This window comes from Lissotriton vulgaris, chromosome 1_1 (assembly GCF_964263255.1).
Source record: "Lissotriton vulgaris chromosome 1_1, aLisVul1.2, whole genome shotgun sequence".
NCBI lineage: Eukaryota > Metazoa > Chordata > Amphibia > Caudata > Salamandridae > Lissotriton > Lissotriton vulgaris.
Window position 1 is genome coordinate 969,135,920 of NC_141685.1, and position 144,179 is coordinate 969,280,098.

Consider the following 144,179-nt stretch of genomic DNA (forward strand, 5'->3'; position numbering starts at 1 on the left):
CCTACTTCCGCTTCAGCAGGGTGCCATCTTGACGAGAAGAAGCAATGCGTGGGCGGGAGGCCGGTTGCTAAGCGACCCCGCCCAGCACCCCTCCCGGCTGGCGCTGCTCCACCTCACCTCACGCCTTATTACACCATCTCGGCAACACAAAAGCTCAGGAAGGCATGAAGAGAGGAGCAAATACAAGAGCTCTATCCAAGTCACTGGGGTCAGAGCTAGCGATCAGTAACCTCAGGTAGTACAGCACCACACCAATGAGGCAAATCGGCCAGTCAGAGCAAGTTTTATATCTCAAGGCTATTCCAGGGGGTTTAATCAAGGTTCCTGCTTCCGCTTGACAGATTCTCCAGCAGCACCACCCTCAAAGGTTCCTGAGGTAGAGCCAGATCACTCTCACCAGTTAGTTATGAAGTTCAGTCCTTTTAATCTGGTGGACATCTGGGAATGGTACTCTCTCCTTTTCCTCCAGCAGGGTCAGATCAGCAGGAAGGAGGGCAGCACCCACTACTAACTAGCAGCCCCTAAGAGCAATCAAGTCAGCCTGAGTCACAATCCCCCTACTCTACAGTCTAAACTCCAGCCAGCCTAGACATGAACAAAATGGCCGCCCAGTGTCCACCCATACATAGCCTGGGCCCTGGTCACTAGAATGGCCTTGAAGGTTCTGGAACTCTCCAATGTTATCCTATGGCCCAAAAGCTCTGAGGTAATTCCTGACAGGCGTCCATCTTATGAACCCGTCCACAATCTTAGAAAGGCGCACCTGTACCTCAGCACTGGATAGCAGTGGTGGGGCACCCGGAGACCTAAAGCCACACAGAAAAAAGGCTGGTAGACAAAAATAATGGGAGGCAGAAAGGGACCAAAAAAAAAATATATATATATATATATATATATATATATCTATCTATATATATATATATATATATATATATATATATATATATATATATATATATATATATATATATATGGGGAGTCCACCCAAAAAGCTGACAGGTCTAACAATATCCACATAATGTTCAGTGGATTGGAGTTTACTGCAGCAATTGAATGATTCTGAAAATAAAGAAGAGATGAATCATTGATAAGATGGTCTATGATCGTTATTGAAGTAAACAGTATTTTAAGTACAGATAAGGAACTGCGGGGAATGAGATTTTGATATCAATTTATGATTATGATAAATTTAATAAAGAATCCCATTCATCTGTTTTGGACCGCTCGTATCTGTCATTGAGGAAAGGACCACCCCCACATTGGTTAGACAAACCCCATTAATTGACGCCACTCTGAAGAACCACTTACAACTGATGAAGTTTTAAGAGTTTATATAAGGTTGAATTTGAATGCGTTACAATCCACTCAGGATAAGATCTCAAAGTATACAAAATACAAAATCAATTAAAATATCAGTCGCTTTAAGCTTCGGTGTGAAGTGGTTCCTTCTGCGTCATCTGCAGTAAGACAAAAACAATAATCGAGTTAAAACTGTCCCTACTCTATGCTATGTGACAACCCTACTTCGCAAGTTTCTTCCCTAAAAAGGTGTCAGCAGTTTGACTTCCAAAGAAGTTCAAACTCTCTTTAGCCTCTAAAGGAAATCTTAAGTTTCAGAAGCAGTACCCTATCTGCCTACCCATCCGCTCTCTAAAGGGTCCTCGGCCTACTGCTCCCTTGCGCTCTGATGTCTCAGCGCATCTGCTCAAGGCATCTACCCTTGCCTTTGCTCTGAGCAATTCGTCTCGCTGTTCCTAATCTCCCAATTGCTCTCCTCACATTGTTCTTCCCTGATTGCTCTCTCCTCCCCGGGGTGCTGTCCCTAAAATACACAATCACAGTGTGGGTGGAACGCCCCTTGACGCCCACCACGGACTTTCCCCGATGATGTCAACTTCCTGCTTCTTCCATTGGTCCATTCCTTGCGTCGTCCGTTAAGTTGACCCTTCTCCTTTGGATGTCATCTTCATCATTTCATCGTCGACATTTATCGATTCTTTCAGATCATGTAACATAGAAACTTAGACAAGGCCTTAACTCTATATCTCTTAACTTGACCCTGCTAGGTCCTGTGAATGGTCTTGTCAAAACATAGTCTACATTCAAAGTGTCTCTCCTCACGTTCGAGCAATAAGCTCCGTCCGGCATTGTCACCTTAAATCTAATAAGTGCTAGACTTCTCGGCTCTCACGTCCACTTCAAGCTATTTACGACCTTCACAAACCCTCTAAATTACATTCATGTGACTATGCTCCTTCGAACTCTTGGTCAGCTAGGTTACAAACACAAATGACCTAAACTCTTCCAGCATTCCTACAGAAACCCTCTACACAGCATAACCTTTAGCATATATTTTATATATTCGTACTTCAGCAAAAGCCCTAGTTATACATAAATACATTCTACATCAAATATAAGTAATACATAGAATACGACTGTATAGAATATAACTTATGCATTTTCCTTGGTTACATCTTTATATGAGTTCTCTTATACATTTATCCACGTTTCTCCACGTTTACGTCTTTCCACGTTACATTTCTCGCCGCTTCTCCAATTTAAAGTTACACACGTTTAAAGTTACACACGTACACGAATTCTACTGTGCACGTTCGATATTTCCTAAGCATTTCTACACATTTCTATATATATACCCATCATGTATACGGGTCTTCTAAATCTAATGCATTTTAACATGTGAATACATTTACATTTCCTATACCATGTTATCACATTCATTGGCCTTTATACTATAGTCGCCAACTTTACATTACGATATGCGTTTCATTCCTACGTTTATAACATATACGTCTAGATATGGTTACTATGTACTTTGCATTCAAATTGCGCTCTCTCAGTTCCCCCCTTTGATGACTTTTAGGAGTCATCACTAAAAGCAATTTGAATACATCACTTATACCGAACTAGTTACATCAGTTCCTCTTTTTATCGATTCAAGTGTTCTCAGACTCTTATACTGTTGATCTTGTAGAACAGCTAGTCTCCTTTCTTGGTCTCTCATCGATCTTCGTAACTGGTTCGACCTATACCATTTATACAATTTTACTAATCCTAATAATGTAATTATACAGATTACTACTATTAATACAGGCTTTAAAATATACCAAACTATATTTTGGCCTAGATTAGCAAACCAACTTCCAACCTTTCCCACTCCATTTCCTACTTTTTCCCAAACATTTATTTTTGATAAATCTTCAATTTCTTGATGAATCTGTGTAATGTTCTGTATGACTTTCTCAAGTGGTTTTGAATTATCAGGAATATAAGTACAACATTCCTGAACTTTCAAAGCTTTACAAACTCCGCCTTCTTTTGCTAATATTACATCTAAAGCAAGTCTGTTCTGTAAAACCATTGCTCTAATCGACTGCATTTCACCCTCTACTAACATCAATGATCTTGCAGTGCTGGCAGACAATCTATCCACGACTGTCGCTAACCTTCTAATCTTAACATCGTTAAGAATCAAACCTAACAACGGAAACATCGCTCCAAATACATCTCCTACTACTTCTGCATCTCCTACTTCCCTTTTCGTTCTCCTCGAAGACTTTCCTTCTATGATCGCCAAATCCTTTGCATGATATATTTTGGGGAAGACAATTGCCAAGTAACACGAACCATACCAATTATCTGGAAGTTTTACATAGGCATTTCTCCCACATACAAAATACACATTCGGAATAGCTTGCATCCCTTTCATAAAATCCTTCGTGTAGTGCTCTAACCTAAAAGAGTGCTCACAACTAACTTCACCTACAAATTCACTCTCATAATACGTTTTGCTTCGAGTTAAACATAACTTTCCCTTCTGCGTTCTATCCAATGCTATTGGACCATTACTACCTTTCTTTTTATGAGCCTTCTCTTCTTCGGTCCAGTCTATTTTCCATTGTCCTGACATTTTTAGAATCTTCTGCCGTCTGCATCGATCATCTACTTGTGCTATAAACCTTTTCTCTACGTCTGAAACTTTACAAGTCAGATTATTTCTACGTGCATACGATGTATCTAATGTATCCCAAGGAAGAAAGAATTTGGCTAGTCTATCTTCCTTTTTGTAGTAGTCCCACTTATTCATTTGCTTATAATTCGGAACTTCAGGCAGCACCGAATCATAATTTGAAAAGTAGTACTCAAACCCTTCTCTTCCATAAAATATACTAAGCAGTAAACTACATGTTATCCCATAAGTCAATGGGAGATGGTGATATCTAATGCCTTCGTCTACAGAAGCCGGCAATTGCATACAAACGTAGCAATCTTTGGCCTCCATGGCATCGATATATTCGTACAATAATTTGGCATATGCATTTGACCTAAAGTTTCCCTGTGACTCATCTATGTGTAATCTACGAGCTTCATCTGCAAGTAACGCTTTTTCACGTGTAACAATGCTCTCCTCCTTCTTCCCCACGAGAGCAGGTTTCAAAGTCGTTACAATTTTTACATTTGCTATTCTTTTATCATTCTCATGTCCTGTCATGTAAGATATCGTTACTACTATGATTATGAGAGATATCACTATTGCTATAAGTGTACCTACTATACATCTAGCTTTTCGATTTGGGTTGCCGTTCTCCATGTTATCAAAACAGCGTACCTCGTTCTCTAGCGAAAATTCCCTTTCCAGTCTTTGGTTGCTTGTTTGCTTTCACAGTCTTTAAAGTGCTTTTTATCAACAGATATCTTTTTCACCACAATGTCTTTTCCTCTTTTTAGCAGCAGACAACCCTAGCCCTTCTCCGTCCTCTAAATGTAATCCCTAATTTTATTCTTCATTCCACTCGGCGCTAGGTTATCTTCTTCTTTATATCATAAGTACAAAAGTCTTTTATGCATCAACAATTATTTTCGGACCTGCAGCTTTCACAACAATAATTAATAGTTCAAAGCGAATAACTTTTTCTTCTTCTTCTGTCATTTGCTGACCAACTGTTGGAAATTGTAATCTTTTTAGCACTAAATCTTGAATTTTACTCAAACGTGGGGGTATGGGAAGCGTGAAAGTCAGTAACCCCTCAGTCTCGAGTCCAGGCGCCAACATCCATATCTCCACTGTCACAACTGGATCGAGAGTGGTTACTTTCACGCTCTTCACTCTCCCAGATTTCTGTCCCCAATACATCTGCTAGATAAGTCCACTCTGGGGTGGCGTACCTTCTGCAGGGCACACGTACCCTTCTTGATCTCCGTGGACTCTCAGTTCCTGAATCTGTCGTTTCTTCCTCCTGGTCCGATTCTTCAGCGATCGGGGCAAGAGTTCTTTCCTTTTTCCTTTCCGAACTTGGCCTTTTCCTTCTCTCCGGCCAACTGGCTTCGTTGCTTTCCGTCTTTCCGCTCCTTGTTCCAGGACCTGTCTCTTGGTCACTCTCAGTCTGCTCGATATCTGTGTCGGATTCCCAATTACTTTCTTCTCCTGAGGCAACTTCGGTCCCACTCGTGTCCTGACCTTCGTCGCCCTGTTCCAACACAGTTTCAGCTTCTTCGATCACCTCCACAGCTTGGCTTTCCCCCTCTATGGCTTCTCCGCTTCCCGCCGGATTCTCATCCGAGAGAGGAGCTGTGTCTTCTGGAGGTGTTGGCACTCTTCGGGTGTGTGAGGCATGTATCCAGTTTGGCAGACCTCCACACTTCACTGCGGTATTCGTTACAAGTATGACTTGAAACGGTCCTCGCCAACGCACGTCTAAGCAGTTCTTCCTGACATGTTTCTTCACCAGGACCCAGTCTCCTGGACTCAGGTCATGGCACAAGTCTTGTACTGATGGAACCTCTGCAGCCTGGACCTGGAGGGACACAGAATTTACGGCATCAGATAGTCCCTTGCAGTAGTCCAAGATCAAATCGTCTGTGATGTTCACTAGCGCTGCAGTCGGAACCGATGGCAATCTCATAGCTCTCCCCATTAGCACTTCATGTGGAGAGAGGCCTGTTCTTCTATCAGGTGTGCTACGTATACTCATAAGAACTACTGGAAGTGCGTCTGGCCAACTCAGGGATGTCGATGAACAAACTTTAGCCAGTCTGGACTTGATAGTACTGTTAATTTGCTCTACGATCCCTGAAGCTTCTGGTCGATAGCTGCAGTGTAGCTTCTGATCGATATTCAAAGCTGAACACAGCATCTTCACCACTTCGCTATTGAAATGAGTTCCTCTGTCCGATTCCAAAGAGGATGGCACCCCAAATCTCGGTATCAACTCTCTAAGTAACAATTTTGCTACTGTAAGTGTATCGCACCTACGTGTAGGGTAAGCCTCAACCCATCTAGAAAATATGCAAACAATCACTAGCACGTATCTGAGTCTGTTGCATGGAGGCATTTCTATGAAGTCAATCTGCATCCTATTGAAAGGCCCCCCAGACCTTCCTATGTGACTCAAGGTAACTGGTGTTCTCTTTCCCACATTTAGTTGCTGACAGATCGTACATCGCTGACACACTGCTTCTGCCGCTACTCTAAATTTAGGGTTAAACCACGTTTGTCTGAATACTCTCACCATAGCATCTCTTCCTATGTGTGCTGATCCATGCAATTTCCTTGCCATTGGACTAATGAGTTCATTTGGTAATACTGCCCTTCCGTCGGCAGAAACCCAAAAGTTCATCTCACTTTTTTCGCACCCTGCTGTTTCCCAGCCCTTTTTCTCATCATCTGGTGCATTTTCCTGTACTGCTCTCAATTCATCCCACGTATCCACCGTGTCTAACAACATGGTCAATTCAGTTCTTTCCTGGATTCCCCCCACTTTTGCATCAGTGTGAGAATATCCCTGCTCTGCGCAGTAACGCGCTACTTCATCTGCATATTTATTTCCTAGTGATACAAAATCCGTATTTTTGGTATGTGCTACACATTTGACCACAGCTATGGCCATAGGTTTTTGCAAAGCCTCTAACAGAAGTTTCACGAATTCTCCATTCCTAATAGGAGAACCCGAGGAGGTCATGTAACCTCTTTGAGACCACAACTGCCCGTAATCATGAACTACGCCGAAACCATACTGACTATCAGTGTATATGGTGACTCGGAGTCTTTCGCCTGCTAAGCAAGCACGAGTCAAAGCCACAATTTCAGCTACCTGTGCGGAGTGTACTCCTTCCAGGCAAGCGGCTTCTATAACTCTGGTAATCGTGCATACTGCATAAGCTGCTCTCAGCTGACCGACATCGTTTCTTACGCATGAACCATCAACGAAGAAAATTTCGTCTGGGTCTGTCAATGGCTCATCTACGATATCAGGTCTCGGTTTGGTACATAGTTCAGTCACATCGAGGCAGTCATGCTCTGTACAATTGTCGTCGTCCACTTCATTCGGAAGTGGCATCAAGGTTGCAGGATTCAAGACAGAGCATCTCTTTAGGGTCACATTCTCGGCAGCCAGTATGACCTGCTCGTAGCGTGTGAGCCTGCTATTCGTCAGATGCTGAGTCTTAGTCCTGGTCATTAACAGTTCTACAGAATGTGGTACATACACTTCTAACTGATGACCCATAACTACGCTTTCAGATCTTTCAATCCTGACACCCGTTGCAGCTACGGATTTGAGACATCCGGGCAACGCTGCGGCTACTGGATCTAATGTAGCCGAAAAATACGCCACTGGCCTGCGCGCATCTCCATGGACCTGTGCTAATACCGCTAAAGCGCATCCCTCTCTCTCGCAGCAGTAAAGCAAAAAAGGTTTAGTGTAATCTGGCATTCCTAAAGCCGGGGCACGACATAAGTCCTCCCTCAACTGCAAGAACGCCATCAAACAATCTTTGTCCCATGGTACCGGATCACTTACTCCTTTGTGCGTCAGTTGTAATAACGGTTTTGCCTTCAGTGAGAAGTTGGCTATCCACTGTCGACAGTAACCGACCATGCCTAGAAACATCCTGACTTCTCTTTGTGTCGTAGGCGCGTTCATTTTCATAATCGCCTCTATTCTGTCTGGAGACACCTTCCGCTTTCCTTTTTCAATCCTGTGGCCCAAGTATTGCACCTCAGTCTTACAATATTGCAATTTACTTGGAGACACCTTGTGTCCGTTCTCGGCCAAGTGATTTAACAAGGTGATGGTGTCTTCTCTGCAAGCTTCCTCAGTTTCTGACGCAACTAGGAGGTCGTCTATGTACTGGACTAGAACTGAATTCTTGGGCAGTACTAGACTCTCAAGATTTCGTTTCAATAACTGGTTAAAGATCGATGGGCTCTCCGTATACCCCTGAGGGATACGACACCATGTTAGGACGCGATCTTCCAGCTTGAAAGCGAAAAGATATTGGCTCTCTTCATCTAACGGTATCGAAAAGAAAGCCTGGCACAAATCTATCACGGTAAACCATTCAGCTTGGAACGGTATCTGGAATAATATCACTGATGGATTCGGTACCACTGGACAACATGAGACAACAATGTTATTAATCTTTCGAAGATCCTGCACTATCCTGTATTTTCCACTAGGTTTCTGCAAACCCATGATCGGGGAGTTGCATGGACTCCCCACGATCTCCTTCAATATTCCCTGCTTAATCATGGATTCGATCACAGGCTTTATTCCTGCAATCGTTTCTGGCGTCAACTTATACTGTGGTGTTCTTGGATACTCAGCATGGGGTCTTACCAAGATTTTTACCGGTTCCACTCCCTTGATCAATCCAATTTCTTCCCCAGTAAAATCCCATACCTCAGCTGAGACTTTCTCTCTCAAGTCTTGTGGAAGCTCCTCCACTGTTAAGGTAGGATAAAGTTCCACACATTCCCTTGAGTTTACAACTTTAAAATCAGCGTCCTCATCATTGGTCTGCACTTCTACTCCCTCAGGTGTGCAATGTATCGTGCAATTTAGTTTGCACAGCAAATCTCTCCCTAATAAGCACACAGGACTAGAATCGCAGATCACAAACTGATGTTCGTCACTGTAATTCCCTATCCTTACTGACACTGGTTCGGTCAAGGGATTCGTCATCCTTTTGTTCGCAACTCCTACCACCTGAACCGTTTCTCCTGATATTGGCAGACCCGGGACTACCGCAGATCTTAACGTGGATCGAGTGGCCCCTGTATCTACCAAAAAGGTTGTAGGACATCCCGCTATTTCCGCCTCTACGTATGGACCTCTCTGATCTACTTCCAAGGCGGCTCCTAGTGTACAATCTTCCTCCCTATTCGCCCTCTGCCCTGTAAGTGGGTCCACGTAGTAACACTCCTCTCCTCCTACAAACAACGGCATCTGTCTGTAGGTTTTCCCTCCGTTTGTGATGCGAGGTGGTTGAGGAAACGGGGCTCGAGGAGTCTGAGTCCCCCCTTTGACAAACCTGCCCTTCGGGACTATGGCTCCCTTAACCACGTTGTTCTGGACCTCTTCCTCCTCCTGCTCTAATTCCCCTGACTCAACATTGTAAGGACACTCGCGTCGCCAGTGTCCCACCTCATTACACTGATGGCATCTCGTCGTCTTTTTCAGTGTCGCGATATCCATTCTCGGTCTCGGTCTTTCTTCCTCGTCTCTGCTCTGATTATTCTGTTTCTTTGCCTGCGTCCCTGTTCCCTGCTGCCGCGGTTTATCCTTTCCAGCAGCTTGCATTTGCACTAGCATTAATTTTTCTTTAAGCTTCTTTGCCTTTGAGTCTATCTCGTCACTACAATACCTTGCGTATCTCAGAATCTCATCTAAAGGTTTGTTCTGCCAACAGATCAGATGCTGTTGGATCATTAGGCATATTTCTGGTCTCAATCCGAGGACAAACTTTGAAACAAACTGTCCTATGTCCTTGGGATCCATCACATCTAACCCGCTGTATTGCTTGAATGCTTTCAGCAATCGCTCGTAAAACTCATGCACTGTCTCTTTCGGCTCCTGAGTAGTTCGATCTATCTTTACCCAGTCTATGTCTTGCACCGGCACTTTCTCTTTTAGCCATGTTATTACTCTCTCGTATTTTTCCATGACTCTATCAGATGGACCATTCGTCCTGGCGTCTCTTGATGGCTCACAAGTGGGCCATTCAACACTAAGCTTGCACGCCGTCCACAAGTCTCCGGGTACTACGATATCGAACAGTGTATTCAAATCGATCCACAGTACCTTCGAGATCTTCACGAATCTTTCTACCTGCTTATACCACTCGACAGGATTATCTCTAAGCTTTGGGAAGGAATTGGTGAATGCCGCCAAATCCCCCCTACTCCAGGGCACATGAACGTAGCTTCCATTCGCGATTTCTCGCAAAGGGAAGGCTTCCATTCGCATCAAGCCTGTGTCCTGGGAGCCCTCAAGTACACTCCGTCTAACAGAGCCCTTTCTGGACCATCTTTCCTCCCATCTATCTAGATCTCTCCATATTCTGATACTTACGATCAATTCCCTTATGTGTACTTTCAGCGCGATCGTTCTGCGATCATCTAAATCCTGATCCGTGCAAGTTAGCCTATGGTTACTCTGTAAAGCCTTAGTTCGTGACAGGTCTACCATGTACCTGTTTGCTAAATTAGATAAGTTCTCATGAGCTGTCCTCGCTCTCCGAGTAATATCTTTGGATAGAAACAGTATCTCATCCGGTGTATACGAGTCTAATCTCTCTAGTGCCACTGTGCCATCAATCAACTCATCCAGATCTGCCTTCAAACTCATCACGTCTAGCCGTTTTGCTTTTATTTCAGCTTTCAGCATTTCAGTTCTATGTTCCTCTCTCATATCCCTCTCACCTCCACTATGCGCCCTACGCCTGAGCACAGGTGAGTTATGAGGAGTCTTCCTTCCATCTTTTCGTTCCCACCCTTCTAGATCCCAAGCCTTTCCATCTCCACGTGGGGTATGGTGGAATAATGCTCCGTCCCCCAACCCTATGTTCCGATTTTTAGGGTCGGTTTCTCCAGATGTGAGATAGGATCCACCGTTCGGTTCTAACCCATTATAACTTGCTTGTTGTCTGGTGTCGCTTAATAAAATGAAAGGCCCTCGCCGGTCTTCCGTGTTCCCGTGATCTCTTTCGTGATCACCGGATGCATGGCGAGACGTTTCGCGACTCCCTAAATTCTCATGACTCCTTCCACTATCCCCGGATGCATGTCGAGACGGTTCGCGACTCTCCATATTTCCGTGACTCCAATGTCTCACATTCTCACCTGGGGCATGGTGTGTGCACCTAAAGGTATTCTGGTACTCCTGTGTCCTACGTTCCCCTTCACTGAAGGTGACGCGAGGCACTTCGCCACACCCTGCACTTCTGTCTTCGCACATTAGCCTGTTGCTGTTATCAGTAGGATAAGTATCCCTTCTGCTCTCTTGGCTTCCTCTCTCCCACTCGGGGCTGCTTTCGCCAGCTCCACAATGAGAGAGAATCCTGTTATCCTGCTCTCTCCACTCGGATCCCGTTTCTAAACTTTTATTCCGAGCTTATTCGGCCGCGTCCCATTCTCTCAGGTATTCCCTTAATTCCTTATGGGTTTTCGGTTTAGGACCCCTCAAATCCATTGGCCCTCTTCGACCTCCCTGTTCTACTCTGGGACCCGTTGCAGAATCTAATGGGGTACTCAGACTTATTGGTGCTCGTATTTGCCTGTGGGAATTCATTGTGGCATTCCTATTCTCCTCTTCTGCTCTTTCATTGTCCCATCGTGCCTGTTCCTCCTGCTGGACCCCTTCTGGGTTATAGATTGACACAATAGGGCCTATGGTGACCGGGACCTGCAAAGCGTCCGGCATTTGGTATGACCTAGCGCATTGCGTCTCCGGCACCTTCTGGACCACAAATCTTCCCACTACTCTCTGTTCAGGACTAGCTTGGGGTATTTCTACAGTCTTAGTAGCGTCCCATTCTGTTACTGGGATCGACTTATATTCCCCCCACCTAGTTCCGTCCGTTTGTGGTAATATGGGACTCGCAAGTTCACCGCTGTATGGAGGTGGTCTATCTGTTAATAGCCTTTCTATTAGATCCTCCTCCGACTCGCTTTCCTCATCCACTTGTTCTAGAGGTTTCCTTTCTCCCGTAGCCTCTATCATGGTGAACAGTTTGTCCGCTTCTACCTTTTGTACCCTCCATTTCTTAGCTTCATCGTCCCATTTAGCATCCTGCACTGCTTTTACCGATCTTCTCACTCTTTCTTGTCGCCTCTTTACGCCCCTTTCGTGTGCTGTTCTAAACCACACACCAAGAGCTTCAAATTGTGTTGGCCTCGGTAGAGGTCTCATTGAAAGCATCGTCGCTTTCAGTTGATTCAATACTTCTAATTTAAACGTTCCGAATCTTGGAAACGCTAGTTCTTTTTGCCCTTCGGTTAGCCTGTGCCACTCGGAAATCCATAATATCGAGTGTAGGCCTACATTTACTGCCATATGATATGCAGGTGTGCCTTCTGGTGGAGCTTCTTCTCCGGCATACAAATTTCTCCTTTTCTTTTTAAAGATTTTTCCTAAACCCTTAAAACACTTCATTTTAATAACGTACGATATTTCTTACTTATTTGCGTACTAGATAACAACCACCAATCCCTGTACGACTCTCGCTAATCAGCCTATCCCAGCACGGTTCTACACTAATCGACCAATCTCAGCGCGGCTCTACGCTGACGTCACTTCTCTCTTCTTCAGCAGCTTCCCTCGTTTCTCAACTCGTCTCACGATTTCATATGCGTTTTCATTCATACATTGAAAAATGACTACTTCCGTCCAAGCGATCACTTTTCTCTGACTGTACGGCCACAGTCTAACTGTAATTTCTACCTCAAATGGCACCGCGTCTTTCCTCTTACGGTCGGACACTTGCCTCAACTGATAGGTTACTTACACACAGTAAACGTACGACCAGCGTCCGCTACTCATTCACTCACACATACGCTCCCCCTATCATCGGTCTGTCGGGAAATCAATGGTACCTCATGACCCCCTTTCAATGGTAGACAAATTACTCTGGGTGTTCGATACACCTGAACCACTTAAGTCCTCTGGACATAAGATTTCATCCGGTTGCGCGCGCTCACAACCTTCCCTCAATCACACTACAGGCATTCAACTCCGCTTGACATTACAACACAGGAACAACATAAAACACCGCAATCTTACAACGCATGACCCTTATACTCACTCTCGACCGACTCTGCTGCTTTTCTCTCGACGCACCGTCAGCACCGTCTTCGGCTGCAATTCTTCTTCTGGTCGACGATGACTAGGGACCTTGGGGTAAACTAACCTGGCCTAGGTCGTCTTCCTCAAGAAGATAACCATCATTTCTCTGCTACCAACTGCGGGGAATGAGATTTTGATATCAATTTATGATTATGATAAATTTAATAAAGAATCCCATTCATCTGTTTTGGACCGCTCGTATCTGTCATTGAGGAAAGGACCACCCCCACATTGGTTAGACAAACCCCATTAATTGACGCCACTCTGAAGAACCACTTACAACTGATGAAGTTTTAAGAGTTTATATAAGGTTGAATTTGAATGCGTTACAATCCACTCAGGATAAGATCTCAAAGTATACAAAATACAAAATCAATTAAAATATCAGTCGCTTTAAGCTTCGGTGTGAAGTGGTTCCTTCTGCGTCATCTGCAGTAAGACAAAAACAATAATCGAGTTAAAACTGTCCCTACTCTATGCTATGTGACAACCCTACTTCGCAAGTTTCTTCCCTAAAAAGGTGTCAGCAGTTTGACTTCCAAAGAAGTTCAAACTCTCTTTAGCCTCTAAAGGAAATCTTAAGTTTCAGAAGCAGTACCCTATCTGCCTACCCATCCGCTCTCTAAAGGGTCCTCGGCCTACTGCTCCCTTGCGCTCTGATGTCTCAGCGCATCTGCTCAAGGCATCTACCCTTGCCTTTGCTCTGAGCAATTCGTCTCGCTGTTCCTAATCTCCCAATTGCTCTCCTCACATTGTTCTTCCCTGATTGCTCTCTCCTCCCCGGGGTGCTGTCCCTAAAATACACAATCACAGTGTGGGTGGAACGCCCCTTGACGCCCACCACGGACTTTCCCCGATGATGTCAACTTCCTGCTTCTTCCATTGGTCCATTCCTTGCGTCGTCCGTTAAGTTGACCCTTCTCCTTTGGATGTCATCTTCATCATTTCATCGTCGACATTTATCGATTCTTTCAGATCATGTAACATAGAAACTTAGACAAGGCCTTAACTCTATATCTCTTAACTTGACCCTGCTAGGTCCTGTGAATGGTCTTGTCAAAACATAGTCTACATTCAAAGTGTCTCTCCTCACGTTCGAGCAATAAGCTCCGTCCGGCATTGTCACCTTAAATCTAATAAGTGCTAGACTTCTCGGCTCTCACGTCCACTTCAAGCTATTTACGACCTTCACAAACCCTCTAAATTACATTCATGTGACTATGCTCCTTCGAACTCTTGGTCAGCTAGGTTACAAACACAAATGACCTAAACTCTTCCAGCATTCCTACAGAAACCCTCTACACAGCATAACCTTTAGCATATATTTTATATATTCGTACTTCAGCAAAAGCCCTAGTTATACATAAATACATTCTACATCAAATATAAGTAATACATAGAATACGACTGTATAGAATATAACTTATGCATTTTCCTTGGTTACATCTTTATATGAGTTCTCTTATACATTTATCCACGTTTCTCCACGTTTACGTCTTTCCACGTTACATTTCTCGCCGCTTCTCCAATTTAAAGTTACACACGTTTAAAGTTACACACGTACACGAATTCTACTGTGCACGTTCGATATTTCCTAAGCATTTCTACACATTTCTATATATATACCCATCATGTATACGGGTCTTCTAAATCTAATGCATTTTAACATGTGAATACATTTACATTTCCTATACCATGTTATCACATTCATTGGCCTTTATACTATAGTCGCCAACTTTACATTACGATATGCGTTTCATTCCTACGTTTATAACATATACGTCTAGATATGGTTACTATGTACTTTGCATTCAAATTGCGCTCTCTCAGAACCGTAGTAGTTCCCAGAAAAAAGTGCGCACATTCTCCAGGGAAGGGCCTACCTGACCAGGTCATCACTTTATTCATAGCTCTGGTAACGGCCACAAACAACCTGTGATGTTGCTGGGGCCTCATTCCTGCGTTTCTGCCGGTTTTCAGGGAGCCTTCGAGAAATGCACTTCCTGGAGATAAGCAAAAGTTTTATGGGGTCTGGTCCTTTTGTTCGACCCAAAGAAATCCTTGTGTCCACTTTTGTAGAGCAGTGTGAGGAGGGGGTTTTGACCCTTCCGTTTGTGTAGAAAACCTTTGCAGACCTGAGCTGAATCAGGTGCCGCGTTAGAAGTATCGTGCCCAGATATTTACTGTTTGCGATGAAAACAAGGTTTGGTCTGCCGTGAATCCTAATAATATCTGTTGGCTTATTGCATGTTTTCTATGTTGATATCTGAAAACTTTTTGGGGGAGTTAACCCTCCAGTGTAGGCCTGAATATTGTTCAGCATCTCAAATAAAGGAAAACACAGTTTCTTTGTTTTGTTTACCCCCTGTAAGCCTAGTACATATATTTGAGCCCTAGACAGTTTAGTAACAGAACAGATTTGGGAATAATTTGTTCCTACAATTGTTGTGCGCTGTGCTTTTTGGAAGAGACACTGTTGTGCATTTCAAATTTAGTACAACAACTATGAAAGTAGGTTTGGAATAACTGAAAAAACACACAAGTAGTGTATACATAGTACATGCATACATTGCCAGAGGCACAGCATGGTAGAGGTTTTGTGCGTAGTTCACGTAGTACAAAACTTTGAAAATACATTTAAAATACCTTAAAGAACGCGCACATAGTAAATGAACAGCACATTGATAAATTGCCTTAGGCGCCGCATGGTAGATGTGTTGTATTCTTCCGACCTTGTAATGAAAAAAGCGGCAACAGTGCTGCTTTATTTCACGTTTTCTTGCTAGCATCTGTGGCAATTCATCTGTACTTTTCTCATATATTAAATAAAGGAGCAAATTCTTACCTTGTTTTCAAATGAAGCATCAGCTCCTCACAGACTCCCCCCCAGCCCCCTCCGAAATACCTGGAGACTGTATTCTGCATGGGAAAAAATTGCTTGCTATTTTGCATGAGGAACCAAGTGAGCAGTGCCAAAAGGGCTTTTTTGCTCAAAGATTTCAACCCTCATGCAACCTTCCTTGGTACCACCTCTCTCTCTGTAGTTTCTGGTGGGTTTTTAGGTCTCGTCTGGCATTGCAGTGCGAAAGCGCTGTCGCCAGTGAGACTTATTATGATTGTTTTGCCTCCCAAGTGGTATAGACCGGGGCACATGCCGATTGGGGTCTGTGGACGCGCTTCAGAGACACGCTTGCGCAGACGCGCTTACATATACACGCACACACAGCCCCTGCTATCGCTTGGCTCGCATGCTGTAACGGCACAAACACACACAGCCAGCCCCCCCTGCACACACACACACACGCACACAGACACGTGCATGTGTGCGCGCACAGCCCCTGCTATCGCTTGGCTCGCATGCAGTAACGGTGCACACGCACACAGCCAGCCACCCCTGCACACACACACGCCCCCCAACTAAGCCCCACTTACTGCATCTGTGCCACTCCTGACTTCTGCAGCCACCGCGTGGCTCTCCTTCAGGCATGGGAGCCCCGCGTCACCACAGCTCCTCTGGCCAGCCACTCTGTGGGTGCGGGCTTCCTGCAGAAACCGGAAGTCCCGCCCCACGACAGGCGTGACGCTCCCGAACCTCCGGTTTCGGGATGTGCATGCTCACGGCTTATCTAGTCTCGCGGGTGTCACTTGTTTTTTATAGCGTCTAAAAACCAGCAATGAAACCATGAACTATGCCAACATAGCACTTCTTTTTGCTTCTTCAGGTTATCTCCCTTTGGTGCTGATGGAAGCTGCACTGGCGATTTACATACCCAGGACCGCTTACTAGTGCTCATTCAATCAAATGTGTAGCTCAGAGGTATGTACTGCCGATCGGTCTGTTGCATGCTGCACACGTGCAGTTTACCACATTGATGACACTGCACTGTTGACATTGCATGGCTGGCTGATGCAGGCCCCTTCCCATGTCGGTTAGGGTGTCTGATTTTTTTTATTTCACAATCAATATTTTGGAAAGTTGATCAACTTTCCAGTTTGAGAAGATCGGAACGTTTTTCACCTTCACCAACCTTCAACTAGGGGTACAAATGAATCTAAAAGTTTTCCTACCATTCCCACCTCCACCATCCCCAGCGCCACCCCCAGCCAAAGAGAATATTCTCTCAATTGAAGCAGGTTTTCGCAGAGATTTGTGTCTCACAATTACTTTTGCAAGCTATTTTTAACAGAATCTCCATAGTTTATAAAGTTTTGTAAAAACATCAAGGAACTTTGCAGAGAGAATTATTGCAAGATCGCACTTCTGGGTCCAGCAACTGGAAACACATGAACGGGAACGTTGTCATAATGTATTATTAATCATTACAAGGAGGAACCACTGAACCACCATATAAAATAGCTTGTTTAGGCAGGATACAGCACTCCCATGCGACACGATAACTGTAACGTACTGCATCCCAGAGAAAGGGCACAGCTCTGTGTTGCAAGTATTAGATTTGTAACTTTCATGTGCCCCGTGTCAGCAGTCCGACCTATGGACCCAGTCATTTTAAACGATCGCTTTTGAAACTGCAGGTACAATGTCCACCTCGGTCTTGGTTTGCTCGTTGACCTCAGCCGTCAATAAAATGTTTGCCATGCGTTTCAATTACTAGCAGAATCTAATACAAAAAGTCATTCGGAAGCTATTTTTGCGCCAGCCTGTATCGGTCACATTTATAGGCTAAATACCACATCATTTTATCCCTTCCAGAGAATAAGAGCAGTTCATAAGTACTCGAACAATCCAGTTGCTTCACCAGAACGCCTATGTTTCTGCTTTGACCATTTTAGCAATGAAATGTTTGATAATTTGATGTACTGTTTATCGAGCGCTTCTACATACATGAAGTATTCCTGGCTTTTAGATAGCATGAATAACTCTGCTGTCGGATTAGCTTCAGCCTTATCAGGTGGAAAAAACTGAGACCTTCATTTGTTTTTTATCTGGATGTCAGCGGCACGTCTGATGTGCCCCGCTTCTAAGCGCTGCACACATTTAGTTTGTCGCTTGTTAAGGCCGAGAGCAGATTGGGAGGGGATACCTCATTTCTTACTGTAGAAACAGTAAAGTCCCGTGTTTCAGTCATGTCAATGCGACATGGGGCGTGCAGGGCACTGACACACACCTCTCCCGCGCTTGCATACCGGAGACACCCTGCTGTCACCGGGTCTAATTTCACCAAGCTCGGTTATGAACTCCAGGGTGACCCCTGGGAAAGGCAGCCCACTCCCCCACTGGCGTGGGGTGCATGAGAGTGGGGTTCACAGGAAGATGTCAGAGTGCACACCCAGCGCTCACCGGAGCTACACAAACAGGCAGGCGCATTCCACAGCCCTTTTGATTTATTGTCCATCTGCTGCGAAAACTGTTGAAAACTCTCAGCCCCCACGTGATTCTGACCTGTAACCTTCAGCATTACATATCACCAATTACTTAGCAGAGGTCAGGCCGATAGCACCGGCGAGATGAGGGCTGCAGGGGGGCTCCGCCATTACTCACACTGCAGTTCTCCGCCTTTTATCAGAGTGAGATGCGGCGCACAGCCGGGGTTGAAGGCACTAGGTCTGACAGGGCAGAGAGAGGCGATGTCTTCATCACAGCTCGCTGCCTATCATTTGTGCAGATCCATGGCTGCTGCTCTGCTGTGTGTGGCACCAAGAGCATCGCGCAATAACTACACTCCACGCTGTTACGTGAAGCGTAAAAGGCCATTTATTAGGACAAGGTTGCAATCATTTAGACTTATTAACAGTACATCAATGCATGAAAAATACGTTTCCATACCATACCCACGCATTCTCCATTCTGCCTTTCCAAAACCCTCTCACCTGTTTGACTCTTCACCCATTCACTCGATAACCTCCTGCCCTGCCTTTCCCCATTCTCACCTTCACTTGCCCTCCAAGCATCCTCTGTTGACTTTGCCTTTATTGCTCATTGCCTCCCGTGCCCCACTATCAGTCACCTGTGTACCGTTCTCCCCCCACCCGAGGGGTGGATCCGCCCGTATATGACTCCCCACCCCTCCAAAGTACTGTAACGCCTCTGCTCCATACCTGCCCTAAACTGGCACCCCAGACCTCAAAACCACCCCCGGTCCTTCCGTGAAACCTGTAGGGTGGGCGGAGTGGACAGACTTAAACGTCCTCCCGGTGGTGCTCAGGTGTCAGGAAGAGGCCGGATCTTCCTCTCCTGACACCTAATATGCCCTCCCCAATCCCACCCCTTCCTTTAACCCCTGTAGTCCCGCCCTCCACCTTGTCCTTCCGTTTTATCGCGCGAAAACCCCGGGGGAAGACTGGTCTGCGACCTTCACTTCCCCGGGGGCCGCAACGCAGCATCGGAGGCCGGCCTTGGATATGGGCGAGCTAGGCCCAGCCCAGGGCGCCAATATTCAGAGGGGTGCAGCAGGAAGCTGCTTGACTCGAAGTCATGCAAACAGCAGCTCGGCCATCCAACCTGGTCTCAATCAGGTCCTTAAAGACTTTGTAATCGACCCTTAATGTTCCTCACCAAACTCCCTTACCTTCACCCATTTTCCTCACACCTCCTCCTGCCATCACACCTCAACGACCCCTGCCCCCACAACATACACCACAGTGTCTTTCTGCCCATGGAGACCGGGTTCGGTTCAATTTAAAGTCTAAATGCAAACTTCCAAGCGTGACAAGCAATATTTGAATGTTATGCTGCTGGCAGCCACCGTAATGTCATTTCTAGTGGAAATGGCTGTCCTAGCCTGCATACGTGCTGTTTATCTTTTACGGGTATCTGTTCACATTCAATTCCCTTTTTACAGCTGAGCCATCATTACGCTAGCCGCGGATCTAGAGATAATTGTGAGGGGAGCCAGCTGAGAAAGGCAAATTCAGGAAGATTACAATTCAGGCCACGGACACTGAGCTGTAGTGGCCGATTTTGGGGCTTTTATTGTACATCATTAACACATTGCAGTGCTTGGCTGCCACATAACACTTCTACTTATTGTCTTTATTTAACGCCGGCCAGGAGCCACTAACCCCAACAACTTTCACCAGGTTCTCCATTGATTCCAGTGGATGTTGTGGTCCCTGCATTACTGATTCATTGTCCTTTGCACTCTGCTCTTCAGTGGCTGGTAACTACTTCCTCCTCATCAGGAATTCTGATTTGATTAATGAACCAAGCCAAAAAAAGAACCCTCCCCAGATTTATTCAGGCGTTCCAGCGGAGAGTGAGGGGAGTTGCCCAGTATGTGAATCTAAACGACGTCCATGCTGCAAAACATTTGTATCTAGTGCACTCTACTGATACAATAGTACCTAGAAGCAATCAGGTTCTGCAACTCATGCTTTACAGACAAACTAAACATACACAAGAAGCAACGACAAAATAAAAAATGTCCAGCCAATTCAAAGCTTTGCATTTTACTGGGTTTATTTTTTATGTAAAAAATATTGATTTGTACAGAAAAAAGGATTCAACTATCGACATCCAGGAGACCTCAAAATATCAGATGTGGAGTGCGATCACGTTATTGGCTGGAACAATTAGCAGCCTTTTCTCCTGACCCCAGCAGGAGCTCTCAGGGGCGGGGTTCATCAACCTGTCAAATGAAGATTAGAACAAGTCAGCTTTGTAAGTTGAAGAAGAAGACGTGTGTAATTCTTGAAAGAACGTCGGCCTGACCAGGCTGATGCGGACAACTACTAGACTAGGCTGGTGCTAAGACTGCTGGTCCAACAAACTCAATACTGGCTTTGAGCGAAAATCACACACTGGACAATTGGCCACCAATATTTACCAACTGGCACTGATTGGTTGGTGGAGATTAATGGGAAGCAGATAAAGAGAGAAAGCTTGCACTGTCCTTTCACTTTAAATATGGAAATGAATTACATTTCACTCAGTATGCAGGACCCTCTTGGAAATCTAGATCATTGAAGAAGTTGTGCGGGGAGGTCTGTGGTTAAAAATGATTTTATTTTAGATGTTATAATTGTAATGTTTCAAATTTAAGAAGACTATTGATCTTGATGTAAGGCCCTATGCACTCCAAAGTAATTATCTGGTCCCAGATAACATTTTGCATGACAACTATCTTGATTGACCGGGGCGTTGCCTACAACAATTCCTGTAGGGATTTTTTTTTTTGCATTATATGCATGTGGTAGACATAATATAGAAAAAATGTATTGTTCACATATGTAAACAATTCGACATTTGTTCAAAAAACACTTTAACACTTTTCATTCAAAAAAAGACATTATAGCTCACATTTTATATAAAAATTCAATTTTCAAACCAGAAGCTACAGCCATAAATCATAATAGAAATAATTGTAAGTGTTAAGTGAAACTAAATATGAGTGAAATGAGACCTTTGTCAGGCATGTCCAGTGACCCTTGGTTAGGCATCATCGACACCACCACACACAGGCGGTGGAAGTGGTGTCACTCATTCCCCCCATCATTTACCACAAAGACAAACACTGAAAAATGTGTTGAATTTTAAACTGATAGATTTTACAATCCTGGTTTAAGATGCTCGACTCCTTATTTCTTATTATATTGTTAATTACTGTGTCAGTTTTCACATTTCAAAGTGGCAGAAAAGAATCAGAGACGGTAAAGGCCAGGTGTAAACAGAGCTCTTCTTCAAAACGGGCAGTGGAATCAACTGTGATTTTCAAAACTGACACTAAAATTGGGGCAAACCTCTCTGCAATATGTCCCACCCATACCACAAAAGAAACAGCTGAGTCAATGATGTTGTTAATGTCTATTGCCACGACCCTAGACATCCTTCTAGGTCTTATTGTGATCATCTGTGGCCCACCTGTTCTGAACTCACATCCTTACCTACAAGACACCTAGAAACAGATACACATCCTGGTATGGGTATTCTCCTCCTGTCATTCAACGGTGACGCGTTTGCTTTTCAACCCACTCTTCCACATTTTGAGGAATAGATCTTTGGGCCCCTGAGGCTTGCCTTCCTGCTGGAAGTGTGCCAGGCCTCCTCTGACTCCTTACTTCATACACTTGGGGGCAGATTTATGTTAACTGGCGCATCCCGAGGGATGCGCCAGTTAACATGCGCCACAGTGCGCCACAGCTGCGCCACCCATGGTGCGCCGCATTTATGATGCGGCGCACCATGGGGCAAAAACGGCACAGATGCGTGACGCATCTGTGCCGGAAATGTGGCGCATTGCTGGAGTTGTGTCGCAAGCGCGACGCAGCTCCAGCAATACTCTGGGGGGGCCTATTCTTTCAATGCTGCCTCAAGCCTTAAGCCTGCTTCAAGCTGGCACAGGGTTTTGACGCAGCATTGCCCTGAAAGTGACTGAGTGAAATCTCATAGATTTCACTCAGCCACTTTCAAGAGGCGTTCCTGCGCAGGAACGCCCCCCCCTGCTCAGGAACTCCTCCTCATGGCGCAGTGCTGTACAACGTGACGCATCTCCTAGATGCGTCACGTTGTAAATAGGGCGCAGGGATGCGTCACGTTTCCACGCCGTTGCGTGACGCAACGGCGGCGTAAACGTGGCGCAAGCCCTTCATAAATCAGCCCCTTGCTATTTAGCCTCACGAAGTCTCACTTGGACCACTCTGGGGCCTTCAGGAGAGGGACAAGTGGCTCTCGGATGTGTTTGTTGTCAGTCCATGGATGTTACCCCCAAGTCCTCTGTTCTGAGCTTACATCCATCTATGTAAAACACCCAGCAGCAGGTACACATCCTGTAATGGGTTATCTTATCTGGTTACTCAAGGTTGACATGTTTCCATCACAACCTGCTCTTTCAAATGCTGTGGGATGGCTGGTTGGACTGCTATGGATGGTATACATGCTAGCAGTCTAATAGGCCTCCTGGAGTGTCTGTCATCACAGGCTGAATCTTTAGCCTCGTGCAGTCTCACTTTGACTGTTGAGAGTCGTGGTGACTTGGGGAGGGGACAAGTGACTCATTGTTAGGTCTCCATGGCTGGTAGACTGCTTCAATATTGCACTCAGTGGCAAGTATAAGGTTAGATAATTGATGCCCACTATCCAGCACAACTACACCAGAAAACACTTGTGACGTATTTTCTCTGGAGCCATATTTCTCTTCTCCTCGTGCTCTTCTATTACTCAGCTCCTCGTTGGTCTACCTACTGGGTAGGGGCTTTTATGGAGGCCTCGAGATCTCCATTCTTCAGCCTGCAGCTTCCGATTGTGATATTTGTATTTTGTCTTCTCGTTGTGTTTTGAAACCTTTTTTTTATTCTAGCCACAGAGTTTCATGTTCTGCTCACATCCAATGACTACTTTATGTTAAAGTACCTGGAAAGGGAGATGCAGTTCATTCTCTAGAGTTAGTATTTTTAATATTTTTCAACTAACCCTGAAGAGGAAAGGCCTTTGGTAAAACGTGCAATAGCAGTTTCTAAAGTGCCAGTTGTTCCCCCAGAGGAGAGTTTGGTGGAAGGACCTTGGATGCAAATGATTTGACTTAAATTAAAGAGAAAACTTTGTAGTATCACGTTAGCCGGAAAGAATTCAGTAATGTGGCGTCTTACTGATTAATGTGGAGAAGTGTGGCTCACTGGTTAGAGCAGGCAGACCCTGAAGCAGAGGTCAGACCCGGGACCAGGGTTCAATTCCCGACGCGGCAGGGTCTTGAGCTCAAATGTCCATGGACTCGATAATTTTCGCTTCGGTGCCTGACCTAATCATGGGTTCACACTCTGCAACTCTGGGCATTAAGCTTGCTTAATCTCCACAACGGCCCCCCGCGGCGGGATGCCTGGCTTTCACCTTGGGGATGCCCTGTAGGGGCTATCTCACAGGGAAAAGCCAGGACGGGTTCCCAAGGCAAGCGCGGAGATACCCCTTCGGGGGTCGAATCTGGCGCTATATAAGAACATAATAATAATGTATATTCCCGACCCATCTCTTGGTGCTTTTGGGTGTATTCCTAGAAATATTTATATAAAGAGAAGCACTAGGCCTCCAATAGAAGAGGTTTGCTATTGCACTTGAATGACCCTTAATGACCATGTCATATCCTTCTTATTGGTCCAAAGTGTTTTCAAATACGTAAAATATATCCGTCTTCTGCTGAGTGAAATGTTATTCAAATGTTACATAAAGTGAATTCTGCCTCCATTGGTACTATGGTCCGTTTACAAAGTGGGTTTATTTTAGGCTTTTCTTTCATTAGTAGACTACATTAAAAGTATTCCTCTTGAACTGTTGACTGAAATTTACAGTTTATATGCACTTATTTATCTCAATTTGATTACAAAATAGCCTCTAGACCTCCATTCCTCCCTCTGCATTGCCCTCTTTTGATGTTCAGTTTTTTCCTTCTTCTTCTCTCATTTAAACTAGATTTTATTTGCTCACAGCCAAGGTCCACATCTGGTTGCCTGGGTCCCAGGTCAGCTCTCAGGGAAAGAGAATCCTTCATCCAGTTGTGCCTTGGGTCTCCGCACATTTCATTAAGATCTTCATTTAAGGAAAAAACCGCAAACCTGCCTTATCACAAGTTACCCAATTGTCTAACTGTTTGGATCCCACTGTCCTCACCTGTTGTCTTCCACCCTGTCTCCACTCTCTCATTAATTAATATTTCCTCTTGCCCCTCACTGCCGCCTGTTGCTTTTCCTAATCGGTCTCTCCCTTCCTACTGTACTCAAAATTAATTCCACATGATATACTGACATTGTTCTATCAACTGTTTAATTCACTTTCTTCCCTACAATGTGTTAACTTTTGAGATATTTGTAAATAGATTGCAGTCTCTGTAGGTATTTATTGTGTCGCCCTCTAGTACCCAATCTACAAGTAGAGTGGTATTATTAACAATAAAAAAATAAAGAAATCAAATAAATCTCATGACAGCTAACCCTGCTACCCTTTGGGCCAGAACCATAGCAAGTGAGTTTACATCCTGATGGCACAGGTGTGTCTTGTCATAGCAGGTCATGTCTGGTTTACCTGTAATGGAATCCTCCTATGGTATTCTCGAAAATCCAGACACCACGTCTTTTATTATTCTTATCTGAGAAGGCTGCGGGAGCGCGATCACACTCTTCGTGTAACAGTCCTTCCTGCGGTGGAAAAAAAACACGTTGATTAGATTTACAACTTACTCAATAATGTCCATTTTGGAGCAGGGGTATAACGGGCTCTAAACTTCCTTGATATAATTATGTATTACACTGGATTGTCACTAGGTTTTAGCGGATAATTTGCCATATTTGTACATACATAACTTCATTTGACTACTACGTTGCTCTATTTGCACACAACGCAAAATAATTACAACTGCTAAAACAAGACCAAACATTTTTCGTACTCAATTTATTGAGTGAAATGAGGCCTTGATGGCGTTATTTACGGTTGTTATTGCTAAAACAGGCGCAGAGTATTTGCGTTCGTTTTAGGACTTGCACCGATTTAGGACAAAGACTTCTGAGCATCAAATTAAAGTCATAAAAGACACAACTAATAAGCAAAACACACAAATGACCAAAAATAAATGTTGAGAAACTGATATTGAAAAATGTACTGCTGCAAACTATCTTTTTGCAAACTGATAAAAAATAAGCATAATTCTCAAATTTGTAATCAGACCTTCAGTGAATTATTTTAAAGAGAAATGCCAGTTGAATATAGCTACTTTGATCAGATTTTTCTCCATGAAGCTTTGTTTTTCTCTTATCCAGCAGGAAGTGCAATTTCTTTCTTTGGAAGTTTTAATGTGTTGCTGGCATAAAGGATTACAAGGGGAAGACAATTAGAAATTCTGACAAATTTTCAAGGTGAACATTTTTTGAAAGGGGATAATTATGTGGTATTTTCCCTGTGAACGGCTGCTTGGGTTCAATTTGCTTGCTATGTTTCATGACAGGAACTGATTTTTGCCTGATCCTATATTTAGGCCTGGCGTTAGACAAGACCTTTTGATGTTTCTTAAATATGTGTACAATACTTACATATTGGGGCTTTTAGCCACCAATCTCCATTCCATTGGTCAGTTGTTTTTGCTTCTGCCCAATACAGCATCTAGCATAGAGCAGTGGGTCAATCTACTTAAACCACATTTTCTCTTTACTTATAGTGACTGCATTTTGCTTTTACAACGAGCACATCCGCACACAAGCTAGTCCCCTTCAGGGCCAGTGCTTTTTATTTTTACCTTATAATTTCTTTAGTTTTGCCTTTGTATTTAGAACGTGATGTGATCGCAGGATGCTTCTGGTGCACTTTCCAGTTTTATCAGATCCTATCTCCTGCCAATGATGTTGTTAATTTCTTTTGGAGTGGTTTGTGTTTTTGACTGCTGCTGTTTCACAGCATACCAGAATGTTTCAATTTGACACTGTTATTGTTTATTGGAACCTCTTTTTTCTTTGTTTATTTCCTTCCTTTCCTTCTTTTTCTTCCTTCTCTTGACTTCTTTACTTCTTTCCCCCTCTAGAGATTTAATTCTTACTTTCTTTATTTATTCTTTACTGCTTTGTTACCTTCTCATTCTTGACTTCTTTCATACCTTCTTTCCCTCTCTCCTCTTTCCTTTGCTCTTTCCTACTTTTCCTCTTCTCTTTCCCGCATTCCTTGTTTTGCCTTTTATTCTTGTCTTCTTTTGCTCTCAGCTTCTTTCCCTTTCTTTGCTGTCTTTCCTTCACTCTTTACCTTCATCTTGCTTCTTTTCCTTTTCCCCCTTTCTTTTTTCCTTCTCTTCCATTCCTCCTTTCCTTCCCTCTTGCCTTCCTTCTTTCCCTTTTGTCTTACCTATTATTTTTTGCCTTCGTTCTTGCCCTTTCCTTCTTTTACTTTCCTAAACACCCTTTCCTTCTTTTTTCTCTTTCTTCTCTATATCTTTACTTCCTTCTCTTTCCTCCTGTCTTTCCTTCATGCTTAACTTCTTTATTGCCCTCTTTCTGTTTTTCTTCTCTTGTCTTGCCTTCTCTCTTACTTGCCTTCTCTTACTTGCCGTCTCTCATCTTTCCTTCTTTCCATCTTTTTTCTATTCTTTCCTGCTCTTACCTTCCATTTTCTTTTCTCTATCATTCCATATTTCCTTGGTTTTTTCCCCTTCTTTCTTTCTTGCCTTCCTTCTTGCACATTTGATGCCTTCCTTCTTGCCATCTTTCTTTCCTGCCCTCTTGCTCCTTCCTCCCACTCGTGCTGCTTTCTTTTTAGCCATCATACTTTCTCCTTACCCTTTCTCTTCCCCTCTCTCACCCTCTTTCCCTCTTTTTCCTTCTATCTTTCTTGCCCTCTTGCCCTCATTCTCTTGCCTTCTTGCCCTCCCTCTTGCCTTCTTCCCTCTTTCGTTACCTGGGTCTTTCTTGATATCTTTCTTCAGCCAATACCAGACTAATTAGCTCATTAAGTAGTTCCCTTCAGGGACAGATAGTACTTTGATAATTTGTGTTTTTGAGACCCAAAACGTTTTTTTGCCTGTCACAAATGTTTTATTTTTTATTTTTTACATTGACAAGAGCTGTGTATATTCCAAAATAAAGTGTTGCAAAACCCATAACAAAACAAGAATTGCCAGAAGGCTGATGGCCAATGTCTGACCTATTGGCTTTGCCATTGCTTGTTAGACAATGGTCATTCATCTGAAGTAAATACTAATTGCTTTTGTATAGTTTAGTGGAAGTGCTATTTTTCCCTGCTCTGTAGGCGGCAATAGACACAATATTGTCCCCCATCATATTTAGGGAGTCCACTTTTATGCTGTTTCTGGTTTTTACATATAACTAAAGACAGAAAAATATTGTATCTTCCTTTGTGAGTCTCTCCATTCTCTCTGTCTGGAGGGGCAGGCCACCTCCTATTCCAGAAGCAATAAAAACATGGCATTTCCCTTCAATATGAACACAAGTTATTAACTATGATAAATTCAAACTAATAAGTATGCCCAGCTGTGACTCCTCTAACACTCTCCAAACATTTCACGCACATGCAGCGTAACGTAACCAACATCTCCCACTCTCTACATCTAAAATCCCACTAACCACACACCTCTAAAAAGGGTGCCCAGAAACCTCCCAGATTGCTGTGTACATGGGCAGCGCAGATGATTACAAAAAAATATGGATTCCAAAAGAAGTTCAGTTAGCTGTGCGCATGTGCTATTACAACAATTCTCATATTTTCAGATGAGTGTATTTTTTTGTTGTAAATGGCATTAATACCCTACACAACTTGTGAACAGTCGTTTATCTGTCAAGTTCATGTGGAAATTTACTAGATGCAACTTCGTTCTTATACCAAACACAAAACAAACATGAAAAATACCTCGATTATGAGAACAATTCAATATAGATAAATATTGCTGGAGATGTCAACCCAATATAGATAAATATTGCTGGAGATGTCAACCCAATATATTATATATATATATATATATATATATATATATATATATTCACTGAAAAAACCATAGGTTATAGACCATATATAGTTAGGAATTCGCATTTACAAAACCTTATTTTACTCACACAAAACCATTGAAATTCCATATATAGTTAGTTGCACTAACTATATATCGCGCACCCGCAATCCACTGCTGATGATGTCACATATTACATCATTCATGACATGGTCAGTGACATCACTGATGACATCTCAAATGACATCACTGATTACATCTCAAATGACATCACTGATGACATCACTGATGACATCTCATTTGACATTACTGATCACATCACTGATGATATCATTCATGTGATAATACGATGAACCTCTTCAGACTCTAATATAACCTTAGATACAATCAGTGTAAACAGACACTCACAGACTGTCACTCATCCATGGAGTTACTCACACACCTAGTCAGTCATGCAAAGAATCAATCACACCTCCATTTCCTCAACTATACAGTTATACAAACTTTACTTATTCAAACATATACTAACACATATTTACTCTCTTATACAATCCCTGATACAAGTTCACAATGATCCATACAGCCACTCACACATTCACTGGCTCTTATGCACAGTTATTTATATATGTCAACTCTCACATGTACTGTGTTTTACATATGTACTTACTTTGACATGTAGCACTGAGATATCCATTCACTCACCAATACACTCATGCACACAGTCAACCGCCCATACAGCTGTTTCCACATGCACTTTTGAAACCATACATCTAGTGAATCAACTGCTCACACATCTATGCACAGAGTCATACACCTCCCAGCCACCCACACACACACTCAGTCTCCCATACAAATACTTGGGCAACCAATCAATAACCCATATAGTTACTCATATAGCTACTTATCAACACATGCAACAGTTTACAGAACAACAGACATAATGATGCACAAATTAAGACAGTTTAGTCACTAACCCATGCACTCAGTGAGACACATTTAATCACTCACTCATACAGTCAGTCATGCACCTACTAAATCCTTCATCCAGACACTTATACATCCACTCATTCTTCAATATGTAAGACATATTTTAACTTTACAGAAACATACAGTCACTGGATGTTGTCATCAGTGATGTCATCAGTGATGTCATTTGAGATGTCATCAGTGATGTCATCAGTGATGTCACTGACCATGTTATGAATGATGTAATATGTGACATCATCAGCAGTGGATTGCGGGTGCGCGATATATAGTTAGTGCAACTAACTATATATGGAATTTCAATGGTTTTGTGTGAGTAAAATAAGGTTTTGTAAATGCGAATTCCTAACTATATATGGTCTATAACCTATGGTTTTTTCAGTGAATTTTCAAGGTTTTGTAAATGCTAATTCCTAACTATATATGGTCTATAACCTATGGTTTTTTCAGTGAATTTTCAAGGTTTTGTAAATGCTAATTCCTAACTATATATGGTCTATAACCTATGGTTTTTTCAGTGAATATATATATATATATATATATATACATACATATATAAACATATATCATCTGTATATCTATATAAATACAAACGTAAATGCATGCATACATATACTTATATGCATACAGATGCATGTTATTTACATGAAAGTTGAAAAAACACTAATAAAAGCAAAGCTAAAAAGCCACCTCATTACAAACAGAATGGCTTTAACCTAAATGAGGGCGAGATCTATTGCATTTTCAATGCTTGTTTACTTTGGTTCCATCAAGAAGGCATTCAGATGTGTCACACATTTGCCATAAATTCTGAATGTTAGCACTCTAGTTGCACATTAGATCACTGTAGTAAAGCTACTGCTCACCAGGGACGTCTGCTGCTGGTATTCAAAGTGCATGTTTCAGTCTGCATGTCAGAATTTTTTTAATGAAATAGAAGAGGATTTGAGAAGTCACTCAAAATGATCCCTAATTTTTCTTTCTGAAGCACTAATCATACTTTCTATGGCAAAATTAACCCCCTCATGTTGTTCCTTTTTAAATTGAGTGTTTTCAGACTTACCACTTCATTCCAATCAAGATGGCTTCTGGTGTGCCATACTTTTGTCATAAGTAAGACTGTTAGCGCTCTAGTTGTTCTGTAGAACACTCTGGGACATTCTGTCATTGGGCTATACTTGGGGTACATGTGGGTGATATTTGGGCTACATTTAGGCTCTTTTGTCGGTGGCCATCTTGGGAGACTGTATGTCAGAATTTTTTAATGAAATTGAAGAGGGTTTGAGAAGTCACTCAAAATGTGCCCTAATTTTTCTTTCTGCAGCACTAATCATAATTCATATGGCAAAATATACCCCCTCATTTTGTTCCTTTTTAAATTAAATGTTTTAAGAGTTACCACTTTATTCCAATCAAGATGGCTTCAGGTGTGCCATACCTTTGTAATAAGTAGGACTGTTAGCGCTCTAGTTGTTCTTTAGAACACTCTGGGACATTCTGTCATTGGGCTATACTTGGGCTACATCTGGGTGATATTTGGGCTACATTTGGGCTCTTTTGTCTCTGGTGGCCATTTTGGGAGACTGCATGTCAGTATTTTTTAATGAAATAGAAGAGGATTTGAAAAGTCACTCAAAATGTGCCCTAATTTTTCTTTCTGCGGCACTAATAATACCTTCTATTGCATAATATACCCCCTCATTTTGTTCCTTTTTAAATTAAATGTTTTAAGAGTTACCACTTTATTCCCATCACGATGGCTCCAGGTGTGCTATACCTTTGTAATACGTAGGACTGTTAGCTCTCTAGTTGTTCTTTAGAACACTTTAGGAGGCTGCAGTAGAGCACAAAGGAATCAACTGACAGTCTCTGTCCTTGTTGGATGTACAGGTTTTACTGAGAATGTCAGACTTCATTTTCACATGACTGAGAAAGATAATGTGAATTTACAGAAAATATGCTTTCAGTTTAGCTTATAGATCCCCTTCCAAACCACTGTGGGAAAATCATGAGATATTAGTTTTCTTTCAAACAATATTCATGATATCACAGCAGAAGGTTTTTTCACATGGTAAAATCACCTTAGAACCCACCACAATTCCTAAAACGAGTATGGTACCATCAACAAATGATTTATAATGTAACTAAAGTCCTAAAACCCTCTATTAACTACAATGCTTTTTAATGAGGTGCTATCATGTATATTGGTCCCAAGATGGCTGCCAACACTTCTTGGATGAAGTGCTGACAGCCAATCAGATCAGATGTGTGGTTAGGCTCCCCCCAGATATATATCTTTTTTTGAACCTAAATTACTCAAAATCCACTGGAGCACATATATTGAGACCTAGCAAAGGCACATCGGGCTCACAGTCCCTACAATTTTGCCAAGTTTCGTGCAAATCCATTCAGCCGTTCGAGCTAAAAGTGAGGCCAACCGCCCTATGGAAATTAACATGGGAAAAATGCGTTTTGGGACCCCCCTTTTTTCTCGGCCCCCCCTTGATGAAACCCCCCCAAATTGTCAGGGGCTGCTCAGAAACAAAATGTTCCATTTTCCTGAAAATTTCAGCCAATTCCGTCCACAAACGCCAAAGTTATTAGACATAGAATTTTCAAAAATCCCATAGAGAAAAATCCTAACTATATATACCTACTGGCGACCGCCAGTAGGTTATATATATATATATATATATATATATATATATATATATATATATATATATATATATATATATATATATATATATATATACACACACACTTGAAGATGAAGGATCACAAGAAAACAACAGTCAGCCAGGGCAAAAATCTGGATCCCAAAGGATACAATGAGTCACAAAGAAATAAAATATCCAAGAAAGAAGTGACACACACACAGACAGTCAGACGCGCACACACACAAAAAGAAAATCAGGAACAATCATAACCAGTTATGCTTTTTTAAATTATTACTGGTTTGTTTACGTGCTTTATTTTTTCTGAATTTGTTTATTTTGTATTGTTCAATATGAATTATTTATATATGTACTTGATATCCAGCATTCGATTTTTAATGTAAATACATAACGGTATTTTTTTAAATGTATGATGATCTACTCCCTTATCACACAATTTAACTGGCCATAAAAAATATCGTTCAAATTCCATTCGTTTACGTTTTTGATTCAGGATTTGCTTTGGTTTTAGCTGGGGAGGTGTGTTTCCTGCTTTCCCACCAGCTGTAAACCACCCCTTAGTCATGGAAAACTCCAAATAAACTTCAGGCTAACTTGAATGGACGAAGGCGGTGCTGGAGGTACAGCAAGCTCATGCACACACAGCACCCTGCTTTCCTCCTCTCACTCCTATCATCCTCAGTGCATTGAATAGGTTGAAGGAGCAGCTTGCACCAAACTTAGCTTTGAGAACTGTTCGCAGAAGGAAACGTCACTTTACTACTGTGATACTTCACACTGGTAACACATTTATCCTATTATTACAAAGCACTCATATCAGTGATTGGCAACGTGCTGGGCTGCTTCAACACTGTGGTGCATGAAATGGCAGAATAGAAACAGTGAAAGAGATTCAGTCTAGGCAGGAGTTCCAGTAACAGAATCCGTTGTAGACAGGCCCTTGCAGTGATAGATCTACACTGTACACGGGTGCACTGACAGACATATGCCGTGGGCTGTCTGCACCAGTGACAGCGATACTCTGTAGGCTGGAGAGCTAAAAGTGATACACTGTGTACTGGTGTATCAGCAGTGACAGCCATGCACTGAGAAATGAAGCTCGAAAGTGGCAGATAGATTGGAAACAGGTGCAGTGACAGGCATATGCCGCGGGCTGTCAGCACCAGTGACAGCGATACGCTGTAGGCTGGAGCGCTAAAAGTGATACACTGTGCACTGGTGTATCAGCAGTGACAGACATGCACTGCGAAGTGAAGCACGCAAGTGAGAGATACATTGGAAACAGGTACAGTGACCGAGATACACTGTAGGCTGGTGCACACCAACGACAGTAACTGTAGACAGCAGAGCCAGTGATTCACTGTAGGCACAGGTCAGAGTAGAAACAGAGATACTCTGCAGACTGTAACCTCAGCAGTGACAGAGATTGGGTGTAATCAGGAGCACAGACATAAAAGAGATTCACTGTACACAGGTGCAGTGGCAGAGATGCACTCCAGGGAGGAGCTCACTACTAAGATACATTATAAGCAGGCACAACCGCAGTGAGATCTTGTAGACTGGAGCTCAGCAGTGACAGACACACTGTAGACGCCTCAGTCCCAGCAGTGGAAGAGGTGCACCGTAGACCGGTGCTCAGTGGTAAAACAGTTACATTGCATCTATGTGCAGTGACAGCAATACACTGCAAAAACAACAGTTGATGGACCGAATGCAGAACAATGTCATACATTCACCCCAGTACAGAGATCTGGGCCTAAATCCATCGTTTGTTTGCTCACCATGCCATTCCAGTTTGAACCCAGCCATATGCAAATCAGTCTTGACCCTGTTCCCCCGATAGGAACAATCCAGCCCGAACTGCCAAGCCAGGTCCTCCCTGGACTGGAAACAAGCATCCTAGGACCGGTTTCGGGCTTTCAGCCCTCATCAGCCAGGATAGCTTGATTCCAGGGGCAAGGAGAGCACGGGATTCACGTCTGAGCCTAGCAAAAACAGTTGATGGACAGAATGCAGAACAATGTCATACATTCACCCCAGTACAGAGATCTGGGCCTAAATCCATCGTTTTTTTGCTCACCATGCCATTCAAGTTTGAAACCAGCCATATGCAAATCAGTCTTGACCCTGTGTACCATGGGAACAGTCCAGCCCGAACTGCCAACTGCCGGTCCCAGGATGCTTGTTTCCGGTCCAGGGAAGACATGGCTTGGCAGTTGGGGCTGGACTGTTCCCATGAGGCACAGGGTCCGACTGATTTGCATATGGCCATGTCTGAACTGGGGTGGTGGAGTGAGCTAAAGAATGATGATGGATTAAACCCAGATCAGTTGACTGGGGATGAGTGTTTGATTTGCTCAAGCGCTCCGTCCATCATCCCTTTTGGTATCGCTTTGTTCGCCCTAAGTTGGCAGGGTATGCCCAGACGTGGGTCCCTTGCTCACTTTGCCAATGGATTCAAGATAGCCTGGCTGATGAGGGTTATGAACCCGATACCGGTCCCAGGATGCTTGTTTCCGGTCCAGCTACGACATGGCTTGGCAGTTCGGGCTGGACTGTTCCCATGAGGCACAGGGTCAGACTGATTTTGCATATGGCCATGTCTGAACTGGGGTGGTGGAGTGAGCTAAAGAATGATGATGGATTAAACCCAGATCAGTTGACTGTGGGTGAGTGTTTGATTTGCTCAAGCGCTCCGTTCATCATCCCCTTTGGTATCGCTGTGATACACTGTAGGCAGGAGCTCAGTGGTGACAGGTGCACTGTAGAGTGGATCATAGCGGTGACACAGATTTACTGTAGACACATGTCTTTCCAAGCGATGACAGCTGTACACTGTACACAGATGAAGAGATAGGGATACATTGTAGACTGGGGCACAACAGTAAGCAAGACACACTGGAGACAGGCACAGGCACAGAGATCCTCTTTGGGCAGTAGTGCAGCAGTGGCAGAGCTTCAGCATATACACAAGTTCTAGCAGTGGCAGAGACCACCCGTGCACAGGTGCTCAGCAGTGAGATATTCAATGCACAGGTGCTCAGCAGTGACAGAGACCACCCGTGCACAGGTGCTCATTAGTGAGAGACCACCCGTGCACAGGTGCTCAGCAGTGAGATATTCAATGCACAGGTGCTCAGCAGTGACAGAGAACACCCATGCCCAGGTGCGCAGCAGTGACAGAGACCACCCGTGCACAGGTGTTCAGCAGTGACAGAGACAACCTGTGCACAGGTGTTCAGCAGTGACAGAGATCACCCGTGCACAGGTGCTCAGCAGTTACAGAGATCACCCATGCACCGGTGCTCAGCAGTGAGATATTTCATGCACAGGTGCTCAGCAGTGACAGAGACCACCCATGCACAGGTGTTCAGCAGTGACAGATATTCCATGCACAGGTGCTCAGCAGTGACAGAGACCACCCATGCATAGGCGCTCTGCAATGACAGAGACCACCAGTGCACAGGCGCTCTGCAGTGATAGAGCCCAACCGTGTACAGCTGTTCAGCAGTGATAGAGACCACCCGTGCACAGGTGCTCAGCAGTGATAGAGACCACCCATGCACAGGTGCTCAGCAGTGAGATATTCCATGCACAAGTACTTTTCCAACTTCTCAGGGAGCGCAGCAGCCGAAAAGAGCAAGATAGACTAGTGTGATCCCATCTTGTCCAAAGAGGAAGAAGAACGTTGTATTCACACTCCAATTGACAAAACAGAGACAATTAACATGAGACACTTGCTCTGAACAAGAAATCAATTTAAGGTGGATGGAATGTCATTTTCTCAATTGTGGGAACAGATTTCTATCCCAAGCACTTCCTGTCTCGAGGGCCATTGGAGGAAGTGGCGTTCAGTGTCCTGCACTTTGCTCCCAGTACACCAGGATGTTCAATATCTCCCAAGGGTTTAAGTAGGTAGGCCAACTCACTTGTAAATAAATGTAATCAAGCCATTGGCTGCCATGAACAACATCATTGAGGAATCCATGGCCCAGCAATGACATTATGTTATAGAGACAGAGGCTACAGGGGAAAACAGAAACTTTGTATCTGCTAACATAACTTCCTGGTGAGCCCCCCAGACTTCTGAATGGCACGAGGCCTTTGAAGTTCAGAAGAACCTTCCTGTCACACTTGCTTATAGGTATCTGACTGTTGTATCTCTAACATTAATATGAAGCAAGGAGTTGGTTGATGAGAAGTTTATTGAATTTCGAGTTCAAGGGTAAACCCACAAAGTTGGAAGCACTCTGATGAAGCTGTTGTCCGATCGAGTCATCAAGCAGGAATCCCTATGGGACAACAGCTGCACCATGGAGACAGAACATAACATCGCTAGGCATTCCAATTCCAAGCAATAGTTAAAGGGATACAACACTGACCCACCACATGTACACATCTCCTGGTCCCTGTAACACATTACTGTTTGTAAGTGCACAGAACCAGCTAACTGGCGATCTGAGCACTATTTGAAACACTACCAATAGCACAATACATAAGAACCATCTAATGCTGATAATCTGAGTACCAATACATTGCAATTAAAAAAAACATTAGCCACCTAGAGCTCCTTGATGCTCATCTCAAGAAGCAATACAAATATGCATGTATTATTTCATTCTAGTTCTTGTTGTTACATACAAGTGTGATAAGACATTTATTCAAACTTGACTTAAAGAAAGAATTTACCGTTGGGCTACGTTAGAAAAGTCGCCATCCACAAAGGTGAAAAACTGGCATAAAGGATCTTCTTTGCACAACTGTTGACATTGTTGGTCCGAATCAGCCTTGACCACCCCACGGTCATTTCCTAGAAAGTCCAATCCTTTAAAAATGTGGTCACTGCATCCTGCAAGAGAAGAGATGACAGCTGATGAAAGGACTGCACACTTCCACTCCTAGAGAACCATTCAAATGGAGTCTGATGGATTCTTGTTTACTGTGCTGTCAACTCCTCTAAGAGTTTCCTTTACAAGCTGAATTGAGATGACCCCCTCTGTTTCCCCCAGTGATGCTTGTGGGACCCTTTACAAGAGCGGTGAATTGTACCAATGTACATATACTTTAAAGAAAGATTCAACACTGGACATTTCGGGTCTGACTAAGTAGGCAAAAATCAATCTCTCTTCTACATTAATATCCACCGGTCAGCTATACGAATTGCAGATCCTGACAGCACTTAGACAAACAGTGTTACATGTTTGTTTTTCTATTCAGCATTCAAGTTTACAGCAAAATAGAAATTTGGATTTAACACGTGGCATGAAGAAGGCAACCTGTACATGTGTTTGCTAATAGAGACATGTTCTAGTACTGCAACTGCCAGGCTGTGATCGTGGGCCATGGGGCAAGCATGGGCTACTGGGTCTCAACCTTGGGGGTTGTGATTGTATGCCTCTGTGGACCGGCAGTCCTGCCAACTATGGCTCTGCAATCAGGACCAAGTAAAACCCCTTCAGAAGTGGACTTCCAGTGAGGTCACAGACTTCTCAGGGCGATATTGTGGGATGCTCGAGCTCTGAACTCAAACACACATTATTATAATAAATGATGGTCCAACCAACTGCTTATGGACGCCAATTCACTAAAATTGCAGGGGTAGCGGAAATGACATCACACACCTTTGACATAAATACCACATCGAAGTAAGCAATATCATATGACCTATGACCCTTAATCTACCGAGGATGTGAAGTCACTTGACCTTAACAAGGATGAGATAACAACAATTGGCATAGCTGAAGTTCCAAAATAAAAGATTTATACCACAGCGCAAATGTCTATTTTAGATACACCTATATTAGTGTCCTGATATTTGAAAGTGGTATGGCGTCGTACAATACTGAACTAAATTGTAGCATATGAGCCAAAAAAGTGGGTCAGATCTCTTCTAGGAGAACTGGAGTGGGAGGATGGTAACCACCTCCCCCCCAAGAAAATGTTGAAAAAAAACTGAATCAAATTGTGCATTTTTTTCCAAGTTCACATAAATATGCTGACACCATGGATTATGAATGGGCACTGTTGGACCAGGGCCCCTCTGCATGGTCACTTGCAAACCTTTTGCCTACTTACCTCCAATTATTGCCTTGTTGACCTTAGGACTGTGCACTTTCCCACTTCAAGCCAGTGCTAAAGTGCTTGCGCTCACTCTCCTAACCATAGTTTGATTGGCATGTACCAAATTGGCATCTTTAATTTACTTATAAATCCCTTGTAGCGTTGATTACCATCCACCCAGGGCCTGTAAATTAAATATACCTGTGGGCCTGCAGCACTTACTGTGCCTCCCACTTATTTAGCATCTTAATACATCTTCCAAGCCTGTCATTGAAGCCTGAATGCAGGGTCACATTGCCATGTTGACTTGGTATTTAAACATAATTGACAAGACTTAAAGTCCCCTTTTATGACATGTGTCGCACAGAAAGTAGGGCCTAGGTAGTTTATATGGCAGGGTTTTATATAAATAAAAGTTTGTACATGTATTTTTACGTTTTACATGTCCTGGTAGTGAAAAACACCTAACATTTATTTTTCACTACTGGGAGACCTAACCCCTCCCATAGGATAATATTGGGGATTCCTAATTACATTTAATAGGCTGTAATTCCTACCTGAGGAGAGGTAGATATGTCATGTTTGGTACCTAAGAAATTTTAATGATAAACCCTTTTAAATTACTTCCTTTATCCGAGCAAAAACGTAACATATTAACCCATACTAAATGTATCCACCACCCCCGGAGTGTGGATGAAAGTGGAGGTATCCATTTCAACGACAAAACAATTGTCTGCAGCTCCATAAACACAGTAGGCCATGACCTCAAAGTATTATCTTTATTTCAAAGTGATAATTGTATGTTTTGTTTTTAGTCTTACAAATTATCAGGTTAAACCCTTGGTATTACCATATTTTTGGTACACACCTGAAAGCCAAGTATTCGTATCAGGCAGGAAGAGGGTTAGATCTCCTAGATAGGTCACACACAAATGATTACCTTTGCTATTTACCTCTATTTATTTCCTTTCAATTCCATACCAGACCAATTTTGGCTCCTAATCTCTACTCCCTTTACGGTCCTACTGGCTCCAAATGTTTTCTAGGTAGGTCGCCATACTCACAATCAATTGTAAAATTGATGATGCGTGTTCTTTTCTTTTTTCGAGAGGTAGGTGAAATGTGCATGTTAGTCATACTTGTATGTTCAGGGTGAGCAGTACATAATTTTAACAATACCATGTTCAATGTTTTAGGCATACTATTCTACTCTGCACAATCAAATGTGTTCATTATATTTACAGAGGCATGATCTTGCATATTACTCCTAGCTAAAATACAGTCTGCGAATGATTAATGAAGCCAAGAAATGTTTTGCCAAAGTTCCAAAACCAGACATTTTTCAAGCAATTTTTACAAACTAACCGACACAATTGACTGGAAGTTTGAACCTAATTTGTGTTCTCTATTAATTTAGGAAGACAGAATCTAGAACCTCTGCAAAGGATCCAATTTGGCTTTTTAGTCTCTGGAACGGAGAGCAAAAAGTCCCTGCTATTAGTGATCATTAGTGTTTCACTTTTTCAGAAAAATTCGCTTGCAGCCGATTTTCACCAAATGCCTTTCCCTCTCAGCGGCAGCTTCTCTGCTAAAGTGACGGAGCATTGCCCCACTGCTCTGTGAGCAGGTCAAAAAGTAAAAATAAAATGATAATAACAATGCGTTATCACTTTATTTGTCCGTGGCTAAGCTGGTTAGGGGTGGAGCGGGCTGGACTGGGCTGTTAGAGGAGCAGGGGAGAGGAGTGGTGAGCAGTCTCTTAAGTGCACATGAATGTTTTGGCTGGATGTCTTGGGCCGGCCAGACATGCACACTTTGCATGTTCTCCACCGAGAACATGCACAGGCTCCCAGTCCCTCTCTGAGTGCCGAACCACAGCACTCAGACCAATCACAATGCTGCTGTAACAGCATGTGATTAGCTAGGGGAGCCTGGGAGCATGTGTGCTTCCTGCTCCTGCAGTAGACTGAAGAGCCAAAGAGGACCGAGAGGTGGCAACTGGCCTACAGGTAAGAGATTTAAAAAAAAAAAATATATATATATAAATCCCTCCCCCCACCCTGCCCAAACTTGCCCCACACCGCGGTTAAGCAGCAGCCGCCACTGCCCTCTTTTCTGGAGGGTATAATTGTAACCAGAAATTGATGGGCTAATTTATAAAGGTAAACTTTCACTTTTGTGTAAGTTTACGATTGTTTGCTATTCACAAAGGGATTTACGAGAAATATCTCTACAAGTGCGGAGTCTCTTCACATGAAAAGACTTATCTATTCATGTGCGGAGACCCTGCACTCGTAAAGAGACTTCTCATAAATCCACTTTTGGATAGCAAATACTCGTAAACTTACACAAAAGTGTAAGTTTACCATTGTGAATCAGGCCCAAAGAGACCGTTATGTATCAAACAAAGGATCAAAATGTTAACTGTTTTGTCTGGTGTTTTTTTAGGATACCAGATAACAATATTTTTATCCTTTATTTGGCAATACATAAACTATGAGGTGGATCCATTTGAGAGTCACGGATTCAAGACAGTCAAAAGTTAGCTAGAATCCATGTACATAAACCATGCAATGCATGGGCTCAACTAAAATTAGTAGTCAGAAATACACAAAAGTGTTGAAAGAAAGAAAGGCAGATTATCAACACTACACATAAGGACCATATTTGCCTAAAAACCGTTCTCCTAAAATTGTAGCTCCTGATTTAGTGTTATCCTTGAGGTGCATCTGCAGACAAATAAACATTGCACTGAGAAACCAGGATCTATCATCAATTAACCTGGCAGATTGTCTTGCCATACAATTTGATGTTTCAACCTCAGGGCACTTACTCACAGACACCCCAAATGTGAAGCCTGTTTTAGAATTCACCTTAAACTTAAGCCATGCAGGTGAATATATTTAACTTACTTCTTTTAATCCCAAAGCTTCTTAGCGAGAAGCCTGAAACGACGTTGTTTAACCGAATGAATGAAGGAGACATCGTGGCAGAGCTCTTCAGATAGCAAAAGAACCTATTGAAAAACAGATTACCAACAATCAGAAATTAAATATTGAAATCTGCCCTATCATGGGCTACAGGCATAATGTGCATTTGTTCACAGTTTAACCATCTTAGCCATCTGAAAAGACTCAGTTGCTGCTCCTTTGATTAATGTAGACAACCCACAGAAGAAACTGCAGGGCATTTAAAAGGGAAGAGGACATTGTCAAAGAATCCACGGGATGTTCTGGAGTATAAAACATCCACTCCAATCCTACATTAAATTGTGACTGCTCTGACTAGATACTCATGTTGCCTCCTCTTCTCCCAGGTTTCTGTCTCCAATACCAACTCCTCTCTCAACTCTCAGTTTAACAAATAGTTTGAGAGGTCTGGATTTCAGCACCTTTTGGAGTCTGGGGACCTAGAAGAGGCTGCCCCCTGGGCCAAAGTCTTCCTTTGCTCCTATTGGACAGATTTCAGTCGCAGAGGACACAAAAGTAGCTCCTATGTGCCTGTACTTTTGTGGTTGCCAGAAATAATCATGTTTTTAATATGTCATTTATGACCCATGTTTTGATGGCCCCAAAGAAGGCCCAGAATAGACTGCAAGCCCATGGACAGTGCACAAGCAAATAGTAGACACTTAAGCTGCTTGCCTTCAAACCAATTATGAACATGGTCTATATGGGCCGTTCACACCTGCAGGAATGAAGAGAAATAGGAATTTTAACAATAAAGTTTGTTAATGCATATCTGAAGTTGATGCTTCAACAATGAAACTGCAAAGTGAGTGGTATTTTGCCTTGCATAGCTTCAGTGTTTCTAAGTTCATACAGGTTGTCTGTGAGCCATGTCAGGCTGGGTGTGATAACAGATTGTTCCAGTGGGAGGAGTTCTATTGGTGAAAGTTGAGAATCATTAGTATTGGATGTTTTATGGCACTGATTGACGCTCACTATTTACACACTGGAAGAACTGACTACTTTCTGTTCTCGCCCTCCTCTGAGAGTGTCTTTATGATCTCTTCCTTCTTTTCTTGCAGGTGTTCTTTGCATCTCTTGCGAGCCTTCTTAGTCTTCGACCTGCGAACTTCAGCCTGGCAATACAGGAGCTGCATGCAGGCTTTGTCTGCCTTCAGTTTGTGAATGTGCTACATTAGATGCAATTGTTCTTGAACACATTACCCTTGACTTTCAGGTAAAGGCTGTGGTACATGTGTCGGTCAGTCTTCTGGGACTCACGGTATCCTCAGGGAAGAAAGCACAGGATTCTTACTCATCCATGAGAGCTTCTTCTGGCATACCTACATTGACAGTACTCTCTTACTACCGCCCATGTGCCTGCTCTTGCTGCTAATGAGGATGTTCCTTCTGCAGCGGGCACAGGAGTGAACAAGTGCAGGCTTGTGGATAATCAGACCATATTTCACCAGATTTCTGATTTGCTGGTTAGATTGCATTGGCAATCGTATTTGTTTCACTAGGATTCAGCCATACTTTTTCTTGCCACAGTGCAATATGCTGGAGGCAAGCTTCTTCTGAAGCCCAAGAATACTCAAGGGAGCAGCCCGGCCAAAGATCGAAAATTGAGAATCGGCTGAGGTAACATCTATGTTTGTGGTGGTATGTCTGTGAACGTGCCTTGTATATCTGGCTAACGTGTGAATAAACCTACATACAAGTCTACAGAGTCGTCTATGTACAGCTGCAGCCTGTGCTACCTGCAACAGAACTCAGCTTGGATTCCAGACAGCCAGATCGACCATGTATCCCATTCAGCATCCCACTGGGAGCTGGAGGCTTCGGAGGCCGGCTTTTGAAGGCCATGGCCATTGCATGCACTTGAGTGACTTTCTCCAGCTCTGAGGTGAAATGAAGCAGACTGAGCAAGAAAGATAGAAAGAATACATTAAAAGAGGGAGGTAATGGGGAGGAAGGCGCAGGCTTTGAACATATTTTCCTTGGCTGCTTTTGATTTTGTATTTCCGCCTTGACTCAAGAAGAGTTTTGATTGACTATGACCAAATTAGAACATGTTCCTAAAAGAGTAACAGACTTTTGCATTTGGATTGCTTTGAGACATTTTCTATCACCCCAAAAATATCCCACGAATAAGAAGAGGGAAACATCAAGCTCAGTCAAATCTCAAAAGAATTGGTTTCTAAGGGACTGGATCACCAATACTATGAAAAGATGAAGAATAATGCCCAGGGGTAATTAAGGATGAAAAGCTTAGAAACGTGCCGTGCTGAAATGTAGCTTACATGGTTAGAAGATTTGCAGGTTTCATCTAAATCTATCCACAAGGTCAAAGTTAAAGCATTACTACATAGTGGTGATCACCACTGTATATTAAACATATAGACAGACAGACAGACAAATAGTGTTTTACTTTCTGTTGTCAGCAGTCCATTCTTCTGTGTGAAATGTGAAGTACTGGCAGCGAGGATGGTTGCTGCAGATGAGCTGGCAGTTCTCAGCATCAGGAGCCAGAACCCGATCAAAGTCATTGCCAGGAAAATCAACATTGGGAATGAGGAATTCAGGACATGTGGAATCACCTGAGTAGGGAGAGAAGGAGAAGAGAAGAATGAATTTTAATCAAACACTACCTTCCATTTCACCAAGATAAAACTGTCAACCACCCAATCTGCTGCTTCTGTAAGTGACAATTCGTTGGAAGTGGAGAGCATGACATGCCCTTAACCCACAGGCCTGTAGTGTAAGGCTTGAGGTTTTGACTCACTGAAAAGGACCCTTACCTGACTCAAGTGAGCGCTGGTTGAGGAGGCAGGAAACCACAATCAGAAACAAATGTGCAGTCAGTCCCAAATATAATCTAAACTAAATTCTGGATATACTTTGACAATATAAAAACCAACCAAATCTGTGAGATGAACATCCATTCGCACTAATTACAATTAATTTAAACAGAATTTTTTTTTACTAGTTTTGCAGTTTTATTGAACTGAAACGTGAGGTGAATTGGCAGGGTGGTAGAAAGGTTTGCGAGTTCTGGTCCATCTCCACCTCAGCATCAGGTGACTTAAGGCAAGTAGAAGACATGAAAGCTAGCAGAGGGTGACATGAGGGAAGGTAGATTGAGACGAGAGGGCAGGCAAGGCGACATGTGGGGAGGTGGAATGAGACATGAGAGAAGACAGAGGAAGGCATCAGAGAAAGAGGAATGAAACATAAGTAGGCAGGGGAAAGCACAACTATGGCAGAGGAAACATGAGGGTAGGCAGAGGGAGATATGGGAGATATGAAGGAAGCTGTGAGGAGAGGTGAGGGCAGGCACAGTAAGACACGGGGGAAGGATATATGAATGAAGGCAGAAAGAGGAAAGAAGCACAGCAGAAGCAGGAATGTGAGACGGCTGATGGCAGCATAGAATAGAATAGAATAGAAGCCATTTGTAGAGCGCCTGGTTACTCAAAACAGAGTGTCCCCGCGCTGAAAACTGCAAAGGAACCTGGAGGAGTGAATACAGGGGAAGAAGAACAGGGCCAGGGGGGGAGAGAGGGGGATCAGATGCGGGGGAAGAGGAGAGTTTTCAATTTTCCTCGGAATCTTGTTTCAGAAGGTTCCATGCGCATCTCGATGGGGAGTTCGTTCCAACCTTTGGCAGCCAGGTATCTGAACGAGGAGCCGCCCATCTTGGCTCTGGTTATTTTAGGAATTTTAAACATCGTACCCGCAGATCTAAGATTCCGGGTAGGGCGATGTATTGTAAGTAGACTGTGAAGATAGTCTGGGCCAGTTCCATGGGCGATGCGGTGGGCGAAGCACAGGGCCTTGAATTTAATTCGCTCCTTGATGGGGAGCCAATGGAGTCTAGTTAAGGCCATTTTCCCTGAGGCTCTACGAGGTAGCTTGAGCACAAGGCGCGCAGCGGCGTTTTGTGCACATTGGAGCTGGTGTATGCTCTTCTTGCTCAGACCCAATAACAAGGCGTTCCCATAGTCCAGATGGGGTGTGACTAGGGCATGCACAATTGTCTTTCTTGAGTCCAAGGGAAGAAGATCAAGGACCTTCCGAAGAACCCTCAGTATGCTAAAGCATCTTGCTGTGACTTTGTTCACATGAGATTTATATGACAGGTTGGAATCCAACGTTATGCCCAAGTTCCGCACCGAAGCCACAGGGCAGGGTAGACTGCCTAGTTCCGTTGGCCACCACATGTGGGACCAGGCGGAGGAGGATTTTCCCACCACCATCAACTCAGTTTTGTCGCCATTGAGGCGGAGGCAGTTATTGTTCATCCAAGCTGCCACGGAAGAGAAGCAGTTGGAGAAATTGGTGGCATCCTCCTTGTGGTCGGGTGTGAGTTTGAACATCAGCTGGGTGTCATCAGTGTAGCTAACAATGCCCACCCCATAAGTCTCTACTATGCGAGCCAGGGGCTCCATATAGATATTAAATAGGGTAGGGCTCAAACTTGAGCCCTGAGGGACCCCATGGCTCGCATTTCTCAGAGAAGACTTGAAGGGGGGGCAGTGTAGCTGAAAGTTTCTGTTGGTCAGAAAAGACTCCAACCACGCAAGGGCTGGCCCCCTAACTCCCATTCCAGACAGCCGAGACAGCAGCGTTGAGTGCAGCACGGTATCAAAGGCTGCACTTAGATCTAATAATATCAACGCTGCTGTCTCTCCCTCATCCGCAATGCGCCTAAGACTCTCTGTGGAGAAAAGTAGGGCTGACTCAGTAGAGTATCCGGCTCTAAACCCAGATTGAGTAGGGTGTAAGAGCGAGTGATCTTTAAGATAGCTCATGAGCTGTATGTTCACTACTTTCTCCACAATCTTGGCACAGAAAGGGAGGAGGGATATGGGGCGAAGATTCTGGAGTTGGGAGATATGGATGTTAGCCTTTTTTTTAAGGGGATAACTTGGGCGATTTTCCAGGTATCTAATACCTTACATTCCTCGAAGGACAGGGATACAATTTGGTGGATGTGGTAGATGACAGTAGACTCCATGACTCCTCTGCAGTGAGTCGTGGGCATACGTCACTCAGGGAACCAGATTGTATGCTGTTAACAATGCTGAGTAGTTCTTGTTTCTCCGGGGTGATAAAACACGTAAGATCACAGCTCCTCGTGTTGCAATTGTTAACTTCTGTCGATTCGCTAGATCTGGACTCCTCTTTTGTAAAGGTGGCATGGATTTTGCCAATCTTGTTGACAAAAAAATCAGCAATGGAGTCACATATCTCCTTCGAAAATGTATCCTGAGCTTCCAGTCTAGTAGGAATGGTAAGTTCTCTATAGATTGAGAATAATTCTTTAGTAGGATTATCCGCTGAGGCAATTTGTTTTTGAGGTGGCAGCTTTTTTCCAATCTCACTAATTTATGGTATTTGTGAAGTTCAGTCTTGTAAAGTGTTTTGTCTGCTGGATTATAGTGCTTTCTCCAATTGCGCTCTAGCGTTTTACATCTGGCTTTGGCTAGTTTTAATTTTTCAGAGAACCATGGCGCAGTTTTTGACTGCCTGACAGGAGGCTTAGATGTCCAGGGGGATATTTTATCTAAGGCATTGGACAGCCAGTTTTCATAGTTTTCATAGGCCTCTTGGAGGGAATTGCTTCGCAGGGGAGGGTTTTATAGGAGAGCAAATATGAAGGTTTCATGATCAAATTTCTTCCAGTTTCTATGTTTAAGAAAAGGGGGTTTAAAGGTATTGTTATTTATGAGAGTATTATGTATTAGAAATGGAATAACAAAGTGATCAGACCAGATGATTTTTACCGGAGGAAAGGTGGTGATGCCTTCCCAGTTGGCGAAAATGGGGTCAAGGAGATGGCCATGTTGGTGGGATGGAGCAGTCGATTGAAGGCTCAATCCCAACGATGCCAATGCCGTGGCCATCTCTTGAGCATCTTTGCACTCCCTATCCTCAAAATGAAGATTTAAGTCCCCTAGGATTATGAACTTTTTATAGCGTAGAGCTGGTTGCGTTATGTACTCAAAAAGATTGTTTTCGAATTGTCCAACTGCTCCAGGAGGGCGATATATTAACAGGCCGTTAATGATGTCTCTCGGTCCATAGTTGATGGTAAATTGGCCACTTTCACTGTGCAATATATTAGCTTTAGTAAGAGTGCATTATAACTCAGTTTTATGAATTATGGCTATCCCTCCCCCTCTTTGTTTATATCTGTCAAGATGCAGTAGGCAGTAGCCAGGGGGGATGGCTTCTAGCGCATCTGGGGCAGACTCATCATCCAACCATGTTTCAGTTAAAAATAAGACATCGAGATTGTTATTCGTTATTAGGTCATATATTTCCAATGTATGTTTTTTCATTGATCTACAATTGAGTAGTATCATATTTGGTTTTGCTGAGAACCGAGTCTTACTTTTGGGTGCAGAGAAAGTGTAGTTACAGTATTCACATGAAATAGGTAGACTATCAGCTGGATAGTGATGATCACCGCCCTTATTCGTTTCCGGACATAGAGCGAGAAGCTCCTGTTTCGAATAATGTCTTACCGGGTCAGGAGCAGTAGATGGTGTTAATGGGCTAAGGGGAGTCGCCCAGCGCCCCGGTCTGTCGCAGACGGGCTGGACTCTGGCTTGACTCCGGCGCGAAGACGGCGCGCCCGCTGAACGCGTCCGCTGCGCGGAGTCATAGCCGTTTATTTTTATAGTCTTTCCTCTCGCCCCAAGGGAGGAAGCCCTGCCCAAGATGGCTGCCGCACTAGCTCTGCCCTAACCCCAGGTCGAACAGCCCCAAGATCGGCCGGACCCTCTGAGGGAGGTAGCGCTGGGTGTGGTGAGTAAAGAGATGATCAGGATTACTTTTGCAATTTTAAAAAGATGTCTTGACCCAAAATCGGAAAAGACAATCAGCGTCGCGTTAAATCCGCGCGCTAAGTGCAGGGGGGCAAAGGACACAGGGGGTAGTGCAATCAAAGTAAAAGCATAGGATTACGACAAGAGGGCAAGCAGTGCAAGACATGATAAAGAGATGGCAGAGGAAGACCAGGAGATCAAATCAGCATGAGTAGTGCTAGCAAGCAGAGGAACGGAGTGATGGCAGAGACAGTGAGAGCTGTAGAGAGAGGGGAGATAATGTAAGAGCAAGAGGAGGCAAAGACTTTGAGTCAACAACACAACTGAGGGCAAACAAAGACTGTGAAAGCAGGCACAGAAACAAAGAGGAGTCTTAGAAAAGGGCCAGCGGGTTAGGCAGAAGTAGAAACAGTAATGGTGGATACAGGGGGGAAGACAGTGGGGGCAGACAGAGGAAGAGTTGTTTAAAAAGCAAGTGGTGGTTGAAAGCAGAGAGATCAGGTAGATGAATGAATATGGTACTATTAGTCTATGTTTGAAGTCATTAATGTAATCCTTAAATCTCCTACGGGAGATGCCTCCAAGCCAAGACTCATCTCATCCAGGTCATCCTATTGGAGTTTTTTTCCACCACCCATCTATCTGTAGGTGGCCTACTCCTACAGGCACAAATCCTGTCTGTTCCATGATACCCACAATACATACACCTACCTCATTTCTTACAACACTCTTTCCATCTGCCTCACTGTAGCTGATTTTTGGTCCTATTTGTCCTTCTCAGACAACAAACTTTAAAACCCAACCAAATGGCCATCCATCCTCCTACCTCAACCTCTTGTTCCTGCCAGCATCCGCCAAAGAAACCACTCTTTTCTATGGTCACCGCACCCTGTTGACCTGTACTGCGAGACCTCCACTGCTATTGCTCAAGAGGTAGATTTTGCAGCCAGGAACCAGAGAGGCTGTAAAATAGTATGGAAGTGGGTTCTAAAGTGAGGTCAATGAAGTAATTGGCGAAGAGTGTTTGTGTGCACATGAAATGAGTCACAATTGCTGTTGTTGTGCGACTGACCTTACTAGGGGGTCAAGTAGGATGGCCATAAATGGAACTACATCCATGGCCAGTGCTCACCTCACTTACAAGTGGGCCTGGCAGTGGAATTACACATTGCTTTCAAAGTTTTTAATGACCCCTTAGCTGGAGTTGAAGTCAACATTGTGCATGGGCAGGTAGGGGGTCTTTGGGATCTGTTGGCCAGAAAACAAGAGCACAGGCGTGATTGGTGGACCGTCTGGTTCGAAAAGAGAAGAACCTTTTAAGTTGTGTCTTGTGACTGTGGGGTTGGAGAAGTATGCAATGGAGCCATCAAGAGAGGACTGATTTGTCATTATGAGGACATGGGATATCAGATAGAGCTTTAAATGTCTGAATTTACTGTTTAGTGTATCTTGTAGTTTCAAACATGATGTGGCAGAGGATGAGAAAAAGAAATTCACTTCATACCATGAAGCAAATGTACTGTGTGACCATAAACATCACAATGGCTAACCCAGGAATATTTCTTGCATTGATTTCTACACACTCATTTCACAGAAGCAACCAGACTATTGTCCAATACTTACAAGTGCTGTCATCGCAGTTCCTTGGGCTGAACCCAGACACAACATTGCCAAGGATATTAATGACTGGCGGAGATGGCAGCTTTGTAGCGAATTTCTGGAAGCACAACTTACTGGAATTGAAAGGCAGAGCATTCTCATTAAAGTTACTGCTTTATTGATATCACAGAGCTTTTTCATAAATATACATAATGATATTGATCCCAGACCTCTCATTAAATACACAGCCTTGCTGATACCACAGTGTTTTTTAATTAAATATTTGTCCTTCTTAGTAGGCTGTACTATACTGCAGTGCATATCGGAAGCATGAAACACTGCTCTCCCTTTAATAAAATCAAATGAGCTTTCTCCAGGTAAAGCTATCTTTGCTAAGCTCAATGACCCAAGCCTCCCTCGCAGCCATTCAATCCATGCACGCTCTTCATCCTTTTGCAACTGTAACTCCTACAGAGGGAGGGACACAGAGAAGGTATCAGAGTAGCAGTATTTATCACTAAGGGCCCTTCGTCACCAGAGAAGCAGCTCATATGCTCATAGAGGAGTGGTAGGATCCTGGAGTAGGTGGCATGACCATGGGCAACTGCCTTGGTCATGCCTTTGCGATTCTGATTTGGTACATCTTTAGAAAAGACTCAGAACAAAATCCACTGCTTATGCGATTTAGGGTCGGAGGTGTGTGTGCAAAATCATACAACTTAATAAAATTGCTACATTTTGTGGAAATTACACAAATGGAGTAAAATTCAATTTCACTGGTTACATGCATGAAATTTTCAAATGAGGACATAACCCGATGAAAGAAGACATGATAGACAATGTCAGGAAAATGGTGTGAGCAAACAATTTCACTTAGTGAGACATTTTCTAATCAATCCAGTCCGTCATAAAGAAACAATTTCACCACATTGCATAATGCAAACATTTACAAAGTTCACAAGCTTGATTTTTAGCTCAGATAAATTTGGCAGTAGTCTTGTGTAGTTTGTTTACAAACAAACTAACTGCACAAGACTCCTAATGACCATTGTCATTACTGCACAAATTGTTGATTTTGCTTAGGGATCATTTTCAACAGGGATCATTTGATTTCAATTCTATCAAGAATGTGTGCCCATTATCATACGCTTTTATATGTTTTGTCTCAACTTGTAATAATAAGAGAACAAATTATAAATACCCGTCCTTTACCTTTTATCCTGATGAAGGCTTCCTATTGATCTATGCACATGAGCCAAAATGCTATTGCCGCCTAATACATAAAAACGTGCGTATTATATTATACCAGACATTTATAATGAAATAGAACATTATGAAATAGCCTTCATCTATAAGATTATAAAATTCTCATGACCAATTGATGATCTATCTTTGTTGATTAAGGGTCTACTGTAGAGTTTGTTCTACATGGTACTACATGGTAAACATGACAAAATACCTAGTCCTGCAAACCCTTGGTTCACCTGCCTCATTTTGCAGCAGCCAGACCTGTGGTTTTCTGTCGACAAAGCATCTGTAGGGCTGTCAGTGGAAGGCATTATATCGCAAATCCTATTTTCGGTGGGTGATGTAATCTTTTTTTTCTGTCTGTCACAACCAGGAAAAACATGTAGCCCAAAAAGTTGGTTTGTTTCCCAGCACACATCCACTGTAATGCTAGGTGGATCGGATATGTACTGGACCCTACCTATCGCTTGGTAGCATAATAGAATTTAGAGTTCAGAATTCTACAACCAGAGACTTCCAAGTGCTGGAATGAATAAAAGCAGGTATATTTGGTTGAAAAGAAAACCACAATCTACAACACCAGTGATCTACAGACAACATGTATTAGAATGCCCTGTCAACTAAGAGCTGTTTCCCTCTATAGGTCGATGATTTGTGATGGGTAACTAAAGCTCTCCAAATGTTCATGGGTATACATTTGTGATTGTATATATGGTTTGGTATTGTGGAGCCCCTTTCTCTATTTGGTACCACTGTACCTGAGGCAAATCTTCTGAAGTTCATATGTGAACAGGTGTCAGACTGAACTATAGCCTGTCAAATGTTTCTGCAAAACATATTGTTCCACAATAATACCATGCCACTGTGTACCTACCGCAGCTCGGGAGCTGGATTATACTGCTCTGTAACATAGGTGAAGAACTGACAGTCAGGGGAGTTGGTGCATGAATCCTGGCACTCAGTGGGATTTTCTCGGATGAGAGCCCTTATATCGCTGCCAAAGAAGTCAACGTCTTTGTAGGTTTTCGTGAAACAACCTTAAAGTAAGCAGAACAAAAGTATATCATACAAAGAGGTCACCTAATGTTTAATATTACTTAAAAAGTAGATTACAATGGAACTGGCACATAGAATATTTTCAATTTAATATAGATTATTGTAGTCAGTTCCTTAAAAAAGGTATACCCAATAAAATAACCTGACTCTTAAAGCAAGCAATGCCAGGGTAACGCAAGTGACCAAATACATCCTTTGACCCATAGACAATGATAGGAGTACCAGACATCATGATACCATCAATTATATCTCTGCAACATAAAAATTGACTTTTATGAAGCACACGTCATAAAAAATTGAAGCAGCCCTAGTCCTACATCAGCAGGTTCTTGTGATCCAATATGGCTACCCTGAAGTATGACACTCCACACCCAGCTCATCATTGGTCAGAGGAAACAGGACCATGTTACCATTTAAGGAGAATTAGGCTTTCTCTACAATCCAGAAAGATTTTTAAGATCTACAGAACCATTTCCAACTCAGTAACTGTCAACATGTTGTTGGACCTGGTACCAAATTTCCCATTTCCAACTCAAAAATGCAACAAACAGAGCTATGCAAGTGCTTAGTATTCACCAAAAATAGTGACTTCATTTATTCTATGTAGGCACATTGTATGCAGTGCGAATATCATGCATGACGTAGGTTAGGACATTTGTGGAATTTCTCTACCTTCAATAAAGGGTTTCAGATCCATACACAAATTTATTTCAAACGCTACTAGGAATTCTTTTCTGCAATCCCTATGGCATACGTGATTGGATCTACTGGATTTCAAGATACACGAAGGAAATACATTACACTTGCTTGTGCACACCCACAAACATATGGTTTGGTGAATGTGACTATATTCTGAATGCATCTCTATGGGATCGCTGACAGAATATCAGAAACAGAAATATCATGTGGACTTAATGTGTCAAAAATATCAAGGACCAAAATATAGAGCAGGTACAGGCAAAAAGTTAAGTATAGATTTACTGTTCTTAACCCCAAATCCATATACCTTGAAGATAAATTTATCGTCCAGGGACATATATTTGGAGTTATATATATTAAAACTTTGCTGAGCTGTAAAGACTTACCTTCACAATATTGGCATACTTGATATTATTGACATGATCTTTTGGTCCATGATTTTTCAGTTTCTGATATTCTGTCTAAATACCTTTCTTAGTTCACTCCTCTAAACGTCATCAAAGTTCAGAACTAAGTATGTAGAGTAAGAATGAGCTTGTACACTATAAAGTAGTTATTAAACGTACGCAAAAGCATTCACCATGTTTCATTGCTACAGAATACTGCATAAAGTATGTGTATGCTATTAATGACCTTTCCAGTTGCAAGTCTGTCAGAAGAAAAATGGGGATCTAGCCAACAAATACTACATTGTTTACATTTACATATAGTTTTTGCAGACATTTATATATAAATGTATTTTTATGGGTTCCTAAGGCACAAATATCGGTACTGCCCGAAGGTCCCTCTGTGAAAGGGTGTTAGACCTGTCAGCTTTAATGTGGTCTTCTCCCAAACTTTTTGCTTGCTTGCCTCCAATTTGCTGGATTTTTGCTTGTGTTAGTCTTAGGTCTCGGTGCACTCTGCCACTGATATATCAGTGATTAAGTGCTTGTGCTCACTCCCCTAAACATGGTTTCATTGACATATACCAGTTTGTCATGTTTAATTTACTAGTAAGGCCTTGTGGAGTGATATCCTCTAAATTAGAGCATTGTAATGTTGGGTGCTCCACTGAAGACAATGGAGTGCTCCATGCTTTTACGGGCCGTTTAAGGCCCGCAAAGCAACATTCCAATGTTGTTTTCAAAGGACTCTCGGAGTACGAGGGAATTTATTTATTTTCCAATTCTGTTCATTAATCAAATAACAGACAGCGAAGATCAAAATAAACTTTGGTTCCATGTCCCCTACAAAGAGAATCACCAAGTAAGGCTATTATCCACTTTACATAATAGGACATTGTATACAATGAGATCGATCCCTTCACATATTTCACTGAAATAGTCCCATAGAGCTGCAGTAGTGTAGAAAGGGAGAGATCTATGATTCCCCCCCCCCTATCCCCAGTTATCTTAGGAGAATGCACATGTCGGCCAGGGGTTACAAACATTATAAAGAGGCCCAGGATATTGTAGTCAATATAAAAGAGTCCACTTATTGAGAGATCAGTATAAACGTTAGTATCTGGCCATGTGGGACAATTCAATATAAACGTATAGGTCTCTGGACGCGGGGCCTTTTAAACTATCAAGGCAACAGGGAACTATCAGTAATGTTATGTATATATGGATATATATATATATATATATATATATATATATATAAATAAATAAATAAATAACTTAGAGAAGAAAAGAAAAATAAAGAAAAAAGAGACATTAAAAAAGGAGTAAGGAGGGGGTGCGCTGAGTGGGTTCAACTTCCATGGGAGTGTCAAAGTCATTGGGGGGGATCCCTCCGGTGAGTCCGGTTTCTGGCCCCTAGCGTATTGTTCAAGGGAATCTGCAAACAACTGTAAAGCATGTAGGCGGGGTGGAACCAGTCTGGAGTGTCTAGGCATAGTAAAATAGTGCCAAATACGAGTGAATTTGGCATCTGTGTGGTTAATGTGGGCAGTGAGGAATTCAAGGGCTTGAAAGTTCCACAAATAGAAGAACCAAGTGACAATGGGGGGGAGGGTGTGGCTTCTTCCAATATAAAGCAACGGACTACCTAGACGCCCCCCAGCAAATGTAAAATCAAGCACCAGTCCATGTGTGTCATTGCAGTCAGTGTTAAAGGCTTAATGTGAGGTTCCGTGACGATTTGAACCCGTGTTTTCAAGTTTGTCGGAAATACATAATATTGGTATCAGCGAACCGCAAATGATCCATTTAGTATATCCTGGTGTTTCCGCTACGAGCAAGAGCACTCCTTTTTATAAACACATTTCTGATCTACCCACGGCATCCATCTTAGATCATGGCCGCCATTTTGTGTTTCTTGCCCTCACATACGCAATAACCTCTGATCACTTCATTTCGATCAAGGACACGTAACCTTAGCCGGAGATTCACCTCTTTCTTGAACACGTGCACCTTAAATCAGATCACGCTGTAGCTGCATGACTCGACAAAGGCTACCTCCTCTGCCCGAGGCCAGTCCTGCCAAACTGGTCTTCGTGTCCATTGTCCTGATCATGATTAGGCGGCCGAAGCCGGTAGCCTTGCCCATTTACAACCCACAAACATCCCTTATCCCACTTTTCTATCTTCCACACCTGGCTCTGTTTCTTTCTTTCTGAATCTTTATTAGGGGGAGGTAACGAACTTTACGATGAGGCGGTCCGGGTCCTGAATGCAATATTGACAGGGAATTGTGACAAACTAGTGGGAACCCCTCTCTTCGCAATGTTTGGCCTCAGATATTATCGACGGTTCCTGTGTAACACCAAATATTTATTGTTTTAGACACAAAGGTTTTGGGAATGTATTACATGTAAAGAATTCGCCCCCAGCTTAAAATTTAGTATATAAGGAGCAACCCGCTTTGTACACATTGAACAGGCTCCTGGTTACTGCCCGCGTGTAGTATCTGTGACTTCTGTGTCCCTGCAGTAATAAACCTTTGGTCTTTGACGCCACCATCGAGAACCCCGTGTTTCTGTTCATTTGTGCACCAAGGCAGGTGGAACTCCGGGGTCTTTGGGTGTTGTTCCCTGACACCTCTGGACGGAACCAAAAAGTCCAGAACTCCAATTGGCGCCCAACGTGGGGCGACGTCATTCGGTACCGGTCCAAAAGCCTGAAGAGTTCGAGAAGCTTCGTGTGAAGATTCCTGAGGGAGGCGCCCCACTTCATCGATCCCGGCATATCGCAAAAGTGGCCCGAAGTTCTCTTACACGAGGGTTTCCCGTTCAGGACGGCTGCAGTGGGCCGTTGCCTTGACCGTCGCCCTGTCTTGGACCCGAGGTGCAGTCCTTAGTACGGCGAAACGTGACGGGTTTCTCCTTGGTGACGTCTTCAGTGACTCAGTTAAGTATTTAGTGATAGCTAGCTGGTTACTTTGTGAGGATTGTTAAAATCCTTGATCGGTTCTTGGTTTGGTTTGGTTTTGTCAGATTATCGCTGGATGTTCTAGTTACGATAATCTATTTGGTTTAGTTTGGGTATCGATACATCAGTTCGTTTTGGTAGGCCTAAGTTCTTGGTTCGAGTGCACATATTTGTTTCGTGTTCGTTTGTTTTGTGTTCCGGACTGAAAATGGTAAGTCGGAAAATGTTGTCTTGTTTTGGTTGCAACCGTGACTCACGATTGGAGGACTCTTGTCTGGTTCCTCCGATTGGGACTCCCCTATATGATTTATATTGTAAACATGGCGTGGGTCCTATATCTTATAATGAGGTATGGGTCCGTTATTGTAAGAAGGATGGTGTCCTTAGTTGGCCACTGCATGGTAGTTTTGAACCAGAGATTCTCGACAACTTAGAAGCGAAATTGTTCAGGAAGAAAGCCCGGCCGGCAATGTTTGATTCTTTCCGTTATTGGCGAAAAGAATCCAAACAGAGAGAAATGAAAAGGTTGAAGAAAGAACAGAAAGAACAAGAAGAGTTAACTCTAGAGCAAGCGGCTAAACAGTTGCAGGCTAACGAGTGTGAGAAGGCTATAGATGTAGCCATTAGAGAGCATGATCTAGCGATTGACAAGTGCTATCCTGCCTTGCCATCGAAAATGGCTAAGATACTGGAGGATTCTGAAAATGATCCTCTGCTATCTTATCTGTTAAGGTCACCTCCACCGTATGCACAAGGTGCTACGGCTCCGCTTGTCCCGAATGTTCAATTGCCGGTTGCTGGACAACCTGGTGTTCCTGCTCCTGTCCCCCAGAATCAAGTTCCCGTACCTCCTGTGATGAATGTGAATGTTCCTACAGCTCCTCCTCTTCCTGCACTGCCAGCTTCCATACCTACCTCTGTACCTACCGCTCCAGAAACTATTTTCCTCGATACTCCTACTGTTCCGTTATCTATTCCTACCTCTACTGCGTTCTCTACGTCTGCGAGTGTGCTAACTCCACTTTCTGTTCGTCGAAGAATCACTGATTCTGTTACTAATATGCTGTCTCCTTTATATAAAACTCTAATTAAGACTCCTACTCCTGACTCTGTTCAGAGACGTAGTCAGCTTCCAAGTACTGAGGAACGAGGAATTTTAGATTCCACGGCTCTCAGATGGATTTCGAAGAGTAGAAGATATAGTACGAGAGATGTGCTAGACACATTTATGCAGTGGGGGGAACCAACGCAACGATACGTCTTTGATGAGATGTGCTCGTTGTTACGTGAAGAAATAGAAGAAGATGATGTCGAATCAGATTTGGAAGATTTAATTAGAGTTCAGAAAGAGTTCGCTGCTGGAATGATAGTGGGTGAGAATATAAAGGAAGCGATGGAACTTATTTTAAGTTTTAGGAATGATCCATCTCTTCGTTCGCCGAGAGATTTAGAAAAAGGTAAAATGAAACTAAGTCGCCAATATCCTATGAGGGAGGTTCCTCCAATATGGCGCGAAGCAATACAACGTGACGATAATGCAGGAATTGCAGCTGCTCCAGCACAGTTTCAACGAGTGTGGATACACATTCCATGGAAGCGAGCTGAAGTGTTAGCGGTGAAACAGGCCTTGCCAGATCCACGTAAGAATCCAGCTGGATATTACAAGGAATTAACACAGACAGTTGAGGCTTGTATAATGAACCTAGCCGACATCGATATGTTGTTTGGTAACGTAGTTCCGCAACCAGTGTGGGCTAAAATTCGTAGAGAGGATCATCAAGCTGCCTTAGGTGGTGATTGGGCAGCTATCACTGCAGCAGATGGTCAACAAATAGGTGGTGCAAAACCTGAACCTCTAATTGCTAATCTTCCAGGTAGAATAATTGATTTAATGAAGACTCTGATGCCAGCATTGCGTGTAAATTGGGACAAGCTGTCAGCATGCAGGCAGAAGAAAGACGAAAGTGTCTCCGACTTCTTCACGAAGTTTGAAGAGACTTTTGTAGATCATAGTGGTCAGGACATGAGTACAGAAGGAGGGCAAAGACTGTTTGTAGATAAATTTGTGCATAATTTGTTACCTGAATTATGCAATAAATTAAAGGATTCAGAAAGTGCGTGGGCTGTATCTACGACAGCGCAAATACTTGCAACTGCACAGTACTACGAAAATAGGGATAAAGAGGAAAAGGAAAAATCAGAGAAGAAAACGAAAGATTTAAAAACTAAAGTTCTTTTGCAGCAGGCGTATCCGCCTCGCACGAATCAGACTAATACGCAGCAAGGTTCGTACCAAAGGACAGATTATGGTTCATCAAGACCTCAATACCAGTGGAATCAGTGTGCGTACTGTAAGAAAGAGGGTCACTATAAAAATGAATGTCCGATCTTAGCGCAAAATAATGCAGCAGCAGCTCAGAGAGGTCGTGGTGGTTTTGTGCAGAATTCTAGAGGACGAGGACGAGGTGCTATGCCTCCACAAACGAATGATCGTCCCTCCAATCACTTTGATCAACGAAATGGACAATCTGCTCAGCAAAATAGATCTCAACAGTATCTTGTTGAGGACTATAATGAAGCAGATGAGGGTTTTCAGCAAAATGGGTACTAGGACAGCCATGGACAGAGAGAGGGAGTAGTATCAGTTCCAGTAGATCAGAGTGGGCCTTATGTCGCAGTAGCAACATCAGGTGTAGTCGAACCGTTTCTGTTGGATACTGGTGCCGCGAAAAGTTCTATCATTCATGCGAAACTCCCTGGCGCACCTTTGTCCGGCTCAACAAATGTTTCCGTAGGTTTTTCAGGCGCCCCTGTTTACAACCCGATATCTGGTCCTTTGTCTATTTCTGTTGGACCGTGCCAATTGAAAGCGCCCCTGATTTTGACGACAGGTTGTAATGAAAATCTGCTTGGTTTAGATTTGTTAAAACGACTATATGCGACATTGTACTGTTCTCCGGAAGGAGTACAGCTTACATTGGGTAAAAATATCACCTCTCCGATGTACTTGTCAATGGATGCACTCCCGCCGGAGCTACATTCACTCCCTGATTCTCTTTGGGCGACTGGTCCTAATGATGTAGGTCTCCTAGAAATTCCACCGTATGTGGTAACTTTGAAAGCGAATGTGAAATTTCCAAGAATTCCCCAATATAAAATATCGAGTGAAGGTGAGCGTGCACTTTTATTGATTGTGCAAGATTTGATTAAGAAAGGTGTGGTTGAAGAAACTAGAGGAAATGTCTGTAACAGTCCTGTATTGCCGATTCTAAAACGAACTGATCCTACAAAACCTCCAGTGTACAGGTTTGTCATAGACCTTAGAGAAGTTAATAAGATTGTAGTCCCGCAGTTTCCTGTAGTGCCAGACATTACTGCCTTGTTAACATTGATTCCTGCCACAGCTACATGGTTCTCAGTTATTGACTTAAAGAATGCCTTTTTCAGCATTCCAATAGCCGAAGAAAGTAGAGATATTTTCGGCTTCTGTTTAGGAGGTCGCAGTTTCAGATTTAAACGCGCACCACAAGGCTATTGTGAAAGTCCATCCATTTACAGTCAAGCATTAAAAAGCCAGTTAGATTCTTTTGTCCTTCCTCCAGGTTCTGCCCTAGTACAGTACGTAGACGATCTTTTAGTGGCTGCCGATGACAAGGAAACTTGCAAAGCAGCTACAATTTCCTTATTGCATCATTTGTCTAATTTGAATCACAAGGTGTCTCCTTCCAAAATGCAATATTGTTGCCAAGAAGTGACCTACCTAGGTCATCTCTTGTCAAAGGAGGGAAGGAAGTTGACCCCAGAGAGAATAAAAGCAATTACACAGATAAGTGTTCCACGCACACAGAGAGAAGTACGTGCCTTCTTAGGTATTACCTCTTACTGTAGGCAGTGGATTCCAAATTTTTCTCTTTTAGCGAAACCATTAGTAGCTTTGACTGGGAAAAATGTTCCGAGTCCGGTGCCATGGTCTGATGAATGTCAAGAGAGTTTTACTGAATTACGAAAAGCATTGTGTTCAGCTCCTGTATTGGGTACACCTGATTACAGTAAACCATTCACGCTCTACGTTCACGAAAGAGAAGGTTGCGCGTTGAGTGTTCTGACACAGAAGTTTGGTAATAAACAACGCCCTTGTGCGTATTTTTCATCAACATTAGATCCGGTAGCCAGAGCGTTGCCTAGTTGTTTGAGAGCTACAGCGGCAGCTGCAGCTTCCATTCGACAATCTGCTGGTTTGGTGATGAATAATATGCTAGTGGTCATGGTCCCTCATGCTGTGGATACACTCATGAACCGAACCAAGACACAACACCTTACCAGTGCTAGATTATCAGGCTATGAGCTGACATTACTAGCGAGTCATATTCAGATCAAAAGATGCAATGTATTGAATCCAGCAACATTGTTGCCGACTGATCAAGAGTCGAGTGATTCCGAGCCACATGATTGCTATTTCAAAACGGAGGAAGAGACAAAAGGACGCATTGATTTAAAAGATACTCCGCTATCAGATCCGGATGGTACGCTGTATGTGGACGGGTCATGTTTTAAATTGGAGAATGGTGATGTGACTGCTGCTTACGCAGTAACGACTTTGAAGACGATTGTGGAGACTGCAAGAGTGAGTCAGAATTCTGCCCAAGCTGCAGAATTAATAGCTCTAACGAGAGCGTGTGTTTTAGCTGAGGGAAAGAGAGTGAATGTGTTTACAGATAGTCAGTACGCATTTGGCGTGGCCCATAGTTTTGGCCGGTTGTGGAGAGAAAGAGGTTTCATTACGTCCCATGGGACTAAGATCCAGCATGGTCAGCTAGTTAACGACTTGTTGGAATCTCTAACCTTGCCGACTGAAGTTGCGATTGTGAAGTGCAGTGCTCATAAAGCAATCACGGATGATGTTGGTCGTGGGAATGCTTTTGCTGACGAAATTGCTAAACAGACAGCTAGAGACACGATGAGCAGAATGTATGTTGCTACGTCTGCAAGATGGATTGCTGAGTCTGGAATGTGTGAGGATACTATGGAAAGTGTGAAAGAGATTCAGAAAGAAGCAACTGAGGAAGAGAAACGTGTATGGAGAGAAAGTACGGGCAAGTTGGACTCGAATGGATGTTGGATTGATTTGACAGAACAGCAGCGTTGGATGTTACCCGATGCGTATGTGCTTGCAGTAGTGACGATGGCACATGGAGTAGCGCATATAAGTTCTAAAGGGATATGTAAGATGTTAGCTCCGGTCTGGAAGAATGAGGGAATCAGTAAGTGTGCAGAGAGAGTGGTGAAAAATTGTATGGTGTGCTTGATGCATAATCCTGGCAAGGGAACTCCAACTCCAGCTGGTCATTTCGCTCCTCCTTCCTGCCCCTTTGAAGTGATTCAGTTAGATTTCATTCACATGGAGCGCTGCAATAATTTGAAGTATGTCCTGGTGGTAGTTTGTGCTTTTTCCAGGTGGATAGAAGCATACCCACTAAAGGACAACACTGCCCTATCTACTGCCAAAATTCTTCTCAAAGAATTTTTCCCTAGATATGGAATGCCACGGATTGTATGGTCAGATAACGGAAGTGAGTTTATAGGGAAAGTTATGCAGAGTGTGTGCGCCGGCCTAGGATTGAAACAGAAATTTCACAGTGCAAACCATCCCCAGTCTGCTGGTTTAGTCGAGGGTTACAATGGCACCCTCAAGCTGAAAATAGCCAAAATACAAGCATCCACAGGTTTAGCCTGGCCAGACGCACTTCCCTTGGCCTTGTTATCAACGAGAGCAACAGTACATTCTAGAATAGGGCTTAGTCCTTACGAGATAGTCTTTGGTCGCCCGGCAAATATCTGGGGTGTACCAAGGCCTAAAGAATTTTGCTCCATAGAATATCCTATGTTGATAGACTACCTTTACGACTTGACTGCTAAATTGAGTCTTATTCATCAACAGGTTTTCGATGCTTTGCCAAAACCTCCGGAGAGTCCAGGGCATCAGCTGAAACCAGGAGATCTGGTTGTCATCAAGAACTTCGCGAGGACGAAGAACCTTCAGCCGAGATTTGTGGGGCCTTTTCAGATCTTACTGACAACGAGGACAGCAGTTCGTGTAGCTGGCCGTAAGCACTGGATACACGCCTCTCATGTTAAGCATGTTCCTTTGCCGCTCCCTTACGACGACTGGGTGAAAAAGGGAATTGGTGCCTCCGAATCTGAAATCACACCGAAGTTCATCTCTTTCAGCGATGCCGAATTGATTACTGACACTTCAAAACCTGACTCTCCTCCTGAATCTGCGAACTTAAACTCTGCAACAGCTGCTAGTGATACACTATTTTCCGATCAGACAGTACCAGCGAAGCAGAGATACAACCTAAGAAGCCGTAAAATGGACAAATAAAGCAGGCAACTGCATATTGTGATTTTGATATATTGAACTTTTGCCTTCAGCCAGGAAGTTTGCTATTGTTTATTGTTTTTAAAATTGCCTTGCCGTCTGGGTTGCCGTAGGGTCGTGGCTGTGTGCCTGGTTTGAATTTGCAGGGGTCTGACACAAGGTCGATCTTTCTGTTGGTTCTGGGAACTCCCAGGGCTGATAGAGGCATTTTCATCTACGTACACATCATCAGTGGTCGCGAGCGGATTGTAGAAGATGGAGCTTCCTGCGCTGCAACGAGAAAATGTGATTTATGTTCGCAGAAACAGACTTAATAGAATTCTTCATAGCAAATGCTTTTTGATGCAATGTGCCATTACATTTTTGATTGTTTTAGCAACATTGGTGGGTGGAATCGTCTTTAGTATAAATTTGATTTTTGTGCCAGTTACTGCAGTACCTCCCCTTGATCCTGCTATTTCTACTGTTTCTTCTATACACTCTTTTCACTCATTTCCGGAACATGAGCAAGCCAGACGCTCAGAGTTCACCAACAACACATTTGTACAGCTCTTACACCAACACCAACTGGTAGTTAACACTTCAGACTGCTGGGTGTGTGGTTTGATACCCCACACTATGGATAAAGGTATTCCCTATCTGGTTTTGCCTTACAGCTATAATGGATCATTTCAGGCCTTCCAAACCATCTTTGCTTATGCCCTTGAAACCTATCCTCCACGTCCACCGCGTTCCACTAAATATAACTCTGCCAACAAAGCCTTAGTCCAGGGAATTATTGACATGATCAAGGACGTCAATAATACTCCATCTTACCCTAGAGACGAATTGCGAGTATATTTAAGTTGGAATACTTCAGAGTATCGCCTTAGTTTAGGAGAAAGCAAGCGTAAAAGCTCAACTCCAATCTGTGTCGTACCTCACCGAGGTCAGGTCTGTTTGCAAGGTAACGGGAGAAATCCGAGAGCTCAGCTAGGGAGGAGTGAGTGCGTAGAGACTTATGTGTTTCCAGCTAACTCTTCCCCTGCCTTTCTTACTGCTAGGGGTACCTACTTCATTTGTCGAGACAGAGCTTATACATGGTTGCCTGCCGACTTTTCAGGATCATGTTACATTGCTCGATTGTTGCCTCCGACATACACTGCTTCATCTGATTACCACAGAACCAGAATAGCGAGAGGTGTCTTCAGCAAGGAAGATACCGCTGGTCAGGAAGCTGGAGACTTCTTCAAAGGCTTCCTTCCGTTCTGGGGACCTATGACCAATAGTAGAAACATACGTCAGCTAACACGGGTAGTTGAATCTACTATCACCGAAACTGCTGGTGCCCTTAGCAATCTGACAGCTGAGCTTCAGGCGGATAGGCTCATGACGTTGCAGAACCGTATGGTTCTAGACGTTATACTTGCAGATCGAGGTGGGGTATGTAGAATGATCCAATCGAGCTGTTGTGTCTTTATTCCTAATAATGCTCCAACAGTCTATGAGGCGATCTCTAAGTTGCACAAGATTTCAGACTCCATACATGTAGACAAGGGAAACTGGTCCTTCATGGAGTCGTTTTGGACTCTGATCTCAGCATGGGGATGGAAGGTTCTGATGGTCACCGGTGTATTCCTATTCTCATGTTGTCTGATTATCCAGTGTGGTCCTGCTCTGTGTAGTCTTTGTGCTGCAACTTGTCTCAGAAAACCACCTGCGTTTGGAGAAAAGACACGAGAAAGGATGATGATACAACAGCATGTCACTGACCTGATGAGCATAGAACTAGATTCTGACATAGATTGAGTAATTGCCTATGTAAGGGCAAAAGGAGGGTCTGAGGTTCCGTGACGATTTGAACCCGTGTTTTCAAGTTTGTCGGAAATACATAATATTGGTATCAGCGAACCGCAAATGATCCATTTAGTATATCCTGGTGTTTCCGCTACGCTACGAGCAAGAGCACTCCTTTTTATAAACACATTTCTGATCTACCCACGGCATCCATCTTAGATCATGGCCGCCATTTTGTGTTTCTTGCCCTCACATACGCAATAACCTCTGATCACTTCATTTCGATCAAGGACACGTAACCTTAGCCGGAGATTCACCTCTTTCTTGAACACGTGCACCTTAAATCAGATCACGCTGTAGCTGCATGACTCGACAAAGGCTACCTCCTCTGCCCGAGGCCAGTCCTGCCAAACTGGTCTTCGTGTCCATTGTCCTGATCATGATTAGGCGGCCGAAGCCGGTAGCCTTGCCCATTTACAACCCACAAACATCCCTTATCCCACTTTTCTATCTTCCACACCTGGCTCTGTTTCTTTCTTTCTGAATCTTTATTAGGGGGAGGTAACGAACTTTACGATGAGGCGGTCCGGGTCCTGAATGCAATATTGACAGGGAATTGTGACAAACTAGTGGGAACCCCTCTCTTCGCAATGTTTGGCCTCAGATATTATCGACGGTTCCTGTGTAACACCAAATATTTATTGTTTTAGACACAAAGGTTTTGGGAATGTATTACATGTAAAGAATTCGCCCCCAGCTTAAAATTTAGTATATAAGGAGCAACCCGCTTTGTACAAATTGAACAGGCTCCTGGTTACTGCCCGCGTGTAGTATCTGTGACTTCTGTGTCCCTGCAGTAATAAACCTTTGGTCTTTGACGCCACCATCGAGAACCCCGTGTTTCTGTTCATTTGTGCAGCAAGGCAGGTGGAACTCCGGGGTCTTTGGGTGTTGTTCCCTGACACCTCTGGACGGAACCAAAAAGTCCAGAACTCCAAATGCCCAATAGGGTAACTAATGGCGTAGAGGGGATAGGAAACCTCACTACCTCCTTGATGTGACTGAGGACCTCCTTCCAGAACATTGTGAGGTTCGGGCATGACCACCATATGTGGATAAATTCCTCTCTGTCACCCTGACACCTTCAACAGGTCGGTTAAAACTTGGAACCATTTGATGTAAGCGGGTCATGGTGTAATACCATCTCGTCATCAGCTTATACGCTGACTCCCGCTGCAGCGTACTTTGGATATATCTTTGGGATATCCCGCCATAGTCGGTCCCAACCCTCAGGCGGTATGTCCTCTGCCAGATCAGAAGCACACGGTGTATGATAGCCATGAAGTATGGGGTTCCGGGAACGCTGCAAGACAGAATATGTTTGAGAGATCAAACCCTTTGTGCCCTCAAATTCATGTACCAGGGATTCGAAAGCAGTGAGCTATTTAGTGGCCACTTGGAGGAAATCTGAGAGTAAATTTAATGACACAGCTGATAGTATTGTAGCTGTGCCCTGTCCGTTAGATGAAAAGCCTGTTTGCATTGATCAAATGCAAGGAAATTGCCGCCCTGAAAAAGGTCCTCAATGACTCAACATTCACCATCGGTCCATGCGAGGAATGCCTGTGGTTGCATGGCAGGAGGAAACACAGGATTATCATCTATAGGCGTTTTGACAGAGGGTAAGGTAGTCAGACCTTGGGGTATTGCTAGCTTGTCCCAGATCTCTAGGATTGTCTTTGTGTCGGTAGCTATGTATGCACTGCGAGGGCGAGCCCCGCATGGAAGCCAGGCCAAGTACCTTAGGGGGCTACAGGACACCGTACGGTCTAAATGGAATCAGTGTTTTTCACTCTCGCTAACCACCCATTCCGATATATATCGGAGATGGCATGCCCGATAGTATTCTAAAAGATTAGGGCACGCCAGTTCTCCCCGGTCCAACTGTAGCATTGAAATCCTGTTAGAGAAGCGTGGTCGGGAGTTCCCCCATATAAATTTGGTGAAATCTTGTTGCAGAGCCAGGATATCAGACTGTGGTATAGCAGTAGGAAGGGACTAAAAGATATAGGATTTTGGGAAGCAAAGGCATTTTGATGGTTTTAATGCGAACAAGACCCTTCCATCTACGTAATACCTCCTGGATAGCATGTCTATATCTGGGACAGTTGGTCGAAGTTCATGTCGAAAGCGAAGGAGTAAGATCTAGCCCCAGGTACCTAATAGATTTGCCGGTCCATTGTATTGGAATCAGGGCCCTCAGGCCCTGGATCTCCTCAGTCAAAAGGGTATGGTTAAGGGCATGGGACTTGGTGAGATTAACCGGGTATCCCGAAGCCCGAGGGAATTTAAACCCCTCGAACTCTGAGAGGCCTTTGCTTTATTTGTTTGAACATTCTGCCCTCTAGTGGCAGAATGTTCTAATAGCCTTATAGCCCTTCGTAGCTGGGCTATACCGGCTCTTAAAGTCCTGCTCCCTTGTTAAAGTCTCTCTCCTTTGGCTCGAGCCCTTAACGCTTGAGCGGGCTTTTAATAGCCGGTATAGCCCACTACAGTGTGCTATAAGGCTATATTATATACTACCATTGGGCATGCAGAACTTATTGTGCCACCCACTTAAATAGCTCTTTAAACAGTTCTCACGTGCAGCCATTGCAGCCTGAATGCAGTGCCACACTGCCATGTTGACTTAAGATTTTTAAACCCCTTACCAAGTCTTAAAGTCGCCTTTTATTCCATGTGTCAGCCCTAAGGTAAGCCCTGGGTAGCACAGGTTAGCACAGCACCTTTTAGCTACACAGCTAGGGTGCTGTGTAGCTAAAAGGTTAGACATGTACTTTTAAATTTTACATGTCCAGGTAGTGTAAAACTTCCACATTCGTTTTTCACTACTGTGAGGCCTATCCCTCCCATAAGATAATATAGGGGATTCCTTATTACATTTAGTAAGCTGTAACTCCTAATTGAGAGGTAGATACGTCACGTTTGGTACATATGGAATTGAAATGATAAACCCTCTTTAATGGTAAAGTCGGACCTTATTACTATTTTGAAAAATACCACTTTTAGAAAGTTGACATTTTCCTGCACTTAGACCTTTGTTCCTGCAGCCTGTCTTAAATCACATGATTATGTGTAAATGACAGACTTCGTGAATTCCTCACATCCAGTCACAATAGTGGTATTAACTGAGAATCAATGGGCCATCACGGACAGGATTGGAGGGGGGGTGCAGAGCCGAGCACAGCCCACTTGCACTTGAATAGCCTGTGTCCGGTCTCCTCATATTAAGCTGAACAACCCTGTATTGCCACTGCAACAGCCAGGGTAGTGGAGCCAGGAAATTCCATGCCCTTCAAAGAACCTTTCCAGAAGCTTCTCCCGCCTTCTAGAAGCAGGACACAAACTACTGGACCTGCGGAGGGGCTCAGAGGACTGCCTACTTTGGTGACCTGCTGTGGACTCTGCCAGACTGCCGTTGCTTGGAGCCTGCTTTGAACCCTCAGAGGCCCTCCCTGCATCTTCACCCAGGATTGCCAGAAGTACCTCCAAGGGCTAGTTTGCTGACCTCCTGTTCAAAGCAACAGGAACATAACTGGCTCCCACCATCTTACGCACACCTGGACCTGCCTGAATGAGCCCTGAACTCCCAAGAGGTCTCCCTTCACTCATGGACCCTTGGTTGTGGTGCTAAATGTGCCAAAAGGGCATTTTCCAAAATGGAGGACAGACAAAATGTGGCCAAAATGTTCTATGAGAAACATGAGGACACCGGGACCAACCTGGTCGCCAATCCGCCCTACATACGTTGCCGGTCAGATAGACTTTGCTGCTTCTCCCGCTACCTTCTTGTCAGCAGCAGCAAATCCTTTTCAGTGGGTCCTTCCCCAAAGGGGGATCGACCTCATGGAACAAACGGTCTTCAGCTACAGCCTCCTGCTTCATCCTGCTGGAGATTTTCAACTTCCATTTTGACAGCTAAACCTGAAGGTAAAATTCTCTGCGACTTCACTCTATGGCCATCTGACAAAGACCCCCCCACCCCCTTTTTTGGCACTCCTGCAGCCTTGCTGAAATTGTACCTTCATAGACACTTTCCTTTCCAAAGTCCGAATGTGGGCGCTGACTGTGCACAACCTACTTCTTGTATTCAAACTGCACTCCATCGCAGTTGGCCTGACCTTTAGATATTGACCAGGTCTTGCATGACTAGATATCTGTGGTTGACTGTTTGATGTTTTAGGCGTTAGATTGCACTTAAATCTTTAAAAAAATTGGTAAAGTTGGTCCTACTGATTGGATTTGTCATTTTGGACTCAAATGCTTAATTAAAATTGTTTTGGGATTTTTCATGTGTTGGGTTTTCACTTTATTACTGTTTGTGTGTGCTGCATAAATACTTTACACATTTCCTCTAAAATAAGCTGGACTGCTTTTGTGCAAAGCTACCCAGGATTAGGAACATGTCAATGTAGAGATTTTTTGTGGTTCACCCTGCAAGGGATTGTGGCTGTTGCTTGACCAGGACTCTCAACCTAGCCAATCAACAACCCAATTTTTCACAAAGGGTTGTCTAAGGCAAACAAGAATGAAATCCAAGCTTCTGTGTTGAGATGGTTGGACAACAGCTGTGCCCTTGGTGGTGTAAAAACAATAACGACGTTGGGGATCTCTCTGATGTGTGGAGGTGTAATTTATAATTTTGAAAGTTAACCAAATGTAAAAAATTGCTGACCCCACTTACTCCGAAAATTAAGGCCAATTATTGTGCTTAAGACTGATCGACAAATTTGTGTTGCTTTACAAGGTATGTTCGAATCATCAAGGATGAAGAATAAAATAAAGAACCAAGAATTAAGGAATATAACTCAGTTTAGAAGTATCCGTTTTTTAACATATTGATGCAAATAGTAATAAGTATACTGAAACACAAAAAATAAAAAGAATGAAACAACTGAATATAAAATACTGTTAAACATCTATCTAAGATTACGTGTTTAGAAAATATGTTTGCTATGCACAATAAACAACAAAGTTATCAAATATATAAAAATTGTACAAACAGTTTTCAGGCTATAACCTCATAAGGATGAGCAGTGATTGCACAATGCACACGCTTCTCAGATGTGCATCGTTCATCTAATAATCAACTAAAAACAGATTGGACCGATGATTCCAAGTGGAAGCGTTCATTTATACAATACGTACTATGGTTGTTTGGGTCAACTGTGGATAAACGAAACCCAGACACAGCATTTGCCAAAGTGGCTCTCCTTAATGGAAGACCATTGTTCGTGAATTTCAGAAAACAGGTAAAGCTGCAAAGAAAGAAATGAAAAATGAAATATTAATGGAATTGTAGCCATAAAATCAAGCACTTTGTTAATATGTGCACTTGACAATCAATTTATGTTTAGTACACTACAGCCCCTGACATTCTTAAACTCAATCATATTGGCAGTAAAAACATTAAAAAAACAATTAAAATTGCATGGTTTATAGTTTTCAACCGCCCAACTATAGTGTGAAGATAAATTCAATCCAACGGTGTTTGCCTATGTGAGCTGCGTAAGTATCTCCATGAACGAGTGCAGTGAATGTGGGTGTTGTCTGTATTTCGTCACGGAGTACTCTGTGCATAAGTGGTCATTCATGTGTCTGGGTGAGGTGTTAAGGCGTACATGTGACAGTTGTTTAAATGGTGTGTTAGGGTTTTCATGTGACAAAGTGGGTCTCTGTGTAATTGTTTTATGTTTAGAACACCTCAGTCAGAAAGAAATCCCCCTTGGGTAACTTAATTCACTTCAACATATACATTCATACATAAAACCACATCACCAGAACATAACACCACCACCATCAAAGGCCAAGTGCAGGAAAAATACAAATATTTTATTAAAATCTAATTGAACATATGATCATACATAAAGCAACAATTTCCAAAGGACAATTTAAAAAGGATAAAAAGAACACTATTTAGCAATTAAAAATCACACAAATTAATAACACACTGGGGAACCTGTAAGAAAAATTGTTTCTAATCATCTGTACAGGCAAATACATCTGACCAAATTCATTCTTATGACATTTGATTTGATGAGGAGCAGTTATGCCAAGAACTGTGCATTAGATATATATTTGGACTTAATATCAACTGAGTGGAGCACGTGAGATTCATACACTTCACCTACAGTGGTGGTCCCAGCTCCAAGCCACATTAATATTCTTGCATGCCTCTATAAATCTGGGCTACCACCGAAGAGGATCAGGAGCACGCCCATCCTTTTCCGATAACTAGCACAACAGTCATGTGCCGTAGCCTGCGGAACTGAAGCTTCAGGCACCTGCAGGCTCCAACAGAGACTTGGACCACAATTCAGCTGAGGTGCACAGTCACCGGTGATTTATCTCCTACTGCTCATCTAGCTACATATTAGAGCTGTAAAACTATGTAATACTCATTTCTATTAAACCCTGGTGCCCGTCAGTCAGAAGGAGTCTTAGTTTGTTCAAGTAACCCCCTCTACAGCCATGTTTACAGTGATAAGTTCTGATCCTGGGAATGGGGGGTGGTGGGGGCAGAGCTACCCGTCATGCGGTAAACCCCACTTTTGAAGCTCTCTTTGCTCAACCCGGTGTCTCAAAGACCAAGAGGGAGGGGGCAGACTGCTCGGGGTGGAGGCACCGCTTAAGATTGCCGCCCTGGGACCATGGCATGCAACTGACCAGGTTCTTTCAAAATAGCACCATAAGGAAACTGCTGCTGTGCTGCAAATCAGGCCCACTGCTGTTACCCAATGGGAATCACTAGACTGCAGTCTTGAATGCGGTCTGACCCTCTTGAGATGGGGCTGCAGGGGCCGCTTGCTCTCTACCTTTCCTATGACTGGTCGATTGTCCCAAGGAGCAGAGGATGCCCCACCCACCCACAGGATCGATTGTCATCCAGTGTGTGGTGGCAGCACCTGGTGTCAGTGTTGTGTAGCCTGTGTCCTGTGGGGGGATGTCCCATTCCCCATACTGAAAGTATCACGGGCTGCCTGGACAATGGAAAGATGGTGTGAATGGCATGGAGCTGAATTAAAAGGACAGATAGTGGGCCCCTGAGCAGCAAAGTGGAGCTTCCCTGTGTACAATATGGAGAATGCATCCAGGCGATCACAAGCAAAATAACCAATATGGCCATCCTCCGACAAATTCTCAGGAAGGCCCCAGTGCTTTCTTTACTCAGACCTCACTGAGCGCCGTGAACGCCACCATGACATCATCAAACCTGGCCAGCTGGGGGACTGCAGGGGTAATAGCACAGCACTGTCATGGCCAGGTTGCCCTGCAGAGAGGACCTGAACTCGGAGCCTCACTCTGTGCACCTTCCACCCCAGAGGGCTTCACCGCACAGAGGGCACCAAGGGCATAGCCCGAGCGGGACCTACAGCCCAAGCAACCCGGGGTAATGAGCGGCAAGACACCATGTTACTCCATTTATGAGAGGAAACAGACAGGGCATTACTGATTACTAGACGGAGGGGGCTCCTTCCGTGTTCAGTACCCCTGAGACTTATCCAACATTAGTAACCACACGGAGACCTCAAAAGCAGTGGCTCTTCAGGAGTACAGCCCCATTCACCTCCGTCTCCATGCTTTCCCCCTTTTGGCCTTCATCAGAAACTTTCCTTCCGCAAGACAGGAGTAGCGCACAGACGCTGAGCCCGATACTCAGGGGCTATATCCTGCATCTCTGTGCCTTGCCCCAGCTCTAGACAGAACCCACACATATATACACATCATAGTCCTTACACAATGATCTAGTACCATTGCATCATCACTCCTAGGCTCATAGGGTGCACTAATAAGACCAAAGAAGAACACCCCCTCCACAGGGACCCCCCCCGACAGGGGACACCAGTTTGCCCCCTCCCTATACATGCAGCAGATGTGGATGTAACTTCGCCACAGGGGTCAAACTGGATGCTACTCAAAGCCAATAACTCTATCAGAGAGGTGCTGGAGGCCAAGATTGATTCAGTAGCGATAGATCTCAGTTTTCTCAGAGATTACAGAAAATTAGCAGACCGAATGCACACAGTGGAGACTCCTGTTACCAACCTAGCCCTGGTCATTCATCTACATTGCACGATATGTCTGATCTGATCTGAACATTGGCGGCCAGAATTGAAGACCAAGAGGGCAGGGCCCAGTGTAATAATATAACAGTAGGTCTTCCTAAATGTATAAAAGGTGACTCAATGATTTCCTTTCTTGAGTATTCACTACAAGAGGTGGTAGCCCAGGAAGGCTTGTTCAAAATGTATGCCCTGTAGTGAACATACAGAGTAGCGTACCGATTTCCCCAGTGCCAGGCGTGCTACCTCGGTTCATGGTGGCCTGGCTTCTTCATTACTGTGACAGGCTATCTACTGCAACAGGCTTGCATTGCGGGCCCCGTACAAGTGGAAAATACAAAAGTAAATTTTTTTCTGAACATCACAGTAGCTGCCAGGGCTTTCTATGATTTCCTTTATACCAATCAAAGAGAGGCTGCGAGATCTAGATATTCCATATGCTTTGTTCCTGCAAAGCTCAGCGTACAACAAAATGAAAAGTCTTTTTTTTTTCACCCACACTGCAGCACAGGAATGGCTTTACAAGCAGGTGCCCCAATGCAGTCCAGACCATAGGAAAGGTATCCCCATACTGTGGAGATTCAGATGGTCTTCCTCCAGGAGAAAGAAAGTCGAGGGTTCAGTGTAACAGGCTTGTTATGTTATGTTATGTTAAATTTAATTTCTATAGCGCACGGCTACTCCAACGGAGTGTCCCGGCGCTTTATATTGGCAGCTCATAAAAAGAAAACATAACAGATGAAGACATTCAGAAACAGCAAGATAACATAACTATAGGGTAAAAAGCCAAGTTTTTAGGCCTTTCCTAAAAGACAGCAGATTAGAGGTGCTGCGTAAGGCCAGTGGCAGAGTATTCCAAAGCTGGGGCGCCCTCAAACTAAAGGAGCGCCCCCCAATACGGGCCTTCCTAACTCGGGGGACCACCGTAAGAGACAAAGATTCAGAACGCAGAGCTCTGGTAGGGTGATAAAAAACAAGCCTGCGTTGAAGATATTTTGCTCCCGAGCGGAAGAGCGCTTTATGGGCAAGGGTCAACGCCTTAAAAACTATCCGCTTCCGGATAGGCAGCCAATGGACCGACTGTAAAAGGCCGGACACTCTGGCTCGCCTGCGGAGGCCAAAAATGGCACGCGCCGCAGAATTCTGCACGACCTGTAATCGCTGCACAAGATAATCCGGGAGACTCAGATAGAGGACGTTGGCATAGTCCAATCTGGAGCCAATCAGGGCTTGCACCGTGATCTTCCTATGCTCTTCAGTGAGCAAAGGGAGAAACTTCCGGAGCATCTTAAGAATGCCGAAACATGTGCCCATGAGACCGAGGATCTGAGATCTCAGCGTCAGACCATTATCGATCTTGACTCCCAGGTTTTTTGCCACCTGGGATGCCTGAGCTGGAGGAAACATATCAGTCGGCCACCATGCCTTCCAATCAGGGTCCGTGGTACAGCCAAAGATCAGCACCTCCGACTTGGGCAGGAAGAAGCCTGGCTCTTGAAACGTCTGCACTGATGGTGCGCAGGGCAGTGCAGTCCCTTCGGACGAGGACTCTAGGTCTGGTGTGGACAGTATCACTAGCTCCTGCGCCCAGCAGCCTGAGATCACACCTAAATCGGTGGATGACATTTGACAGTACAATATCCCCGGCTGGTCTGCTGGGGAGGAGTAAGCTGCGCTCAAGAGATCTGCTGGAAAGACCCCTCCTCATATCTGTGACACACCAACTGAATTGCCTCCTGCATGGCTTGAGTCCTGGGGACGGGTAGGGAAGGACTCAAACTTTAGATCCCAGGACTAAGAGGGTTAACTCCCCCTCCCTAATCTCAATTGACAGTCCCATCAGATCTCACTAGAGAAGCGTTAATGCTATGGTTTATTATTGTTTGGTTGAAGTGTCATGGCCCGACTGCCCGGGGAGGCGTATTGGGGGGGGGGGGGGGGGAGGACTGTTGAAGTTTCTCCATTCATTATAAAATTGGGTGTTTGCTTTATTCCTACACACGCATGTCCTACTGGAGGGAAATATGGAGTAGGCCGCATGTTGGGATGCAACTCGCTCAGATTCGGACTGTAGCCCGATGGCTAGCACTACCCCCACTATTGGGGTGCTCCCAAGAAATTCCTCTTCCAAGAGGCACAAGGGCCAGACATGTCTTAAAGGATGGAGGGTCCAAATTGCTTTCCTCCAGGAGACTCGCCTAACAAAAGAGGATAGCCTGGCGCTGCAGAAGTGCTGGGGGGGGAAATCTTTGCTCCTCTGTATTCATTACTCACTAGAGGGGTGCTGGCTTGGATGCTTTCCGGGACCCTGTTTTTCTAACAGATAGAGATGACTGACCTAAAAGGCAGTGCTTAATTTGAAACGTACTTTCCGGTGCTCAGCACCGGCACTTCTTTCACAAGTCCAGGGCTACGATTCCTGACCCTGCAGGCGATGGGCTCAATATTAACTTGCATTTTGTTTTTGCACTCATCTGTCGGGTGTAGGTAAAGAAGTAAAACGCATGACTTAGGGAACAGACAGCACGGTTACAGGATAGAGGCTGAGGCAATGCTGGAGTTGAAAGTTGGGTACACCGTAGGTAGATGTGGGCTCTGGCCGCCTTGGCAACATTTTCAGCACCAGCACTCTTTTTTACAAAAAAAGCACTGCCAGAAGGTAGATGTGCTATTTGCAGTCAAGTTAACTGGAAAAGACATAGCCCTAGTGAACATTTATGCTCCTAATGTGGGCCAGCCATCTTTCTCCAGCGCCCCTCCTCACCTGTATACACCACTACCCTATATTACTCAGAGGAGATCTCAACTGTGTGGCTGATGTAATTTTAGACCCCATTCCACACTACCTACATCCCCTCCCCGATCCATAAGACTACAAATGGTTTTGAGACTGGATCAACAACTGGGGATTTGATGATACCTGGTGAATCTTATAGTCAGAGGGCGGAGTTTATTCTTTTTACTTGAGTATGCATGAAGTATTGGAACACCTAGATGTTTTCTTACGTTCTACTGACATAGACGAGAACCAAAGAAGCTGAATATCTTGCAAAAACTGACTGACCATAACTCGCTATTGTGGACTCTTGACTGGAAGATATCCAGACCTAGCATTCCGGCCTCGAAACTCAACACTACAACATTTGCACTGAGGGACATGCTCTGCAATTACTTTAGGGAGAACATTGGTGAGGCTTCTTCTTTACTAACAGAATTTAAGGCATTTAAATTAATAGCATGCGATCACTGCATATCAGCGGTGGTGGGGACTTGGTCCCAGCTTCAGGCCGAGATTGCACACCAGGAGCAACTCTTAACATAGTTAGAGCTAAATGAGGGAACACAGGCATCCCAAGAAGGACTGAGCAGAAAGGGAGAAATTCATCATGTTAGAGAATTGACAACAGGAATACGAGTACCGAGCATACATAACAAGAGCGAATGCGGAACGTGACAAGACTGGTAGAATGATAACGTGGCTCACTAACTTAGGTAAAAGGGTTCTCAAGTACTGCAAATGCGCAGCACAGAGGATAAACTTCTGTATAGTCAGGTTAGCAATCAACGAGGCCTTTGCAGTCTATTACTCTAATCTCGATGGTGGTTGGAGGTGGTCCTCATACAGCCCCTACATGAGCAAAACTTTCAGAGCTCAACTAGTTAATGCGCAGCAGGCAAAGTCACATCCCCTACAATCTATGCACCATGAGGCCAGAGACCCTGTTGCCAAAGCCACAGTGACTAGGCCACTGGGCTCGTAGGCAAGTTCCCGCACTGTGGCTTGTCTCTGCACACGTTTTCCTTCATTTTGAGCTGTTGATTTCACACTATTTACTGGTCCCTCTGGTCAGAACCACTGCAATGCAAGGAAGAAGAGGCACACCCTCACTAGCCCGGTGCCTCCCCTATGTGTCAGACTGTCCAATGCCAGGATGAACACCCCTTCCGCAGTGCCATGGGCACCAGAATCCTGATCAGACTGGCTGCATGTGATGCTGTCTCTCTACCAGTGTCTTCAGCACTTCGGATTCCAAATTTCCCTGCTGCTGCTTGAAACCAGAATGGCAGCTTCTAGGATTCATTGCCATATCTTTGGGTGTCTAAAGTTAGCCACAGGTATCAGTGATCGATAGGGGTCAACTCTACTCTTGGGGGAGGGGGGGGGAGGCGAGCTGCAGTGCCTTGAAATCATTTCCTTTGACTGGGGAAGGAATGGAACTCAGATCTACATCTTCTCTATTCCCTCGTTGGCTTCCTGCCTCTTACAAAGCACTTAAAACCACCCATTAACAACTAAAGGGTCTGTGGTGCACAATAACTGCAGGTATCATTGAGTATTCTTCGGTGTACTGGTCCACACAGACATTCAACTTGTTGATGACATCAACTAACGTCTCCCTGTACAGAATAAACAGGATGCACACATTGGAGGTGCTAATATAATTTGTAACCGTTATTCCCCGCCTTTCTACACCTTGCTGGAAATTGGTTGCAAATAGCTGCACCCTGGAATTAGTTTGGTTTGGGGACTTCCATACTGCCCTGCACTTAAGGGCCTGCTTACATAAGTTTTCAGTTCTGCTGTCATGTTAGAGGCCAGTAATATGTCTTTCTTGTTCAACAGACAATATACCCATAAATACACATTACAAAATGTTACCTACCTTGGAATGTCAGGATGCCTTAAAATAAAGGTGAAAAATGTGCATCGAAAATGGGCAGTGCAGTAAATCTGGCAGCATTCCGCATCTGGAGTCAAGATTCTCTCAATGTCACTTCCAGGAAAGTCCACATTCTCTAAGAGAGTAGGATCTAAAACAGAGACCGAAATTTATATTATGAAAGAATAAAAGAAAATGTGTCAGTAGATGTTTAGGATAAACAGGAAAACCAGACTATAGCACATTTTCCTTTGTAGTTTAAAGAACCTCAGTCGACATATTAACTCACCCTCTGAAAGCACAGAAGACTTAAAAGCAGACAATATGGAACATACTGAAAAAGTATTACAAAGCAGTGCAGAATGGTCCAATCTAGGTACAAGGGGTGTAACAAACACCCCTGCCACCCCCTGGTGCGGGGGACCAGTCTTCAGTATGTGTGGGGGGTGTCCTCAGCTCATCTGTAGACAGCTGTGTGTCTAGCTCTGAAGCAGCTGCAGTGTGCAGCCTGCTCGGAGCCCCCCGCACGGACCCAGGGCTGGAGAAAAACAAAGCAACAACTCTTCAGTCAGAGCCCGCTAGGACCCTGACAAGGGTGGGGGGACCTCAGAGATATTTCATTACAAGCCAGGAGGCTTCATTATGCATTCATCTTTTTTAATGCAGTCACAAGCAGCCACACTACATCATAAACAAAACAATTCTATAATGCAGTGAACACATGGTATAAAAGGCATGAGGAGCAAACATACTGCCTCTTTTAAATGTGGCTCGCAAGCAGATTAGTTGCTCACATTTTACTATTCGTTTTTTATGACTTGCTTTTCATAATATAAAGCTTTTCTTGCCTTATAGACTTGTAGACTGTTTTGCTTTATGGCCTATTCACTGTATTGCCTATCTATCTCTTTTATTTTCCCAACTTGAATCTTCAAGTTTACACCCTAGATTTCCCCCTAACCTTCCCCCACCCCTCGATTTCCAATCTATGGTTATCGAGTTTTACCCGCCCTTCCCCTCCCCTTCCTCACCGAAGTTTGTTTTTTCTCCCCGGGTGGGCCCGCACTTGCATTTAAGGGCGCCGTATGTTTGCGAAACGCCCTCTCACTTCTTCACTGTTTGTCCGCTTTACAGTCTTTAAGCGAATTTGTTCCCTTAATCCTTTGCGCATCACTTTATTTAAATCTCTATACGCACTCGCTCCGTATTCGCGAGCGCGTCTTCACAACAAAGGAATGCACCTTAGCAACAGTGGTGTCACGTGCCCCGCTTGCCTACGGTCTTTCCTTTAATTGAATTCTCCGGCAGCGGCTGGGCTCGAGAGAACGTGTCAGTTACATCGCTCTCCTCAGCTGCTGCCGGAGATCATTTGGCCCCTCTTTTTTATGATTGCGTTCTGCACATAAAACAGATATATCCTTTAAAAAAAATATTAAAAGGGAAAATTAGGGGAAAAGCAGTTTACAAACGTATACAGTTGGAGAATTTGGATGCCTGGAATGGCAAAGCAATATTCTGCTCGGCCCCGGAATTTGTCCTAGAATCAGATGCGAGCCTTCACGGTTGGGGTGCTCGCTTCCTCAATCAAAATACGGGTGGTGTATGGTCTCTTGCGGAATCCTCCCATCATCTATATTTCTTAGAGCTTACGGCAGGCTTATAAGCCCTAATGAGCTTCAAACACTCACTTCAGGGCAGATCTGTCATCTTGAAGATGAACAACATCTCCACAGTCTCATATATCAACCGCCTTGGCGGGAGCAGATCAGCAGAACTCTACGATTTAGCCAAGAAGCTCTGGATGTTTTGTTTAGGACACAAAATTTCCCTGAAGGCAGAATAACTCCCGGGAAAGTCAAATTTTTCTGCGGATTGGAACTTGAGATTCTGCTCGGCTTTCAGCGATTGGACACTCAATGTGAACGTTTTCAATGTTCTGTTTCACTTTTGGGATCCTCTGGATGTGGACTTATTTGCCAGCAGATTGACTTTCCAGTTGTCAAAATACTTCAGCTGGATGCTCGACCCTGGGGCTCTTGCGGTGAACACCTTTCTCCAGTGCTGGTCTGGTTTCAAACGCAGACGGAGAAGATCACCTAATTCTTACAGGGAATTTTAACTTTCTTGCTTGGAAAGTGTCAGGCAATCCAACGAATTGTCTGGCCTTTCGTCATCAGCTCTCAATCTCCTCAGAGAAACCTGGGTACCAGGAACACACTATAGGTACAACAACATTTGGAGAAAATGGTTTTGTTGTTGCATGGAGAGGAACTTGGATCCCGTGGAGACTCCTATTGTGAATATTGTTAACTTTCTTGTCGAACAATTTGACAAGGGTCTTTCTTATAGATCTATTAATTGTTATAGATCAGTAATCTCTGCTGGACACTCCTTTGTCAATGGTAAAACGGTAGGTAAGAATGTTATAATTTGTAGAGTTCTGAAAAGTATTAGACTGAAGAGACCCCCTAGACCTAAATACCAGTCCTTGTGGGATGTTAAACCTATTTTAGACTTTTTTTCTTCTTGGACTGATAACGCTTCACCTAATAGAAAACGTCTTTCCATTAAACTCACAACTATCTTGTGGTTAATTTCTTGTCGTAGTGTTTCTGATGTGAAATGTCTTGATATTTCTAATAGATCATCAGCCTTATTCATCATAGACCCGTTTTGCGAGTCTATAATAGCGATTCATAAGGAATCGCTATTACAGACTCGCAAAACGGGATTCATGTAGGAATCGCAAAAAGAATTGAGATTCCTACACAATCCTTATTTGCGATTAGCAAATTGCTAATCGCAAATAAGGAATAACTCCCCATTCATTCCTATGGGCCAAAAGGCCCATAGGAATGAATGGGAAGTATTCCTTATTTGCGATTAGCAATTAGCTAATCGCAAATAAGATAGAGATTTAAAGGGTGCCAGGGGTGTCCAAAGGACACCCTGTAGCTCCCCTTAAATGCAAATTGAAACAGGTGTTGCGCACACACATGTCCAAAGGACATGTGTGTGTGTAACATGCAACTTAGAAAAATGCTTTTAAAAGCATTTTTCTACGTTTTCGCTATTTACCACAAGGTTTGACCACGCGGTAAATAGCAGGCCGAAATTGCGAATTCGCAATTTTTAAATGGATGATGAATTGCATTTAAGGAATCTCAAATAGAGATTCCTTAAATGTAATTCCTCGCAAAATAGCGAAATCGCTATTACCGATTTTTGCATTTGGGATGATGAATCCCAAATGCAAAAATAGCGCTCGCAAAGGGCCAGATTCTCAGAATCTGGCCCTTTGCGAGCCAATTTCGGCTTGATGAATCAGGCTGCATATGATATGTATGAAGTTAAGTTTGAAATCCTTAGAAGGACCAAAACTGTGCCAGACTCTATTTTTTATCCTCGTTTCGATCTGTGCAAAAACTCTGTGTTGTAGACTGTATGAAGGAGTATGACTCTAGAATGAGAGCTGTTCTCCCTCAGGATGCTAATCAACTCCTTATTTCCTTTGTTAAACCCTTTAAACCAGTTTCTTCTTCTTCCATAGCCAGATGGGTCAAGTCCCCAATGAGCCTTGTTGGGATTGACCTATCTAAATTCCAGGCCCACTCTCTCAGAGGTGCTATGGATAGAAAACCTTATGGTCTGGTGGTAAGTTGGATGATATCCTGAAAGCGGCTGATTGGTCCAATGCTTCCACTTTTGCTCATCACTATTGTAAACTTGTTGAGCATATGTCTGATGTTGTCCTTCAAGGCTACCAACATGCATGATGTAGCCTCCGGTCTTTTAATGGAATTGCGATTCTCCTACTAGAATGACCAGAGAACCTCGATTTCATTAAAGACACGGAGGCTACCATTATCCCACCCGTCCCTCCTTTGGACGGAGAACTTATTGCTATGTTTATTTTTCTATGCATTTGATTATACTGCTTTTACCACTCAAGTTTGTGAGCTATTTAACATTTCCCTCCTTCATTCCAGTTAACTCCACCTGATGGATTATTCTCATCATCTTTGACTCCTCCTTAATTTGTTTCCTCCCTTCGGATTCCTATTTTCTTCTCTCTCAAGATCAAGTTGGATCTCACCTTTGAGGAACTTTTGTAGCTTCGAATCATTTAAAAGAGGCAGTCTGTTTGCTCCTCATGCCTTTTATACCATGTGTTCACTGCATTCTAGGATTGTTTTGTTTATTATGTAGTGCGGCTGCTTGTAACTGCATTAAAAAGAATGCATAATTTTAGCCTCCGTGTCTTTAATGAAATCCAGATTCTCTGGTCATGCTAATAGGAGATTTGCAATTCTCCTCTCAGCACCCCTCCTCTGAGAAAGGACGAGGCAGGAGAAGATTTGCAGCTCCAGGAGCAGGACTCTGCTGGGACGCATTGGAAGGTACAAAATCAGGGGCTGAGCTATCAGTAGTGCAGTGACACCGGGGTTAAGGAGCAAAGGGGGGCATCATGCCTGTGTGGATGTATGTCATTACAACGCGGTCTTTACACCGCGATACCTTTACGACGCGGTCATCACACAGGCAACTTGCGCTAGAGGCGCTGGACTTAGGAATAGTATCATTTACGATTCCAACTCCAGCCTACGTAACAGTAGGGAAGGTGTTGGAATAGTAAATCATACTATTCCTTAGTATATAGCGCCATCCAGCACAAGTCGTTGTAACGACTTGCTTTGTGATGACCACGTCGTAAAGGTATCGCGTTGTTAATTCTGCGTTGTAATGGTTGTCTCTCGCCTGTGTAGACTGCATTTATTTTAACTTGTAGGCTCCTCAGATATGTGTTTTTCCTCATATCTGCCCTGCACCAACCTCTGTTTCCACTCGCTGGAGAGAAAGAAACTGGAAGGACAGGTATAAAAAAAAAAACAGACCAGCCACAGATTGGCATCAGAGATGATCAGTGGTTTTATTTGTAGATTATTTCTGAGAGGCTATATTTCGATGGTGCTCTGGCTGCTTGTCAGGAGTTGTGATTCTTTTTAAGCGAGTGGCGCAGCATCAGCCATCCAATGACAGATCAGTTCATGCTCAAGACACTTTAGAGGAGGTGCTGAGAATGCAATGCTTTCAGTTCGTCACTCACCACCAGGGCCGACTTTAGCTCTCGTGGTGCCCGGTGCTACAGTTTGTTTTTGGCACCCCTCATCCAATGACCTCCTCCTAGGATTCCCTCACTACCATCTGACAAAAGTGCCCCTCATCTCTCCATAGCCCATATCACATTTCATTTGTTTTAAAGCACTGTTAAAGGGTGGTTTTACCAATCCACTCACCTAGCCTAATAAAATATAGATCTGTTCTTTGCAGCAGGCATATTTACTTTATGGTAAGTAAAAACTGCCACTACACACAATCCTGATCAATTTCTCTAGCAGGAACATTAATTAAAGGAGTTATTTTGACGTATTTATTGCTACCCGAAAGCTGGATGCACAAGGAACTCTGCAGCAGGCGTTTCTAACGTCGTAAGAAGCTGCTAAGCGCAGCCCCCTCCTGAGTACAGAGCCCTCTCCAGGTCAGCGCCTAGTGCGGCTGCACCACTCGCACTACCCTAAAGCCATTCCTGCTCACCGCTCCCAAGCCAGATGCATATTTTCCCCTAAAAGCTAGAAGAACTTATAAGAAGGAACCAGTAGTGGAAAGTTGAAATAAACACATTTAAGACAAAGTTATTTTCCAGGGTGAATGAAGGCGAGTGCTTCTGTTCTTGGTCTCGAAACTTAGACACTTACTTGGCATTTAACTAATGTTTGTTGTCTGTACATACAGTCCCTCCTGCGGTGCAAAGTCTTTTTCCATTTTTTGGGGATGCCAGAGCTCATTAACACAATGTAATAAATGTGCTTAGATTCACAGCAGTCCATTAGGGACAGCACTTGTGCCGGAGAAAGTTTCCTTGAACTCAGCTCCATAGTAAACACTGCAGAGGACCCAAGAACACAAAGGCAAGTGCATATTTCAAGTAGGGGTAATAATGCTGCAATTTGTATTTTTCAGATGGCATTATGTTGTTAAAACATATATGCAGTGTTATATTAGAATGCTGCCTATCCATGAGGTGATGCAGTCCTTGGAGTTATTTAACGTATTACTCCAGTATGGGATTCTAACCCTATTTTATAGTTTCACTCTCAAGTGCAAAGCGAGACGTCTACACATAAAGCCTGAACTCTCGGAGAGAAATATAAGACACATAGTGGAAGATGAAATTAGAGCTTGAGGACGCCCGTCAGAGCAAGAAAATTATAGAAGGGAAACATGATTGAGAAATGTAACAATATGAGAGAAAACAAATGTGAAAAGCCAGAGAAAGAAAGATTAGGTGATAGAAGAAACAGATCACAAGGGGTGAAGAACCAGGGAGGGGGGAAAACAGAACATAAAGCAGAGGAGGTGCAAGATAATGAGAAGGAGCTAAATGGAAATAATGAGTGTAAGTGAAGCAGAGAGAGAAAGTAAGAGACGAAGGGTGAGAGAACTAAGAGAAGAAGACTTGAGGTGAGGAAAGTGAGAGAAGATACAGTGAGATGAAATGAGAAGACATTTTTTGTGAACTGTAGTTCATGAATTTAAATCTCAACTAGGCCAAGTCATACTTCTATCATTTGGAGGTTGGTAAATGTGTACAGTATTGCCTTTGAGACTATAGGAATACAGAACAAAAACTCTTTATCATAAGAGGTGCCTTGAGGTGAAGACAGTTATCAGAGAATTCCGCAGACAAAAGGAGAGTGAAATAAGTTTACAGTGTTTGAGTGTAACAGCAAAATATAAGACCACAAATCTGAGAAACCTTAAAGCAACCTGAGATGTGAATAAATAAACAGAGAGGAAAAAAGTAATATTTAAAGAGCACAAATGTGTACATGTGAGAAAGAAAACAGGATTAGAGCTATGGAAAATGTATTAGTTTGCACTTAAGAAAAAACTCTGGCATATGAAAGAATCCAAGATCAAAAGGTAAAAGAAATCTCAAAAGAGTGAGTATAAAAGGAGCATGACAAACCCACAAAGCAACATAAAGAGTGAAAGAGACCCACAAGAGCACCCGAGGCACCCTTGAGAATGAGGGAGAAAGCCAGCTAAGCCACGAGAGAGAGAGAGCATATGAATTGAGTTTTGTACGGATCTCTGAAAAACAATACGTTCTTTCTATTGATCAAAATATGTTGTGCAGAGAAAATTAAAGAAGCCAGAGATGGTAGATTGTGTTGCGTGGACCAGTGTCAGGGGATAAATAAAGAGAGAATGAGCAAAGAGAGAAAGGTAATGTTAGACAACCTAGGAGAGAGTGAAAGAAATACCTTAAAATAGGACCCTGCAGAACCCAGAGGATCAGACTCTTTCCCTTCCTCTCCGAACCCACAGATATCAACTGCAGAGTACCCCAGGGATCATCGCTCAACCCCACGCTCTTCAACTTTTACATGGCCCCCCTTGCCACCATCGTCAAACAGCATGGGCTCAGCATAGTATCATACGCTGACGACACCCAGCTCATCTTCTCCCTCATGAAGAACCCTAAAGACTCTGTTTCCAGGAAGGAATGAAGGATGTCGCAGCCTGGATGAAAAATAGCTGCCTGAAGCTCAACTCAAAGATGGCTGAGGTCCTCGTACCTGGACCCATCACCTCTGCCTAGGACAACACCTGGCGGCCCTCTGCCCTCTAGAGTCCTCCCACCCCAACAGACCACGCACAGAACCTCAGCATCACCCTGGACTCCTCCCTCACCATGACCAACCAGATCAACTCTGTCGCCTCCACCTATTTCAATTTCCTCCGCGGCCTCCGCAAGACCTTCAAATGGATCCCCCCGAATGCTGAAAGACCATCACCCAGGCACTCGTAACTAGCAGACTCGACTACGGCAACACCCTCAACACCGGAATCACCAGACCCCTCCTGCACAAGTACCAAACCACCCAGAACACCATAGCCTGACTTGTCCTCGGGACCCCACAGCACAAACACATGATCCAACACCTACAAGACATCCACTGGCTTCCCGTCGAGAAGAGAGTAACCATCAAACTGCTCACCCACACCTACAAATCTCTCCACAACATCGGATCCAAATACCTCAACGAGAGAGTCACCTTCCACGAACCCAAACCAAAAGGAAGGTCCGCTCCGCCGATCTCACCCTGGCAGAGACCCCCCACATCTGCAGGAACAGAGCAGGCGGAAGAGCCTTCTCCTATGTCGCAGCCGAGGCCTGGTACAAGCTCCTAGTGAACATCAGACACTCCTGGACATCTTATTTTATTTATTTAATAGCATTTATAAGGCGCACAGCTACCCACAAAGGGTTTCCCGGCGCCGAAATCAGCAAAGACACAAGGCACACCTGGAGAGAGAGCAGATCCTAAGGCAAAAATTATTGATCAAACAACCAGGTTTTCACGCTTTTTCTGAAACTCCTGTAGTTTTCTTCTTTGCGTATTTGGGTAGGCAGTGAATTCCACAGAGTTGGGCCCAAAAATGCAAAGGATCTTCCGCCCACTCTAGCCATCTTCAGGAAGAAACTCGACCTGACTCTGCGACAGAAACGGAGCTGCAACACCCCCCTCCCCACCCGTTCCCCACCCCCAGGGCCTTGAGACCCTTATGGGTGAGTAGCGCGCTTTATAAAACCCCTGATTCATAGATCGAGAAATGAGACGAAGATGGATGAAGTAAGGCCTCAGGGAGCAATAGTATGGGACCCTGGAAGGTAAAAAGGGTGAAGGAAACAACCCCAGAGATGTGATAAAAATTGTTGAAAGAGAAAGAAAGATCTATAAATGTAGGGTAAAAAGATCCCAAATAGGAAAAAGGTTGGAAGAGACCGGGAGTCCACAAAGAGTAAAAAAGTAAAAGAGAGCCAGTGAAAGACAGAGGTAGAAGGCTTCTGAAAAGTATTAAGACTTTGCAAAAGAGAATTAATGCAGAAGGAGAAATCCACTGAAATAGGGTAAAGGAAACACAGCAAGAAAATTAGATAAAAGAAACAACAGAGGGAGAGGAGAACTGTATTCCCTTTACATGAGTTGTTGGTCAGTGTTCAGTGCATGTGTGATGTGCTGGATTGCGAGCACAGAGTTTGAGGCTCTAGTTAAGTGTAAATAGCTCACACTGGTCTGATCAGCCACTGCTGTATCCAACAGTGCTACCTTCTCGGACTGCTCATCCGATTCGAGGTTCATTCATTAATGCTCATGGGCCAGTACTGCATATTCCATAATTAAAACCCAAGTCTGTCAGGAATTAAATTGGGGTGTGTGGGGGCATCAAATAAGAGTCTATCCGACCCTTCTTCACCCTTCAAAAATGACTGTTCCTGAGATGGGAATTAGGAGAACGGGTCAGTGACTCAATTAAGATATGTACATTGGTAAATCTGGCATCCTTGCTGTGGTTTCCCTGACTTTTTGCTTTCAGACCTCCTGTTATGCGGACTTTCAGCACTATACCACTGCTGACCAAAGCTAAAGCGCATGTGCTTTCTGCTTCAAATATGGTGTCATTAACTTATCCACATTTTGCATTTTCGTTTACTACAACGTTCCTGGTAAACTGTAATAAGTGTGCCCAGGGCCTGTAACTCAAATGCTACTAGTGGGCCTGCAGCCCCGATCGTGCCACCCACTAAAGTAGCCCCTTAAACATGTCACAAGCCTGCCTTTGCAGAGCCTGTGTGTGCAGCTTTAAACTGCCAAGCGGACCTGGCAAGTTAGCCATTTTGCCAGGCACAAACCTTTTTTAATACATGGCCTGCCTGTTCTTTTCCCGCCAGCCCCGACTGTAGCTCAGCACATCGCCACACAATTGTGTTGGACAAATCACCGACTTTGGGAAATTGTTTCTTTCTAACAGTTTGTTCAACAATTGAAATATTCCTCAGGCAAATCTCTCTCTATATCGATGGCAACAACAAATAAAGATTAATAAATCTATGATCAGAGACCTTTCACGTTGCGGCTTAAGGTATATTCAGGGCCACTGGAATTATGCGGTAGGGGAGGGTTAATTATGCTGCAAGGTTGAGTAAATTATGTTGCAAGGAAAAGCAAGTTATGAGATGTAATGCAGTACATTTTTTAAAAGTAGTACTACATTATTTTGTCCTTTTTACACTTGTTTACACTGTCTGGACATGAGGTGAGGTGTACCCAAATACAGCAATAAGCAATTGAATGGTGACCTGTCAACCTCTGCAAATGGCCTTTCACTGTGCTGTAACATGTGGCACTGGGTTTTGGGTAACTTTTGAACAATTTGAGCTAGAAACAAACATTATTATTTTTTGTTAAAACCTGCAGATTATGCAGCAGATGATGGATTATGTGGCAAATGCAGCAAATTCATAATTATGCGCAAATCGCAGCAGCCGCACAATCGCATAATTCCAGTGGCCTTAGGTATAATAATAATATCAATGAAAATAACAATGTTGTGTATTATAATAATTATTATTAGCTAACAAGCACGAGCCAGCCTGTCTAATAGGATCAAAGTGAGTTAGGAAACCAAAACAAATTCTGGTGAAATATTGATTACCAGATCACAGTCGTGGTTTCATCTGGATAAGGTCAAATTGCTTTTTCTTAATGAAATGTCAAATTAAATGTGTATGTGGTGATGAAGACATACCCTTTCTCTAAAGATACCTTATGTCGGAGAGCTTGTACTGACCCCCTACATATTCCAGAGATTTTTCTTGGGCTGCAGTGCATCCTTGCAGAGTTCTTGCAGTAGCATTGGTTACATGTAAATGCGTGCAGGAGGATACCCAGCCCCTTTATACATTTACTCAAAAGTCATATATATTTGTGCACCTTGTTTTATTTCACCAAGCAAGAGTCCCTTCTGTTTCCTCACAGGCCATATATTGACCAATCTCCACTATTCAATGTGCTCACTCTGGATCCAGTAGGCACCATTTGTAACTGGCCATATAGAATTAACCCAGGGGTATCGCCATTAAATATGTACACTGCATGTTACCATATCAAATAAAATCAACAGTCATAAAGCCTATATGTCTCACCTTTTGGACATAATAGCTCTTTGACAATGCATTTTTCTGATGCTGCACAGCATTGGCAAAAATATAAAAACATGCCATCACACGACTTTTGTTTCTGATCATGCCATTCTGTAGGTGAGACATGAGCCACAAAGCATGCCAGCACCTACGCAATCACGTGGTTGCCATTGTCACAACTTGCATCATTAAATGAAGACATTGATTTTTTCTTAACATAAAAGCGTAATATAAAACAGGCATTGGCATGGCCAATAGGTCTCACTTTTGGGACCTTATAAGTATTTAGTTATGCATCACAATATCCTTGGTGCAACAACATTAACTGTTGCATGGTTCAACACTTATAAGGTCCCAAAGCGAGACCTATTGGCTATGCCAAGGCTTGTTAGGACTTTCACCCTGTCTGTAAATGTCTCTTACCTTGACCTGATGTTGCACACACAAGAAAGGCTTGAAGAAGGATGAAATATTTCATGATTGTATCTGTAAAAAATAATTATGGACTTGATTAGCAACAAAATGAAGAGGATGGAAGGAAAAGCATCATGTTAATGAGTTTTACATCTTTCCACTGGTTCATCACTCCACACAGTTTATTATTTGTTTAAGTCACCCAATTGACACTTCTATCAGGCAAAGGAAATGAAGTAATAAGGGGTGTGTGTTCAAATTAGAGTCTGAAGCCACAAATTGGGAAAGTGTCTTTGGTGTCCCTTTTGGGCCTGAAATGACCTTATTATCATTGTTTTACACTTGCGTTTTCCAAAACCCTGCAGAAAACTCACTGATCATTGGAAATCCAAAAATGTTCGAATGTGCTGCACCCACTGTGTGTATGTATAAATAAACTTCTAACTAATTTTTCCATGTTGAGCAACCACCAAGTAATGGCCCCAAGATACCTCATGGCATAGACATCTGAAGGCCAAGCACTCAGGCCCTTGGATTCAATGATAAGAGGCCGATGACACATGGATGCTCCACCACCCATCCAACTTTTCACTGAATGTCTTTGAGGCTTAAGATCTGGTTTTGGTATTTTCCATTATTCTGGGCAGAAGGGAATAACAAACCTATCAGCTATTTCTGTCAGTTGTTTGCATGGAACCAGCAGTGCAAATGCACTCTGCAAGCAGGTCAATCCTCGACAACGAGCGAGCCCCATTTGAAAAGTGGTATTATTCAGAAGTTACAAATATTACATAGGGCATGGATTAGAGCGATACCATCATCCTGTAGACAAGTCAGTTCTACTTAGTCCCAGGTAAATGCTCCATGCCAGTTAAAGGACAAGCAGTCTCCAAAGCGCCTGTCTCTTCTATTATTTTATTAGCACTTCATGAACTGCACTTTGAGGCATGTGTCGCTTCCTCGGATATGGTGACATAGAAAGTGACTCACTAACTTCACAATGGCAAAGAGAAACTGGGAAACATCACACCCTATGTGGAGGGCGAAAATTGTGAACTTTGCAAAACTTCTAGAGTAAATAAAAAAGTACCATGCACACCCCTATTGGTACACCACATGACAACCAACTAAACATTTAGGGGTCAATTATGATGTTGGTCGCGTCTATGATGCCCTCTGTTAATCCCTGCACCCTGTGGCAGGCACCCTGAGGAGCAGGGATTAACACTACCTCACATTTCACTATGGGAGCATGTACTATGGCCTTAACACATGCTCCCCAGGGGAAATGTGGGAATGCGACCGCACCATGTACGGTAGCATCATAATGAGGCAGTCGTTAGCACCCACCGGAGGTCGGTCGGTCGGTCCTGTTTCTGAGACGGTGTCTGGCAGCCGGAAGCCAAACCCAACATCGTATAGGCGCCTTTAATTTAAGGCCAGCAGTAATTTGTTGTGGCTTTAAAAGGAAAGGAAATCTGCATGCTGCACGTGCTCCATCCATGTACATATCTACAATGGTCCGTCCCAGTGCAGCCATGGTGGGTACTGCGGTGGGGGGTGGGGGGGATATTGAAATTGTTCCACTCATAGTGTGCAATCTTGTGCCTTTGAGGGGGTAGTACTGGCCAGAACTCCACATGAGCAGGTATAGTGCACTCTTAAACAATAGTGCTGTGTAAAGGATACCATGGGCTCCAAAGTAAGCTAGCAAAATAGAGCCCCCACCACCTGGTTTGGTAGTAAAAGCAGCCATAACTGGGCTGCAGTGCACTCCATGCTCAACTGCACCTGCTGCAATAGTGATATCTACACTTCTGTTTGACAACGCCCACACCAAACGTGCAGCACAACCTCAGTACGCCAATAGGCACTTCTGCATGAATACAGATCATTCATTTATGGGTTTTATAAAAAGCCACGCGTTGACTTCTAATACAAATTAAATTAAAAGAGCTCGCCCGACCTATATTTCTTTTCCCAAAATGACCCTAAAACAGGGATCCAAGGAGAAACAGATTACACAATTTCAAATCAATTGTCAGTTATTCATGCATTGTGTTCAAATTCATGTAGTAAATAGGTACATTCTTCGTAAGAAAAATGTACAAGACACTACAAGAATGTATAGCTCTTCCTTCGCTCTATACGCGTGCATAAAAATAATCACTACCCTCGGTTCTTCCAATAACTTCAGAGCGCTAGAAACCAAAGGTAACAGTTTTTCTACAGAAACAATATAAGGCTAGAGCTGGTCAAGCACTGTGCATTCTTGTGCATAGGGGAACCTAAGCGCAGAGAGAAGATATGTGCCCCGGGTCACACAGTCTGGTCAAGCGATGGAAGTGGAGATTATAACTCTGGTCTCTTGCGGCCATCGGTATACGGCACCTCTTGGAACGAATTCTGGGGCTAAATGCTGGTAAAAATGTGGACTGAGCCCAATGTAGCCTAGAGCGGGGCTTTATTTTTAAAAGTAGGGGTCAGGTGCCCAAAGCTTATGTCAGGAGCCGCGGCCGGTGCAATAAAAAGGTCAGCACACCTAATACCAAGGATGCCAAGCCTTAAAACGCCCTGAGGCTTATTAAACTACTACATACTTCCTTAAGAGGGACAGTTGAAATGCTCCACTTCTCTTTGCTCTGGCACAGCTCTCAGCACCAATAGTTCTCCATCACTGGAAAGCATGGATGTATTGAAGGAAATGTGCCCCAGTTCCTGTGAGCAAACCCGTTATAAATACTGCACCTGGGATACACATCCCAATGTGGTACTTGAGCCAGATAACAGTGACATAAACCTCGGGGCACCTGTCTTCAAGGGATCTTGGAGAAGGGGTGGGCTGGCATTACAATAACAGTCAATTAAGCTCGGCTGGCTGCATTTGATGCGTTTGAGGAGCTTCACCGCTGGTTTTTACATTACTCCCCATTAGCATGTAATATGTTCTACACCCGTGTGGCGCGTAACACCTTCTGTGCTGCATATCACTCTCCCCTGAGCCACTGTGCTACCTCAGGCAGCATGTACAGAAATGGCGCCCACTCACAGGTACTTCTGCATGCATCCAGGGCAGCATGAGACGCATCCATTCCCTCCACAGTGGCGTCGGAAGGGGGACTTAGCCCTCCAGCCCCACCCAGTGCGAATTATTGTCTGCAAGACATATAGCATGCATCACTTTCTGTTAGGTCCCCATCATTATGCATTATTGCTGGCCATTTCACCAGCAGGGCACTCCCCCAGGAGGAAGGACGGTTTTGCCCTAGTTATGGGCTCATCAGATGGGTACATCTCGGTTCCACCGACACAGTGACCCATGTCCGGCCACACCCATGCCACATAGGGCAGTACACGAAACACTGATGAGCCCATAACTAGGGCAAAACCGGTCCTGGGATGCTTGTGTTCTGGTTCAGGGAGGAACGGGCCTGGCAGTTGGGACTGGACAGTTCCCATTGGAGCAGGGTCAAGACTGATATGCATATCACTGGGTCTAAACTGAGGTGGCATGGTAAGCAAACGAAGGAAAGGTTGGAATGAGACCGAAGCGATTGGCAGTGGTTAGACTAACTGCAAGCAGCCTCCCATGACCGTTTGAGTGTTTTATGATGTTAATGTCCAGGACACCCAGTCTGAACACTGCTCCAGCACTGTTGCTCTTGCGGGTTCTTTTTTCATTCCGGCTAGCTTCATTTGTCACCATTGTTTCTCTCCCTCTTTCCTTCACCCTTTTCTGCCTCCCTCTCTGGCTTGGCCTGAAGTCTGGTGATGAAAAATCAGTCTCAGTCTTCAAAAATGAATGCCGTTGCCCACCACCTGGAAACCCCAGCACTGCATGGGTTAATCTCTTTGGGCTGAGGCAACTGCCATGGATGTGGGCATCCAGCTGGTCCTAGTCTGGAAAAGATTAGGACTATAGCATTGTTGAACCGAAAATGGCTGGTTACCTACAGGGATTGTGGATCGCAGTGGCCAATGAGAAGTGGTGAGGTGGGTCCCTTAAGGAAACCATCCCTTATTCCTCAATTATGCAACCATAGCCAGGTGAGACCCATTCCTGCCCACCCTATAGGTCTACATACTCAACAGGCGACTAGTTGTTCCCCAACCCTATCGGCCTTGGTATGATGTCAGTCAGACCTGCCCAGATCCATCGGCCGTTCAGATCACTCCCCGTTAAGGTCAAAATCACCAGATCCATCAGTAAGCCACCCCACCCATTGTGCAGAGATCCTACTATAAAACACAAACATATCGTTTACATACCTGCTCCGCCCATCGCCAGTGCAACACCAGCACAGGGGATCCTTGAGGGCTGCGGTTGGAAGAGAAAAGCACTCTCCTGTCCTCGTACAAAGACCTGGCAGGGCCCTGGCAGGAATGAGCGGTGTAATTGGCCCAATCGTTGGCAAAAAGCTGGTGTCCCATTCCTCGGTGGCCCATATAATTATCCTTTGTGCCCTTGGTAACTCTTGTGCATTAGTTTCTTTACTCCTTAGAGGATCTGTGTATTAGTGGGTAAACTGTCAGCTAAAGACGCAGGAGACCAGATGTGCTATCCACCATCCCTTAGTTTATCAAACTGTGTGATCTTGGGCAAATCTAAGAGTGCCAACCCCTCTTCTTCAGCCTGCCTATACTGATGTCGATTGGAAACAGACAACCACTCCAGTTTAAGTGGGATACACGAAACATCGACATTTCTTTTCCAAGTGCCTAGGAGAATATGCAGGCAGCACTATGCTCTATGAGCGCAGGTATGTTTTCGTTGGCTCTGGTAAGGTCTCTTAATTCAAACCAGCAGTGTCAAAGCCAATAGGTCTTGACTTCTGGGTACACTGGCTTTGCCAGTGGTTTTTGCTTATGTGGTGTTGCATCACAGGTGGGAGGGTGGCATACCTTACCTAGAAAGGTGCATCTCCATTAAGGTGCTTGCCCTTTTTTTCTTTACTGCTCCAAGATGGCAGATACCATTAAAAGCGGTAAAGAAATGTTTTTTACCTTTAGTTGTGCAAACACCTTTTACAATATGAGACAGATCGACAGCAAAAGGCAAAGCCCAGGCCCTCGAAAAAAAAACATAAAAACGATACACAGGCCCTTGTGGCTTGGCTTGTGGGATGACAAATAAAAAAATGCAGGTTGGTGAAAGCAAACGAGAGCTGGGGGGGATAAGGGAGCAACATGAGAGCACTGGAGGTTGAGGGGGGGGGGGGGGGAGTAGCACAGACAAACACTAACACTCTCTCAGTTTTGAAAACTTTTAAAATGTTGGCTACTTTACACAATATAGTCTTTTCACTCCCTTAGTACCCCCTGCCAATCTGCATTCCTCTACTTCTACTGCCCCTGAAGCCCCTTTCATGTGCCCTGCTTGTCATATAATGTATTTTAACATTATGTGCCAGAGTGATTGTTGGAAAACCTGAAGCCCCCCCTCGATCTTACTGACCAAGCTATGCACCTGGGAACACATTGACCCACAGCAGGCACTGCCCTCTAGCTCTAGTATAGCGCCAAAGACTCTACCTTGGCTAGCCGCCCTACCCTGATGGGATATAGGCGGCAAACCCGCGGACCAGGACAAGAGGGGTGGGGCAAAGAGAATGGCCTCCGAGCACTCGTGGTTTACCAGGTTAAAGGTGAAGGTCTCAGGGTCACCCATACTACTAAAAAACTATAATAAGTCCTTTTTACTTTTCCATACTCCTGCTGCTTCACTCACTCCTGCTCCGACTCAAACTGAGAACATCCCCCGGGCTAGGCAGGGAGGGTGACATGTTCTGCATGGACCCTACAGCTCGGAAACCTGGGGGGCCCTCACGACCCCGACACCCACCTGGAGTTTTACAGAGCAGGATCAGATGTGGCCTTTCTGCCTTGTGCCGTTATTGGCTGGTACCCAACCACGAGGCCTCGCCTGGCACCCACACACCCGCAAGAGGTCTCTGTTGCTCACCGGGCCCACCCAGTAGTAATAAGAGATACGTGGGAGGGGAAAGTGTCAAGGAAAAAAAAACCTGCCCCATCACCTCATCCGCGGTAAGCATTCACCGTAGGCTCTCACTGACAGGAGCAACCTGTCCTCCAAACGGAGGGGTGAAGCAGGGGAGTGGACGCGACCACGGAGCAGCGGACAATAGAGGGGGAATTGTCGGGGCCGGCCGCCGGCCTTCAGCACGGGCGAGCTGGGGCCGCCATGGAGGGGCGCTCGGAGATGTGGGCACGAAGGCATGTGCTCATGGGCCCGGTCCCTGCTCAGCCAGGTGCTGACCCGTGAACACGAACGGGACCCCCTAGTGCCTGGTTTAACTCACTACCATTAGCACAGGGCCACATTTCTTTCCGCCCAGGGCGCTATCTTGGCAAAGGCCGGCTCTGCCTGCAGGTTACAGTGGCCTGGCGGGGGCCACGGATGGCAGGAAAGCTCTGTGGCCGGTTGACCGATGTCCTAAAAAGGCACGAACCGCAGGTGACCCTTAGGCACCGTCCCATCGCCCGCCTTCCCACCCCATCGCTGTGCGTAGGTAACACAATAACAGGTACACTAATTACCACAAGTTACAATGAAACGTTTACTTAAATGTACAATGATATCACACGATACTATGAAAAAAAATGTTCGTCTCACCTTGTGCAGCTGCTGTCTCTGTTCAGGTGGCTGAAGAGTCACTCTCTTGGACCAAGAGCGCGTTATTTAAGGTGCCGGGGAGGGGCGGGGCCAGCTAAGGTGGAGGAGTGACTGACAGGAGGTGAATGGCATCAGAGACAGAGGGGGTAGTGAAGGGGCAGGTGATTGCGTAAAATCAGGGAGGAACGGGGCTTTAAGTGGGATGAAAAAACGGCCGGTCTCTCAAAGGGGCGCGATTGATGTAATTAAGGATGTGGCTTAAAAGCTCAGAAACTGAAAATCTGTGCTTAACATAGTGTGCCGCCAAACTGGTATTTTGCAACTTCTGTCATTCCATCCAGATACATTACACTTACAACACCAAGCCAGTACTAATGGCTTTGTCAATGGTTGTTAGTTGCCTAAGATTAATAACTACGGCTTCGTAGTATAGCTAATTGAAAATGCTCAATTCTGAAATGAGACTGTGAAAGGACTATACCGAGTTATGAGTTGTTTTTTTTTTGCATCCGGATGCTGAGGTCAAAAATGTAAAGCCCTCTCAGAACCTACTTTTTAAAACTGCTGGTGCTGGGGACCGGCAAGACTTGGCCCACTTACACACCTGGGGAGGAAGATAAGTAAAGGGCGGGGCGTAAATCGAAGATAATTTAAATTGGACACAATGGGTTGCAGATGAAACTGCTGGAGCAGCCTAGAAAGGGCAATTGTATGGAGCGGTGTGCGGATTTATACATGCACGTTTGCCTAGAAGGTTTAAAGCTGACTATAAATATATCTCTATACCTGAGTATATAAATACATAGTCAATCATGAATTTAAATTCGTACATAAAAGAGCGCTGCCTGCAGTGAAGGGGAGTTGAACCCTGTAATGCGTGTGGCCCGGTGAAGCAGCGTGTGGCCTCCAGGTACATTCAACAACAGTGGTGGTGAGGCCCAAGGGGGGCAAGGACAAACAGAACTGTGGCACAGACCCCATCCGGGCAGAGGGGGGAGGAGGGGGGGGGGGAGAGTAGTGTAGGGGGTAGGCAGGGCAATGAAAGCTAAGGGTATTGTGAAACGTGGGAAAAGGAGAAGACCATGGGCAAGGGAAGGGAGAGCAGCAGGGGAGGAAAGACCACGCGCACCCTGATTGGACGAAGCGAGCCCTGGGAGCCAATCAACACTGCACATGTCCCTGAACAGGCAGAGCCCAGATCGGGCCAAAAAAACACTTTTCACTGCATTGCAAATAGTCTGAATTGATAATAAACAGCCACAAGGGCAGCCAACACTCACTCCTCCACCGAGCTGGGGGGTCTGGACTGGGGGAAGGGCAGGGGCACATAGTGCCAATATCCGCCCACTCACCAGCCCTCCCTGCAGCAACATGCATGTATTGTAAATAAGCAGACAAGACAACTTTTTGTTGGGAAAAGTCGCTGCAGGTTTATTAGCATACACATATGCCAACAAGGTGGGTTATCTTACAGACGATCCAAAGGCAAGCCGCCCCTCGCAGCCTACCCCCTGATGGGCCAACTTGCATTGTGGCCTTAGCCAATTGGTGCTTAGCTGTTGGAGTGAGGGGATTGCCCCTCCCACTTCCGGTGAACCATTGGTCCACCCTCTTGCTCACGCCCCCCCTACGAGGGGCAGAGCGTTCAAGCGACCCCCGGTTGTACAGGTTTTCAACCGCCCGTAGGACAGACGGGGTGCCGTCACACCCCCAGGGTCCACCGCACAGACTTCGTGGGGATATTAGGCCCCAGCACCCTTTGTGCTCCTGAAGAGGGTACACCTGAGTACCTTTCCGCCTCTGGATCGCCCTGTAACTCCGCCACAGCCCTGGGTGTGGCGACCGTCGCAGCCAGGGCCCCCCACCCAGGCCGGCATTCCTTCTTACATCCTGCTAATTCTAGGGCCTCTCCCTTAACCAGCAATAACCGGTCCAAACTCATACTGGGCAGATGTACACCTTTGTTGACTAATACCTTGCGAATTTGGCATGTACAAGACTAAGGAAGCCATGTCTCCTCTGCCCAGTGAGACTTCCTGCGTGCAGGCTCCATCGCCTCCCTGCCAAGCTCCCTGCCACAGGACCCAGGGTGAATTCCGACCACAGAGGATTACTTGTCCCCCCACTGGTTGCTAGTTTGCCCCGTGTGGTCATTGTGCTTTTCAAACCTGGTTCATACTTTGCCACATTGACCAGACAACTTCCTGGTGCTTTCAAATACTCCCTGGAGCCCATAACGATGGTGACACAACAGGTTTGAGGAAAAAAGAGTATGGTGTCCTTCCTTAGACCTGCACCGCTTTTGAGAAGTGCCAACCTACAGATGCCTAGACACTGATATCCACCTTTGACCCTTGATACTTAAACCAGTAATGGTGTCAAACCACCAGATAGTGTCACATGTTTTGCTACAGTCTTTTTGGTGGATTCGTTGGGACCCATCTGTGTTTCTGCCTAAGCTGTGTCACCAACTTCAGGCCCCAATCCCCTAGCCCGTCCCTCAAGGACACCTTACAGCCTGATGTCCCCCGCTGACCTTGTGAGGGGGGTATGGGCCCAGGACAGCCGGTCATGATTTTAACCTTATCTCCCATACAGTCTCCAGCTAGTGTGAGCGTCTGTCCCTGTCCTGGCGAGGCACAGAGAGGTCCTTCCCACCTAGGGGACTATCCTGCTATGGGATAAGTGACATAGAAACGGGTGTCCATGTGTCCTGGTTGTATAAATAAGGGGGAAGCACCTGAATGCAAAACACTTGTCCCAGTATGGGCAATCATTATAGCCAAAATATGTTGACTCCACGTTCTCCCCAGGTTATTGCACCGCAACCCCCACTGTAACTGGCAGCTACCACCACTGCCTAGCACCCTGGCACTCGCACAGGTGTAATGTCTGTCTTGACTGGCTTGAGCCTCCAGCACTTGGTGCATGCTTGCCCTGACTGTAATCACCATGGTAGTGCAAGCACCTGCCTGCCCGCCGGCTTAGCAACGCCCCTGCGGAAATCACCTGCCTGTGTAAACAGCCAAGCTACTTCCCTTGTCATCTCACCCCTATGACACCAAGCTTACCTCTTTAGGTCTGTCACTAATTGTCTCCATCATGCGTAAAAGGCTGGTTGAGAACTGCTTAAACAATCTCCCTACTAGTACCCCGTGTCGAGTAACTAGTAATGTCCGTGACTAGACCGGTCACCCCGATTGGGCGCTCGTTGGACCGAAGGCGGCTAAAACAAGCCCGCCATCCGAACGTATAAGTCCAGTTGGGCAACTTTCGATCTTATTACTTACTCCCCATGTATTTCCGGGCATGGAAATACTGCCTAGGATCTCCCCACCTTAGATCCTAAATAACCACTAAGTAAATCTCGACTCAGGCCGAACGAGTACTAGTGTACCTAGCTAAGGGCCCTCCCCTGTGTGTGAACCCTTGCATGTGGTTTGAGACTGTTGTTATAACTTGCCCACATCTGGGCCCTGCCAGTAAAACCTAGGCAATTCAATCGCAGGCCCTTCTGTTACGCACAACCGAAACTGAGCGTAAACGTGCCAATAAGTGTCCAAGATAATCTGGGCACCAGATTTAAACTAACCGATAAAATTAAACGCAAATTCACCAGTGATCTTGGCCTACTCCGTGGCTGATGTAGCGGTCCTCTCTGAAAGCTAGACAGTGTTGAACACAATTTAGGGATGGTGCCGCGCACCAGACATAACCACCCTGTGAAGCTAGAGCGCCAGCGCACTAGCTGCTGAAAATCAACAATAGCTGAATAGAACAAATATATAGCTTCTAACACCATTCTATCTAGCTGCACTTAGTAAGTACGCACTTCTATGAGCCATATCAAGTGGATGCAAAACGTCGCCTGTCAGTACGTGCTTGAGATAGTTTGTCACTTGTATACATGTAACTACACATAGTACATGTCAAAGGGAACATGCCCCATAATACTATAGTGCGATAAGCTATATCCCGCCATCGTAGTGAGGCTCCCTGGTGCAGCCGGGCCAAAGCAATATTATTAATTTGCATCCATGAAGCTGACACAAAATTGCAAGTTCCATTTAACCAAATGAGTATTGCTTGGTAATAATAAGGAAGGGGTAAAGTATGATTGAGTCTCACCCCCTGCCACGTACAAATATGTTGCAATCAATGTTGCAAAGTCAGAGGCAGCCACTGCCTCCCCTGTGGGGTGACCCATCCAAATCCCCTCAAGCTTACTTGCTGTAGTCCAAACCCAGGTAACCCTACCTGCTGCCCAAAAATGACCCTTGGTGTTGAACCAACCATGTCCCGGTTCAATAGTAGTCCCGGGAAGTGCTAGCCCTTCCGTAGTGGTGAAATGGGCATGCCTATATCTTGGAGGTATTGTTGTACGTGTGTACTATGCACTTATAGGGAATACCATGCCCTTACATACACATGCATGATATTTGCGTGCTGAAAACAGCACAGGGTACAAAAGGGGTTGGTGATGGAACGGAGCATGCCCAAGAAACTGCCCCTTGCTTTGAGACTTGAGGAGGCCATGCGCGCCCCCCCTATGGTGACCTACGGTAAACCCCGATATGCCCATATCCCCACACAACCCCAGTGAGTGATGGCCCCAGTACCTGTTAATACCTCAAGTGGCCCACCAAGTGAGTGGGGTGGTTCCTCCGTCGCAGTACCTGCATTAGAAACAAGACACCCATTAAAAACCCTGCCCCCTCTCATATATAAATATGAATTCACTGCAATGGGACTGGGGGCCTAAATGCCCCTACGCAATCAAGGAAAAGCTGATTACCATTTGCTAGAACTAGGTCGCTCCCAACCTTCTCATAAGGAGTTGGGTGAGGCAAATACTAGGCTAATTATTCAGGTGCTAAGTCAATGATGACTGACAACTGTTTAATATTCATCTCAACCACCTCGGCCTCCCAGGCCTACACACTGACCTCAACGTTCTCCTCCTGCGAAGATACTTCCAAATATGTCATGAACTCTCGTATAATCTGAAAGAAGACCATGTGATGTAGCATATTCCATACTCCTTGACTATGGATGTGTCCTTTCAGTGAGTTCTTGTGGTTTGGGAGTATGCCATTTACGAAGTATTATCTTTCTACCTGTGTTTGGTGCATAGTGAAAACAAGCATACTTCACTTTTCTCTTGTACACGCTGCTTGCTACCCTTTACATTGGTACTTGCAAAACAGCCACCAAAGCCTATGTAACGATTGTTCAAGTATAGAGTATTGAATTAATTGCTCACTCTTGCCACCTCCCTAATTTGCTTTAAATGTGTACACTTCTAGTGCTAAACAAAAATTGTCGTGTTGTTCCTAGGGAACAGAAGAGAATAACAGTCTGTGATGCAGATGATTTATGGCAGGGTAACCAGACGGTAGCCCTGGGAATCCATTTTGTTGGATTTAGTGCCCTCACACACCCTTTCGGGTGTCATGCTTCATCATTTGGGCCTACTCCTCATTGGGTCGGCGGTGCAATACCCAATGGGCAACACCTCGTAGAGGGGCTCTTTGGCGGAGATCTTTTTCCAACAGCCGTATAGATGAAGTGCGGGTGTGGGGCCAGAACAAAGGTGTAGACGTGATATTGTGTGTTAAAATAAAGCTAGTGGTACCAGGAATATTTTATTCAGAGAGCCACTGCTCTAGTTAAAAGCAATTATTCTAGAGGAGAGTGGTGAAAAATGATGTTTCCAACTATCATCTAGATTTGGTGTAGTCCGGTCAACATGTTTCTCGCTAATGTGCAATTTGTCTAGCGATTCTTTAGGACCCGGTTAACTATTAGCAAATATCTAATGTTTGTAAAACTGTCACCCTTCGCCGCTGGAACCGTCCACCCGGTTCCAGCGGCGAAGGGTAGTTGCATTTAGCGAAGACTGGGCATTACCAAACTTGTGGTGGAAGAACTCCCTGGAGCTTTACCCGCTGGACACTGTCGTTGTCTGATTGTCTTTAACTTTAGGTACTGACAATCACAACTAGAAGAAGGGTAATATAATATTAAGTTTACCCTTACCCACTAATGTGGTAGCCCACTAGAGAATAGAAGCACTGCACTCTAGGGTACTAGCGTAGACAGTTTTACTATCCATTGATTTGACTTTGGACAATTCAGTCGCATCATTAGCGACTGAATAAAATAATGAATCAATCAATGAGTAGTTTGTGGTGTCAATTAATAAAAATTGTTTAAAAAATTCAAATAAAATCTCACATACTTCGTTACAATTAATCCATACCTAGCAAGTTTTGATATGTCATATCTGCTAAAACAAACAAAGATGATTTTTACAAAAACAGATAAACTCGATAGAGTACTGAAATGAATCCAATAAATCAATTCAATACTGAACGGTCCTTTCCTTTATGTGCAAACTTTGCAAGTCTTACAGTGGAGAGTTGTCACCAAGTTATGAAGTGCTTTTTTATTTATCTTCAGAATGTTTAACCCATATTTTAAAGAAAAAGTTTGGATGTTCTTTTTAGTGGCTGAATTTGTCGCGGTTTTTACCCGTACCCAAGTTCCTGTGTAGAGACTGATTATGTATTGTCGGTATCCCCCAGTCTTGCAGTTTCCGCCACAACAAACTCTGATTGACTCCGTCAAAAGCAGCAGAGTAATCCATGAAACATGCACAGATGGTAACCAAGTTTTTCTTCCCGGACAGATCTATTAAGTAGGCGACAGCTAAAATGTTGTCCGTTGTAGATGCTCCTGGCCTAAAGTCGGTTTGGTACTCAGGTAGAATTTCATTTTCATTAGCCCAATCCTGTAGGTCTTGCAGGAGGAGGCTGGCGTATCCTTTTGCCTCGATATCCAGCAGGGCAACAAGCCTGTAATTGGAAGGGTCCCCAGTGTCTCCCTTTTTGTGGATAAGTTGCAACATGTCTCCTGGACTGTTGAGTTTATCATACAGTACTGATAAAGTGGCGTGAATACGGTTCCCCAGAAGTCACAATCTTCTTTGAAAAGATGACCTGGTAGGCCATTGGGGCTGGGAGCCCCATCTTTTCTGATATTTTTTAAGATTGTCATCATCCGATCCCCCGGGGCTAATACTTCAGATGTTTCTTCAATGGTTGTCAATTTCCCGGTCCCAAGTTTTCCAAGTGTGTCCACCGGAGGCGTGTCAGTCCAATCCGTGATGATGGGGGCTTCTGCGTGCCCAGTGATGGCGGGTTAGAGGCTCCACAGTATAGTGAAGTTACATGGTTTATCCATTTGTCGCTGGCGACCACATTGCGTCGATCATGGCCGTGCCCTGAGAGCCTGTTAATATACAACCAGAATTCCTCCTGTTTGCTTGGAGTCAGCAAAGTGAAAACATGCAACCATTTGGAGTCTTGTTGTTTCCTTTTGTGATCCCAGACATTTTTTCTGTGTGTTTTCCTTGCTAGAAGTAAGATTTGATGTGTTTAGTTTTTTCCCTCTCGCTTGAGGTTGTGTAAGGCAGTTCTAAGTAGCCTCTTTCTTTGCTCCGCCTTTTTACACCGAAGTTGGAGTTGACAACAGGACCTTTCTCTACATGTTGGGGGGTGCCTTCTTTGTTTACCTATTAAGAGATGATACACCTTGGTCGACAGTTTGATCCAGTTCTCAGGGATATTGCCACTTGTGAATTCATCAGCTATTATCGGCCAATCACTTTTCCACCTGCTTAGGACTGATGTGTGTATTTTGTTCCACTTTTGTCTCCTCGGTAAAACATGGATTTCTTCCCCGTTTGTATTGCCCGCAAGAGCATTAGCGACTGAAGTGATGGCTCCCTGATGAAGACATTGCCGCCGAAACGCGCATAGTGTCTACATACCACCAACTCTTGTGCCAACATATTGGACACCATTGTATTAAAATTTGAAGAACTAATGTAATGCGAACAAAATTAGATGTCCATAAGATTAGCACACCAACTAGGATGTAATAATTGACAATTATGTCACAATTAATGAAATATTTTTGTATTTGACTACTGTACAGGACAACATAATTGAAAATTATGTTTTTAATAAAGTGAACCTTTCTAATCATCTTTACACAAAAATGATTAAAAACAATTTTGTATCAATAATACAGTAGTTAGCCAAATCATTTAATGAATTACAATCTAATTGTTTGTTGTTTATTTGTATATTGTAAGCCTGCAGATATATTTATGTTGCTTGTTTCTTGCTCAAGTCTGTTTCTAACTTAAGGGGCTGAACTGGTGCGCAGGTGATGCTGGCTGAGTGAGGCTGAGGTGGTGCTGCACTGATACTGAGGTGGTGCTGCATTGGTGCTGAGTTGCTGCTGAGCTGGTGTTGTGCTGGTGCAAAGGTAGGGCTGCACTGGTGCTGAGGCGGGTCTGGGCTGGTGGTGGTGCACTGATGCAGAATGGTGCTGTGCTGATGCTGAGATGGTGCTATGCTAATGTTGAGGTGGTGCTGCATTCAGGTGGTGTTGCACTGGTGCTGTGCTGGTACTGAGTTGGTGCTGCACTGGTGGTGGTGTACTGATGAGTAGGTAGTGCTGTGCTAATGCTGAGATGGTGCTGTCATGATGCTGAGGTGGTGCTGGACTGATGCTGAGGTGGTGCTGAGGTTTTTTTGTACTGGTGCTTAGTGATACCGAGGAGGTGCTGAGGTGCTTGTGTGGAGGTAGTGTTCAGTTTGTACTGAGTGATACTGAGGTTGTGCTGAATGATGCTTTGGTGGTGCTCAGGTGGTGCTGGGTGATGCTAAGTTGGTGCTGCACTGGTGCTGGGGTGGTGCTGAAAGATGCTAAGATGTTGCAGAGGTGATGATCAGATGCTGATGAATGATACTCAGGGGGTGCTGTGTGATGGTGAGGTGGTGCTGAGTGATGACGTGGTGCTGAGTCATGATGAGGTGGTGGTGCTGCACTGGTGCTCAGGTGATGCTGAGTTGGTGCTGTGCTGAGGTGATGCTGCGCTGATGCTGAGGTGGTGCTGCGCTAATGTTGAAGTGGGGCTGCATTGGTGCTGAATTGCTGCTGAGGTGGTGCTGTGCTGATGCTGAGACGGTGCTGTGCTGATGTTGAGGTGGGGGTGCTCTGGTGCTGAGGTGGTTCTGTGCTGATATTGCACTCATGGTAGTACACTGATAAGGAGGTGGTGCAATGCTGAAATGGTGCTGTGTTGAGGTGGTGCTGTTGCGGTGCTCAGGTGGTGCTTTTCTGATGGGAGGTGGAGCTGAGTGATGCTAAATTGGTGCTGCATTGGTGGTGCACTGATGCAGAGGTGGGGCTGAGCTGATGCTCAGATGGTGCTGATGCTGAGATGGTGCTGCGCTGATGTTGAGGTTGTGCTGAGGTGGTGCTGTGCAGATGCTGAGGTAGTTCTGCACTGGTGATGGTGCTCTGATGAGGAGGTGTAGTGATGCTGAGATGATCCCGTGCTGAGGTGGTGCTGGGGTGATGCTCAGGTAGTGCTGTGCTGATGGTGGGGTGGTGCTGTGTGATGCTAAGGTGGCGTGTGTGTTGTAGTGGTGCCAAGTGATGCTCTGGTGGTGCTGAAGCATGCTGAGGTGGTGGTGCTGCCCCGGTGCACAGGCGGTGCTGAGCTGGTGCTCAGGTGGTGCTGAGCTGGTTCGCTTCTGAGGTGATGCTGTGCTGATACTGAGGTGGTGCTGCTCTGATGCTGAAGTGGTGCAGTGTTGGTGCTGAATTGCTGCTGAGGTGGGACTGCACTGGCGGTAGTTCACTGGTGTGGAGGTGGTGCTGCGCTGATAATGGGATGGTGATCAGGTGGTGCTGTGCTGATGCTGAGGTGGTGCTTCTCTGATGCTGAAGTGGTGCAGTGTTGGTGCTGAGTTACTGCTGAGGTGGGGCTGCACTGGTAGTGATTTACTGGTGTTGAGGTGGTGCTGTACTAATGCCGAGATGGTGCTCAGGTGGTGCTGTGCCGATGCTGAGGTGGTGCTGCACTGATGCAGAGGTTGTGCTGACTGACACTGAGGTGATGCTAAGGTGGCGGTATGCTTGTGCAGAGGGGGTGCTGAGTAATTCTGGGGTGGTGTTGAGGTAGTGCTGAGTGATACTGAGCTGGTGCTGAGTAATGCTGCGCTGCACTGCTGCTGAAGTGATGCTGTACAGTTGCTGCACTAATGCTGAAGTGGTGACCAGCGAGTATTTTGAGTTCTGTGAAGTAGAATAGTCGTGCACACCTAAGAAACTGAAAGCAGGTGATGGGGACAGCGTCTTTTCGGATCTGTTGGGAGATGGATGGCAGACAATTGCCTAAAGCTGAATTCAGGTAAAACTGAAGTGATGCTGTTTGTGAATGATCTTAACTTCTGAACTCCTAACTGTTGGCCTGCCTCCATGGGGTCACTCCCCCCACCCTCTAAAAAGGTGAACAAATTGGGAATAATACTACATGAGAAATTCTACTTTGGGGCCCAAATAAATGCAGTAACTTCAACAACAGTGAGTATCCTGAGAACTGTTAAGAAGGTATTGTGGCTTCCACCTTTGGGGAGACGGCAAACAGTGGTTACAGCATTGGTATTGTCAAGGCTGGACTACTGTAACAGCCTCTATCTAAATATACAACAAAAACTCTTATATGAACTCCTGCTGCTACAATATGCCGCGGCCAGATTAATTACAGGCACATCCAATTTCTCCCCAATTTCCAAAGAGATACAAAAAATTGCACTGGGTCCCGGTGAGGAACTGGGGGCATTTTAAATCTCTTTGCATGGTCTTTAAAGCACTTCAGGGCCTGGGACCAGATCTTTTAAGATGCCAGTTTCAATGTATAGACCGACAAGAACTCTTAGATCACTGGGGGCCAAATTGGTAGTAGTCCCACCAACAAAACAAAAAAGCTCAGTGGGGTAGCAGAAGCTTCTCTTCATGCGCAGCAAAAGCCTGGAATGACTTGCAATTCCATCTGAGAAATGGTACCAATCTTCTATCTTTCAGGAAAGGGTTGAAGACCTGGCTTTTTGATAAATAAACCATCTTTTTGTCTAGCTCTGCATTAAGGAGAAGTAACTAGCGCTAGGACACCTCCGGGTAATTGCGCGCTCTAAAAGTTCCCAAAACATAACATAACCCAGATCTCTTGGCTGGGTGTGAATGTAGATTTATTCAGCATTCCGTCCATCATTTGTTTGCCTAGCACTTTTCACCCTAAGTGGGATGGGTTTGCCTAGAAGTAGGTCCCTTGCTCACTGTGCCATTGGATTTAAGATAGCCTGGCTGATGAAGGGTAATACCCAGAAACCGGTCCCAGGATGCTTGTTTCCGGTCCAGGGAGGACTTGGCTTGGCAGTTCGGCCTGGGCTGTTCCCATGAGGCACAAGGTCAAGGCTGATTTGCATATGGCTGGTTCTAAACTGGGGTGGCATGGTGCGCAAAAGAACAATCGATTTAACCCAGATCTCTTGGCTGGGGGTGAATGTATGATTTATTCAGCATTCTGTTTATCATTTGTTTGCATGGCACTTTTCACCCTAAGTGGGATTGGTATGCCCGGACGAGGGCCCCTTGCTCACTGTGCCACTGGATTCAAGCCAGCCTGGCTGATGAAGGGTAACACCCAGACACTGGTCCCAGGATGCTTGTTTCAATTCAGTAAGAACAATGGATTTAACCCAATTTAGAAATGGGGATCTCTGGTTGGCTAAGGCTTGCTCCAAAGCCAGGCAGAGACCACCACTCTAGTCAGGGAAAGGGAGTTACACGCCAAAGATAACCCCTGCTTACCCCCTTGGTAGCTTGGCACGAGCAGTTAGGCTCATCCCTGTGGCGATGTGTAAAACATTTGCACAACACACACAGCAACAACATACTAGGCACACCACAAAAGGAACCCCGCACAAGGTTATATATAAAAATAGCCTTTGTATTATCATAAACCACATTAGATGGTACTCACACAATATACACTGTGCCAACTGGCACTGGGCAATATTTACAGGGGATTATTTATACATGACAGGCCACGTAGGCCAGTGTCAGAATTATCACTCGGTAAAAATAGTAAAAGTAATAACATATCATAAATGTAGACCACAAACAGTAACTACTGGCAAACACTATACTCAGCATCAATGTGTAACATAAATCATATCATGCACAGAATCACATAAGGCGAAAAATATATTCTGCGCCAACCTCATAAGCCTAAACATAGTAGACCATAATCTCCTATGCATAACTCGTATTAGGCAAAAAAACTTAATAACATAAAGTGCAGTAGGGAATAAATCAAACCTAAACCACAGTAAAAGATAAAAATAAAACATAACACAGTATGTAAAATCTCATAATCATAAACACATCTAGAAGCATAAATCAGGGTGCATAAAACATACTGTATACATTACATTTCCTAGCACCCTTTAATCGCACAAGGGCCTGGCACCCTACAGACCTAATAGTCCCCGGAGCCAACTGGCCATCTCCAAGAGACTCAAATGCCCTAGCTCCAAAAGAGTCAGGGCACGCTGCCAATGCAGCGACAGTCAAGGGTGCGCACTTTGTGCAGGCCTAAACGTAGCAGCTGGCACTAAGTGCTGCATAGCTGTGAAGGAAAAGATGGGGACGAAGTAGTGCTTCTCACTCCTACCTCAACATGTCCCCTAAAAGTAAGACCTAAAATGTGCAGCTGCCCACTACTTGCTGGGCAGCTGGAAATGTAAAAATGAGGCATGGGCTCTCAATGGCCCTTTCAACAAATGTGCCCCCTTCATTGGAGCCACCAAGGCTCTAAGAATAATGTTGCCAAACGTTGGAGCCACACGGAGCTCTGTTAACAAATATTGGAGCCAAAGCGTTGGAGCCACACGGGGCTCTGTAAATAAACATGCTCCCATGGAGCGCACTGGCTCCTGAAATAATTATGCACCAATAAAGCAAAAGAACTCACCCCAACATTGGAGCCACACGGGGCTCTGGAAATAATCATGCCCCCTAACAATCAGGGCACCTTGTGGGAGCGGCCCGCTGCCAGCCGGGGCCGCTCAGACATGGTGCTTTGAATAGGCACCTCAACACGGGTAAAGGACGGGCACCATTGGCCCTCGGGACCCCCATTGGGGCCCTTTAAATCACTATGACCACAGCATTGGAGCGGCACCCAATGGCGGGTCCACTCATGGAAAATAACTAAAGTGACCCGCCATGTCTACCGTCCAGGCCTCACTCCCCGGTGCTAACGGGGAATTCCTCCGGTCATTCTCGTTCCTTGCTGGGGATGAGGCTGCACTCTGCAGCGGCCACGCAGGCGGGGTGGGCTCCCGCCTGCCTTCATTCTCTTCACCCGGGCTCCTCTTTACAAGTGCGGCGGGGCTCTCCCTTCGCTATGGGTGCCCCGCCGACAAAGCACTTCCCCAACTGCTGGGACCTTTCTCCAAAGCACAAGTGATGAGCACTAGGCCCGCCCTAGTCAGGCAAGGCCGCCTGGCTTCTGGATCGGGCCGGTGTAACACCAGCGGCCCGACGAGAATTTAGAAAGCGGCTCAGGCCGTGATGGTGAAACGCGGGGAGGGCTCCCACTTAAGTTTTAAATTTAAAAATGTGGCAATGAGGGATAGGCTCCCTCCGAATTAAAATTATAAGCAGGTGGGCGCCTGCATTAAAATAAAATAGCCAGAGGCTGCGAGGACGCAGGGTGGGCACCCGCTATGAAGGCAGCACGGGCGGGGGAGTCCGCATGTCAGGATTCTCTCGCAGAAGATTGCAGTCCAGCGCTGCAGGGAGAAAATAAAGCACTCCCAGACTTAAATAAAGCGCTCTCCATCAGCTGGCATTTTCAAGGTAAAGTGAAGCGCTCCCAGGGTGAAAAATATGCTGCAAAGGCCATGGAAGCTTGGAAGGAAGGCAAAAGGGTTTCAAGAAGTCCTTACAGGTAAAAAGGACAATGCAGGGCCCAGGGAGGCAAGCTCTCATGGTAGCCCCCCCCCCCTCGGCCTTAGCAGCAACACACCCTGGCAGGAACAGCAACCATGAACTAAACATCTACATGGGGTTGCAGTCCTTTCTTTTATACACACATTTCCTTTGTCTCAGAGTGTAGGGCATGGGAGAACCAGATACAACTGGTTCAGGGGAGCTTTGAAGCACTTTGTTTTGCTCAGCTCCTCTCTCCCTTTCACGGGACAGGCCAAAGACATCAGACGCACCACAGGAGGTGGAGCCAGCATTGTGGAGGGAAGGCATAGCCCTATTCAGGTCCCAGGTGCAACTCCTCCCTCCCATCTACATGCAGATCTCCCTATTCACCACTGGGCAAACTCATCCTGGCTCCTGGAGCCATCCACATCAGCCAGCACCTGTCACTCACGAGCCAGACATGCAATTCACATCATGCAGGCAGACACACAGCACACAGAAATGACAACTTCTAAAAGTGGCATTTCTAAAATAGCCACAATAAATCTGCGCACACTATTGCGCAGAATTTATTCTCACGAGTTGGCACATACTAAACTCGCTCTTGCACTCCCCTCATACCAGGAATTACCATGGACACACATATTCCCCATGCATTCCTATGGAAGGGCTGGCCAGTCTCACCACACGTACTCAGAGAGCGCACACACTTTACACTGGGCCACAGTGCAAAAGTGTGCAGAGTCCTAGAATCACTACCACCATGCCAGAACTTAAAGCAAAAAGTTCAGGGGTAAACCTGCCAAAAAGGGCCAAGTCCAACAACCCAGATCTCTCAACTGGGGTGAATGTATGATTTATTCAGCATTCTGTCCATCATTTGCTTGTGTAGCACTTTTCACCCTAAGTGGGATGGGTATGCCCAGACGTGGGTCCCTTGCTCACTGTGCCACTGAATTCAAGCTAGCGTGACTAATGAAAATTAATACCCAGAAACCAGTCCCAGGATGCTTGTTTCCGGTCCAGGGAGAACCTGGCTTGGCAGTTTGGTCTGGACTGTTCCCATGAGGCAAAGGGGCAAGACTGATTTGCATATGTCTGGGTTTAAACTGGGGTGGCATGGTGAGCAAAAGAACAATGGATTTAACCCAGATCTCTTGACTGGGGGTGATTTTATGATTTATTCAGAATTCCGTACATCATTTGCAAAAGTATCATAGCACCTAAGCAGTCAGAAAGACGTCTATACATGTGTTTATACCAGTTTGACGACATTTACTTAAAGGACCGGTTCAAATGTCAGGCTGTTAGGAATGGGACTGAGTCAGTTATCTCAGGCACATACTTGTACAACTATGAAAGGAAAACACAGCAGATAAGTCCGGTATCTCGTTAATGCTGTGGAGAGTTGGTCATACACCGGTTTTTGGACATTTGCACAACCTACTATTGGACAGATTCGAGCCTTGATTTACAGGCCTCCGAGGGCCACTTCGCTGCTGGGAAATGTTATGTCTATGTATGCAGGTACAGCTTTTTATGGAAAAGAACATGGTAGGTGTAGTTACAGAATTATCACTTTTTACTAGATAAAATGTACTTATGGGGCAGGCTGATCTTCTAGGTGTCCGCTCTGATGCCTGAGCTTTTAAAGCAAACACAAGGAGATGATGGACGGAGCACTGAAACTTTTCAGACACTCACCCCAGTCACAGATCTGGGTTGAATCCATCACTGTTCATTAGCTCACTTCGCCACACCAGTTCAGACTCAGCCATATGCAAATCAGTCTTGACCCTGTGTTAAAGGACTAATTTCATGTGTGATCTGCATGGGCCAGTGGCCATGTAGGGTGGGAGCTCTGCCCAAGGCTGGTGTGTGCTGCCAGGAGTGGTGGGAAAGTGCAGCAGGTAAAGCGACCGCTCTCTGAATGTGATACTGATGTGGGGGAGGGGAGTCATATCTCAACTCTTTTAACAACTGTGCATTGATGCTGGGAGCGCTTCTGACCCTGTCCCTGTTAGGTGGGAGCCGATCAAGTAGTCCTTACATTGCATGCTGGTACTTGTTGTTCTGCATTTATGATAGAACAAATACAAGTAGCAGAATGCAGAGAAAAAGGACAAAATAAGCTTCCCACATATGGCTTGTTGTGACTGCAGGGTCTATCAGACTTCAGAACTGCTCGTCCGACAGTGTAATCAATACTATTTACTTCTTATATTTTAATGAATTATTGGTTTACTCTTTCTACATATTTGGCTGTGGAACTCCCTCCCCCCTGAACTCCTAGGGCAGCTCTCGCTTGCTCTGTTTCGCAAGGCCCTAAAAACTTGGCTCTTTTCGGAAGTGTATCAGTAAAGCCTACGCTGGTGGATTATAGGTTAGAAGACCTGCTTTGGCGCCTTGATGCCCTTGGGCTAAGTTGCCCGATAAAAGACTCCTTTCATTCATTCATTCAACCCCTCATTTCTTTTCTTTCATGACTCTACTTCATTTTAGTTTGACAGTTCTTGAAATGGAAAAATACAAGTGCAGGTACTTTGTACCAGAGTACCTTCTTGTTTCTGAGAAGTGCTGGTACTCCCCAATTAGAAGTATTACATTTCTCATGAGAAATGGAGGTACTCTCCCTCTCAAAATAAGAAGTGCCAGTACTCAGTATCGGACAGTACTGACTCAATAAAGCACTGGGTACAGACAGTTTTAGGTGTAGCTAGAGGGAGTTATCAACGCCAAACATCGTGACTTGGGGAAAGACCGCTTCAGCTACTGTCCTGTTTGGTCAGCCATTACTTGTTTATAATTATGTTTTAATTTTACAGTTTGCCAGATGAATCAATGCCACTAATAACACAGTACATGAAGCGTCCACTGGACACTGAATCTCATCTCACTGCTAATATTAAGCGACAAGACCAGGCTGGTTTCCCATTGACCCCTTACGCCCATAGTCCTCGATTAGGAGTCTCTGGACCCGGACATTTTGAGGGACACTATTTACAGCTGCTATTTTAGATTTTTAGTCAGAAACGATCTCAGTGCGGAATCTGAGGCCGCCCGAACTGCTCAATGAATGTACTCAGTATGGGGACTCCCAAAAACGGGCTCGCTCATGAGGGTGAATCTCCCAGAGCTGGGCACGGGTGCTGGTCCATACCTCCTCCAGCACCCACTCCCCAACCCCAGGGCCCGGGGAACGAGTCATGGATACTCCTGGTGAGGTTTCACCGATAATTTGTACAATGGTTTGACAAAAACCAGTCTTTGAGTACGTTTTTGGGATAATACAGCTTTGTTTGATTTCTAATACCCCTTGAATGCGGGGGGGGCAGACGGCTCTCGTTTGCCTCTATTACGTTTTAGTTTACAGTTCAGAGAGTTCCCATTTTCTCTTTTCTACGCCTATGTACAGGAAAAATTTGGCGTTTTGCTAAAAATTGAACAGAAGGTCCAAATTAAGCAGAAAAAAACCCCACAATAGACAAAGGGGCTCACAATGTCGGTTGTGTCAGAATTGCAGTTTAAGGATATTTTCTTAGCACAACTCTGGCAGTGTGGGGATGTCATGTTTCTTGGTGCTCCCATTTCTTCTTATTCAAGGTATAAAAGGGAAGCATCTGAAGCTCCTAAGATCACACCAGGCCTCCGGCGGGTGAGCCGAGGTGTGATCTCACCGGGAAACAACCTTTACAGCTCAGTCATTACATCACACTACCTTTACAACACAGTCTTTTCATCGCATGCTATTTCAACGCAGCCAATACATCGCATTTCACTACAACGCATGTCATTACAACGCCTGTCACTACAACGCAGGCATTACATCGCAAGTCATTACAACGCATAGCATTACTACGCATAGTACCCTTACACTATCCGACACCGACCCTCCTGTTGCACTCACTGGAGTTAGAATAGTAATTTTTACCTCTACACTATCTAACACTTACCTGACTGTTGCACTCACTGGAGTCAGAAGTCATTTTTACCCTTACACTATCCAAAACGTACCCTACTGTTGCACTCACTGGATTTAGAATAGTAATTATTACCCCTACACTATCCAACACTTACCTTAAATGCGATGTAATGGTATGCGTTGCAATGGTATGTGTTGTAATGGTATAATGTGATGTAATGGAATGCGTTGTAAAGGTAGTTTCTAAAAATGTGATGTAATGGCATGTGATGTAAAAGAATGCGTTGTAAAGGATGTTGCGATGTAATGGTATGCGTTATAATGGTTTGCATTGTAATGGTATAATGCGATGTAATGGAATGCGTTGTTAAGGTGGTTTCTAAAAATGCGATGTAATGGCATGCTATGGAAAAGAATGCATTGTAAAGGATGTTGCAATGTAAAAACTGTGTTTTAAAGGCACACGCTGTAAATGTATGCGTTGTAACGTCATACATTTGATCTCACCACTTGTGATTTCCCACCTGTCGCAATCTCCACAGTAAAGAAAGCAGGGGGGAAACCAGGATTTCCCCCACGGAACTGCATGCATGCAATGTGTATTGTCCTCAACAGTAAACAAGAGGTGGTAGGCGGCACCCTATATGGCCAGGTACAGCTGAGTCCCCCTCCTCCCTTAACTCCCACCCTTGGGGTGGTGGCCACATTTCCCGGTGCCCAAGCTGCTCACCCCCAAGGCAAACAACTTCATAAACACCAATTTTTTGGATTAAGGGTTGTAAACCCCAGACGTATTTATTACTTAACAATTATCAAACAATATATTTATATTATATACACAATATTCAGAAAGTCTGTTCTGTTACATTGATAGGTACAGTATGTCATTTGGCTATACTTAACATGTTTCTGATACATAGCCATTCCTATCCTAAGCTAATCATTCAATAACATAACATTATCTTTCTGCGTATCACTGTTTCAGCCTATGGCAAGGTCAATGACTGGCCACAGATCATGATCAAGCTATGTCCCGAACTCCTACCGGAGTGACCTTGCACAGGGGGCGCCGTTCACCGGAAGGATACCTCACATCCCAGCAGCCCCTACGCCCTGAAAACTATCTCCATAAGGGGCCCGTGCAGTTATGCACAGATTACTTGCGCCCTTGTGCGCGTGAGGGGAGGCCAACCAGCCTACCGGAAGCTTAACTCCTCTCCCCCTACACCCTTCAAGCCTACCGGCTATAACTGCTCCTAGAGTTCCATGAGAGACCATCTGTCCTCCACATCGGGCGTCCCCATTTTACAATGGTGATGCCCGCTAAGGGCCGTAAAACTAGGTTCACCAATCATGACCTTACTGCTGACCAAGGAATAGCATCTCTAATTACGACAAATTTAACTCCTAAAATGAAAACCTGTTAATGACCAAATAATATCAAACATAAGAAAAACGTATAGCAAAGAATTCTTCAACAACTATTGCTTTAGGGGATGGTGGGTGGGTGAATTCGATGGGACTTCCGAATGAGGTCCTGGCGTGTGATCAGCTGCGGAGCGGCGAGGAACGAGAACGTCCCTGCCGCTCCACAGCCTTTTAAATCCCCTTGGCGGCAGAAGCCAGTTCTGACCAGCTTTCCCAGCATTAGGACGACGCGCTACCCGGAAGCAATTCCTTCCGCTTCCGGGTCGTGCGCCGTCCACCAATTAGGGAAGGGCAAAGGAGGTGAGAGGCGCTGCCTTACCGCTGTGAGTGGGGCAGCTCTGCCTCCCTGCCGGCTGCAGGGGACGGGCACGACCGCCATAAGCGCTGTGTGTCTGAGTCCGTCCCCGCCTTCGGCAGTCTCATGAATGGTTAGCCAAGACTTCAGGCCACAGGAGGCACTGTTTTTCCAACACATTTGTTTATTTACATCCTCTCCTAAATTAGTTAACATTAGAAATCCCAGAATTTCTATTATTAATTAATTCAGGAGAGGATGTAGCTCTACGGCTAGAGCTGCCGATTTTTGGAGCTGGGGAATCGGTTCGAGCCTTGGTGTCAGCTCAGCATCCTGTGAATCTGGAAAATCACTTAATCTCTCTGTGTCTTCCAAAAAATGAATGTATCCTTGTGTAACTTAACTTGTGCTCATGTAAAGCATTCCAATACCTTCGGGTCGAGTTTGCGCTATATAAATCTGTAAACCCAAAAAAAATAATTACTTGAACTAATTGTATCATTGGGTATGGATAGGAAAAGTCTGACACCACGCAATGCTTGTGTGCACCGAGAATGTATAAATGTAAATGTGTTTGTATTTATGTAGCGCACTTCTACTCTGGGGTCTCGTAGCGCTGTATCCATACCGCTGTGGAACCCTTCCTTGCTTTCCTATGAAATGTCCACTCCTGGGCACCCCCCAAGGTGAAGCCAGGGTTCCAAGTGCTCCTTGGGCCATTGTGGAGATTAAGCAAGCTATAACCCAGAGTCACAGAGTAGGACCCATGATTAGACTAGGCACCGAGGCGAGAATTATCAGGCCCGGGGAGATTGAGTCCAAGAGCCGTCGAGGCGGGAATTGAACCCTGATCCCGGGCCCGACCTCTGCATCAGGGTCTGCCGCTCTAACCATTGAGCCACGCTTCTCCACGAGATGGCCAATAGGATGGCCAAGTGTGGGCTCAATTTATACAAACTCACACTAGGAACATTATCTGCATACCAAGCAGGAGGCGCTGCATAGTTTTTAATTTATCCTTTCAAGATGATGGACAGTCATCTTGGAGCAGATAATTAATAAAATAAAAAACACACAAAGGAGCTTTACAGAGAAAAGAGCAGCTCTGGAGCAAATTGGAACAGCCAGCCCACTGAAAAACAAAAGATGCATAATAAACCAGGGGGTGGAGGGTGAGTAACTAATTGCAGCTACTCTGTGACAGGGAGCAACACAGGGAAAGGAGGGGTGGAGAAGTAACAGGGAAACTCCGGGGAGGGACAGCTTTTACAAGAAAAGAAATAAGCAAAGAGGGACGAGGAACCTAATAAGACATACATAAACTGACTTAATGATGTTTAAAGAAAGGGTGACAGCTGCCATAGAGACCCCAAGAGAGTGCTATCTACCTCCCACCACCAACCTCCAGAACTGATGTAGCTCACAAGAACGAAGCACCAGATAAACACGGGCTTAACTTGTGTGACAAACGTACATTCATTGCACCATTCAGACACTAGAACCAGAGACGGAACGGACACTTCCTTGCAGGCGACTGACAAAGTGCTTAGGTGGTACCGTTGTTCCGCAGCTGCCTCTCCCCCAGGGTCTGAGCCACGAAGGCTTGTCAAGGAACACCATCCTGCATGAACTGAGAGCCCAGCGGCAACACAATCCTAGAGTCTTCAAGACAACAACCCAAGCCATGTTCAGGACTTGCAACCATGTGCCTTGAAGTTGAAAGTTTGTGTTTTGGCGCTATCCTGCCGCTGAACTCCCAAACAAACAGCTCCATCATCTGAGCACCAGCTTGCTGACTGCCATGCCCTGAGGATGATCCACTCCCAAACAAGGCATCTTGGGGGAGGGATGTCCAAGCTAATGGAGCAGCATTTGGATCCCTGGGTCCAAATATGAGGCAGCACCAATAAAGCACTAACACACAGGAGGAAAGCCACGCTGCCCCCAAGGAGGCATTGGAAGACAAGGGTGAGGGTGAGGGGGTGGTTAACCCTTCCAATGAACACAGGAAACACCTGCAGCAGGCTCCACTTGTGTTTGCTAGGGGAAAGGTGGGGCTGCAAGAGGCCCATGTATTCTAATAAAAAAGTTGCATTTATTTAAAAAAAAAACACTAACATCACTTGTTTATTAAAAGGGAGATCAGGAAGAAGGTAGTCAACACAGACATGGGAGGGGGCGGAAGCAATGCCGGCACCGACAATGGGGGGCACTCGGCCTCGGGAGCAAAGCTTGGAACACAGGCACTAAAGTAAGATCAGAGGCAAAAGAGAAAGTAGTGCACTGACACTATATATGGCCGATGGTGAAATAATCAATTTAAAAGCGTCAGTCTGCAGGGCGGAACAAAACAGCCAAAAGGCTGGACAAAGTAAAGCATTAACTCATCTCACCAACCTATCACACCAACGGAATTTTGAAAGGCTACCCAAGGAACGAATGAAAGTGATGGACATGGTGAAAGCCCAGGGTAGGGTGTTGAAATATCGATTACAAAAATATAGTTTACAAAAATATAGTTGTAAAAATATCGTTTACAAAAATATCGACACCCTATACCTAAACAGGTAAGTACATAAATATCTACTCAAAAATATCGTTGTAATAAATATAGATGTAAAGAATATCGACTTTTTAAATTAAAAAAAATTACATTAAATAATAAATAAATATAAGTACTATTAACAAAATACATTACATTACTTTAATTTTTTGACTATTTAAAACAAATTAACTACATTTTTTCATTATAAACTTAATAAATGTGTACATATACATATATTTAACACATTACTTTATATAACAACAATAATACATAGATATAATTAAAATATAAAATATATTATTAGTTAAAACATTTGATAGCGAAGGGGTAAAAATTACTATTCCCACTCCAGAGGGTGCAACAGTAGGAAAAGCTATGAATAGCGTAGGGGTAAAAATTACTATTCCCACTCCAGAGGGTGCAACAGTAGGGAAAGCGTTGGATAGCGTAGGGGTAAAAATTACTATTCCCACTCCAGAGGGTGCAACAGTAGGGAAAGCGTTGGATAGCATAGGGGTAACAATTACTATTCCCACTCCAGAGGGTGAAACAGTAGGGAAAGCGTTGGATAGCGTAGGGGTAAAAATTACTATTCCCACTCCAAAGGGTGCAACAGTAGGGAAAGCGTTGGATAGCGTAGGGGTAAAAATTACTATTCCCACTCCAGAGGGTGCAACAGTAGGAAAAGCGTTGGATAGCATAGGGGTAAAAATTACTATTCCCACTCCAGAGGGTGCAACAGTAGGGAAAGCGTTGGATAGCGTAGGGGTAAAAATTACTATTCCCACTCCAGAGGGTGCAACAGTAGGGAAAGCGTTGGATAGCGTAGGGATAACAATTACTATTCCCACTCCAGAGGGTGCAACAGTAGGGAAAGCGTTGGATAGCGTAGGGGTAAAAATTACTATTCCCACTCCAGAGGGTGCAACAGTAGGGAAAGCGTTGGATAGCGTAGGGGTAAAAATTACTATTCCCACTCCAGAGGGTGCAACAGTAGGGAAAGCGTTGGATAGTGTAGGGGTAAAAGTTACTATTCCCACTCCAGAGGGTGCAACAGTAGGGAAAGCGTTGGATAGCGTAGGGGTAAAAATTACTATTCCCACTCAAGAGGGTGCAACAGTAGGGAAGGCGTTGGATAGCGTAGGGGTAAAAATTACTATTCCCACTCCAGAGGGTGCATCAGTAGGGAAGGTGTTGGATAGTGTAGGGGTAAAAACTACTAAATGTATTTACATTGTTTAAAATTAACAAATCTTTATTTTTATGAAAATGAAAAATTGCACTTGTATAGCGCTTAACTACCTGGAGGGCTAATTAATTCAGTACATTTTCACTTAAAAATTCCACTACACACACCTAAAATTAATTAAACAATTAACATAATTAATTTACATAATTATTAATCAATTAACTAATTGAAATTAATTAACTATTATTTATTACACTATTTATATTCAATTAACACATTAATTAATCAATTATTTTATTATATTTAAATTACTTCCCACCCTACTCCCCTATAAACCCACAACCCGCTACGGAACTATTAACACTAAATTCAACATAAAATACGTTATTAACTAATAAAATACTACAAAAAATACTACTTTGACAACCAATACTCATTAAAAACACTAAATTACTTATAATTATTTAAAATACGATATTTTTGTAAACTATGTTTTTGTAAACGATATTTATTACAACTATATTAATGTTAACGATATTACTTACCTGTCTGTCGATATTCTGGTCAAACTATATTTTTGACATCAATATTTCTTCTTGTAGATATTTCTGAGGCGATATTAAGGTTAGTCTATATTTTTACGACAATATTCCCGCTCTGCACCAAAGCCGAGAGAAGGAGATACAGCAAGTCGAGAGACAGCTGTTGTATTTGCCTAGTGGTTGTTTTAAAACTTTCTTCTTAGAACCAATGACATCACAAAATTCGATGCTATGTAACATTGAATGTGTTAGGTGCATTTGACTTTATGGACTTAGAAGACTGAGGTCTGGTTGGTTGATGCTGAGTAGATATGACCTTATAAATAAATACTGTGGGATAAATCAAGGTTGGACTGAGTACAAAGTTCTTGAGGAAGATCGCAAAGCGTATTGGACTGTCAGGGATGAACTTTCATTTACTTGTGGAAACCTCATGAGAGGTGAAAGAGTGATTCCACCGGTTTGATTTAGAAACACGATTGTTAGTACTGCCCATGAAGGCTATCTTGGTCAGAGTCTCACTAAAGCTCGAGTGAGAGAGAGATAGTGGTGGCCTGGGATGGATCGTGAGATTGAGAATGTGGTGAGAGATTGTGCGACTTGTACTGAGAGCGATAAATCCCGGAATATCAATCATGCACCGTTGTCTCCAGTTGATGTACCAGATTTGGTTTGGTCTAAACTTGGATTAGATATCATGGGCCCCTTTGATTTACTACCTTCTCATGAATGTTATGTAATCCTTTTGGTGGATTATACGTCAAAGTGGGTTGTTACCAAATGTCCTGCTTCTGTAAATACCAGGATTGTTTTAGATTTTCTCAAACAAGTCTTTGCTTTAGAAGGGGTACCCAAATTTTTGGTTTCGGACAATGGTGTACAATTTGCATCTCACGAGATGAGTGATTTTCTTAAGGACAACAATATCATCCATCAAAAAACTGCAATGTCCTCACCACAAGCCAATGGTTTAACTGAGAGGATGCACAATATTGTTAAAGATAGAGCACAGCGCGCTATTAACACAAGGTTCTCCTTTAGGAGTATCTTGTGAGACACATGTTGGGCACACCGCACTACACCCAATGCTATCACTTTAAGATCTCCTTTGACGCATTGAGAGGTAGAAAGGCTGTTTCAAAACTTAATCCCAGTTGGTTGCCTGAGTGTTCTGGTTCAAAATTATCTCAATAAGACAGATGTTCCAGGATATCTGAGTATCAACGTAAGTACAAAGAAGGATATGATTCCAAGATGCACGTAAAAACAAAAAAATTGAATGTTGGAGATAAAATTTTGGTAAAGAACCCGAAACATACCAAAAAAGGCATGAGTTCCTTTATTGGTCCATTTTCTATTGTATCTATAAAGAAGAATGTTGTAAAAGTTGATACAGGGGGGCGTGACCAAGTAAGATGGCGGAGCAGTCGTTATTCTGCTCAGCTCCTCATACCCCAGATCGATGAATGGCCTTACCAGATGACTAGGGAAGTCCTCTCTGGCTTCCTTGGTGTCCGGTACCTCCCGGGCGCTGCCTGGGCAGCAGGCGCGGCTTGAAGAGCAGGGATTCTCCTGTACCCGGTGATTGTGCGCCGTGCCAGAGAAGATCGCGAGCCCCGGGCGCCATTTCATGGTTGCCGGTGCCAGGAGCCCCACGTGTGCTTTGAAGCGCAGGACTGCATCGAGGGCCCCCGGACTGACATCGCGGGGGCCCCTAGCTGTGGAGTAGTGGAGGAGGGCGGCAGCTTCACGGTGGGGCGCCGCCGAGATGAACCTACGCAGCCGGAGGCTCCCGACCCGGTAATGGCGCCGCGTTCTGGATGATAAAGTGTGGCGGCTCTGGTGAGGATTGACAGCAGCGGGGGCGTCTACTGGGCCTGGGGACTGAGGCGGTTGTGGTCCCGCGCCCCCCTCTTCTTCAAGCGGCGCGGAGTGGTGCTTTTCCCCGCGCTCTGGCAGGGTCTCGTCTCCATGCCAGACCCTAAGATGGCGGCATTTCTACTCCCGATGTTGGCAGCGCTTGTAGTGCGAGAGCAGCGGAACTAAGGACACAACTGCACCAGAGTGGTGAGGAGCCAGGGTAGGAAAGAGTGACACGGGAATTTGCATCCAGTTGGTGCCCAGGCATCAGAATCGGTTCTAGTGCGGCTCATCCTCTCTGGGGGGGCCCCCTGTGCTGTACTTGCTTGGAGGCCTCCAGGGCGGTGTTCCACTCCTCGGACATTTACAGTTCCCCCCCAAGGGACGAGTTGAGGATAGCCTTGGGCTCTATTCCGACTGGGAGATCACCGGGCGCCATGCAGGCCGACAGAGGGGACCCCATGCCTCCTAAGAATCACTCCAACAAAGTCTCCCAATACTTCAAGGCCTCAGAGAAGTCAGCATCCTTGGGGGATGCCGCACTCTCGCCCGACATGTCGCTTACGCGTGAAGACCTGGTGGCTACCCTCAGAGAGTGGAGCTCTGTCGAGAGTTCAAACAGGACCTGAGCACCTCTGTTGACCAACTGAAGGCCGATCTCACTGAAAAAATCACCACTCTCCGGCAGGATGTGGACGCAGTGGAGTCTCGGGTTCTGGAGGTGGAGGGGCAGGCACAGGATATGGCGGCGGCTCAGGCCGTGATGCAGGATCACGCTCAGCTCCAACAGGCTTTACTCAAGGCAGAGGATTTGGAAAACAGGACCCGGAAGGAAAATATCCGGATCCGGAATTTTTAGAGGAGGGGCAGAGGGGTCAGACTTTGAGGCCTTTGTGTCTGGTCTCTTCACGGAGATTATCGCACCTCAGCAGCTCAGAATCAAAATAGACCGAGTTCATCGTGTGGGAGCCCTTCAGAGGGGGAGTCACAGGCGCCCTTGAGATGTCCTGGTCAAGCTACATTCCTTCAAGGTGAAGGAGACCATCCTTTCGGCGTCCAGGAAACTGAAGGAGGTGTCCTTCCAGGGCCATGGTTGTTCTCTTTATCAAGACTTGGCTTCAGCGACCCTGGCACGCTGTCAGGCGTTGCGTCCTATCACGGCGAAACTGCAGGAAGACAAGATTCGCTATAGATGGTCTTTCCCCTTTGGGCTCATCTTTGAACACGGCAACAAAACCCTCCACATCTCCGAGCAGGTGGAGGGGCTGCGGGTGCTGTGTCTTCCACTTCCAGATGGGTCTCCTGACACGGGGTCCAAGGCGGCTGTCGGGATCATCATGGGGTGGCCCCAATCCTTGGCACACCGTCACAAGGAACCGTTGACGCTCCTTGGCCTATTCCTGATCTAGGGGATTGATTGCTGTGTGATTACTGAGCCTTCCAGACGGACTCTGATGTTGACGGCCTGTTGACTGGCTGGGTCATTGGAGGGAGTCCCAGAGGGATCGGGTCACACTGATCTTGCCCAGTGGGGCCTTCTCCTTTCTGTATCTGGATCAGCCTCACCACTGGAGCTCCCGCGTGGTTGTTGTTGCCAGAGCCACAGGAGAACTTTCGGCCTCTGATGTTTGACCAAAGGGGCCACCTGGACTCCTCTCGTCGTCGGGGGTGTTTCTTTTCTGCTGCCTGCTTAACTTGTGGCTCTGAAGATCCTTCACGGCGCATTGGACAATGGTGGTGCCGTGCCTGGGCACGGCAGTGGGAGAGGCCACGGGAGAGTTACTGATCGCTGAGGTTTTTATTTTCTTGGTTGTTTGCCATTCTATTGTTCCCTAGTTTTCTTGACATATTGATCGAGGGTGCGGGCCTTGTATGTGACACCCATTATTCCTCCCTATGAGTTTGTTGGGGGGGGGGGTTTAGGCCGGGGGTCCTCGGGTCCTACAGTGGTGGGGTCGGGGGTGGAGGGGAGGGTTTTGGAGGGGGGAGGGTATCCGGTGGTGACTGGGGGGGTGGTTTTGTGCATCTTGCGTTCTCTTTTTTGTGAGACAGGCTTCTAACCCTTTAGTGTTACGAGGGGTGGCGGTGGGCTGTCGTGTGGGCTTGGTCATGTGCCCTGTGTGGGGGTTAGGGCAGAGAGGTGGAGATCTCTACAGCAATCCGGGGAGGGGGCTCTTTTTCCTCGATGGTTAACATTGCTTCCTGGAATGTCAAGGGGCTGAACTCCCCATAGAAAAGGCAAAACATTTGGAAATATTTGAATGATCACAAATTTGAGGTGGTAGCATTGCAAGAAACTCATCTTCAGAGGGCTGAGGTTTCTAGGTTGCGTCACAGGAATTACCCGATGATTTATACGTCAGCCGCCACCACAAAACATAATGGGGTGGCCCTGCTTTTCCATGTCTCAGTGAATTTCCAACTTGAGTCCTCCAAATCAGATAGGGAGGGGATGCTGTTGCTAGTCAAGGGCCGCTTGAGGAGCAAGCTCTGCACTTTTGTCTCATTATATGCGCCCAACACGGGGCAATCTGCATTCCTTTCACATGCTCTTGACCAAATAGGAGGTTTTGCAGAAGGTCCTATTGTGCTTTTGGGGGATTTTAATATCACGTGGCAGAGGTGTTTGGATAGCTCCGATTCCACCAGGGCTGCTACTAATACCTTCTCGAGTAGAATACGACAGAAGGTTTCTGATTTGGGGCTACTTGATGCCTGGCGGTCACTCCATCCCACCACCAAAGATTACACAAATTTTTCCCATGTCCATAGGACATATTCCAGAATTGATTATATTTTCGTTAGTCAATCCCTGCTGGGCGCACTCCAGGCGGCCCAGATTCTTTCGATTTCAGTGTCTGACCATAGTTTGATCACTCTGGGCCTGCAATAAAGTGGGACCGCTCCAAGAACACCTCGGTGGTATTTCTCCCTGGCTCTGACCAGGGATCCTGTGACCGAGGAGGACCTTAGAGCAGCCATTGCTGACTTTTTCCTTCATAATGATCTGCAGGACACAACCCCCTAAAACACCTGGGATGCCTTCAAAGCCGTGATTCGGGGGAAGTGCATGCAACTTAATTCAAACTTAAACAAACAATGTACGAGGGAAAGGGAGGCTCTGGAGGGAGAATTGGCAGTAGCGGAACAGGCTTATAAAGCCAACCCAACCCGTTTTCTCCAGAGGCAACTTACTGCTCTCAGGGGTAAATTGAGGGCCATATACTCTAATCGGGTAGAGTTCACCCTGTTAAAATTTGTCAGTCTTCTTTCACACAGGGCAATAAGGTGGGCCCGCACCTAGCACGCCAGCTTAGGGTACAAAGGGAAAGGGACTTCATCGGGGGGGTTTTGGACTGACAGGGTCACCTCACATATTCTGACACTGCAAAGCAAACATATTCGGGGAGTTTTATAGTGAGCTCTATCAGGGCAGCATTCTGGACAAGGAACAGCAACAACAATTCTTAGATAACAGAATTAGATTCCCCCATCACATCAGAGGAGGTCAGGGAGGCCATCTCGAAGTTCAAATTGCATAAAGCCTCGGTCCTGACGGCCTTATGGCTCACTTTATAGATGTTTTTCGACAGAGCTCATTCCTCATCTTACGGCTCTTTTTCAGGCCATTGCCTCCGACGGGTTGGTTTCTAATTCGATGGTGGAAGCTGTGATTAAGGTGATCCCCAAAGCGGGTAAGGATCCACAACTCTGCAGCTCCTATAGACCCATCGCACTTCTCAATTTGGACACCAAGCGCTAATTCATCCCGACCAGTTGGGTTTTATAAAGGGCAGGCACATGCATGATAACATCAGGCGTACTTTGACGGTGATCGGGTTAGCGTTAAGCTTTGCTAAACGAATTTCCCCTTATCTTGACTATAGTGTTCGGAGGCCATTTTGAGAACACTGGCGTCCATTTTAGATGAACGCGCTGCCTCGTGGTCAGCATGCCCTTTTGTCCTTTCTCTGTACCACTGACCACCTAATTTGCCCAGCAACAGGCTATTTTTAGTACTGGTCAAGCTTGCACATGCGTAGTTAAACCCTCTGTACTAGTGGACAGTCATCACTTAGGAATGTTCTCCCAAACTGACCAGTAGTGTTATAACTCCTCCCATGAGTTGGCTGTGTTCCAAAAATGACCTTATATGTACCTAAACTGAGCAAATGTGTTCCGCCTACTCTTTTTATTACTGTAAAACTGTATAAAAGATGTCTCACACCAATGTTCGGTGTGATACTTCTTGCATTGCCGAAGGGTGCTGTAGGAATGTACCACCACCCCATGGGGTCTTAATAAACTTGTCTTTTGCATTTTCCAGTTTCCGTGCCAACGTCTGTTTTATGGTGTAGCGGGTAATTTGCGGAATATGTAGGCCTGGAGAACCCAATACCACAAATTGGCGACCACGAAGGAACTCATCGGCGACTCGGATGCCCGAAGGAGAGGTCGTGACGAAGGATCGGAAACTCGTCATGGACGCGTACGCGTACGCTGCCACTGAGTGACCCGAGTCTTGGCACCCACGGTGTTTCTTCCTTTCCTTCTGATCTGACCTTCAAGGTTTTAACACCAAAAACAGGGTCTGGGCTCTCTGGCAATAAGGACAAGCCTCACCAGAATAATGATAAACCAAGAACAGGTACCAATATTGCCACGTTATTCTACACTGGATCTCGGGTGATCACTCGAATGACTGAATAAAGCAGTAATTCTCAATGAACCAGATTTCAGAATAAATCATTTCTGTTTTATTTTTTGATTTAAGTGCATGTATCTATTTAGTATGCAATTTTTTGTATTTTATAATCAAGGAACATTTCGTTAGTTCAACACTATTCAACTGAACACAGATTTGAAACAAATAACATTAGGCAAAAACGATAATTGAACAGACAAATATCAACTCACACTCGTCAGTCATACCACACAAGACAATCAAGATATATTTACAATTATTTACAAACAATATAGTATCACAGTGGAAAAATAAAGCATTGGAAAACAGCAGATCAACAATATCATTATTTTCTGAAATGATCAAGGGTTCCTAATGCTGAGTAGAAGAGGTCTACGCGTTTCGATAACCCCTGGTTTCGGGGAAATCTCATCAGGACCATGTGCCTGTAAATGGAGAACGAGATTGAATCAACACGGGGGGGACAAAACCAAACTCCTCACAATGCTACAGTGTGGGGAACAAATGAACTAATCATACCTCTCAATGGCCGACTTTACTTTTGTGGATGTCACTGTAGGCAAAAAATGAGGTGGAGTTAAGCCTCTCTAGTGAAAGCGCCCAAGGGGCAGAAATTCAATCATGACCAGAGCATTCATTCGTGTCTACTTACATCTTGTTACGCCTAATGCGGCTGTTAGTGCGACTGAAGAACAGCTTGGGTAGTTGCGGGTTGCTGGGGGGGGCAAAGGAAATGGTTTGAGTAAGTTTGCGGGAAGCGATTGGAGTCCTTATTTCTCATTGAAGAAAATGACAACTTACTGTTTTGTAGGTAGCGCAGGGAGTTCACGTTTATCTATGTCGAAGTTGAGCGAATCTGTAACGTGCTCCAGAAGCCTATGAGTGAAATGGAGCTAGAATCAGATATCTGCACAAGTTGAAGCGATCGCCTAGTTAGCGGGGATGTCCTGGCTTTGGTCAGCGTCTTTACCTGAAAGCGTCGTGTCCGCTGTCTGCTACAGGGGGTCTGCGCTCCTCGATCTCTGTGCGATTAGTCCAGTGACCGGCACCTTCCAGTCGGTGAACTGACTCTCGCGTTCAGTTGTGTTTAAACTCACTTCCTGGTTGCCCGAGGATTCTGGGGATTGTAGTTTTAGCCCGTTGCCATGGGGACGGGCCGCGTTCGGATATCTAGAGTGAAATGAGCCGTCACTCACGGTCTAGTAGGGAAACAGCGGTCTAGGTCTCAGTAGTCAACGAATTAAAGGCGATAAAGTTCAGAGAGTTCATTGAGACCATTTATGGCGGAGTTAAATTTCACTATCAGCATTGCTTCAGCAGCACTTAAACCAAACATAACTACAATTACCACTATGCTTGGATTACCACCGGTCCAAGGACATCATAGATGTGGCTCTTGCATCTGCTGTGCCAGTACTGAGGAAGGAAATCTTTTCCAGCACAAACAAATATCGTGGAAACATGACAAATTTACTAATTGTAAATCTAAGTTCGTCATATATGGTATCAAATGCCCCTGTGACAAAATTTACATCGGTAAAACCAGTCAAGAAGTGCGTTGCCGCATTACCCAGCACAAATCACGCATAAAAAAGAATGTGCTAACAGCCCCATTAGTCAGCCATTGGATCAATCACAAACACACCGTTGAGGAATTAAGATGGACAGTAATTGCAAAAATTGAAAAGGACCCCAGAGGTGGTGACATGGAGGAGAAATTGTCACACACTGAAGCAATGCTGATAGTGAAATTTAACTCCGCCATAAATGGTCTCAATGAACTCTCTGAACTTTATCGCCTTTAATTCGTTGACTACTGAGACCTAGACCGCTGTTTCCCTACTAGACCGTGAGTGACGGCTCATTTCACTCTAGATATCCGAACGCGGCCCGTCCCCATGGCAACGGGCTAAAACTACAATCCCCAGAATCCTCGGGCAACCAGGAAGTGAGTTTAAACACAACTGAACGCGAGAGTCAGTTCACCGACTGGAAGGTGCCGGTCACTGGACTAATCGCACAGAGATCGAGGAGCGCAGACCCCCTGTAGCAGACAGCGGACACGACGCTTTCAGGTAAAGACGCTGACCAAAGCCAGGACATCCCCGCTAACTAGGCGATCGCTTCAACTTGTGCAGATATCTGATTCTAGCTCCATTTCACTCATAGGCTTCTGGAGCACGTTACAGATTCGCTCAACTTCGACATAGATAAACGTGAACTCCCTGCGCTACCTACAAAACAGTAAGTTGTCATTTTCTTCAATGAGAAATAAGGACTCCAATCGCTTCCCGCAAACTTACTCAAACCATTTCCTTTGCCCCCCCCAGCAACCCGCAACTACCCAAGCTGTTCTTCAGTCGCACTAACAGCCGCATTAGGCGTAACAAGATGTAAGTAGACACGAATGAATGCTCTGGTCATGATTGAATTTCTGCCCCTTGGGCGCTTTCACTAGAGAGGCTTAACTCCACCTCATTTTTTGCCTACAGTGACATCCACAAAAGTAAAGTCGGCCATTGAGAGGTATGATTAGTTCATTTGTTCCCCACACTGTAGCGTTGTGAGGAGTTTGGTTTTGTCCCCCCCGTGTTGATTCAATCTCGTTCTCCATTTACAGGCACATGGTCCTGATGAGATTTCCCCGAAACCAGGGGTTATCGAAACGCGTAGACCTCTTCTACTCAGCATTAGGAACCCTTGATCATTTCAGAAAATAATGATATTGTTGATCTGCTGTTTTCCAATGCTTTATTTTTCCACTGTGATACTATATTGTTTGTAAATAATTGTAAATATATCTTGATTGTCTTGTGTGGTATGACTGACGAGTGTGAGTTGATATTTGTCTGTTCAATTATCGTTTTTGCCTAATGTTATTTGTTTCAAATCTGTGTTCAGTTGAATAGTGTTGAACTAACGAAATGTTCCTTGATTATAAAATACAAAAAATTGCATACTAAATAGATACATGCACTTAAATCAAAAAATAAAACAGAAATGATTTATTCTGAAATCTGGTTCATTGAGAATTACTGCTTTATTCAGTCATTCGAGTGATCACCCGAGATCCAGTGTAGAATAACGTGGCAATATTGGTACCTGTTCTTGGTTTATCATCACTGACCTTCAAGGTGGCGCCGGTCCTCGACTGAGATCCTGATCGTTCGAGTTGTCGTACAGTGCCGTCGTACAGTACAGTGCCGGTTTGGCTGATTCGATTTAAGAACTTGGCAGTTGGAACCTGGATATTTGAGAATTTGGTAAGCTTGTGATTAGTAAGATAGTCTACGGACGCATACTGTGGCTCTTTGAATATGTTTTGAGTTAGCTAACATTAGGTTCTATGATTTGAGTTATATGTGTAGTGCACTTCGCATAGGCGGGCAGTGTGGAGATATTTCTCTAACTTTGTATTTGTTTGAACGGCACACCTTGTGTGAAGTATATTAAGTGCCATTTTTGTAATATGGCGTTTCCGTGATATTTTGACATGACCGTTTTAAGCACACTCCGAGGAATGTGCTGTCTTGGAAACGGTACCAATTATCGATTAAATGACTCTCAGCCTGCTCCCCCAGAGGGGACACCTAATCGCGAAATTTACGTTAAATTTGGCATTCCCCCTATTTTATACAGTACATTGTGGCACAAATACACCAAGTCTGATCCTGAATTGCAATGGCCACTACATGGGTCGTTTGATTTACGAAATGTTCAGTATGTGGAGCAATGTTTGTTTCAGCGCAGGTCTAGACAAGATATGTTTGATTGTGTACGTATGTGGGAGAAAGCAGTGCGTGAACGAATGAAGCGTGAATTAGCCTTGGCGGACAAAGAGCAGCGGAAGGCTGCTCGGGATAAGGCTTTACAGCTGGAGGAGAAAGAGTTGCAGGAAAAGAAAGAGAGGGAGGCACGGGAACGTAATTTGCAAACGAATGGTCAATTTCCTATTCGACGTCCTCTTTATCCTGTCCTTACTAATGAAACTGATGATTTTTCATTATTAGATCGTTGCCCGCCTCCGTATGTTCCACCTACGGCCCCAGCTGAGGATTCGGACGGAGACGATCAAGGAGATAGTCGTACTAGGCTAAGTGCTGGTGAAGCTGCGGAATTGCGTAGTTTTGCTCGGAAGCTAAATCTTAATTCCATAACTATTTCAGAGATTATTGACCATATGCGTAAGTGGTCCGAGCAAGAACGGTTGTATTTCTTGAGTCAGTTTGGAGAGGAAGTTTTAGACCGATTTAGAAAGTATTCTGATGATTTGGAGCCTAAGGATGTATCAGTTGGTCGTGAGGATATGCGTAAAGGTCTTTTTGTTATTTCAGATGCGGATCGTTTTTTTTAGCGGTTGGTCCAGCTACGGGATGAGGCGTCAAGATTACGGGAGGCAAAAAAGACATCAGATGCGCCTGCGCCGGGATCGACGGAGAAATCCAAAGAGTGTTCTATCTTTGGAGCAGATAAGAGTTCTACAGTTCATGTTATGCCTATGCGTGAAGCTGCACCTTTATATGTCCCTCCTAAAGGGCAAGGTACAAGCGATGATAAAATGTCTGTGGATGCAAAGGGTTATTTTATATATAATTGGGTTTACACACCGTGGAATAGAGCAGATGTTATGGCACTTAAAAATGCTTTGCCTGACCCCCGTAAGAATCCAGCAGCTTTCTATGAAGGAGTGGAAGGGGCTATTTCTTCGTGTGTTATGACATTAGTTGATATTGACCTTTTCTTTGGGTTAATATTGCCTCCTGATATGTGGAGGGTGATTCGTAAGTTCGATGATCGAGCGATCCTGGGGGCGGATTGGAAAACTTTAGCCCAAGCTGATTTAGATAGGGAGCCTGCATGTAAGCCATGTCAATTAATCTTAGATCTCCCAACGGCTATTTTGAATAAATTAAAAACGCTTGTCCCCCCTAAAAAAATTGATTGGACTATGCTAGCCTCTTGTAAACAGAAGGCGGATGAGTCAGTTTCTGACTTCTTCTCACGTTTTGAAGAAGCATTTCATGACTACAGTGGGCAGTTACTAACAGAAGATACGGGTAGGCATTTGTTCGTTGACAAGTATGTAGCGAATCTCCTACCGGAGATTGCAAAACGTTTAAAGACTAGTGAAAGTTCCTGGACCACGGCGACCCCTGCTTCTTTACTGACTATGGCTCAGTATTATGAACGACAGGAATTGGAGGCTAAAGAAAGTACTGATAAGAAAGCAAAGGAATTAAAGACAAAAGTGATGTTGGCTCAGGTTTATGCTACACAGCCAAGAGGGAATGATAAAGGTAGGCGTGGATCGTACGGTATGTCTTCCGGTCGTACCGACATTTCTGAGGATCAGTGTGCATACTGTAAAAAGTTTGGACATTGGGCCTCAGACTGTCCGGTGCTTCGAGAACAACGTAATCAGCGTGGTCGAGGAGGTGGAAGGACACGGAATAGTTATTCAGGAGCGAGGGGCGGAGCAAGTGATCGTGGCAGGTTTGAAGCGAGGGGTCGTGGTCAGGTTGATGATAATACTTTCGATCAACGGAATCAGTATCAGATAGCGGAGGGTGAACATGCATAGTCTCAGGACTATGTACATGCATAGGATTGCGTAGGATGGGGTGTGGAATCGGTTGAAGTACCAGTAGATCAAAGAGGTCCATATGTATCAGCGGGCGTTTGGGGTTCTACTGATCAGTTCCTGGTTGATACAGGAGCTACTCGTAGTGCTCTGTCTAAAAACTTGGTTCCAAGGGCTCCCCTGTCTGGCGAAATGATTACATCGATAGGGTTCGATGGAACACCCTCTCTTAGCTCATTGTCACAACCCCTTACATTTTACATTGACAGATTCTTTGGTCCGTGCCCGCTTTTATTGTCACCAAACACCCCAGACAATATTATGGGAATAGGTATGCTTAAATATTTCCGAGCAACCATACGCTGCGCTCCTGAAGGAGTGCGGGTTATTTTGAATGACAATTACCCAGATGTAAAGAGATTGTGCTCCATGCAAGAAATCGAGGCGTTAGCCTCTCTCCCACAAACGTTATGGGCTACTTCAGACACGGATGTGGGACAGATGATTATCCCTCCTATTCGAATCACTGTAAAGGAGGGAGCGTCTCTGCCTCGTGTACCACAGTATAAAATCTCCAGGGAAGGTGAAGTTGCCTTAACGCATATTGTACACGATTTGATTATTGCAGGCGTAGTGGAGGAAGTCCCCTATAATGTCTGTAACAGCCCTATTCTTCCGATTTTAAAGAAAGATACTGATGACAAAATCTATTGATTTATCATTGATCTGAGAGAAATTAACAAGATAGTAGTGCCCCAATACCCGGTGGTGTCTGATATTACCACCTTACTTACTTTGATTCCACCCACAGCCACCACGTTCACCGTGATTGACCTGAAAAATGCCTTCTTTTCCATTCCCATCCATCCTGATAGCCGATATCTATTTGGCTTCACATTAAATAATAAATCGTATAGATTTTGTCGAGTTCCTCAAGGCTATACAGAAAGTCCTAGCATTTATAGCCAGGCTTTAAAAAGACAGCTTGATTCTTTTGATTTACAGCCTGGAGTGGCTCTCATTCAATATGTCGATGACATTTTACTTGCAGCAGACACGCAGGAGCAATGTGAGGAGAGTAGTCTTGCTTTGCTTTTCTTTCTTGCCACAATAATCACAAGGTTTCGAGGAAAAAGCTTCAATATTGTAGACCAAAGGTGACCTACCTCGGTCATGTTTTGTCTAAGGAGGGATGTGCATTGACATCTGATCGGATCCAAGTGATTTTAGATACACCAGTCCCCCGCACTCAGAGAGATGTTCGTGCTTTCATAGGTTTAATGTCTTTTTGTAGGCAGTGGATAATGGGGTTTTCACACATTATAAAACCTTTGTTAGCATTGTTGTCCAAAACTACACCGATCCCCCTTGAATGGACAGATGAATGTCAGAATGCTTTTGACAAATTGAGACAAGCCCTTTGTTCGGCACCAGTGCTAGGTACACCAGATTATACGAAGATTTTTACATTGTATGTACATGAGAGGGATGGGTGTGCATTGTCAGTCTTTGTGCAGACACACGGGGATAAGCAGAGACCTTGCGCGTATTTCTCAGCAGTGCTTGACCCCGTAGCACGGGGATTACCTGGGTGTTTTCGAGCAGTTGCAGCAACAGCAGTGGCTATACGACAGAGTGAGGGAATAGTTTTGTCACACAAATTGTTGGTGTTAGTTCCCCATGCAGTAGACGCTCTGCTAAACCAAACGAAAACCCAGTACTTAACGAGTGCACGTTTAACAGGATATGAGCTAACGCTGTTGGCGCCACACATCACACTAAAGAGATGTGCTACTCTGAACCCTGCTACTTTATTGCCGTATCCAGTTGCTGAGGGCCAGGAGGAAGAACACCATGATTGTGTTTTCCTGACTGAAGAACAAACAAAGGGTCGTATTCACTTACAGGATACGCCACTTCCAGATGTGGATGGGGAACTGTGGGTTGATGGATCGTGTTTGAGGTTGCCAGATGGTACAACTTCTGCAGCATATGCGATCACGACACTTAAGACAGTGGTAGAAGCAGCACGAATACCACAGAAATCGGCCCAAGCAGCGGAATTGATAGCCCTAACAAGAGCATGTGAATTAAGCGGTGGTTTATGTGTAAACATCTACACTGATAGCCGGTATGCCTTTGGAGTTGCGCATGATTTTGGCCTACTCAGGAGAGAGCGAGGGTTTTTGACTTCACATGGAGTACACATTATGCACTGAGAATTAGTGCGTGATCTCCTAAATGCATTACTATGTCCAAAGAAAGTGGCGATAATTAAATGCCGTGCACATAAGAAAGTGACAGACAAAGTAGGACAAGGAAACGCCTTTGCAGATTGTATAGCGAGGGAAACTGCTATGTTACGAAATGCCTCGCCAATGTATGTGGTGAAATCGCAGGCTGAGCGATGGCATGATGCTAGAGAAGAGATACTAGACATTCAGAAATCAGTGTCTGAAGCAGAACTTGCAACCTGGGCAACGGAGGGAGTGTTGGACGATGAGGGTTGTTGTAGAAGCTGTTGCTAATGAGACAGTTTTTGCTTTAGTGAACTTAACTGAGGAACTTCAAATTACCAGAATTGTAATGCTCCAGAACCGAATGGTTCTAGATGTAGTGTTAGCTGATCGTGGGGGTGCATGCCGCATTATCGGAAGTAGTTGCTGCGTGTACCTGCCAGATAATTCACCCTCTGTATATGATGCTATTTCTAAATTACACAAAATAGCTGCTGAAATACATCATGATAATGGCACTTGGACACTTTCGGGTTGGTTTTGGACATTGCTTAGTACTTGGGGCTGGAAACTGTTAACGATCCTATGTATAATAGTTGGGTTATTATTCTTTCTATGTTTGTGTATTCAGTGCGGCCCTATGTTATGTTCCATGTGCCTTTCTGCTTGTATTCCGTCCAGACGAGCTATTGTTAAGAATAAACAAATGATCCATAGAGAAGTAACAAATATTATGTCAATCAATATTGATGATGAATATCCTGATTATGTCCACTATGAGGTAGCTTCAGCTAAACGCTAAAAGGGTCGTCTGTCGTAATTTGACGGTGATCGGGTTAGCGTTAAGCTTTGCTACACGAATTTCCCCTTATCTTGACTATAGTGTTCGGAGGCCATTTTAAGAACACTGGTGTCCATTTTAGATGAACGCGCTGTCTCCTGGTCAGCATGCCCTTTTGTCCTTTCTCTGTACCACTGACCACCTAATTTGCCCAGCAACAGGCTATTTTTAGTACTGGTCAAGCTTGCACATGCGTAGTTAAACCCTCTGTACTAGTGGACAGTCATCACTTAGGAATGTTCTCCCAAACTGACCAGTAGTGTTATAACTCCTCCCATGAGTTGGCTGTGTTCCAAAAATGACCTTATATGTACCTAAACTGAGCAAATGTGTTCCGCCTACTCTTTTTATTACTGTAAAACTGTATAAAAGATGTCTCACACCAATGTTCGGTGTGATACTTCTTGCATTGCCGAAGGGTGCTGTAGGAATGTACCACCACCCCATGGGGTCTTAATAAACTTGTCTTTTGCATTTTCCAGTTTCCGTGCCAACGTCTGTTTTATGGTGTAGTGGGTAATTTGCGGAATATGTAGGCCTGGAGAACCCAATACCACAGTAAGTTCACCTGATCGAGACGGCTACGAGGTTCCGGATCCCCGCGGTGCTGGTGGGCCTTGACACGGAAAAGGCCTTTGATCAGGTGGACTTGGCTTTCCTTTTTCTAACCCTGCGGAAATTCAGGTTCTGGGATACTTTTATTAACATGGTGAAGGCCAATTATCACCATCCCACTTCTTGCGAGACGATTAACGGCTGCTCCTCCTCCCCCTTTTCTCTGAGTAGATGCACCTGTCAGGGGTGCCCCCTCTCACCCCTTTTGTTGGCCCTCAGTATCGAGCCTCTGGCGATTAGGTTTCGAACCAATGGTGAGATCCGGGGCATCCCTTTTGGCGTGGATGTGCATAAGGCCTTCTTGTTCGCCAATGACATTCTCCTCACGCTTGTAGATCCGGCGCAATTGTTGCCAGCGGTGCAAAGAGAACTACGAAGCTTTGAGCAAATAGCTGGCTTCAAGATAAATTACACAAAATCACTCATACTTAATCTTACCCTCTCCTCTGCTGAGATGTCCCGTTTGAAACTTTTGACGCCTTTCCAATGGGCTAAGCACTCTTTGCTTTACCTGAGAGTACGCCTCACGGCTAAATTGAGCGATCTATTCAAAATGAATTATCAACCCCTACTGTCTCAACTCCAGCAAGATTTTAAACGGTGGTCCCCCCTCTATATTTCTTGGCTGTGGCGAACTAACGCGATAAAAATGACGGTCCTACCTAAATTCTTATATTTGTTTCAGGTGCTCCCTATTGAGTTGGAGGGTACTCTGCTCCTGAATCTCCGCACTCTGGTCACCAAATTTATTTGGCATGGGGTAGGGCGCACCTCCCCCAGCATGTACTCGGACGCCCGCATGTCCAAGGTGGTTTAGCCCTACCTGACTTCACCTTATATTATCAGGCGGCCCAGTTGCGGGTAGTAACCGAGTGGTCAGCCAGGGAATACGATAAGCAATGGCTTCACATGGACTGCTCCGTGGTGGGGAGGTATGTATGGGATTATTGTGGAAACCCAGAAAGAACCGCCCTCCCAATGCATATCTCAGCACTCCCACTCATATGACTCTGTCCACGTGGGAGAAGGTTAACAAGAGGGCGGGCGAACTTCTTTCCCTTCCCCATACATGCCCATTCATTTCAAACCAGATTTCCCCCCGGCATTGCACGAGGGGCCCTTCGATTGCTGGAGGAGGGGAGACTGCCTTAAAATCGTTGACCTGTCCCGCTATGGGGAGGTCTTGATGTTCGCCGAATGCAGGAAGGAATTTGCGCTTCCACTGAGTGAACAAAACAACTACTTGCAACTCAAACACTGGGACTTAACACCTTCCATTCGAGAGGCGGCCACTAGAGAGCTTACGGACATGGAGAAGTTTGTGGCCCTTAGGGCGGGTTCTATGAAGGGTGCCATTTCGGCTATCTATGATATGTTGCTCTGCACGGCATGCCCCCCACGAGCACGATATGTGACATTTTGGGAGCAAATTTTTGGGAGGGATGTTACAGATGGGGAATGGGCACATCTCTGGAGGGATATTTTCAAGCATAATAGGTCCCTGGCCCTTCGAGAAGCCCATTATAAACCCTTACAAGATTGGTACCTATACCCTACTAAGCTTCAACACATCTTTCCTGACACTTCAGATCTTTGTTGGCGGGGGTGTGGGCTCCAAGGGGATTTCAGGCATATTTGATGGGATTGTCCTAAGATTCTGCCTTTTTGGGACGAGATCCTCTCTCATATCGAAGACATATTGGGCTACCCGATTCCAACCTCCATTGACTGTACCCTCCTTGGTCTCAGAGATCACCTCCTGGCCAGGCAAACTAAGGCTGAAAAAGCGATTTTGTGAACATGTCTGGGAGCAGCCAAACTCACTTTAGCAGCTGCATGGAAGAAGACGGAGGCCCCGGCAACTTCGTTGTGGCATGCTCGATTATGGAGGATCATATCCTTGGAGCGCCTAGCGGACATTTTCCAGAATGACTATGAAGACTTTGTGATTCGATGGGGTCCCCTGGTGACCTTTTCGTCTCGTGGTCTGCTCTCAGCGGTCTGTCCATCGACTGTATGGGCCATGCACCTCTTCCAACTATAAACGCTCCCTTCTTGATACTTTGGCCCTAGGGGGTTTCTTCATTTTACTAAGGATTGGCCAGAATCTCACCACCAGTTGATACACCACTGGTGTATTTTGCTTTTGCTGTATTATCTTCATTCTGTTTTTGTTATCATTTAGTCACACCGGATGGGGGGGAGGGAGGACTTGTTTGATTTGGGGTAGGGGTGTTGTATGTTCTTGAAACAGGCATCATCCATTTTTTGCGGGACTGTGGCTGGCAGGGGGATCGTGCGAAGCTGACCCCATCATAGCTATAGGTTTTGCAAACCTGGGACCTACGCGCCCCTTTATGGGTGCTGTCTTGTGTATGTGAAATGGTTTGATGCTTAATAAAAAAGACAAATTTGAGAAGAAAGAGTTGATACAGGGTGCATATGGAGTATGTTGAGGTTAGTGAAATGCATGAAGCACCCAAATTGTGATAAGAAAAAAATTGTGCAAGATAGTATACCAGTTGGGACTGAAAGCACAGGATGTCCAAAAAGATTCTCTGGTAGATTTAGGAACATGCCAGTGAAATTTAAAGCCTATGATTTAAATTGATCATTATATTTACTCTTGCTTGTTTTAATTATTAGGTTGTATTTTGTTTATTTTTTTTTTATTAGTAAGGGGGATGTGTTGTATTTGCCTAGTGGTTGTTTTAGAACTTTCTTCTTAGAACCAATGACATCACAAAATGTGATGCTATGTAACATAGAATGTGTTAGGTGCATTTGACTTTCTGGACTTAGAACACCGAGGTCTGGTTGGTTGATGCTGAGTAGATATGACCTTATAAGTAAATACTACATTTTTATATTTACTCTGAAGATTCATCTTTATTACAACAGCGCCTGCGCTGACTAGGCTCGACTTAAAAATATACGGAAATTATCTCAATAAAAGTAACATTTTCTAGTGAGTTCTTCCCAGAGAACCAATTAGAGAAGCTATTCTTAACCTGTGGTCCACTGTCATTGGGGCTTTGCCTGCTGATGCGGTCTCTTTAGAAAATTAAATAGGCTTAGCAAAAAATCAAGTATATACACATGAAAAAACAAAAAGCAAAATTGGAAATTTTAAAATGGTGTATAAGTGTATACGAATTTGAAATTGGAGCCTAAAAATCAAAACTAGCGTCCTTAGATATATTCATGGATGTCTCAATTGAAGAACTAGTATGCGCAGAGTGGATGTATTAGCAGCAAGGGGTGTAAAGCACCGGCCCGGCCTCCCTTACCAAAGAGGGTCTCTCTCAGCTTATCAATACGTTGTGTGTGAGCTTGCTGCTGCCTTACCTATCCCAGAGACATTTTAAGGCATGGGCAAAGTGGGCTCTGGGCCAGGGCCCCAGTCTTTCAGGGGCCCCCTGATAGACCCAGCTTGGATCTGCAGAGGTTTGCCCTGATGACCTTGAATAATTCTTAATCTGATTTTTTTAAATACCGTTTTTCATTTTATTTATTTTTAATATGGATGATGTCTGAGATTCTACTATGCAGTGGCGGCCGGTAAGTTTTGGAGGGAGGAGGCAGGCGGGACACACTCACACGTACACATACACAAAAACAATCACAGCCAGGCATTCACACACGCACATACACAAATCAACACACACATTCACTACACTCTATACCAAACAGTCATACATACACACATGCACGCACCAAACATTTAAAATAAAATAAAACGCACTTACCTTCAGCCAGCTCTGCCTCAAAGGTTCCAGGAGGCGTGGGACTGTTGCCTTCCCTCATTGGCCAACTAAGGTCAGCCAATGAGGGAGGGCAGCAGTCCCAACGTCATCACAGAGTGGGATGTGGTCAGTGAAACTGCTGACCCCACCAAGTGTCACTGGTTGATACTCGACCCTGGGCTCGTCAGGGCTTAAAACTGAAGCGCCCAGGTGCGAGGCAATCAGTGCTACCACTCTTCATTGAGGAGAGGGCCTAAGGGACCTTTGCTAAGTTGAGGAAGTGACACAAGAGCTGTGACTTCCTTAGGCCAGAAAAGTTCAGCTCAGGCAGCCAGGAGCCAGCAAATTTTGAGCGGGCTGGTGAGTGGGCCGATATTGGCACTATTTGTGCATGTCTGTCTCCTGGCTGCTTGAACTGAAAGTGAACAGTGTCTGTCAGGCTGACCTTTGTGCAGCCTGACAGACACTGTTCATGAGGGGTGAAAGGTGGAGAGGCATGGCCTCTCAGCCCCAGTGGAAAGGCCGTGCCTGCTACAATGGACATTTTGCAGAACAATGTTGTATTTATGTTTCATGCAACACCCATAAAAAAAGTTTCTTTTACCTAAAAACAGGACCTCACATATGAGAGAAATAGGAGGGTGTCACAGAGATTATTTGCGGTAATATCAGTGAGCTGCCACTCTTTTACAAGATTAAAACACGCATCACTTTCTCTGATTATTAGATTCAAACACATTTAGAATTCGGACGAGTGTGTCTGTGCACTGTTAGTGACCTGGCCAAAGAGGGCATGAAAGAGCGCATACTTTAAATAAATTCAAAGCTGCTTCGAACAGGGGCACCCAAAATACATTTGGCCCAGGTCCCCCAAAATCCATAAAATGTCCCTGGTCTATCCAGGTCAAAGGGTAACTTGTTACATTCTCTTCCAGGTAGAGCCTGGGTGTGTGCACGTGAGAGGCCCTGTGGAGAGTGGGGGGCGTTCTCTCATGAAGATGTTACCCTCCGTGCCTGCATGGGCCAGCAGGTCGGTATTGCACTGGCCCAGTTTAATGAGCTGGCTTTGACATGGAGCAACTGCGGCACAATTCTGCATATTTCCTAATTCTTCCTTGTTCAAGCTGCTTCCTGTTTTTTAGTCGAACGTGACACCAGTGTGTATTGATGTTACGCCACTGGTGAGTGAGTGGGCGTCGTTGCGAAACACCCGCTGTCCTGTAGTGGAGCTCTCCTGACATAGTGGGGGCCCCCTGGAGCTTGGGGGTCCCCGCACTGCGGGTGCTGCTGGGGCCTGTGTTACGCCACTGCAGACGGACAATCCCTCGAGCTGCACCTGGATATGATACAAGGCAGAGCGAGAGCCAGCAGGAACCGAGGAAGACAGGGAGCGACCGGAAACACGTGGACGAGGAAGGGCGGGGGAGCTGATCAGGGAGACCATACTATTGCCACATCGATCGTGCATTCATTTATAAAGGCAATTTAAGGAACCGAAGACCCTACCCAGCACCATTTATAATTGCATCACCATATGGGGCAGGGTTATCAATTATGTTACAGGTGCGGTGGCACCTGGACTCAGGGCTTGAAGCACAAACATGGCGCCATTTTACAACCCACTCAGGGGATAGGTGGCCCATTTCCCTTCTTTGTAGTTGGACCCATGGCAATCTAGGAACGCCACAGATAACACTTAATTCAGTTTTACTGCCCTGCATTGTGTCATTAATTTTAGGTTCGGCGTGCTTTGCTCGAGGCCTCAAGCAGAAGCGAATCACAACGTGAAAATCTATGGCCATCGGGGTGTTTGTTAACAATAATAGTAATAATTTTAATTGGATGTCTTTTGAGTCCTGCTAAGTGCTAACACCTGCGAGTCACCAGATGTTTTTCATGTCTGACCCTTATTTTAAGTCTTTAGTTCACACGTTTTGTCTTTGGCTGCAAGGTGGCCAAAACGGACTAACCAAAGGTGATTAGTGTTCAACAGAGAGGATCCTTCAGCCAGCTTTTCACCAATGTGAAAGACAACTATGGTACTACAGCCCAATGGTCAGTAGGCGCTTAGTAACTCCCTCATCATAAATGTGTGCAGCAAGAAGAGCTGGAATGAAATAACTTATTCTGACAATATTTATATATTGCTTCTTTAGGTGAGCAAGAAGCATCAAAGGGCTTTAAGTAGTTAATGCTGGTTTTGGTCCAACCTAAATTCACTCAGGTTATCAGCATAAATGGCTTCAATGCGTTATGTTATTAGTAGTGCTGCATATAGTGCCTAGCTCTCACCAGTTAGCTGTTTCAGTGCGCTTACAAGGTGGCACACGTTTCAGGGATCAGCTGATGTGGGCATGTGGAGAGCAGAGGCCTGTGATCCATTGGAATAGCAAGGTAATTAGTGTTCTTCTGAACTTCCAGAGGCTGGTATCATACAGAAGTATGGGGGTCTGTAAAGTATGAACCCCTCAATCTGCTGAGACTCCAGGGCCACGGCATTGGCTCACAAATGCAGAATGGAGCCAAAGAGATCCAAGCATGTGACATAGCACGTGGGCACATATCTCGTCACCAGGACGTTAGCTTAACATATACAAAGGTTTTGCTTTCCACAGCAGCCTCAGTTTGTGTAACATAATGTCATTGCTGGGGCATGGATTTGTCAATGATGCTGGTCATGGCAACCAATGATTTTATTACATTAATCAGAAGTGAGTTGGTCTGCCTGCTTAAACCCCAGGGTGGTATTGAACACCCTGGTGGACAGGGAGAACAGTGCAGGACACTGAGCACCACTCCTTCCAATAAGACCCAGTATCTGAAGTGCTTGCTGAGGGGGTTGGGGGGGGGTGTGGGTTGGGTGCTGGACTTCTAAGAATATGTTACTTCGTAAGAAAATTGCCTTATATCAAGCTTAAACAGAAGGAAGACATGCTTTGAGCAAGGAATCAATTTAAGTGCTTCTGTTGTTTTGTCATTTGGAGTACGAATACGCTGACCTTCCACTTTGGAGAAGATCAAGTCAGAGGAGTCCATCGTGCTCTGCTTGGCTTCTGTACTCACTGCGGAGTTGGAAGAGCTCTTGTCTATAGTGCACATCTAGCACTTCTGAGCTCCTCTGTCACTGCAGCTGCATCCTGGTATCTACCGCTGCTGAACTCCTTCAGCAGCATATTTCTGTCATTGCTGGGACATGTTAGTTAAACAAATGAAGGAGTAACCACTGAGGGTACTAAATACCTGTCCAATTAGTACGGTATTGAGGTGCAAGCCCTGCGACCCAATCTGGGACAATCCTTTGTCCTTAGAAGACCCCTCACTCACCAACCTGGTTGGTGACATGCTTCATCATCGGGGTCCCACCCGGATAGCCGAATGCCATCCAGGTGTGCTGCGACACCTGATTACAGTGGAGCTGGTTATTTTTATTTATATGTGATATGAATAAGAAAGAGTGATTAAAAGTTGTCTCAACACTACCCACTCGAAGACTTTATTCTGGAGTGGTTGTACAACCAGTAACAAATATATATACAAATATATATACATGTAAATGTAAATGTAAATGTAGTTGAGCTTATATAGCGCACAGCTACCCGCAGTGCGTGTCCCGGCGCTTGCTTAGGGAACCCGTCCTGATATTCCCCTGTGTGATAGCCCCAGCGGGTATCCACAAGGTGAAAGTCAGGCATCCCGCCGCGAGGGGCCGTTGTGGAGATTAAGCAAGCTATTGCCCAGAGTCGCAGAGTGTGAACCCGTGAGTCGAGAAGGCACCGAAGCGAGAATTATCGAGTCCGTGGAATTTTTAGCCCAAGACCCGCCGAGGCGGGGAATTGAACCCTGGTCCAGGGCCGATCTCAGCACCTTTGCCTTGTTAGGTAGGCTGTGTTGTCAAAAATTAGACGTAAAAGGAGTTAAAAGGATAGGTCTACATGTTTCAACCTTCGTGTGATTATAGAGGTTTTCTTCAGGACCAGTGTAACCTAGGCCGGGTGGTCTACACACGCTAAGGTGTATCCTGCCCTCGCCTAGTAGTGTAAGTGAAATCACAAAACAGTGATTTCTTAAAAAGTGTTCTTCTCCGTGTAGTTTCGGGTAAAAACAAGCATTTACAATGCAATGGTTTCGCCTTTGGAAAAGTTAGAGCTATTGGCATTGTAAATGACAAAAATTTGTATTTGTGTTGGTTTTGAAAACAGATAAATAAATGGCATTGTCATTTACATTGCCATTAGCTTAATCTCTCGCAAATGTGAGACCTATTGTACCCTACGGTCGAGCTCAGCAGGCCGCAATTACTACCACACACACACACCCAGAGCCCCACACACACACACACACACCGCCACACACACACACACACACACCGAGCCTCACACACACACACACACACACCCACAGCCACACCCACAGCTACACACACACCCACAGCCACACACACCCAGAGCCACACACACCCAGAGCCACACACACCCAGAGCCACACACACCCACCCAGAGCCACACACACCCACCCAGAGCCACACACTCAGGAGAGCAAGCACAGCGAGGGGGCAGGGAAGCAAGCTTGTGCGAGAGAAGTCCTAGTAATCAATTTTTATGTGTGAAGTCAGCAGTTGAAAACAAATCGTTTTCACCAACCCTTGTTTAGGTTTGTGTGTCTGCCTTTGAAGTGAATCCTTTGCAGAAATGTTCGATGAGGGGGTTACACAAGGGTTTCAGGCAGGCTAGCAACGGTTGAGCCAGTCATCTAGAGCCTGTTGTGAGAGGATGTGGTGCTTGAACAGTCATGCCACATGACTTTTGGATAACTATAAGGTCGCAGTATTACATTAGGCCCCATGGAGGTTAGGGGTGGCTCTTATCCTGCAGGAACCTCAGGTGGAATATTCAAGGTTCACAACAGACCAGAGGTTTTGGATAGTAGTTACAGATACCAGCCAATTTCGACACCATCAGTGAAAAGTGATACATCTAACTTATTGGCAAGAATAGATGGTACCTGAAATATAGCAGTCTTTGGTTCATTTCAGTCTCAACCAAGGGAGAGGAACGAAGACCTGGGGTCACCACTGGAAGCATGGGCTTCTACTTTAAGCTTGCAGATTGGCATCAATAAGAGGATTACGTTAAGGCACAGGAGAAAGAATCAGTAAGTCTGAACATTTGTGGCTTGAATTAAGCTACTGCAACACCAATGCTGTGATTTGATTTGATTTGTCCATTTCTAAAGCGCACGAATGCCCGAAGGTGTCTTGGCGCTATGAATTGTCCGGATTCCGGGGCAAGTCTGGAGTTATTAAAATTTATGCGGTGAATAACCAGGTCTTGATTCTCTTTCTGAAAATCTCCAGGGTTGGGCAGTTTTTTATGTCAAGTGGTAGTGAGTTCCATGTCCGTGCTGCATGCACGAGGAAGATTCTTCCTCCCCAGTTTGATCGTTTGAACTTGGGTATCGTTATCAGTTTTTTTTCACCTGATCTGAGAGGCCTTGATGGTTCGTAGTGCTTTAGGTGAGTTTTCAGGAAGTGAGGGCCTTTGGCCTGCAGTGCCTTGTAGGTCAAGCACAGTGATTTAAACTTGACTCTTTTGGCTACAGGTAGCCAGTGGAGTGTCTCTAGTTTATGACTGATAGGCTGAAACTTTGGGATTTCAAGTATCAGTCGTGCCGCTGCATTCTGGAGTCGCTGCATTTTTTCCATGATTTTTACTCTGGCTCCGGCATACAGTGCGTTACCGTAGTCCAGTCGAGATAGTGCTAGGGCTGTCACTACAGTTCTGCGTG

At 44.7% G+C, this 144,179-nt stretch overlaps 1 protein-coding gene and 1 pseudogene across 1 annotated transcript; both read right to left on the bottom strand.

Moving 5' to 3' along the window:
- Positions 1 to 20,541: 20,541 nt before the first annotated feature.
- On the bottom strand, positions 20,542 to 88,487 carry LOC147748306 (coagulation factor XI-like). Its single transcript, XM_086960105.1, has 10 exons — positions 88,402 to 88,487; positions 76,929 to 77,076; positions 69,350 to 69,459; positions 51,747 to 51,909; positions 49,649 to 49,758; positions 43,621 to 43,789; positions 41,154 to 41,257; positions 36,871 to 37,030; positions 25,108 to 25,220; positions 20,542 to 20,728 (listed from the first exon to the last, which is right to left on the bottom strand). The coding sequence occupies exons 1-9, from the start codon at positions 88,454 to 88,456 to the stop codon at positions 25,124 to 25,126; spliced, it is 1,116 nt and encodes a 371-aa protein (XP_086816231.1). The 5' UTR covers positions 88,457 to 88,487; the 3' UTR covers positions 20,542 to 20,728; positions 25,108 to 25,123.
- LOC147748307 (large ribosomal subunit protein eL19 pseudogene) lies at positions 41,291 to 43,518 on the bottom strand (annotated as a pseudogene).
- Positions 88,488 to 144,179: the final 55,692 nt, after the last annotated feature.

What these genes read in the sequence shown, in the direction of transcription:
- LOC147748306 (XM_086960105.1), bottom strand. Translation starts at nt 88,456, where the DNA reads ATGAAATATTTCATCCTTCTTCAAGCCTTTCTTGTGTGTGCAACATCA. An exon ending in AATCCAGCTCCCGAGCTGCG is followed by an intron (nt 49,759 to 51,746) that starts GTAGGTACACAG and finishes TTTCAATTCCAG; the next exon opens with TAAGTTGTGCTTCCAGAAAT. An exon ending in TGGACTGCTGACAACAGAAA is followed by an intron (nt 41,258 to 43,620) that starts GTAAAACACTAT and finishes GTTTTTCAATAG; the next exon opens with GTTCTTTTGCTATCTGAAGA.